Source organism: Coptis chinensis, chromosome 9 (genome assembly GCF_015680905.1).
Source record: "Coptis chinensis isolate HL-2020 chromosome 9, ASM1568090v1, whole genome shotgun sequence".
Lineage (NCBI taxonomy): Eukaryota > Viridiplantae > Streptophyta > Magnoliopsida > Ranunculales > Ranunculaceae > Coptis > Coptis chinensis.
The window spans coordinates 45,592,049-45,736,227 of NC_141464.1; the positions used below are offsets into that span (position 1 = coordinate 45,592,049).

General features: G+C 38.2%; 4 protein-coding genes and 4 pseudogenes across 12 annotated transcripts; 3 read left to right on the top strand and 5 right to left on the bottom strand.

The window, feature by feature from the left end:
- Positions 1-7,426: 7,426 nt before the first annotated feature.
- LOC147476252 (DExH-box ATP-dependent RNA helicase DExH5, mitochondrial-like) lies at positions 7,427-12,147 on the bottom strand. 6 transcript variants are annotated; one of them, XM_086584756.1, is made up of 5 exons: positions 11,648-12,147; positions 10,433-11,556; positions 9,402-9,461; positions 8,918-9,070; positions 7,427-7,853 (listed from the first exon to the last, which is right to left on the bottom strand). In XM_086584756.1, the coding sequence occupies exons 2-5, from the start codon at positions 10,574-10,576 to the stop codon at positions 7,776-7,778; spliced, it is 435 nt and encodes a 144-aa protein (XP_086440882.1). In that variant the 5' UTR covers positions 10,577-11,556; positions 11,648-12,147; the 3' UTR covers positions 7,427-7,775. The 6 variants fall into 6 exon arrangements, 2 of the variants coding, with proteins under 2 accessions (XP_086440882.1, XP_086440881.1); XR_015209315.1 differs by lacking the exons at positions 7,427-7,853; positions 8,918-9,070 and adding an exon at positions 7,866-8,569; XR_015209314.1 differs by lacking the exons at positions 7,427-7,853; positions 8,918-9,070 and adding an exon at positions 7,866-8,578.
- A 9,956-nt stretch (positions 12,148-22,103) lies between these two features.
- On the top strand, positions 22,104-22,196 carry LOC147476253 (small nucleolar RNA R71; annotated as a pseudogene).
- A 10,862-nt stretch (positions 22,197-33,058) lies between these two features.
- Positions 33,059-33,442, bottom strand: LOC147476254 (uncharacterized). The gene has a single exon (XM_086585676.1). The coding sequence runs from the start codon at positions 33,440-33,442 to the stop codon at positions 33,059-33,061; it is 384 nt and encodes a 127-aa protein (XP_086441802.1).
- Positions 33,443-48,146: 14,704 nt separating this feature from the next.
- On the top strand, positions 48,147-51,769 carry LOC147476255 (homogentisate phytyltransferase 1, chloroplastic-like). Of its 2 annotated transcripts, XM_086584790.1 has the most exons (11): positions 48,149-48,336; positions 48,471-48,515; positions 48,804-49,168; positions 49,276-49,359; positions 49,443-49,520; positions 49,649-49,732; positions 50,128-50,229; positions 50,395-50,490; positions 51,098-51,169; positions 51,279-51,374; positions 51,485-51,769. In XM_086584790.1, exons 1-11 carry the CDS (start codon positions 48,270-48,272, stop codon positions 51,557-51,559), a joined length of 1,164 nt encoding a protein of 387 aa, XP_086440916.1. In that variant the 5' UTR covers positions 48,149-48,269; the 3' UTR covers positions 51,560-51,769. The 2 variants fall into 2 exon arrangements, with proteins under 2 accessions (XP_086440917.1, XP_086440916.1); XM_086584791.1 differs by lacking the exons at positions 51,098-51,169; positions 51,279-51,374 and having other exon boundaries at positions 48,147-48,336.
- A 12,926-nt stretch (positions 51,770-64,695) lies between these two features.
- LOC147476256 (uncharacterized) lies at positions 64,696-65,843 on the bottom strand (annotated as a pseudogene).
- Positions 65,844-67,602: 1,759 nt separating this feature from the next.
- LOC147476257 (protein ANTHESIS PROMOTING FACTOR 1-like) lies at positions 67,603-74,611 on the bottom strand (annotated as a pseudogene). The gene is made up of 11 exons (XR_015209080.1): positions 74,455-74,611; positions 74,275-74,375; positions 74,092-74,201; positions 73,939-74,005; positions 73,779-73,865; positions 71,378-71,544; positions 71,177-71,317; positions 70,876-70,957; positions 69,086-69,135; positions 68,559-68,742; positions 67,603-68,058 (listed from the first exon to the last, which is right to left on the bottom strand). The product of XR_015209080.1 is annotated as a protein ANTHESIS PROMOTING FACTOR 1-like (transcript).
- A 117-nt stretch (positions 74,612-74,728) lies between these two features.
- LOC147476258 (stemmadenine O-acetyltransferase-like) lies at positions 74,729-76,118 on the bottom strand (annotated as a pseudogene).
- Positions 76,119-111,821: 35,703 nt separating this feature from the next.
- LOC147476259 (homogentisate phytyltransferase 1, chloroplastic-like) lies at positions 111,822-115,459 on the top strand. 2 transcript variants are annotated; one of them, XM_086584518.1, is made up of 10 exons: positions 111,827-112,026; positions 112,161-112,205; positions 112,494-112,858; positions 113,132-113,209; positions 113,337-113,420; positions 113,816-113,917; positions 114,083-114,178; positions 114,787-114,858; positions 114,968-115,063; positions 115,175-115,459. In XM_086584518.1, the coding sequence occupies exons 1-10, from the start codon at positions 111,960-111,962 to the stop codon at positions 115,247-115,249; spliced, it is 1,080 nt and encodes a 359-aa protein (XP_086440644.1). In that variant the 5' UTR covers positions 111,827-111,959; the 3' UTR covers positions 115,250-115,459. The 2 variants fall into 2 exon arrangements, with proteins under 2 accessions (XP_086440645.1, XP_086440644.1); XM_086584519.1 differs by lacking the exons at positions 114,787-114,858; positions 114,968-115,063 and having other exon boundaries at positions 111,822-112,026.
- The last annotated feature ends 28,720 nt before the right edge of the window (positions 115,460-144,179 follow it).

Here is a 144,179-nt window from a genome sequence, read left to right on the forward strand (position 1 = left end):
GCCTAAGGTAAGTTATGTCCCCACCATCCCACCCAATTCTAACACTCCAGATATATCTAGTGTTATGCCACCTGCTGAAGAAACTGTTACAAAAGAAGTTGAAGGAACTCTTGTGGAAGTAAGTAAGAAGAAGCCATCACGAGTAACTCCACTGTCCTCACTCCACTATCGTTACCAAGCCAACCGAAGCCGAAAGAAGAGAACCGATATTGAAGAATCCGCCAGCACTATTTCCTTCGAAACTAGTGAATACGAGAAAGGATGACCAGTATAAGGAGATTTTCAATGTCTTTCAGAATTTACAGATTAATATCCCATTTCTGACCGCCATCAAGTAAGTTCCCTCGTATGCCAAGTTCGTGAAAGATCTAGTGAAGAAGAAGACCAACATTCCAAAAGAAGTTTTTATCGCTCAAAGATGTTCATAGTACCTACAGAATCTAGCGGTTGTGAATCTGAAAGTTCCTGGAAGTCCTACTGTTACATGCAGAATTGGAGATTCTTTGGAGAAGCAAGCTTTATTAGATTTGGGTGCAAGTGTGAATCTTCTACCATATTTCATCTACGATAAGTTGGGCTTGAAGGATCTCAAACAGACTAATGTTACTTTACAGTTGGCAGATAGATCAGTGAAGAAACCTAGAGGAATAATTGAAGACATCAATCAAGATCGAAGATTTCTATTATCCGGTTGATTTTATAGTACTCGACACATAACCTACATCTAGTAGGCAGATACCAATCATTCTAGGCAAACCATTTTTTGCCACTGCAAATGCACTCATCAACTATCAAACGGTAATATGACGTTATCCTTTGGCAATATGAGAGTCGAGACCAATGTTTTCCATATGTTACAGCAACCACAGGAGGTGTGTGTTGTGAACGAAGTAAGCATGATTGAAGTGTTAGTACAGGATTATCTGACTCATTCATATCCTACTGATGAGTTATTAAAAGCTCTAATAGACTCAGCCTGTGAGGAACTTAGTGTTGAGGCAATCAATGTGAATTTGGATTTATCACCTGTCATAGATAACAACAAGTTCAAAGAAAAGTTTGAATCGCCTATGCCTAATGGACCATCTAAAAAGAGCTTAAGAAGGAGCCACCTAAGCTAGAATTGAAGCATTTGCTGTCTACACTCAAGTATAATTTCTTGAGAGATTTGGGAACCTACCCATTAGTCATTGCATCAGATTTGACTGAGGAGCAGGAATCTAGGTTAGTAACACTTTTAAGGGAATATAAGACAGTTATAGGTTAGACAATTGATGATATCAAAGGGATCATCCCTATAATAGTTCAACATAGGATTCATTTGGAAAAGGATTCCAAGACTTCTAAGCAACTACAGAGGAGGCTTAATCCGTAGATGAAGGAAGTATTTTGAGAAGAGGTCGTCAAACTCCTTGACACCGGCATTATCTACCTTATTTCTGATAGTCAATGGGTTAGTCTAGTTCAAGTTGTGCCAAAGAAGTCCAGAACCACAGTGATTGAAAATGAGAACAATTAGTTGATTCCAACCAGGATTTAATTTGGATAGAGAGTTTGCATTGATTACAAGAAGTTGAATAGCACATCGAGGAAATATCATTTTCCATTGCCATTCATCGATCGGATGTTTGAAAGATTATTTGGACAACCTTACTACTGCTTTCTTGATGGTTACTCAGGATATTTTCAGATCCATATTCACCCTGAGGACCAAGAAAAGACCACATTCACATGTCCATTCAGAACATTCGCCTACCGTTGTATGCTTTTTGGTCTATGCAATGCACCGACCACTTTTTAGCGATGCATGATGAGTATTTTTGACGACATGGTGGAGAAATATGATAAGAGCCCAAAACTGTAGTTTTAACCCCTTAACCATCATACTTTTAGACCAATTATGTGAGTAATAATTAAGAGTTAATACTGATTACGTGTTTTTATGCATTTCAGGCTTCAAAGTCCATTATGTGTAGAAATGTGCCACTTTAGCGAGATAAAGGAGCAAAGGTCGGTTGCTAAGGAGTTCGTGAATAAAGGCCAAGATTCAAAGGAGACAAAGCCTTTGTAAAGCCCTGGTCAAAAGCTGAAAAGTCAACACGAAAGCGATTGCACAAGTCGTAGTGAGAACTTCCGAAGGCCGTATCTTTGGACTCAGACCTCGGAATTGGGAGTATCTTATGTCAAAACGACCGGCTCGGAAAGAGCTTCCCAATGGTCCAAGACTTGACCCAATCAGAAGAGCAAAAGTGGACGAAACATCTGTCGAAGGCGACTACAGCTGAAGAGCCCATTTTGGACTAAAGAAATTGGGTTTTGGGCCCGATTTTCCGGCCCAAAACATGGCTCCAAGCCCATACACGATTTTTGGATATGAAAGTATAAAAACAAAAGCTTAGCTCTTTGTTAATGGTAGATAGTTAGGTTAGAAAATAAATTAGGTTAGGGTAAGAAAAGTAGCCATTAAACCTTAGTTCTAGATGTAGTTTTAGATTAATTAATTAGTTTTTATTCTTGCCTTAAATTCAGTATTAAATTATTGTTATTGCTATTCATTAGATAAATAAAGTTAATTAGTTCTCCATAATCTAGTTTCCTTTTCATTTATTTATTAGCTTAAATCCTTAGATTTACTTATTTGTCATTATTAGTTTAATTCAATTATTGCATGAGTAGTTTCAAATTGAGTTTAAACAAATAAAGTTCAAATCTTTATATTATGTCTTGTTTAGATTCCATGAGAAATGATAGTCTTATGATTCTCGGCTAAACCTCCATTAGAGGGGGTTGAAAAACTTTGATGAAGATTGATTTCCATTAGCATAGAATAGTCGTAATTTCCCATTCAACTCTAGAAGTAATTAGTCTACCATGAGAATGGGGTTGAATACTTCACATGCTAGATGTTAGTTGGTAGAGATTACCATGAACACTAGGGATTAGGAAGAACCAATTGTTCTCACAGTAGCGATTCTATTCGATTACTGACGATTCGTCGTTAGTAAATTAAGTCGAAGTTAAAGGTGGATTCAAATCCCCTAATTCCTTATCATTGAATCATTTTAGTTCATACCTTGTTATTTGAATTATCGTCTTGTTAGTATAAATTGAATCCGTTGTATAATCATTAGAATAGAAATTTCACATAACACATTACTCTCACCATTGTTCTTTGTGCTTGTTCAATTGAATTTGTTTAAGTCTTGAGAGTTAAGAGTGGAACGAATCCTTACTCATTATATTGCATGATTATGTTTTGAGAGTAAGAAGAATTGATTTAAACGTAAGAACGGTAGGATTACGTATTAGTGTAGTTAACATTAATATTTAGGATTTCTACTATTTTTATGGTTATCAAAATACATGGAAGTTTTTATGGATGATTTTTCAGTTTTTGGATCATCTTTTGAGGATTGTCTACACTATCTCTCCTTAGTCCTTAAACGTTGTTGCGATACCAACTTAGTTCTGAACTGGAAAAAGAGTCAATTCATGGTAAAGGAATGGATAGTGCTGGGTCACCAAGTTTTAAAGGAATGAATTCTAGTAGATCGAGCGAATATTGATATTATAAAGGATCTACCCAAGCCGAGAACTGTCAAAGATATCCGTGCCTTCCTAGGTCACGCGGGATTATACCGTTGATTTATCAAAGATTTCAGCAGAATTGCAAGACCGCTGTCACATCTGTGAGGGAAAGATGTTGTCTTTGATTTTTATGACTCATGTGTCGAAGCTTTTATGAAGTTGAAGAAGGCACTCACTTCAACACCAATCATTCGTGCACCTGATTAGAGCTAGCCATTTTAGATCATGTGTGATGCATCTGATTATGCTATAGGAGCCGTTCTAGGACAAAGAGACAAGAAAGTGACGTACACAATCTATTATGCTAACAAGACTCTATATAGAGCTCATATTAATTATTCTACCACTGAGAAGGAGCTCTTAGCTGTCGTCTATTCTCTTGACAAATTTTGTCAATATCTTATAGGTTCAAAGGTAATAGTCAATACTGACCATGCTGCCTTGCGTCATTTACTCGCTAAGCAGGATCCCAAGCCTAGGCTGATCCAATGGATACTACTTTTATAAGAATTTGATTTGGAGATACGTGATAAGAAAGGAACAGAGAATGTCGTTGCTGATCACCTTTCTAGATTGCTAGTGGAGAATACGGAAGATAATTTACAAATATGTGAGACTTTTCCTGATGAGCAGTTGTTCAGTATATCAGAAGTACCATGGTATGACCACATCGCAAATTATCTTGTGACCGACAAGGTACCATTGTATTGGAGCAAGCAAGAAAAAGATTTATTCTACTTAAAGGCCAGAAATTATTTTTGGGATGATCCATATTTATTCAAGAAGTGTTCGGATCAGATTATTCGAAGATGCATCCCAGAATTGGAACAGGAATCCATTCTATCATTACATCACGATCAAATTTTACGGAGGAGGACACTTTGGCTGCAAGCGCATCGCAGACAAGGTATTACAAGCTGGATTCTATTGGCCTACTCTTTTTAAAGATGCAAATGTTTATTGCAAAGCATGTCCAAGATGCCAATTTTTGGGTAAGACCTCGAAAAAGTTCGAGTGGCCTCAACAACCGATCCTTATCTCATAATTTTTTATGTATAGGGTATAGATTTCATGGGACCATTTCTGCCTTCTTTTGGTTACACCTACATTCTACTGGATGTGGACTATGTTTCAAAGTGGATTGAAGCAGTTCCTACAAAGACCACCGATCATGAAGTCGTCATGGACTTTTTGAAGAAGAACATTCTACCAAGATTTGGAGCACCGAGAGCCATCATCAGTGATAACGGTTCTCACTTTTATAACCGTATATTTGGGAATCTTATGGCAAAATATGGAGTAATTCACAAGCTAGCTTTACCATATCATCCTCAGACTAATGGTCAAGCAGAAGTTTCGAATAGGGAAATCAAGAGTATTCTGGAGAAGGCAATTAATCCTTCTAGGAAAGACTAGTCTCTTAGACTCCAAAATTCACTATGGACATACATAACAACATTCAAAACACCCATAGGGATGTCACCCTATTGCTTGGTATATGGAAAGGCGTGTCATCTACCTGTTGAGTTAGAACATAAAGCCTATTCGGCAGTGAAAGAGATGCATTTCAGCCTAGATCAAGTAGGAGAAAGGAGGAAGCTTTAGATCAGTGAATTAGAGGAATTGAGAAGTGATGCTTATGATAAGTCAAGGATTTACAAGGATAAGACTAAAGCATTACATGACAGAATAATTCTAAAGAGAGAATTTGAGCCTGGATAGAACGTTCTGGGGGAACTCTCGTCTAGAAATTTTCCCTGGAAAGTTAAGATCTAGATGGATGGGATCGTTTGTAGTAAGACATGTCACACATTTTGGAGCTATTGAAGTAGAATACATAAAGAGAAGAACTCGTTTCAAAGTCAACGTTCATCGACTGAAGCCTTTTCTGGAGTTACCTACTGGAGACGTGGAGGCCATTTTTCTCAAGGATCCAGTTTATCAGACCACTGTTGAAGCGGAAAATTGGGTAAGTTACCTACACACCTTAAAGACTACATTCTATGTCTTGCTAAACCTATTACTCTGTCTAGTTTAAGTTTTTTTGCATGAAGAAGCCAAGCGTCGTAAGCTTGACTCCTTAGGATCTCATTAGTATAAGTTTCACCGATAGTCGGGCCCTCAAATTTTCATAACTTTATCCTTTACTAAGAGGAGTTGCAAGCGCCGGAGTCAAAGTTTCATAACTCTAGTAGACCGAGTATAAAATGTCTACAGGAAGTAAGCATGTTGTTGAGAGATTAGTTTTGAGATGGAAACCTAAGTGTTCACCACCTGTTAGTTTGTGGGATTTACTCCCCATTGCTCTTCAAAGGAAGATTATTTCTATCGGTTGTGTAGGGTTTGTAGGAACCGTTATGGTTTCATGTAATGATTTACAAACTGAGAAAACCCATGCGCAGCGGAATAAAGGGTTCTCAAGATTTGGTTTAGAATTAATATCTTTGATCAGCTGTGATATCTCTAATTATCAGCAACCTCTTGATCTTCTGTTGTATTCTTATCCTTATAATGGACGTTGTGTGGGCAACGATCTTCCAGCCCCTTCTTTCTCTCTTGTTGGCCTCTCTCACTCTCTTAGTTTAGAACTGAATTTAGGAACTAACTTTCCTTGAGCAAAACCTGAGTATGTCGGCCAGAGAAAGAGGGGTTTCTTTATATATGCTATAACATAGACCATGAGGAGAAATTAGGGTTAGGTCTCGACAGGCTTGGGCTTCCCATGTTTGCCCAGAACACACGGCCCAAGTCCGTTAACAAATGGCTTATTCCACTAAAGGTCATTGTTGCACTACCGCCCTAATCCCAAATTACGTGTATGGGCTCCATATTATATGCTCGTTGATCTCCCCATGTTTAAGATATCGAATGCCCGTTGATTAAGTCAAGTTACTGACAACTACATTAATTAACTTCTTATGTCCTTGAGTAGAACCACTCAACCTCATTGTCATGTCGGATTAAAATCCACCTGCAGGGTTTACATGACAATCCTTATGAGCTCCTCAAGGGGACATCATCAACCCGACTTCTTCGGGTCACAGATTCCTTCTATAATCAACATCACACCTTACATACAATGTCATTACCCAATCCATCGAGTTTGTTGATTCACAAATGAATCTCACTCATTGATGATTTAAAGCAATGTACAATGCACGTAAGTGCCCATTACTATATCCGGATTAAAAGGACAAGCATCCATAATAACAGAGGTGTTTGTTCTCTTATATAGTCAGTATAAAGAGAAACACCCTCACTTGGTCCTATTCAATACACACAAAGTGTACTAGTGTAATCTTGTAGTCAAGATAGACTAATACCATATTATACTACAACCGTACCAATGGTTTGTCCAAATCTATCTAGGTTGTGAACGTTTACTTATACTTTATAAGGTATTGATGATATGATCTTCTGTGTATCGCCACACACCATATCATCTACAACATAAAGTATTAGACACATGCACATAACTAATAACATATATCACTACACTAGAAATGCCTGAAAACAACAATTTATTCCGTCCTAAATCGATATTGTCGGACTCCGTCGCAAATAGCCCTGTCGTTAATATTTACAACGGGAAACAGTGATGGTAAGTTGAATTAGAATTGCGACAGACATGAGACAATTTATGTCATCGTTAAATTTAAGACACGGAAAATCGTCATAAAGTTCTTTACAATATTCTCCATCGTATTAGTTTAAATTTTTTTTTTTTTTGGTAGAATCTATTTTTTCCTAGACACTCACCCCTGCTAATTGTTACCTGATTTGACGTTTCTCAAATCATAAAATCAACTACACAAAAGCTACATACTAAGGCAAGACATTTCAAAATTTGATACATAATCCATTGATAATAATTTCCAAAATTTTCAATGTTCTCAAGTTTTTGATTGCCAACAACTAAGTTTTCAAAGCATACAAGGTAGAATAAGAACATAATGAAGAAACAATTTAAAATTTCTATCTTCATCACCTCTGTGCATATGAATCACACAACCTTTCATGATGGTAAACAACCTTGAAAGTTTTCTAGAGATGGAACCAGCAGAGACAAGCAACACGGTAGGAGCATTATTAGTCCAACACCTCTCCACACAAAGAAATGTAGCTAACTGCTTACCGCCTAAGCGAAGACATTGTCACTGAAGTAAGCAATGTTTCACAACACTAAGCTAATACGAGTCTTTCGGCCTCATTAGCACTTGCAACATAGAGAGTAAGCTTTCAACCTTAAATATGAAATAGAACTCCTGCCGAAAAAGAATAAAAATTTATCCTTCAACACATGACAAGGCAAAAACTCTCTGCAAATGGAGTTATATACTAGTATCAAGTGCATGCAATCTAAAAATCATTATAAAACATATAGTTTCAAGCCTCCATCATGCACCATACCACATAATTAGTAGAGCACATTTCTACATTATCAAGAAACATAGAGTATACCTATATATACCTCTAGCTAGTTAAATTTAAAGAATCGCTAGCCAGGCCACTTGGAAATATAGTCTAAAATGGTGGAGTCCCATAAGGAATTCATAACAAAGAAAAACAAGGAAAATGTTCTCTACCATTTATGGCGTTAGATAATCCAGAGTCCCACACATGGTTTGTCTTTAGTGTGTTAAGTGGACTGACAATCCAACAAAACACACTGGCAACACTAATCTGACAATTGCTTGCTACAAGAACAAATACACAAGTATCTAATTATAGTACTTTAAAAGAAAGAGTTACGCATGTACCTTCTTTTATAATCAGGATTGCACAAAGTAAACCAATATTAAATTAAGGACAAAAGATGAAAACAATTGAGTTAAATATCATTAGATAGACATACCATACCATATGATGCTAAAAGGTTTACAAGCTTATTGAAGTAGAAGGCCTTATGTCATTTCGACCCAACACTAGCAACTTTGGATCAGCTCAAGATAATCACGTGAATGGTTCTGGAACGTACATACTACAAACACTAAACAAATGAATAACAAGATTTCTTAAAACATTATAGGTTAGATAATTGTGAAACTAATGATAGATGGTTGGTTGTTGAATGAATCTAACAACAATCCAGTTGGTTTAACACATAAACCACAATCTGTTAAAGCAAGTCGAGCATTAAGACTAAAATGCGTCTTAGAACCATAAAGTACTTCAAAATAAAAATATAGATATCCACCCAACATTTTCAGGTGCCCATCCTGTATAAATGTAAGGATTTTAGAAAAGAAATGATAAAAGAAGAACGAAGACAAACATGCACGATATATCACAGGACAGCAATAAAGAGTTCTCCTAGAAGTTAACTCACATTGTCTCCTCTGGAAAGTTTTCCTCCAAATAGTAGCAGCATAGAATCAGATATTGCAGTTGAATCCCGCAGGAAGACTGAGTTTACTTTCACCTTCTCATTAAATACTAGCCAGTGATATGGAATGTTCGACTCCCGACCATTAACTAAGTTCTACTAAATTAAAATTAAGAACTTGAGAAAAAAAAGAACCCACTTTTGTGCATTTAAGTACTTTAGGCAAGAGAAGATGAGGAATATCTAAGAAATGTAGCAATGCACTTGAGATAAGCATGCAGAAATAAATAAATAAACAATTGCAGCTCGACATAACAAAATAGACATACATAGGATTTCTTTCCATCGATTCTTAATCGTACCTATTTCTGAGTAACCACCAAAAAAAGAATGTCCCAAGTATCAAAGCACACAATGTGCCTTGGATAAACACGCAGGAAAAGAAAACAAGATGCAATTTGGAAGAAAATATGGAAAAGAAACGTACTGAATAGAGAAGCACACGCCCATCCTCCATTGTCTTCAATGATACTAAAGTTTCCTTGTTCTGTAAAACATACCACATCAGAATTTTATTGCAGCAAATTTTCAATGTGTATAGAAAAAAAAATATGCATTAGATGAGGAAATAGAAAATTAATTTAGATGCAGCAAATTCCGTTTTCTTTTCTTTTTTTTTTTAACAAGGCATGCAAGAAACTGAGAGAGATATAATTCACCAAGTTTGCTGTTTATCTATGAATTGAACTAGTAAATTGACGTACTGACTTATTTTATTACTTTTTGAATGGTCTATTATGAGTCTCTTCAAATGAACCCAATATTTCTTAGCACGTGTTTGAAGCCGGAAGTTCAACTTTCAGAAAGTGTCTCCATATACTTTTTGTATACTCCCAAAATATATGAGACTTTCAAGCTGATTTAGGAGTTGATAGGACTGGTTTCGTACTCCAACTCCCTAATCTTGAGCAGTTCCGACTCATCAGTAGAAATATGATAAGTTTCAAATCCTAAAAGTAGGGAGTAGAGGTAGAGTTAGGATGTAACTTGAACTTGAGCAAGTTAAAAAGAGCTAAAAATGTACCTAAAAATCCCAACTCCAGAAGTTGGTTTCAAACACAATCCTTAACTACAATGCCTAGAAAAGTCTAAGATCATGAACAGGACATTTGCACATGGAACTTCAGTTTTAAGAGAAATAAACCACCCATCATTCATTACTTCCACTCTTCTAGTTTGGAGCACAAGTCAAAATGCTATTTCTTGAATATAACAGGTACTTCTCCATCAAATGAAATCCAAATTCCTAATTTCAGTTGAATACATTTCTTTGATGGAGAAGTACCCATCATGAAACCACAGAAAATTATTAAAAAAGTACCCATCATGTAACTTAAGAAAACGTAATAAAACATCTAAAAGCTCACTAAAGTAAATGCATTGCCATTTTGCGGTCGAAAAAATGATATCGACATTAATAATGAGGCAAGAACAAACAGACAAAAAGTAAAAACTTACAGGGAGAGACCCACCACAACTGAGCATATTCCTGGAAAAAGACCAGCACGGATGTGAAGATCCATCATTGCTCCACAAATTGCAGATGTGAAGATCGTCGTCTACCACACCAGTATCCTTGAGGATACAAATGAATTCTTTCATAAGGGAATCAATAGCTTTTAACGTTGGAGAGGATAGGAAGTTCTTCCAACAATAATCAGTCCGAATACTCTCTTTTCGGCATTTTTCCGGCCTTCTTCATAGGGCGCGTAATTAGTGCAAGGTGATCACTTTGTAGTCCCCCAGCAAATAACCTGGGCCTTCGTGATGTTCAACAAGCTAAAGAGAAGAGGTAACAACTTGTTTATTGTACCATTAACATAAGGAATCTTTATTGCTCAAGCATAAAATTTTAGTGGATTGCTTTTTATGAGAGCACCATTGTATAACTCAAATTTAAAGCAAACAACCATCCCAAAGACACAATCATTACAAACTCACCATCAATATTTCTTTTTGTAGCAATCGAAAACCCAACTCAAACTATCCTATTATAGAAGATAATGTAATATAATAGACCACAAGTCAGCACAATAGACCACAAAAAGGAAAGACAAACAAAACTAAGTTATCCTATTTGTCATAATTTCAAACTCTACAAACCCAAGTTTCTAAGTTTTAGAAACATATCAAGCCCAAATCAATTTTAGCAGAGAAAACATGAGAATCAACTCACCTAAATCAAGTCTAGTCGAAATCAAGGCAAGGCAAGTCTAAGTTATCCTATTTGGTATACAGGTGTTCATGCCTCTAGCAAGGCAATCGAGTGTTTATAAGATATTATGAATTATCAAATCTAAGGTAGACAACAACTCCAACAATGATTATTATGAGGCCTATCAAGATAAAAAATGTAGCATCGATTAAAAAGAATAAAAATCGGTACTCTATAGTCTATATTGAAACTTAAAGTACCAATGCAAATGTATCGTCGGATAAAATGAGAACTGCAATTCCAGAATTTGAACATAAGACTAGAACAGACATTAAGGCACAGTTAAACAAGCCTCATGAAAGATAACTAAATACATATGGTATTGCATACCTAATGGTCGTAGAAGCGGGAACGACGCCTCCGACTACTGCCATAAGCAAACAAATACACAAAATATATTACCTACATGAACACGATGAGAAAATGAGTATATATTTAACCATCAAAACACTACCAACCTGCGATGACCAGAGCTCCCCTTAGAGGGCATACATGAACTGAAAAACTCGACATCATTGTCATCAACTCTATACTCCGCAATATCTACAGATGTCACAAAACCCTCGTCAAAATTTGAAGGATCAGGATGAAGTATGAACAAGATGGAATCAATTGGGCAGTTGGGCTGCGAAAAGATCATGTGTGACACCATCCCTACGAGTATCACATTTTTACAGTTTATCACTTACCCGCTACAAGTTCACACATAAATCAAACATCCAAATGTTTTAAAGCTTTACAACATCCGCCCTACCTTCCTTTGTTTCAATATCAAACCAGTGATTAACATCTAATCAAACCAGTGGTTTCCCAATAAAATAACTAGATTACAATCGGTGATGTTGAAATCCCCAATTTTAAAAACCTAGAAAATTGAAAACCCCCACTTCAATTAAACCAAAAACCGAAATTGAATTAACATAAAAAGGCATGCTTAAGCAAAGAGAAAAGAGGGTGATGGAGAGAAACCTGGTGATAAATGATTAAATTGAATAGTCTTACCTACGAAATAAAGCGATGAAACTTACAAACGCAAGTTAAACTAAACTAATTTTATGGGTCTTATATTTTTATCAAAGTTTCTACTCTCAAGTCTATGAGATATAGTGGAGTAGAGTGATTCGTTCCACTCTTAGTCCTTCCTCATGCTATGTTCTCAAGTGTAAGTACTCAAAACTAAAAGTTTAATGAGAGTTTTACGAAAAAGGCAACTAGACTACGATGCAACTACCCACAAGATGCAACTAGTCGATTATCAAAATAACTATGGTTATGCTACGTTGATTCTATGATAAGGAGTTAGAGGGGGATTGATTCCACCTTAACTCGACTTAATCCTATTAATCCATTTAATCGTCATAATCCGAATTGAAGCGCTTTTGAGAACAATTGGTTCTTCCTAATCCCTAATTACACATGGCATTCCTACCAATTCATAACTAGCATGTGAACGATTAAACCCATTCTCATGGTGAACTAATCGTTTCTAGAGTGGAAAGGAAATTACAACAATTCTACGATATTCGGAATCAAGCTTTCATCAAGGCTTCTCAACCCCCTCTAATGGAGGTTTAGCCGAGAATCATTACGCAATCATTTCCGATTACATTTAAACTAAACATGATATAAAGAATTGAAATTTACTTCATTAAACAATAATGAAATCTAATTTAATGACTCAAATGAAATAAAGACAGGAATTGAAATTAGATCTAGGAATGGAAATGACAAAATCGAAATTGATAAAAATACTACTTTATTGATCTAATAAAAAATGAAGAACAAGATTCAAAGGTTTAATCTAATATAATAATTGAAATGGAACTAAACTTAATTAATCTACATGAAAAACTAGATCTAGAATTCATTAATGGAGGCTAACTAATCTAAATCTAATCTAGGTCTAACTATCTACCATTAACAATCTACCAAATACAAAGAGCTAAACTTTTGTTTTATACATTCAGATCCAAAAATCGTGCATGGGCTTGGAGCCATGTTTTGGGCCAGAGAATCAGGCCCAAAACCCAATTCTTTCAGTCCAAAAAGGCCTCTTCAGCTGCAGTTGGCTTCAACAGACTTTTCGTCCACTTCTGCTCCTCTGATTAGATCAAGGCTTAGACCATTGGAAAGTTCTTTCCGAACCGATCGCTTTGACATAAGGTAGGCCCCATTCCGAGGTCTAAGTCCAAAGATATGGCCTTCGGAAGTTCTGCTGACTTTGTGTCTTTGTTTACGGCGTCGACTTTTCAGCTTTTGACCGGGCTTTTGGAAAGGTTTTGTCTTCTAGAAACTTGGCCTTTAATCACGGATCTCCTTAGTAACCGACCTTTGCTCCTTTATCTCGCTAAAGTGGCACATTTCTACACATAATGGACTTTGAAGCCCGAAATGCATAAAAACGCGAATCGTGTTAACTCTTAATTATTACTCACATAATTGGTCTAAAAGTATGACTGTTAAAGGGTTAAAACTACAATTTTGGGCTCTTATCAAACCCCCCAAACAGCATTTTGCTTGTCCTCAAGCAAAGATGAGAAATTAACATAAGTGACCAAAAATGGAGTTCTATCTACTTTCGTTTTACGAGAGTGCGCATTGCATTGACCATATATGCAACAAGGCCTTAAACCACTAGGAATTCCCTAGTGGGACGAAGTTATAGCCTCGTGAGAGTTTTCCGATTGAAGGTATTCACAAACTTCATCTATACTACAACGACTAAGAAATAAAACTATTGTTTCCTTATTCATGCTCCAAACTATTTATACATCTCACTAGCTATGAACAAGAATAACCAAGTCAAAAACCTAAGCTAATATATGCATAATAATCAATCATCTATAATAAACATATATACAATGAGTAATACTATGAAATATCTAGCGGTCCGTTTCTGAAACTTCGAATAAGCGTCCTTAAGTAGGTTCTCACAATAATAGTCAAGATACAACACTCGATTTTTCCACTCAAGTTTAGCTACTCTAGTGCTAGAATGGGCACACTTTACCTTACAATCTCAATGACAACAAGGAAAGTTCGAGTCGATCAAACACATCGCCACTTACTATCACACTAGCCTATTCCTAATTGAGCTAGAGGTCTTTATTAGGTGTCATGGGATTAGGAGATGGTTTAAGAAAGAAGGAAATGGATATTCAAAAAGGACAAGTCCGAGATAATAGAGTCTTCATATTATGTAACTAGAGAAAACCTTGTTATTTACTTTTGCTTCTACACTTTGTTTCCATCCTTAGCCATATTTTCTTTTTCTTTTTCTTTTTTTTTTTTTTCTTTGGCTTTTGACTCCCTTTTATTCTATTTTTGGAGTTTTTATTTTATTTCTATTTTTATTTTTCTTTTCCTTGGATGGAAATTTCTTTTCTTTATTTTCTCAAGCAATTAACTAACTTTTGTTTTACGTGAGGTTTTTCTCTTCTTTCTTCCTCATTCTATTCTCGGACTTATTCTAAATTGGGTAGGTTGATTTTTTATTTATTTATTTTTTTTTTTTTGTTTTTGTAACAGGGTAAAGGGATTGTGGTTTATGAAAGGCTAAAGAAAGGCTCGAGGGGCTTACTTAGCGGAAATAATTCATAGGTTTGAATTTTTGGCTATATCGATCCAAAAAGGGCCTAAATTCTCGCTTAGGATATGGCATAGTGATCAAGCAAGTGGACGTGTGATATCTCTATCCGGATTTTACTTCTCCCTTGTGTCATTTCTCAAATGTTTCGCTCATATAAGGCTTTAGGCTATATTCTCACAGGATTTGTAGAATAAGTACTCTAGCCTAGATTTTGAGTAAACTTATCGCTAACAATCATAGATACTCATGTAATATATTTATAGATAGATGCAAAGATTATTACCTATATATTAACCTAAATTTCTAACAATTATTCTGATGCAAAAGCTAGGTGAGACTTCTAGATTGTTAAAAGCATGGAGAAAGAAAACAATACCAATATTCCTAAGTGTATAGCATAACTTATTTATTTATATTTTTGAATTTTTTAAAATTTTAACTAGAAAACAAATGCATATTATATCTATCTAATCCTAACAGATGTTTTAATTACACGCGTGTTTCTATGCCCCCAAACAAAAGCATGCTTTGTCCTCAAAGCATTTAAATAAAGAGGGTAGGAAAAATACCATTGAAGCGTGAAATTCATGAACATCGTAAAACAAGGTTAGAACGCGTACTAATATAGGAAATAAAACTAACACAACTCTATAATGAAGTTCTACCCATTATGGGGTTAACAAAAATAAAATTGCTTGGGACATAAGCAGACACTAACTAGAATGAAAACTTACCTTATCCCCCCGCATTACTTATCATCTTACTCATCCTCTTCTTCCATAAAGAAGTGAGGTTCCTTCGCGTCCTGCCATGCCATGATAATTTGCCAGGCTTCCCGCCATTTATCATCTATGATTGTTAACCTATTAAGAGCCACTTGGTCTGACGGGGTGTAGGGTGCAACCAGATGAGGTTGTATCCTCCACCCTTACCAAGTCATTGCACGGAAAGATCGAATAATACTATTGGTGGGTCGTACAATGTCGACCGTAATCCAATCCGTGAAGCGTGTACAAAAAACAGGAAAGAAACATAGCATAATACGGGAAACTAGAACGGGCATAAGAAGGTACTTATGCCTCATGCTATGGGATCGAGCTAAACTAGACATCAAGGTTCGGGAAGGTCGTGACACATACGTCCCGTGGCTAAAGCAAGGAAGACGGCGCAAGTGGCATCATTCACGTAAGAAAACGCCATTCCCTAAAATGTTTAGCATGATCCAAAACATAACAGTTCCTATGTTCATGGACAGGCTACCAAAGGCGACGTTATATTCCCCTTGGTCCTCAATACGGAAAATGCCCGCACCATACGACTCATGCAAAAACTCATAAGTGTAGACATACATATTATCGACCCAATAGCACCATGGGTCTTGTATTTCAGCGGGCATAGCCAGTCCAAGAACAAATGCTAGCAAGAACCTGGTAATTTCCATTGGTTCATTATCAATGTTGATGGAGAACACTTGTTCTCCATCTGGTCTTTCAAAGAAAATGCAGTTATCATAAAAATAAGATGCTAGTGTTGGAGAATAAAGTGCATCCGGTCTTACCATAAAAGCTCCCAAATTAACGAATGTGATCGCTTCAAAAACCAAGCACCATAAGTAGTGCTTTGGAACAAATCTTCGAAAGACTATTCTGGTATCAATGTTGGAGATGTCATCTCAAAATTACGCTCTGGAATAGCTGCGAATGATCCGGATACTACGCACGAAAAACTGGAAATTTCACGGTCCATCGAAGTCGTAAGGCGAAAGCGCGCTCGATAGAAGCCTTGGCCTCAAGAAATTGAAATTTCAATGTTTGAACGCTGGTCAGCGTTCAGCTTGAGTATGGCGACTCGACAAAAAACTCAAAAAAAATACAGGAAGAGCGCGATCGTGCGCTGAAAGCTTCCGAGTTGCGTAAACTTCGGAAAATGAGCCGGAACGAGGGAATCGCGGGAGTGAAAGGTGAGTGATGGAGTTTAGGTGTAGTGTGAGTTGTGAGGATAGATTGTATCAAGTTTATATAGGTTTAAAGTTGCTAAAATGGATCGGGAAGTTGCCAAAACTAATTACGGCAGTTTCCGGAAATCCTAAAATTTCCAAACCCGAAAACGGAAACAACTCATATCCTTGATTCTAATTCAAACCCAGTATCTTTTAGGTTGATCTTATGATAGAATGTACCTATTTAATCTAGATTTCATCCTACAATGATACTCAATCATAGATATGCCTAAACGCCATATTTTCACCTTGACTCATAATAAATTCTAACACGAGGGTTATAAAAATAATGCTTGAATTGATAAAACCACCCCCAAACAAGTTGGGAAGGTGGGATCAATATGAAACAACCACGCATACTGAAAATAACCCCTTATATTAAAATTTTCATTCGGAGTACATTACACTACAAAATTCAAATTACGGAAATAAACTTGCATTAAAATAAATAACAATAATGAAATTACAAATAAAACATAAAACATCAAACTATACTATCCCTAGCTACTCCGGCGGTGGGCGGAGGGAACATGCTCGAGATCGCTCCCCGAAGCTCAAGAAGAAGCCAGACACCATTCGCCTTTCGGCGACGACGCTCGTGCCTGGATGGTGTGTCCTCAGAAGGAGAGTCCCCGTGAGGTGGGTATCGCGTTAGGATCCGAACCGGCGCCGAAGCTTCTAGCTCGGCTCATCCGTTCCCACCTCTCGCCCTTTCTCGGTAATGCGAGCTCGAAGTTGTGATGCATCGTTGTCGCCGAGTCGGAGGTCTTCACAGATAGTGTTAAGTTTAACGCGATGCCTCGATAGATCACAGCCATGCGTTACTCATCGCCCAAAGACCTCTCCAAGGCATCCGTCAAAACAAGTCAAGTCCTCCTCATCCCGAGGAGGCATCCCGATGTCCCCGAGCCTCCTCGGCATTCTCAGCTCCTCCATCCTCTTCTTCTTCTTCTCTACCCTCAGCCAATCTCCAAACCCGTTGGACACACTCCTTATAGATGCGAGGGTTACGGTGGAGAGTGATGTATGTCCGATCGATCGCCGAGCTGCTCTCAACTTGAGCATGATCTTTGTTATCAACACGGGAGAGGGCAACAAAGTCCTCCCTACTCCCCTAATCATGCTCGGTAAAAACTCTAAGATGCGAAGTCATACTTCCGCTCCCGAGTATCCATAAGATATGGAGGCAGTTCAGCCGATATCGCGACCTTCCCCTTCCTCGGGCGTTTAGGCTAATCCACGGGTCAGTAGCGGTGGTTGGTCCTAAGGGAAGCTTGTCGGACACAATGCGATCTTGCATTGTAGTCCCTCCAATAACTGTCTCGCGTGCATCAATGGCTCTACCCCATTATTGGGACTCCTGCAGGTGACATCCAGATGGACTCTAGGCGGAATGCCTAGAATCTCACCAACAACCGGTCGTCACTTCCTTTCGCCTCTTCGCTACAACAACAAAATCCTAGTCCCTTCCAACTCCCTCAGATCATAGAACCGTCGGACTAAGTCCTCGTGGTAATAGGCTTCAGTCGAGTACCACAAGCTATTCGATCTCGATCGATCATCTAAAATCACCGTAAAAAGCGGTGAAGTGGTCGGCGGTAAAAGCTTGCTCCAAAGAAAATTCGGCGTTGTTGAACCATTGGAAGTTTGGAATGTAGTGGGGGTTTAAATGTAATGTAGTGGTGTGATTTTAATAGACGGTTGAAGCAAGTGGTGGTGGTGGTGGAGTGGTGGTCGGCAGCACCAAAATTTTGAATTTTCGGTGGTTTTAGTGATGGAAATCGGTAGTGGTGGTGGTCGGTGGTGTTTGGAATCGATTTGGGTTGGGATTTAATTTGGGAAGTGGGTAAATTTTTGTTTTCTTTTTATTTTGATTTTTGTTTTAGGTTTTGGAGCTTGGTCGCTAATGGCGGATGGAGAAGAAAACGATGAACTGATGGTGAAGGTGAAAGTGGTCGCTATTTGTCGGGTTGGCTGCTGGTTGGGCTAAAGCCCAAAATCGAAATTTGTGATTTTTTTTCGATTTTTCGCAAAACTTCAAATCAAAATTGCCGCCGTTACCGGTCCGATTTTTGCGAATGAGATATGGAAATGATTAGGAGAGAATTTCTAATCCACTGATCCATAAAACACTCTATTCCGACCGTGGATGACATATAAGATAGTGGAAAATGCCTCGAATGCGTGCATGACGACGTTATGCGAACAATTGAACTCTAAATTCATGGATTATGTCAACCCGAATCGTAATACAATAAAACGACCTAAGCAACTCTAATGGGACATAAATATTTAATGCGGAACATTTAACACCCACCCCCAAACAAATTTTTACAACGAAGCTTAGAAAATTTGGTTTTAGCAATGGTCTTTTAAAGTCGATTCGAGACTTCCTAGGTTACTATGCTTATTCTTTAATATATATATATTTTATTTTAAAAGAAAAACAATATAAATATATAATTCACCCCATAGAGAAACATGACTCAAAAATCCGAGAAAACATGCAAGAGTGAAAAACGTGAATTATGTCAAACGTGAACTTCGGATCCGTACTTCTGTACCACACACTCCATAGGATGGGCCCGGTTACCTTAATGGTGCACTCACCAATATATGGAAATGAAAGGAAATGCACCAAACACAAAAGTGGAGTCGTTTATAGTCAGATACTCGAGACTTTATCTAGACGTATGTATGAACATGCAGTTTATCATATATCAACAACCGAAATAATTGTGGATCATTCCATAAATAAATATCACAGAAAACATATCTAAACACAATCAAGCACCAAGATTTCCTATGACTCAACCTAGTGAAATGGAAGCGAAGTCGGATAACCCTATTATGTAACCTATCATGCACCTTATTTTTCATTTTTGAATGAGTGGGTGTTCTAGTAAATAAGTGTGGAAAAGTGAATGGTTGTGAAGAATATGGTGGATATGGATAAGGTGTAGAAAGACAGCCTGTAAACAATGAGGATGTGGTTTTAGCACAAAACTCATTCATTGTGTGTGTAGGGACTGTTTCAATTCTGAAAATGGTGTCAAATGGTTTGTCCTTCTGTAGTATTTGTTTACTAGGTGGATTTAAAAAATTATGAAGCACAGAAGAAACAACAGGATCCAGTGCAAACTCGGATTCCTTTGAAAGGGTGGAAGGAAGGGAATCGAGGTGGATGTTGTGCAAAGTAGTTCTTGATAGGGTGATTCATCACTTGCTTGAAGAAACTCATCGAATTGCTCATCTAGATTGGTCATATCCTCGTTACTATGATAGTCATCTATATCTTTAAGAAAGTCATCTATCTCCTCCTCATCCGTAATATGTGTATCGACTAGTGTAGGGATGGAAATATTGGAGTCTGATCTTCCAAAGGAAAGAAATTTGGGCATATGATTATCAGGGAACGTGTTGTTGAAATAATCTCGAAAGCAACGCCTCGATCATGCTAACCTCTCCATCCATAGGCGAATCGGGTAATCGTGTCCTTGTTTTAAAAACATTGACTTCAACAACAAGATGGCCAAAAGACATGGACATTGAACCATCGCGGCAATTAATGAGCGCGCATTGGAAGCCATTTAAAAGGTAAGCCCTAAGATGATCGGGAGAGTCATTAACGACTTCCGTGGTCGAGGATGACAAAATCAGCCGGATAGTAAAAATCCTGAATTTTTACCGTAACATTTTCGACAACACCCTTAGGATACTTAATAGACCGATCAGCCTAATTGCAACGCCATTCTAGTGGGTTGCATCTCGTCTAGACCTATTTGTCTATACAAATAAAACGGGAGTAAGTTGACACTAGCCCCCAAGTCTAATAACGCGTCGTCGATAAGAATCTCCTAAAGTGCATCAGACAAGAGGGACAACCGTGGTCCTTGTACTTAACAATTCCATTATGTTCGGATAGAGTTGGGAATTGTTCGTTAAAAAGCGTCTTTTGGTATATTGGTCTTACGCCTAGTAGTACACAATTCCTTAAGAAACTTAGCATGGTGTGGTAGCTTTTTTATAGCTTCGAGGAAGGGAAGGTTTATAGTTAGATTCTTGAAAACATCCCTAATCTCCTCGTAATTTGTATCCCTAGTTAACATGGCTAATTTTTGTGGAAACGGTGGTTTCTGTCTATATTTAGCAATGGTATTACCCGGGGTGTTTAACCGCGGGCTTCCTCGTTTCTTAGGTTGTGTTGTAACTGGTACCTCTACAGTGGTAGGCTCTTCAGTTTCTATTTCGGTATCTAGTAATATAGCAGGTGTATGGGCTACTGGTGGGGTAACTATAGGCATAGTTACTTTGTTATCAACCACTCTACCGTAAGCGGAGGGTGGTGATGGCCTTTTAGCTCACCTACGGTTTCATACTCATTACTAGTATTATCGGTTATCTCAAAGGTGTATTTGTTGTTTTAGGATTAGGTATTTCGTGACTGAAACACACCTTTGGGTTGGGCTTTATCTTGAGCCAACTGTTTGGTTAAATTATTAACGGATTGTAGAAGCCGTTGGTTAGATTGAGCCATGGTTTGGAAAAGTTTTGGCTCACTTGTATGAAGGTGTCAAAGGCGATCGGTTGTGTGGGTGTAGTAGTCACGGGTGGTGGATCAAACTATTTCACGTGAATTATTTATGGGTGGATTTTGGTAGTTATTATTTACCGGAACGATACCTCTATTAGCGTTATAATTATTATAACTACCTTGACTTTGTGCTTGACCTTGACGAGGTTGCACTTTGTTGTTATAATTATTAAAATTCCCCTGACCCTGTCCTTGTCGTAATGGGGCTTGGTTAAAGCTGTGCGTAGGCCTAACATATTGATTATTGTACCCTTGGGGTGTGACGTTTTGGTTATTTCTCCAACCGAAGTTGGGATTTTGTCTCTAAGGGGCGTTAGGTTCACTATTAATGGAACAAGCCTGTTCATAGGCTATAGGACAGTGGGAGTCGGGATGCTCAGGGCTCCAACAGAAACTACATGGATTTGAATTTACATTCATGACAGGGATAGGATTTTGTTGAACCGAAATGGCCTCTACCTTTTTAGTGAGTGATTCGATTAGAGTTTTTAGCTCAGGATTGTGTTTAATTTCAAACATACCGGCGGCCTTAACTGTATTAGAAGAACTAGCGGAGCGGTGGATATCGTCACTACCCCCCCAGTTGTTATTTCGCTTAGTTTGGTCCTCTAAAAATTTATAAGCCTCCGAGGCTCCTTTGCTTAAGAAACTACCCCCATTCATTATGTCTAGGACTTCTTTATGGTGGTGTAGAAGTCCTTTGAAAAGGCACGAACTAACGTGTCTTTCGCTAAGTTATGATGTGGACACTCTATAAGGAGATCGGTGAAACGATTCCAAGCCTCAAAATGATTCATGAGGATTTTGTCGAAAAGAAATGAATCTTGGAAAGCATCTCATCCGTCTTTAGGGGTGGGTAAAAATGTTCCATAAACAAATTTGAACAAGTTTAGCCCACGAGTCCACGTAATTAGGCGTTTGGGCGGTTAACCAAGACACCACCTTATCGGCTAAGGTGAAAGGGAATACCCTTAATTTAATTTGTTCCGCACCAACCGTAGGATGGTGGAATGTTGTTAGGACTTGTTCAATCCTACGCGATGTAGCCGATAAGGTTTTTCATGGTCTAATCCATGAAAAACGGGTAACAAATTAAAAATATTTGGAGGCATTCGAAATCCCCACCGGGTCCGCTAGAATGATGCAAGATTTGGGGCTATCGCCAAGGCTTTGTAGAAGTCGAGAGAGGCATCTCTTCTTCGTCGGGCATCAGGTCGGTGATGTGTGTGAAATAGTAGCTAGAGGTGTAGTGGGTGGTATACTAGATAGACTTGTTTGTTGGCGTTGTTGTGTAATTACATTCGGTGTTTTTGTTCGCCGGACCTTAATCTCATACAAGGCTAAAACCAAACTTAGCTAAACACATCAACACTCCAAACAATTCGATATACTAGTATAAACCTCTAACAGAGAGCGAGGTGTGGAAGAAAGGAATACCTGATTAGCGTCCTTGCTTCGCTTTATGAATAGCGTCTTGTTTACGCTTTGTTCAGTGTATATAGCAGGTTAGAACACCGAAAAATATGAAAGATCAAAGTTCGAATCAAAACCGCGAAAAATCGAAAAATTTTGTTATGGGCGTGGTCATAGATAGAAGCCGTGATCGCTCGGTGTATTTTAGAATTCCAGAGTTTAGGGATGGTCGCGCTCCACATGGGGCTGGTCGCTATGGGTCCAGTCGATGAAGTTAGGGTGGTCATTTCGAAGGAAGCGAAGACGCTTTAGTGTAATTTTACCCGAATTTTTCAACTCTGAAATGGACAACCACAAGATGAATCAAACCAGGGTGGGTGGGTGAAATGGGACTTTAAGAACAGTATTAACACTTAAAACAATACGAAAGTGAAACTAAGATGGCAGCGCCATTTGATAAATGATTAAATTGAATAGTCTTACCTACTTAAATAAAGCGATGAAACTTACAAACGCAAGTAAAACTAAACTAATTTTATGGGTCTTATATTTTTATCAAGGTTTCTACTCTCAAGTCTATGAGATATAGTGGAGTAGAGTGATTCGTTCCACTCTTAGTCCTTTCCAAGATGCTATGTTCTCAAGTGTAAGTACTCTAAACTTAAAGTTTAATGAGAGATTTACTTAAAAAGGCAACTAGACTACTGATGCAACTACCCACAAAATGCAACTAGTCGATTATCAAAATAACTATGGGAATGCTACATTGATTCTATGATAAGGAGTTAGAGGGGATTGATTCCACCTTAACTCGACTTAATCCTATTAGCAATTTAATCGTCGTAATCTGAATTGAATCGCTTCGAATAACAATTGGTTCTTCCTAATCCCTAATTACACATGGCATTCCTACCAATTCATAACTAGCATATGAACGATTAAACCCATTCTCATGGTGAACTAATCGTTTCTAGAGTGGAAAGGAAATTACAACGATTCTACGATATTCGGAATCAAGCTTTCATCAAGGCTTCTCAACCCCTTCTAATGGAGGTTTAGCCAAGAATCATTACGCAATCATTTCCGATTACATTTAAACTAAACATGATATAAAGAATTGAAATTTACTTAATTAAACAATAATGAAATCTAATTTAATGACTCAATTGAAATAAAGACAGGAATTGAAATTAGATCTAGGAATGAAAATGACAAAATAGAAATTGATAAAAAAATACTACTTTATTGATCTAATAAAAATGAAGAACAAGATTCAAATGTTTAATCTAATACAATAATTGAAATGGAACTAAACTTAATTAATCTACATAAAAAACTAGATCTAGAATTCATTAATGGAGGCTAACTAATCTAAATCTAATCTAGGTCTAACTATCTACCATTAACAACCTACTCTAACAAAGAGCTAAGCTTTTGTTTTTATACATTCAGATCCAAAAATCGTGCATGGGCTTGGAGCCATGTTTTGGGCCAGAGAATCAGGCCCAAAACCCAATTCTTTCAGTCCAAAAAGGCCTCTTCAGCTGCAGTTGGCTTCCACAGACTTTTCGTCCATGTTTGCTCCTCTGATTGGGTCAAGGCTTAGACCATTGGATAGCTCTTTCCGAGCCGGTCGGTTTGACATAAGGTAGGCCCCATTCCGAGGTCTGAGTCCAAAGATATGTCCTTTGGAAGTTCTACTGACTTTGTGTGCTGTTTCGGCCCGCGTCGACTTTTCAGCTTTTGACCTGGCTTTTAGAAAGGCTTTGTCTTCTCGAAACTTGGCTTTTAATCACGGAACTCCTTAGTAACCGACCTTTGCTCATTTATCTCGCTAAAGTGGCACATTTCTACACATAATGAACTTTGAAGCCTGAAATGCATAAAAACACGTAATCAGTGTTAACTCTTAATTATTACTCACATAATTGGTCTAAAAGTATGACTGTTAAAGGGTTAAAACTACAGTTTTGGGCTCTTATCACCTGGCGACCTTTGATCTCTTTAATCCAAAGTAAGTGAAAGATGCCTTAATGAAGTTATGCAAACAAGAAGGAAAACAATTTGTATCTAACAGTAGGAAGTGAAGAGAATAAAAGAAAAAGTGGAGTGAGTTCGAGGAAGAAGAAGCGAAAGACAAGGGTTTCTAGAGCTGGACGAATTGAATAAGGCAAAATGTTAGTTTTGATTTTAGAAGGCAAATAGGGTTCAATTGAATGGCGACGACATCAAAGAAGATTAGAGATACTTTTTCCCATCCTAAATTTATTCGAGCTAAAGCCTTGCGATAGGTTTTTACATTTTTAGGACTCAAAAGCCCGTCCTAAATTTAAGACGAGGAATAATGTCTTAACAGGTCGTTCTATTTCAGTAAATCTGGTGTAGTGTATAATATGCATAATATTTGCCCATATGATTCTCATTCAAAATATAAAGAATTAGAGTTAATACAAAAGTAATGCTTTTAGTATATAACCCTATCAGGGTTCCATAAAAGTTTATTTGCACGTAAGAGGAGAGTGCGTAAGCTAGGTTGGTGTAAGAATTGCCATTTTGAAACTTGTCTTGGGTTACAGCCATTAAGAGAAAATTGTTGGTACAAGGTATACTTTTGTGAATCACCTGCTGAGAGAGATTGGAAGAATCCCTACAAAGTGAAACCTAGTTGGTGGGAATACTAGTCTTGAGGATCTAACTATAAAGGACTCAAAAGTCTTGAGAATCTGACTTTAAAAGACTCACATTACGTCTTGGAGATTTAACGTAAAAAGACCTAAAAAATAATAATAATAATAATAAATAAATAATAATAATAATAATAATAATAATAATAATAAATAAAATAAAAAATACTGATACATGATTATGAGGACTAATACTGATTATGAGGATTAATTTTGATTTGAACTAATTGTATTTGATTTTCTCTATTTTGTGAGCTTAACCTTTATATGACAGAGAAAGATCAAAATATTGATATTCGGCATCAATGGTAATTGTTGTGACCTATCTTATTCTCCTCCTCTCCTATTCTATTTATAATCTCTCCTCTCTCTGTTAGGCCATCCACGTGTCCCTCCATCTCTTGGTCCCTGGATTGCCGCATGGAAGGTTCCCGTACGACCCTAGGGTTTTTCCCGTGCTCCTGTTGGGCACGTGCCCTGATGGTACAATTCCAGATCAGCCATCCCTTCCCGTCGAGGCTCTACACTGTCAGTCCTCGGTTCTCGGCCTTCATACTTGACTTCTATGTCTGCGACCCTAATAGAATGCCCTTCACCCCACTACATGTCCTTTTTCTGGATCAATCACCCGCCGGACCATCGGCCATCATAAATTGGGTTGCTACAATGCCCCCTCTCGAGTCCGCAAACCTCCTAAATGTTCGTGGGCTCGAGAACTCAATTTGCCTGCTTTTTTCCCTTGGCTTCTATTTCACGCTTTCTTATCATTGGCCCACGTGTCCCACGCGTGCTTGGTTAGGGTCGCCTCGTTTCCTGCTCCTCCACGTGTCACGCATCCTCTGGTTCCCCTGACGGCTCCTTGGTTTCTGATCCCCTTCTTTTACCCTTTTACCCCCTTCACACTTCAACTTCCACTCGCTTCCTCTCTCCTCCTCATTTATTCCTCACTCTTTTTCTTCTTTCTCACCAGACGCCATTTTTAAACTCCCTACTTTCTTCTTACCCTCCTCTCTCTTCTCTTTACATTCAACCCCTTCTCCTTTCTAGTTTTCTTCTCACTCTGCCTCTCTATATACTTTGCTTGCTCAAGTGTTTGCTCTTGCTGTTGGGTTGACGCATCAGGTTGGTAATCTTTCCTCTTCTCTTTTGCATTTCTTTTCGTGAATTGTTCATCTTCCCTAGCTCTCTCCCATGTCAGATTCCCAATCAGAGGATCCGACTTCCTCGCGGTCATATGCGGAGGAATCTTCTCCTCCGTCTGATCCCACCGCGTCCCCTCCACCACTAGGCGGCCTTTCAAACTTCCACCGCCTCCCCCACGCTCCCGTCGACCTAACCTGGAAGCGATTAGGGTTGGCTATGGTATACCAGCCGACATCCTCCTTGAGCACGTTCCCGACGTGACTCACTTCCCCCATTTGGTTCCCCCCAAACCTGGATGCCTCGTGGCCACGGTTGGTCAAATTGTCTCTGGCTTGCGACTACCGCTGTCTCTACTAGATGTCGAAGTATGTAACCACTTCAGCATTCCCCCCTGCCAGGGTATAGGCAATTTTTGGCGTATCATGTATGCCGCCAACCATTACAACCTCCACCATGAACCCCAAATAGTCCTCCGCGATATAATTTCTCACTACTACATACGCAAAAGCACCAAAGATGTGAGCGTTGGATATCACTCCTTTTGCGTCTGTCCCGGTAAACAGTCCTTCGTCCTCAAACTCACCTCCTCGGACAAAACTTGGCACCATTACCCCCTGTACGTCTCCGGTAATTTCTTGTCCGCGGATGTTCCGTCTAAAGTGACTCTCAACCATCTCACCTTCCTACCTCGCGGTGAGTTCAATTTACTACATCTCTTTCTTATATCGATTATGCGGCGGACTCACTCCTTATCTTTATTTCTCTATTGCGTAGGTTGGAAGTCCGACTCGAAATCCCGCTTTTACACCGGTGTGAAGTCCGCAGTCTTTGAACAAATCCGCAACCTGGGCTCTTCTCATGCTGCAGTTCTCGGCATAGATCCCTCCCACGGAACCCCCTTGTTGACTGACCCCACTCTGCATACATTGGGTAAATACTCTGCTCCATTCTATCATCCACCGCCCCCAAAGAATGAAACCCACGACATTCACCTCCTCCACCATCTGCGCCCATCCTCCCAAAAGTAAGCCTCGCAGCCGCGGCTTCACTCGCAAAACCACCAAGTCTCAGGCCAAGGCTCGGGCTCTAGCGGAGATAGTGAGAAAATCCACTGCCCACCTTCCTTCTCCATCCTGCCGATATACACCCCCTTCCTTCCGCTCCGTCGCTGACTGGGAAGATCAATATATTCCTCCAACTTCCCCTCCTGTCGACTCCCCGCCCTCCCCCATGGACATATCCAAGATTAAGCTATTCGACAGTGATTCTGATGATGAAGTAACTGAAGTCCCCAACGCCCAAGCTGTTCCGGCCTCCGCTGCCCCCCTACGTCCGCGGATCTCTCATCTCACGATCCCCCACATAAGCGCAGCAGATCATCTCCTACCGCCAGACTTTCTGCGGCTCCTCACCCCTCTCCACATCTGCAGCGCCCTGGCAAGGAAACTGCTCGATCTCTCCCATGGTCCGCGGCTCCGGAAACTTTCCGCCCCACCTTCAAGGTGTCGCGGTCGTTCCGTCAATGTGGAGGACTCTACTCTGGAGAACCCTGTTGTGGCCTCAGCCATGTTCTACGGCTCCCATCTCCCCCGCGACCTGGCCTATGCAGATACTTGGTCATTTGAACAGCATCACACCTCCCTATATGCCGGCTGGGAGAAGGTATGTCCCTCTTTCCACACCTTCCACTCTATGTTTTGCCCTTTATTCTGATTGCTTTTCCATTGCTAGGTGAGCTTGGACATGGCCTACATGATCCGCGACCTCTTCTCCTCCCTGGGTACTATGGAATCTTTAGAGAATGAGGCCGGCGGCCCCAATGGACTAAGGGCCACATGTGCACGCCTTCAAGCTGATCTGTCAGCCGCGGACATGGCCAAACTTCGAGCTGAAGATGAACTAAGGGCAGCCGAAGCTTCCCACCAGGCCTTCATAGACGGAGTGAATGATCACTTAAGCAAGCAGTGGGAAGCCCTTGTCCTCCAGCACACAAAGAATACTACTGCTCTCCTTCTACAACACACCCAAGACATGGAGCAGCTGCGGATAAGTTTCAAAGCTCAAGCTGACAAGCGTGTGGCCAAGAAGCTCGCTGACGAGCATGCACGTTTACTCAAAGAAGGCCGGCGGCTCCTCCTAGAAAAACCTCCCTCTCCCATGTCAGAAGATCCAGTCATCACAACCCCCATTGCCACGGAACAAACCGTTTTTTAGTCAGATGATGTTGCCCCTCTCGATCTGCTACCTGAAGACCCTATTTGTGAAGACCCTGTTTGTGAGGCCACCTCCCCGGGCCCTGTCTCAAGTGCTCTCGACCATGCACCTCTTGTTGAAGACTTGTTGACGAACTTAGATTAGCCCCCATGTTGGCTATCTGTCATTTTACCAGTTATCTTGTAACTAACTTTTCCGACTAAGGGTGCCATTGATATTATTTATCTCTTGTGTGTTGGTTTGATTATGAAATGTTTCACTCCTCCCCATTATATGCATGGTCTCTTGGCTTTAATTACTGTTTTGTCTGGCACGCTGCTATTCATCCCTTTCTGTCTCTACTCTCTCTCCATCTGTCAGTCTCTACCCTGGGGCCTTCTCTCTTCTTAGCCCCATGTACGACCCACGCCTCTTACTCGTGAATATCTCATTTCACTTTGTAGTCACTCATAGACTTCGAGCTCCATCGGGGCAGCTCATCCTGCCGTGGACACGATTTAGAAAGTTTGTCCGCGGAGGGCTCATCCCCACCGCGGTCTCTCTTTTGGAGTGGCTTCGCCAACCGATGAGCTTCTCTCTTTGCCCCCGGTGCAGCGTATGCCTTTCTTACTCGGATGGCTCTCTCGGATCTGTGGCTCTAATTTGAGGTGGACCTCTCGTCTTTGGGCATCTCTTTCCCTCAAACTGTGTTTGGCCGGACTATTACATTTATGCATAAGGACATAATTTACTCCTCAAAAGTGTCATTGTATTATATATTTACAAATAGCTCCAGTGTGTCTTTCTGGATTTTCATTACATTCAAGCATGGAACTTTTTTAACATTCTCACATTCCACGATTTTTCTAGCATTTTTCCTTCCGCTGTTAGCAGCTTGTAAGTTCCAGCTCCTCCTACGACGACCACCGTATAGGGCCCCTCCCAGTTTGGTCCCTGCTTTCCATCATTCTCCCTCTTGGTACTGTGCGTCACTCGTCACAGCACAGCATCCCCTACTCTGAACTGTCGTGGCTTGACTCTCTTGTTATAACGTCTCTAAAAGCTGCGGTGATATTCCTCTAGTCTGATTCGCGCCGCTCTTCTCTCTATTCTGATAAAGTCATATCCACTGCCAGTATGCTCTCATTCAGTCATGTTTCCACCGCTCTTGTCCGTTGTGGCTGCCACCATTTCCAAGGGAATCACGGCCTCGACTCCATAAGCTAAAAAGAAGGGGTTCCCCGGTTGACGTTCGAGGCATTGTCCTGTATGCCCAGAGAACATGACTCAGTTCATCTGCCCACGCGCCTTTCTTACCCTCTAACTTCCTTTTGAGATTGTTTATAATGGTCTTGTTGGAAGATTCTGCCTACCCGTTGCCTTCTAGATTGTATGGAGCTGAGAACCCCTACTTCACCTTGTATGCTTGTAAGAACGCCTGCACTTTGGATCCGTGAACTGGGCTCCATTGTCCGCTATGATAATATATGGCAACCCAAATCTACAGATGATATTCTCCCACAAGAACTTGATCACTTAGGCTTCCTTGACCTGTTGCAAGGCCACTGCCTCGACCCACTTGGTGAAATAATCTGTGGCCGCCAACATGAATCTCCTTTTGCCGATAGCCATGGGCAGTGGACCCACTATATCCATTGCACACATCGCGAAAGGCCACGGACTAAACACACTATGTAGTGGTTCCGCCGGTGCAAAGATCATCTGAGCAAACTTCTGACACTTTTCACATCGCTTGGTGTAGTTCACGGCATCCCTCTTCATGTGTGGCCAAAAATAGCCCTGCGTTATCAATCTGTGCGATGTTGTTCTACCCACTGAGTGACTTCCACAGTCTCCCCCATGTAACTCCGCCAGCACCTCTAGGGCTAACTTCGGCCCGAGACACTTTTGCAAAGGCCCATTAAAATTCTTTCGATACAACTCTCCTTCTATCAGCACGTACCTCCGAGAAGTCTGCTCCAATCTCTTTTTCTCCTTTTTATCTTCCACCACGTCCCCAGACAAAAAACTCTTGATGGGTTTAATCCAACCTCCCCTCTTCCTCCTCCGCCTCCCCTCCTTTTCCACTTCCTCTGTACTAGGTTTCTCCAATCGCTTTACCCTTATCACTCTTTCCTCAGACTCTGGGATTGCGGCAGCCACGTACGCTAAGGCATCGGCATGTCTGTTCTCGCCGCGACCCAAGTGTATGAACTTGATCTTAGCAAACCCGGCGGCCCTCTTTTGCAGTACTTTCAAATATTTTACCATCCGCGGGCATCGCGCGACAAACCCCCTGTTTGCCTGGCACACTACCAAATTCGAGTCTGAATACACTGTCAGTTCTTTTACCCCACATCCTCTGCCATTCTCATGCCCGCTATTACCGCCTCATACTCTGCTTCATTATTGGATGCCACGAACCCTAACTTCATGGTTAATTCCATTCTGTTGTTCTCCGGCGTGGCCAACACCACTCCTATCCCACGCGAAAGCGTGCCTAGGTCAACCGTCGGCGAACACTCTCCACCCATTTTTCGATCCGTGGGTCCGGCCGGTCTGTTCCATGATCTTTTCCTCGCTCTATGATCATCTCTTCTCCCCGGTGGGATCCTCCCACGGAAACTCGCTAAGAATTTTTGCCACCGCGCTTCTCCGCCTTCTCGACCGATATTGTATCTCGTGAGAACTCAACATTATCGCCCATTTCAAAGATCCTCCCGGACTTTTTTCAACGCTTTCAACGCTTGCTTTAAAGGCAGATTTGTCACCACCACTACTGAGTGTGCTTCAAAGTATCGTTTCAACCCGGGCAGAGAACACCAATGCCAAGGCATATTTTTCGACTTCTGCTATACCGGTCTCGCCTCCAAAGGTGTTTTACTTTGGAAATACACCGCTTTTCTAACTCTCCCACAATTCGACTGTACTCGAAGCTAATGGCATACCCGCGGACCCCCAAATACAAGTACAATTTTTCTCCCTATTCTGGTCGCGACCGCAGAGGAGCCTTACCTAAATAACTCTTCAACTCCTGGAACGCCTCCTCGCATTCCGCAGTCCATTCGAAATCCAGAGTGTTTCTCAAAGAATCGATACAACGCCTACACTTATCCGATGACTTGGAGATGAACCTATTCAAAGCCATGAACCCTTCACGCGTAAGTCTGACTTCATTGTTGACGAGGCGGTGACGGTATCTCTACTAGGGCTCTTATGTGCTCGGGATTGGCCTCTATTCCCCGGTAAGTAACTATGTATCCCAGAAACTTCCCCGTAGTAACGCCGAATGTACACTTCTCTGGATTAAGCTTTAAATTGTATAACCGTAGTATATTGAACATCTTTTTCAAACCTTCTAAATGCTTTTCCTCCGACATGCTCTTCTCCACCATGTCATCTATGTAAATCTCAATCCCCCTTCAGATCTTGCTTTCAAACATTCTCTCCCCTAGCCGCTGAAATGTGGCCCCGGCGTTCTTCAATCCGAACGGCATTCTCGTATAACAATATGTACCGCCTTCCACCACGAAGGCTGTCTTCTCTTGATCTGGCCCATACATGGCCACCTGGTTATATCCCATTGACGCGTCCATGAAGGAAAACACTTTAAACCCTACGGTTCTATCCACCAGCTCGTCTACTCTCGGCATGGGGTAGCTGTCCTTGGGACATTCTGAATTCACGTCAGTGAAGTCGACGCACATACGTACCTTGCCATTCTTCTTAGGCACCGCTACCACATTTGACAACCAATCAGTAAACGACACCTCTCGTATTATACCTGCCCCTTTCAACCTCGCGAATTCCTTCAGCGTACTTTGGTCGAATTCCTCGCATCTTCTGTCTTACTGGCTTCGTGTCTTCTCTCATATGTAACTTATGACACGCGAATTCTGGGTCTAATCTGGTGACTTCCTCAATCGCCCATGCAAACACATCTTTATTGGCAGGCAAAAACTATACTAACTTAACCTTCCATTCCCCAGGCAAACTGGACCCCACTGATGTGAACTTCTCCTCGTCGCCTTCCCCCAAATTCACTACCTCTATCTCATCCAAGGTCTTCGGTCCCTCTGTTAACTCTACCGACCCCTCCCCGACGGTGCACTGTAATTGATATGCCTGCCTCTTCCTGGACCGCGAAGTCTCTTCTTCTGATCCGTGGATCAACCTCTTCACTGTACTCTGGTGACTATTTTTAGCTGACACTTGATCCCCGCGGACCTCATATACCCCGGTTGGGGTAGGGAATCAAATCACTTGGTAGTAGGTAGAGGGAACTGCTTTCATCTCATGAATCCACCTCCTTCCCGTGATGGCGCCAGTATTCGCGAAGTCGGCATCCACCACCTTGAATCTCGAGAACACCATAACGGGTCCTGTGGTCACTGGGAGCAGAAGCTCCCCCAAAGGTTCCGTCATGCTTTCGTTGAACCCATATAGATTTGTCAGTGAGGATCTCAACTGCTTCCTTTCTATCTTCATTTCTTCCATTGTCCCTCTAAACAGTAAATCTACGGAACTGCCGCAATCCACTAACACCCTCTTTACCATGTAATTTCCTATAGCCACAGTGATCACCAGCGCGTCCTCATGCGGGGAATCGATGGCTTGAAGGTTCGCGTCGGTGAACATTATACTTCCCCTTCCATTCGCAGACCAGGAAGTCGCCCGCGAATGCCCTGCTGATTCATGTATCTGCAGTATGCTTGCCGCCCGCCGTATTCTGTCTCAGTGTGCATTGTGACTCAATATCTCTCCACTGAAGATCACGTTGATCGTCCCCAATATCCTCCTCTGGGTCGGTGCTTTGCTCTACCTTCTCTTCTTCTGTTATAAATTCCTTCAACAACCCCTTCCCTATCATCCTCTGAATTAACCATCTTAACACATAGCAGCCGTCCGTCTCATGGTTATGTATTTGATGATAGGCACAATAGGGTCTGCCTTGTACCTCCACTGGTTTGGTTCGTGGACCCTCATACCCCTACAAATTCTGAATTAACGGTAGTATCTCGCTCAACGACTTGTTCAATGGCACTTGCTCTACCTCGCGATAGGGCTTTTTGTCTCGACTCTCCCTACTAGCCTCTTCTTCTGCTCCTCTCGGGCCGCGACGAATACCCTCGGTATCCGCTACCCCCATTGTCCGAGGACTCATACCGCCGACGCCCCTCACCTTTCTCCAGCGATAACACCGCCTTCCCTGGTCTTCTCACCTCCTTCTGCATGGTGTCTTCATATCTGATGTACTTCTCCACCCTCGGATACAGATCCTGTAATGTTGCAATCTCATTCTTGGCTACCGACTCATGTACCCTTGTTCCCAGGCGCAATCCTCTCTCGAAGGCTATCACCGCCATCCTTTCGTCTAGATTCTCCACTTTCAAGGTCTCCGCTTTGAATCTACACAAGAAATCCCTTACCGATTCAGCGGACCTCTGCCTTACGTTGAACAATGCCGCAATGTCCACCACACGCTTCTTTTGGTGTATAAAATGATCAATGAACGCCTGCTCCAACTCCTGAAAGTTATTAATACTCTTAGAAGGTAATCTGTAATACCAATCAGATGCTCCCCCTTTTAAGCTTGTCGGGAACATCATACATCTCGCCTCATCATACCGCAGCTCTCGCCATAACAAAGATCTGGCCGCCGGAAATGATAAATGTGGTCGTGCTGGGTCCCCAAATCCCATCGCCTCTCAAACCTTGGCTGGGTTGAGCCTCTTCGCACCTCCGACTTCGGATCGAAGTCCGCCAAATTGGTTGCGGTTCACCGCCACCACCCTGACTTCGCCAGACCTCCCATGCCCTTGGTCTGTTCCAGACTAGCCTTCAGATCGATGGCGATCATTTCTCTGACTTGCTCCTTGGTAAGCCCCACCACCGTCTGTTCTTCCGCATCTGTTCCCCCTTCCTCCTCTTTCTCTTCTCTTGACACCTCCCTTTCCGACTCCTCTATTGTCTCTTTCTCCCTCCTTAACCCCTCATTTTCTTTTCTCAACCTCGCTATCTCCTCATGCAACAACCTTGTTTCCTCCGCTTCTGACATTACTGTCACTTCCCTACCTTGCTCCTCCCCTTCACTCCTGACTGATTCCACCTCTATCTCGGTGACTGTTGTCTTTTTTGGTCGACCCACTCTTCTTTTTGTTGCCATCTCCCTATTTTCCACTCTCTCTCCCCACAGACGGCGCCAAATGTTGTGACCTGTCTTATTCTCCTCCTCTCCTATTCTATTTATAATCTCTCCTCTCTCTGTTAGGCCATCCACGTGTCCCTCCATCTCTCGGTCCCTGGATTGCCGCGTGGAAGGTTCCCGTACGACCCTAAGGTTTTTCCCGTGCTCCTGTTAGGCACGTGCCCTGATGGTACAATTCCAGATCAGCCATCCTTTCCCGTCGCGGCTCTACACTGCCAGTCCTCGGTTCTCAGCCTTCATACTTGACTCCTATGTCCATGACCCTAATAGAATGCCCTTCACCCTACTGCATGTCCTTTTTCTGGATCCATCACCCGCCGGACCATCAGCCATCATAAATTGGGTCGCTACAGTAATATCCTACCTTTTTCTCATCAATTTCATTTACTTCTTTATACATTGAGGTCAATGCATGCATAAGTAGGGGGAGGGTGTACTTGAGAAATGAATTTCAAAAATTAGTTTTCAAAAACAAAAATATTTTTGTTTCTATATCAGTAGCATGAGAAAAATGAATTTTAATGATAAGTCTAGGATATAGATTCTATACTGCTTAATGTTGAGTTTGATAGATAGTTGATATTATTGATTTCATTACCACTTAGACTATTTATTATGCTGGGACATAGTTCTTGTTGATAAAATTCTTTATCAAGACACCACCATAGTACTTGGTCAGTTTTATGTACTTTTGCTAGAAGAGAGATTTAACCCCTAGTAAATTGGAAGTAGATTTTTTAGACTTAGCCCGTGAGACTTGAGCTTTATACTCATTCTTCGGAGAGTTCTTACAAAAAATCCGAGTCTTAGTGACTCAACATCTTTCAGTTCTTTATGTCATTGTAATATAGTCTCATTATTCATTGATTTGGTTAATCACAAAGTGACATCAACTGGGGAAATAGCCATTAGGTCTTGTAGTCTATTCAAAATAGAGTATCATACTGATAAGTCAAGTAGTGAACCCATTCAGCCTTTATCCCACCTAGTAGGACCATCATGTTAAACCCTTTTGAGCCTTACATCAAGCCATTCCTTTCAAAACCCTTTATCCTTTACCCAACTCCAGACAATGAGTACAACCCAAAATCTTTATCAACCATACCCATATGTTTTTGAGAATACGAGGGGCACAAAGATGAAGAAAGAGCACAAAAGGAAGATTACAAGGAAATATTAGAGAGATACAATGAAGACCATCATTCTATTCTAAGTGAAATAAGCAAGTGGAAAACAAACATATCCAGTACTAATCAAGGATATACCACTGAGCTAAAAAAAAAAAAAAAAAAAAAAAAAAAGTTGAACAGAATGGATGGAAAAGCTAAGACAAAGGAAAAAATTCTCTGTAATATAGAATTTGAAAAAATCTTCTAAAAAAAGAAGCAAAACCCTTAGTGTCTTCAGAAATAACCTTTGAACCCTTTTTACCTTTCCATCATAAACCAATACCCAAGCCAAGTTACAACCCATGACTTATCACTACAGTATGGTACGACTAGAATAAGTGAGAGGATGCTAAAGTGAAGGACCCGACACTTCATACGTGATTGACATTTTTTCCATGAGACTACTTTCATCCAGAAGTTCGCTTTTCAAGGTAGTATGTGGGATGTTCATAATTATTATTCTTTTCCCCACATACATGAGGTAAAATAGTAAACCATCTTCTAAAAAATTCTTTTCTGAGAGTATGACCGATGAGGATTGAAAGTCGAGATTATCTGTCTAAAGGTAGACTAAGGATTCTATTTCTTGGATAGGAGAGTATAGGAGATTGACTGAGTACACACATAAGCCTTGATTGAGAATTTTGTCAATTTTTACTATCTCCCATCATAATCTATGAGTCTTTGCAGCAATGTAGTTAGCAATAGAGACCGTCTGTTGGAGTAAGCACTAAGTTGGTAAGGAATTTTTCTCTCTGAAAAATACTATCATTCTTGAATATGCTATTGATTAATTTTGTGGGTATATCACCTAAAAACCCTCACGAGACTATAACTCATCCTTTTTGGGGAACTTAAAGGTTTAAAGCCTTGTTGCATATGGTAAATGCAATCGCGATGCCTGCAAAAGTGAGTTAGAATTTTATTTTTGTTATTAGGATGTGATTTTGATCACTTATCTCTTTTTATCTTATTTGCTAAGAGACTAGCAAAAGGCTAGTTGGGGGTTGTGATAAGAGCTCAAAAAGCACATTTTAACCCTCAATTATACCTCTTGTTTAGCCATCTTAGTGGACAAACAGTGCTTGTAAGTCATATTTTATGATTCTACAGGTGAAAAATAGAGTTTTATAGAATATTAGAGAAAAGGGGGGTAAAATGGATTAATTCGGAGCATTAAGGATCACATGGAAAGCCCGTGGACAATCATGGAGAAGGCCAAGGAATTGAAGCTATGAAAGATGTGACTTAGACCTGTTTTAAAGCCTATGTGGAAGCCCAAGGCAAAAGGATTCGTTGCTTAGACCAAAGCTCATAAAAAGGAAAAAAAGATGGAGCAAAAGAGGAAAAACAGACTCTTGTGTCTGGGACGTAAGGCCCGTGTGTCCGGACGCATGAACTGACACTGTAGCCCACCTCTTTTACTATTTTGGAAACGATGTTGAACTCTGAAAGAAGTTGAATTGTAATTGGAAACAAGCCACGGTTTGGGATGTTTCTAGAACTCATTGTAACCCCCTATAAATAGAGGACCTAAGTGCCTCATGAAACTCGCCAATTCACTTACATTCTTGTCTCCAGAACTTGAGACTGAGAGAGATTAATAATAAAATATTGGTTTTAACTAGTCGAGTCTTGATAAATTAGTCTTTCTAGTCTTATTTTCTTCGACTTTTCTTCTTCTCGTTCTTTATATTCTTCCTTTTCATGGAAGGCTAATCTTCTTCTTCAAGCCGGTGCCTAGGGTTTGATTCTTCTGGTTCATGGTGTTCTCTAATCAGGTTAGTTCTTTATGTTTTTAGTTATTAGTTCCATTGCCCACACCAAACATGTTAGTTCTTTATGTTTTTAGTTATTAGTTCCATTGCCCACACCAAGGGATGGAAGTATAAAATAGGGTTTATGTTTTGCAATAGTAATATCATGCTAGTCTTTTTTACTTTTCTTCTAGTAGTGCAGTTCTTTAGAGTTAGGGAAGTATTCTTTGTGTTGCCCTAGTAGGGGTAATGATAAGCACCCAAAAGTGTATTATGAAACCCCATTGAGACATATAAATTTGGTTCATTATGTGTTTAATAATCATGAAATAAATATGTTTTCATACTTTTGCGTGTATTTGCAATAAACATGGAAATATTGGTTACGCAATAAAGCACGAGGAGGAACGCGAGATATATGAATTCTTCCAAATCCTTTGAAGCATCAAACTTCCAAAGCTCCTAGACCAGAAATCGACAAGAGAAGCTGCTCGCATAATCTATTTACGGAAGTTGTAAACCGCCCCAAAATACCGGATCGCCATCGGATTTGCATATGGACCCACCATCTTGGGGCCACAAGATTGGATGAGTAATCAATCATGGAGCATGTCAAGACAAAGATAACAAATTATTGGTGCAAAGTTGACACCTTGCATGTAATAAATTAGATTATGTGTTAATAGTGAGAAAAAGGCAAGGTGTCACTTTCTTTTAATGTGGTAGATAAAAATGAATCAATGTGGTTTGTTAATTCACGTGGGAGGAAATGAGATTTCTCTCAAATGGAGAAGAAATTAGACAAAGGTGGGGGATACTCCATTTACTCCCTTGACTTTTTTCCTCACATGGCATTATTTTAGTTCCTTAGTGAAAATGAGAAGTAAGTTTTAGTTTTTATTTTGCAAAAAGCTTGTAATAGTTTTAATGGAGGAACACTTGTTCTTCTAGTGATATAATAGAAGTGAGTTTGGTTGTTGTTAATTCTTCTCTCTCTCTCTCTTTCTCTTTGGAGTTTTTATTAGTTCATAAGTCCTTGTCCCAAGGATCATGAGCTAACTTCCCTTTGGGAGTTAATCCAACTGAGGGAAAACATTATGGTTAAAAACATTTATAGTTTGGTAGGTTTTTAGGATGAACAACTAACACTACATCCTATCCCAAAATGATAGTTGGTGTAGTGTCTAGTTAGAAATCAAACAATGAGCTTAGAGATAAGTCATTGTTTGGTTTCACTTGCTAGCATGTAAGTGAGCCATGCATGCTAGGGAAAGAAGAATCAAAACCTTTTTCAAATAAACAACTAATGATAGTTTCACATGAGGAGGATTAACTCTCCACCTTTCTTTTAGAAATTTGTATTTTGTTTAAGTGCATGATTTCAAACTTAATTGTTTTGTTTTAATGTTTGTTAGGAAGAAACCTAAGTTCCTTATTGTAATAATCTAATTTGTAGTTGTTCTAAAGAATCCTTATTCTAACTCTTCAACTAAGATCGCGGAGTAAGGAACCTTGATTTCTTTTTTAGAGAGTTCTAAACCTAAGTGGTCGTAAAAAGCTAATATCAGGTAACTCGTGGAGTGGCTGCCTAGGGAAGTATTCTTTGTTTTTGTCTTAAACCCCTATTAGAAAGTACTCTTTGATGTTACTCTCGGTAATACATTAAATGGTTGCCCCTTACATAAAAGGAAAGAAGATACTAGTAACATAAACATAGGAACAATCTTGAGTAGAATTAGATATTTCATCCAAGAGGACATCGGCACTCGCTCGATTGCCTAATTGTAGTCTACTCGTGAGAATAACCGTGAAGCAGAAGGTCACAGATCAAAGGTAGCGGTGGATTCTAATTTCTTGAATTCCTTCTCTTATAAATTCTCAATAGTTTAGTTTAGTTTAGTTAAGCAATTTACAATATCTATAATTATAGTTTTTAATCCCTCAAACCCCCTTTCCAGTCTTATCCTTCATATAACATACACTTAAAAGTGGAACAATATCCTACTCATCTTTTACTCATTGAGGGATAATTAGGTTTTGATATGCTTCTGTTTTGTTTAACGACCATCATCCATATTCCATCTACACATCCATATACCATCTCATACACACAAAAGGAGCGTGTGTCAGTTACCCTCCTTGAGCCTTCACCAATTTCTAAAAACCTTTTTATTTCTTTGCCATTAATCCCTTAACCGTTACTACACACAATAAAAAGCGTACCCAACTAACAAGTTGAGAATTGGATGAACAGTAAAAAGAGAAGAGAAGGCCTTGTACAAAAACAGAATAGTGAAGCTTCAAAAAGAAAAGATTCAAAAATCGAAATCTCCTAAAAGTTGAAAATCAAAAGTAGTCGATTTCAAAAGAAACAAAAGCAAAGTTAGAACTATGTTCTTTTGACAAGTTCAAATGAATGTAGTTTGAATTGGTAAGTTAGTCCACTTTACCAAATCCATCTCTAGTTCATTTTTTAATCTGCAAATCTTAAAAATACAAAGTTTAATCCTTCTACCTTTTTACAAACAAGAGTTTTACATTTAGTAATCACTTAGAACAAGTTAAAGAAAGATGTGAAAGTTTAGAAAGAGATTTTCCAACCATCATAAACCTCTTCCTCCTAACAAATGATCTAAGATGAACAGCAAACCCAACACCACTATTTCTACCTCTTCACCAACCGTGCTGGAAACGGTGTTTTTGGTATGTATTTTTCAAACAGATCAACTTCCTCTTTGTCATTTTGCTTAGATTGGGACTTAGTAAGGTCTGTCGCTTCAGTTGTCGGCTCCTCGGCAGATGTAGGTACATGTTCTGTCTCAGCCCTTGTTAGCAATTCAGGATTTGACAAAAATTCGGTACAAGAATAATTTGATAATTATTCGGTGATTCTAAAAAACGGTACGGTCAAATATTCGGGCAAAAATTCGCAATATGACAATTATGCGGTGTTTAATTAATACACGTTTTAAACGTTTGGTTGCAAAAATTTGAAAGTCAAAAATTCGTGATATTATGTTAGTAATTATTAATAATAGTTGTCATTCTTTACAACATAACAAACATATCTAAACAATTTAGCTACAAAAACATTGAAACCAAGTGAATGGTCCACATAGGTACCTTCATTTATTTGTTCTTAAATTGAAATTACAGTTCAAATTTCAAAATACACACACCATGACATGACAATTTAAATATTGCCCAAAAATTATAAAAGCAAAGTTTGTTTTTTTTTTTTTTTTGGAGCCGAATTTTTGAAAAATTTGCCAAAATCCAAATTATACGTTTCAAGGCAAAAATCGCAAATTATTCCGAATTTTTCAAACATTCGGAAGTATTATACGTTTTGCCCTTCAAAAATTCGATTCGTGAATAATTCGGCGAATTGCTAACAAGGGTCTCAAATTTTCAAAAGGTTGAACCGCATAATGGATTTGATTGTCAACAGTTCTGCCATAACGAAGTGTGGTGACTGCATTCACCTCACCCTAATTGGGATTACTAGTACTTGGACTATTGCTAGCTTCAAAGGTTGTGTTTGTGGGCTTAGGGTTTAGGATTATTGCTTGGCCAGGAAACACACCTTTCTGAGTTTTTTCTTGGGTTAACATCTGAAGCGATTGTTGAATTGATGTCAGGATTTGAGATTGTTGATTCATGTAAGTTAGAATATTGTCGCTGAGTTTATCAACTAGAGATTGCACATGTGGTGCTGTTGGAACGAAATTACGGTAGTTGTTGATGGGTTGTTGATGTAAGAAATTTTGATTGGCGGGCACAAGGCCACAATTCAAATTTGAAATAGAATTACTCGGGAACTGGGCTTGTCCTTACTAGAATTGCTGATTATATCCTTGCTGATATGAATTGAAGTTTGGAGGTGGCCTAACGGGTTGAATGGTGAAACCTGGAGGGCCTTGTTGTTGTTGGTTGTTACGCCAAGAAAAATTTGGATGTTGTCGCCATGGTGCGCTATTAGGAATGTTGAAGGCACAAACTTCTTCAAGTTGACACGGCGTGGATTCATAAAACAATGGACAAGAGAGTTTAGTATGGGCTAGGCTCTAACAAAGATAACATGGGGAACTATTGACGTTCATGACTTGTTGCAGTTTTTTATCATTGATCTGCACGGAAAGAGCATCTACCTTCTAGGTTAGGGACGCGATCAGAGTTTTTAATTATGAATTAGGTTTGACTTCAAACATAGATGTGGCTTTTGGAGAAGTGATGTGAGATGAGCGGGAAGAATCAGTCCTTTCCCAAGAGATACTTCTCGGTTCTTGTTTTTCCAAAAATTGGAATGCTTCATTAGCACTTTTATCCATGAAATTACCGTCGTTCATGATGTCGAGCATTTCTTGTTGATGCTTGGACAAACCATTAAAGAAAGAACGGACGAAGACACTAGTGTCAAGTTGGTGATGGGGACATTCGAGAAGAAAATCATTGAATCTTTCCCAGGTTTCCGTAAAAGATTCCTGAGGATGTTGTCAAAAGAATTGAATCTTTTGAAGCATCTCTTAGTTTTCTTTTGAGTGTAGAATTTTATCATGAAAGATTGCACCAATTTTGCCCATGTGTTGTAAGAATGAGGTTGTTCACCTGTTAGCCAGACCGAAGCTTTATCGGCTAAGGTGAAAGGAAACAACCGTAGCAAAACTTGTTCATCGGAAACGTTAGGATGATGGAAAGTATTCAAGACTGTATGTATCCGACGAAGGTGATTGTATGGTTTCTCATGTTCTAAACCATGGTAAATGGGTAACAAATTGAAGACGTTTGGTGGGATTTGAAAATCGACATCACATTCTGCAAGTTTGATACAGGAAGAAGGTCCTTCCTTTAAAGCAGTGTAGAAGTCCGGAAAGGGCTTCTCGACTGGAGTCGTTTCAACCATAACTATAGGAGTTAATGGCAACGGATGCGCTTTTTGAGGTTTAGTGATAGAGGAAGAGCTTGTTTGAGGTGATAATTTACGTAATTGCTTATTGCATTTCTTTTTACGGTATGTGTGTTCAAGTTCCTTACTATAACCGGACATTAATCTCATGCAAGCATAAAATTAACTAAGGCATACAAGGAATGAATTTTTACATGTGATTGATGCAATTATGTGATGAAGAAGATGAAAAACATAAGCTTGAGCCTCTGCTATTGATAACAGTTGAACAAAGATTACGTTGGCATAGACAAACAGCCAAGTCACTTGACAGATTAATGGAGGTTTTCCGTGCAAGCACGTTCCTTAATTAGATAATATTAAAGTTTGCAAGCTTCCTAGACACTGTTTGGATATGAGATATTTTATTTTTTTTTTTTTTTTTTTTTTATTTACTATTCACAAATTATACAAACAAATATGACAATACAACACAAACTAAAATACAAGTTATACAAGGTACAAAATTACGCAGCATGTAAACAACTTATAATCAACAAATTGTAGCATGTGTCGTCAAAAAACAAATCTCATATTACAAATAAACTTGGAAAACTCAATTTTATCACAGATTATATATGACAACTCACTAAAACAGCTTCGTTTACACAATATATATATGACACACTAGTTAACACAAGTTTTGTATAATGATTCATTTTCAATAATCATTAAGATTGCAAATGTCATATAGAGAGCAATTTTGTCCCGAAGGGCTTAGAAACAACTTACCCAACTTGGATTTTAATCCCTTATTAGAATGTTTTCCTCTTTCTTGATAAAATCAAATTTTTATACCAAACATTCCACACAAACATATATATGCTAAACAATCCCATTCATTCAAACAAATATTATAATACACACTACGATACGCATACAAGGTCTAAACAGGTTATATCATGTAAAAAATAGACTCCTCTTACAAGTGAGTCAAGGAGTGGGAGAAAACGAACCCTGAAAAGCATCCCGCAACTTCGCTTTATAGATAAGATTTTGGAACTTCCTCACACGATATGGAACACTACTATCCCCTCCAAGAACAGGGTTCACTGACATAGATAGGCATTGATATCATATGGATCCGGAGTACTTGACGTTCAAATGTGGGAATCTAATTCCCCAGAATAGTAGCGGGCGCGACTCATAAACAACAACCACAAGTCGCGCGCCGACACTGTTAAACTGGGGGACTCGTGCACGCCACCTTTTTAGTCGTGTCCCGTGACTGGAATCTAGTGCCAGATTTGAGAATCGTGGAAAAAAAACAAAAGTTAAAAGAGGACAATAGACAAAAAAAAAATTTTAAATAAAAAGAAAAAATGAGAAGGAGAGAATTGGAGGGGATTCCCCGTGACTTATACGAGCTCCGCTATATTGCTTCGGTAGATGTTTTCCCGGCAACGGCGCCATTTGATAAGAATTAAATTAGACGTTACTCTAACTCACACTTATATCAATTATCTTACTCTCGATTCATGTTGAAATATAGTTCGAGTAAAGGAATCGTCTCATGCCTAAGAACAAGAGCACTTGTTCACAACTTAGTTATACTACTCAAGAGAAACCTTAAATGAGAGAAGACTTTAAGTGGAAGTTTTTACACTACACTACACTTCTTTTAATTACAAGTTACAAAAGTTACTAATAAAAAATTTATTCTAAAATTACTAAAGAAGATAGAAGATAGAGAAGTAAGTGTGGAGGATTGATTTACCATGTGATTCAAACTACTATTAATGAAAGACATATTTCAATTGTTAGTTTTCATATTTACTTTGATTCATAGACAAATCAAAGTGAGAAATTAAACTTTGATCCCTAGTAGAATTTCTAAATCTCTAAAGAGATTCTACTAACATGAGAGATTAAATTAGCACCCTATCTCTAAAACACTATTTCAACCTCTAGTTTGTTTTTCACTTCTAACTATTTTGTAATTGAAGTAAAAATCAAATTTGTTAAATTTTAAGCAATTGAATTACATCTTCATTAGTAAAGTTATCCTCACATGGGTTTATCTAACCCTCCACAAGGGATGAGTTAGCTCATGGAGAGATAAATACAACTAATGAAAATAAAGAAGAAGAAGAAGAAGTTTCTTATTTCCTAAACTATAGAATTATTTTTCTAAACATGAAACTAAAAAAAGAAAGAAGAGAGTGAAGGGTTACAAGGCCATAAATCACAAGTAAATTGGCAAGTTTATTTAGAGCATCACCCTCCTATTTATAGTTTCAAATGAGCGAAATGGGTGGCCAAGATTGCATCTTACATTTTCAATCCAAAGGTTACAATTTAATCTACTTTTATAATTGAATTTATTTAATCTAAGTGGAGAAAGTGGTGAATAGTAATTCCCATTATAAGATAAATAATTAGAAGTAGTTTGTGCATTTATTAAGTGGTGAAAGTGGGTGATTACATAAGCTTCCACTTGATGATATCATGATGAATAGTAATTAAATTTTTTACTTTGTCTTGGTTCGGACCTATTTTAATTCTCAGTCCAATCAATTGATAAAACATATATGCCATTGCGTAGAGCTTGTCGCGCTAATCGTTTTGACAGGTTACACACTCAAAACGGAGTTCGGAGTCAAAAGATATGATTTTCTGAAGTTTAGTTCATTTTTCTGCAAGATTTGACTAAGGTTGACCCGGAATTGATTATTTTGGTCAGGCTTCATGGACTTGATTATGATCTTTTTAAGCTTCCAATAGGCTTCTTTTGAACTTGATAAAAAGGCTTTGTTTCCAATTAGTATATTCACCTTGTTTCCATGCTAAAATGCCAATTCTTTCTGAAATTTCATCATTACGTGTCGTAATCTACAAAAACATAAAAATACAATTAATTTGTATTTATTATATACATAATTAACCAATATGTAATGTCTCTACGGGATTTATATTACAGTTTTGAGTATTTATCATAGAACCTCCATTGGAAGGAGTTTTTTTACACTTAGAGTGTAAACTTTACACTTTATATTGTTTACACCCTCCATTAGAGATGCCATAATATAGTAGAGAAGTAGTCAATGTGATGTACTAGTGTGGCTAGTACGTGTCTAATGTTTTGAGGGGTTGTTTGGCCAATGATAAAGGCAATTAAGTCATTTCATATGTCGATCATTAAGAACTCTAAACCATGTTGTGACACGTGGAAATGGATCTCAGAGAAATTTATAGTTAGACGAGTCATTTTATGTGATTTTAATTTTTAACTATAGCTAATAAATTCGTGGACAACAACAATTTGATACAAAAATTGTTGATCTAAAATTCAATTTTTTGGACAATAATTCGGGTAAAAATTCGGTAAGCAAAATGGAAAAAAGGCCAAACATACCATTTGTCTTTTATACGGGTATAACACGAAAAAAATTTAGTTTATTTTTCTACACTTTAATTTTAGAATGTAATATTTTCTCCATACTTTCTCATAAAATACATATATGTTACATGCATAACTCAATTTTTTGTTTTATGCTTATTGGCTAACACTATAGTTTTTCAATATTCGCTAGGTATTGAAGGTTCCAATTTGAATGGATTTCAAAACCTTCCATTTTGAAGTTTAATTTCAACATTGTTTTTTATGGATTTGAAGTTTCAACATACCTATTATAGTTTTATACCTTATTATTTGGCAATAAATGTTGTACATCACAAATTATTCCTTAGATTTGAGACGTTTGCCATAAAAACATACAAAATATGTATAAAATAGATATAAAATGCAGTATTATCACTTATGTTTTTTTACCATCGTCAAAATAGGACACGACGTGTGCCAAAATACACTGTCCTAAAAATATGCAACAGTCTAAGGTGACATCACACCCTCACTTAGACCATCTCATAGTTCGTCATCTCCTCTCAGTTATAGAGTTTTAGAATATTTTTTGTTCATTTTTCTTTTTTATTTTTTTTTTTTTTTTTTCCTAGAGAAAAATCTGTTAGGTGTGTGGACCGAATTAAAACTAGGAACATAGCCCAACTTCCTGTTCTTATAAATCCGCTTTCCAACAAATACATATCAAACAAGTTTGTGGGCTGTACCAAACTTTTTAAGTTCGACACTTCGACATGGTATTGTTTGCGACAAATTGTGGTGATTGAATGAGCAACTTAAAAACAGAATTGTAATGTTTGGAGAGGATGATAACTGCATCACGGAGATCATTTCGATTTTTCTAACCTCGGCAATCTTTTTTTTTTTTTTTAAAGTTTTTGATTGTTTCTGACTTTCATAAATCGTGCTATTAAAGTATTAAATGCACCAAATCTATACCCGATTTAATCGCTTCTTTGGACCCACATTTTGTCGTGATTCGAACTTTTGTAAATTAATAGAAAAAATCGAAAACAAAGATCTTCCCAGCTCCTATTGTATCTGTATTATTACATTTTTCGAAATACTACTCTTGGTCCAAGCCATGATGAGCCCATGATCCCTTTTGCAACTCTTTGCCGGATAATAGACAACTGGACAAGTAAGTCACAAAAATATATAGCCATCATGAGCTAAAGAAAGAACTTCATTATTGGTGACTCCTCCTTTCATGGTGTCTGTTTGATATTACTTAATTAAACAAAAAAAGGTTATCTGGAACACTCTTTTGATCCCATGCCGGCGGAGCCAGGGATCTGCACATGGGGCACCGAGTGTCTTAGCTAAATTACATTTTGTTTTCCCAGCTAGTAAAATGAAATTAAAAAAAAACACACACACATTATTACTTGGCGATATTAAAAATTGAACCATGCATCATTATAGATTGAAATTACAAAAGTTGTTTGAAATTCTTTAATTTCTATGAAAATTTTCCAAAAGTAAAGAAATTCAACAATTGTCATGGTATACATCACATATTCCACAATCCGCACTTACAAAAATCTACAGAGAATAGAAGTCTATAAATACCACTTGAGTCTCTGTTGTTGGCGAAGACTATGTCTTGCAGTTTTTTATCAACTGCAAAGTTGACTTCGCGCCAAGCACTTGATACCACGAGATAGCTTAGGCAAGTCCACATCCATGTGTTTAGTTGTTTCCCAAAGTATAAATGTATAATAAAGACTTGTGCAGCACGCTCTTAATAATAGACAAGGAGAGTTATTATATATGGCGGATTGGCGGCGTATAATAATATTCAAATGGCATAAATTCTAGGCATCTTAGTTAAAAATAAAATAAAATAATCTATTTGATATGTATCTCGTGGGATCATAAACAAATCGTCAAAGATCATTGGTATGATACTATGATCTATATTGAAATTTTCCTTTATATATCTGGTTAATGCACAGCTCTCTTAATAAGAGATATGGTAAGAATGTAAGATAGAGATGCAGATGGTCAGAACGTAAGATAGAGATGCAGATGCTAAGCAGTCATGCAGGTTCAACTGTTTTGGGCTCAAGATACATACTTCAAGGGCAAGGCATATTTCTGTTCCTTTCTCTTCTGTTCTCTTTTCTAATGGTTCTTTCTTCTTTTTGTTCTCTTCATTGTGGATTGTAGTTTAAGTCCTGATATCTAATGGGTAGAGCATTTCTGGTTTCTTGTTTTGTGCAGATGGAACAATTAGTGGAAAACAATTTTTGAATAGCCAAACAAGAGGTAACAGAAAAATACATAATTTTCACAAACCTTAAAACTACGGGAAAATGGGAAAGATAAAGCACAAAATTTATGACAAATTTACTTATCACTTTAGTTTTTTTCGTTTGTCTTTATACTGAAGCAGAGATGTGTTATTCATCCATCCTTTCAAAATTTTATCAGTACTTACTCTTGTACGTATAGTTAGTTAGTTACACTTGTGTGCATTACTACAACATGATTACTTTGAAATTAAAGGTTTATCTTTGATAGCTAATGGTGTGTAAGTCTTTGCAAATTATATAGGTTTGGCAGTGCAGTGTCGAGTTGCAGTAAATCAGTTGTACCATACCTATTACCAACGCAAGCTTGAGAAGATCTACCAATGTCATCTGCAAAAATCCTCATCTGTAATATGTAACCACGGAAACAAGGAAAAATCACCAGCCAACCTTATTGGTTGCGCACAAAAGAGATGTCTCCGTTCCGCACAAGAAAACGTGCATACAACACAAGCTGAAGCTGAGCATACATCAACCCATGACCCCAGTTCCGCACAAGAACACAAGTATACACCAAACTCTGATGCTAATCATATGTCAATGAATAGTCTTTCACAGCAACTCAAGGAATTCTATTCCTTTTGTCGTCCTAAGATTGTGGTTCAAAATGTAAGATTCTTATATCCAAACACTTGTCGAAGTAACTTTCATCGGTATTACCTAAATACGCAACAAAATGGAAAAAAAATGTAACTCTGTTAGATTTTTCACATCAGGTTGTAGGACTAATAGCGGTGTCTCTTCTTCCCCTAGAAACGACAAGTGATCTCAGTCTCGCATTTTTTAAGGGACTACTGACGGTAATGGGTGAAGAAATGCAGAGCAGATTTTCATTGAACTACAAATACATGTGGGTTACTCAGTCATTCTTATGTTATTTCAGGCCTTGATACCTCTAGTCTTGATGAGCATTTACACGGTGGGGGTAGATCAACTGTATGAGGTCGAAACTGATGACATGGTATACTCATTATGTAGTCTAACAATGTTACTAGGTTGAATTTTAAGTTCATCTTCAATCCTACCTGCAGCACAATCATCCTTCACAGTTCTTTAAAGTGCTTTATTTTCCCTCTTATACGTACCAAGGAAAACAAGCCTGATCTTCTAACTGCTTCTGGTGATGTTTCTATGGATGTGGGGGCAACAAGTGGAACCACCGGTTCTTTCTTAGTACGTCTACATTTCTACCCTTGCCATTCTCATTATGCTTTTAATCCCCACCACTACTATATGCCATTTTCATTTTCCTAGTTACATACCTTTCACTTGGATTTGCATACTCTGTTAATGTATGTGCTTGCCAATTATCGAAAATTAATCATGTTGATAACTTGATATGATTAAAAAAATAAGCTCTAGTTTGACAACTGAATTTAGGTTTCTGAAGTAATGTGTAACACGTTCGATATTTGTTGCTCTAAATACTGTAATGTCTCGTTGACAGCTGAAGGATTGAATCAGCAGTTCCCATCCTATGTTAGATTTCTGAGTACCTAAGTGTTTGTTCCATTCTTCTGCGCTTAGGATCTGACATATGTTTTATTCTCTAATACAATTTGTTGTAGCTTCCCTTTGTGATGAAATGGAAGAAGCATCCATATTTTGGTGCTTGCGCCATGCCTGTGAGAGATCTGCTTATCCATTTAGCCTTCTTTGTGCACATTCAGGTATATGACAAGTTATCCGTTCATTCTATTCTGAAATATATGGTTGAGACTTCAGAATATCCTACTATACCTGCAATTTTTTTGAATCCATCTTACTTTGTGATTTTCCCTGGTATAACTCTTTCTTTTCCCTGATGATAATGATATTTGTGACTAAAACTGTAGAAATATGTGCTGGGGAAGCCGATATTGTTTACAAGATCTCTGATACTTGCAACAGCTTTCACCTTCATCTTTTCTACTGCAATCACATTGTTGAAGGTGAATTGTCCAATCATACAACAAAGATATTTTTCTTTTGAGCAGAACGAATGCATTTCTGAAGCTAGATGAATGTAATTTATTCATCCTCATCATTGTCGATCAACACCATAAATGAAATTTTCGGGCCCGAATTCTGGTGATAGGAGTAAAGACAAGAAAATCTAGACTCTTTTGTTTGGAATAAGAAAGATACAAGAAAAATTCTAAGGAAGACTTAGGATGTAGAAGACCATATAAGTCTATTACATGAGTGATTCAGGATGATTTATGATCAATCTGTGTCTGCGTCTCTGCGACATGCTTTGTCCACCTGACGGAACAAATTATATATTCTTAGGGTCTCAGGGTACTATATTCTGTGATTGACTTCTCAGCCAACAGTCATAATTCTTTAAGTGTGGTCTCTGTCTCGTGGACGACCTGGAAACTACTGATTCTTCACCATGCTTTTGAACTCAACAATTTTCAATATATTCTGATTAATCAAAAACAAAACAAAAGGCGTGTGAGCATAGTATCTACTTGATATATTGGTAATCAAGAGTTTGACTGAGCTCAAGTGAGTGATACATAAAGAACAACTTTTCATATCACCATTGAACAGGATATGGCAGATGCTAATTGGAATCATAATTTGGACTGTCAGTCCTGCGTTGTGCAACTAGGCCAAAGAAAGGTTAGTTGAATTTATCTGCTCCACCATCAATGTCTCAAAAGGCACCGACGCAATGCCTTAAAATCTTGTATGGTTTTCTGCGTTAATGCGTTGGTATTCCTTGGAGCAGGTATTGCGGGTGTCCATTGATATGTTGCTGATGGCATATGGTACTGCAATTATCGCAGGAGGTTTTCCACCATACACATTTACCAAACTTGTCAATGTATGCATGCTCTGCATTTCAAATTTAATTTATTTATTTTTTCGCATCTCAAATTTAGGTGTGCTATATGATTATATGGTAAAATGACATAATAATTATGTTGCTTGTAGGTGCTAGGACATAGCATGCTAGCTTTCGTGCTTTGGTTCCGTGCTCGATCTATTGGAATATGCTTCCATAACTAAGTGACGTACTGACGTTCCTACTCTGTATTGGGAGTAATACTGAGAGTCCATAATTTTGTCCATGTTTTTCTTCACGCAGTACTTATATTAATCACGTTTGTTCGTAAAGAAGAATTGGCAAGTGATAAGGGACTCGAGCTTACTAATGTAATATAATAGTGAAATTCTCAAGATTCCCAGTAATGATGAAAATTGAGCAGTTACTAGTGAGCTTACGAAATCAACCTGTTGTGAATAGGACAATACAGAAACAATGTTATCCACAATAAATAGATCAATCCTACACAAGAATCGACCATTCTCACTAGACAAGACTTCAACACCCTCCAAGTAATATCCCAACACTTCTCAATATCAAATAACAAACATATAAAGTAAAACAATTAATGTAAAAGAGAACAAACCATAAGACGAGATATATCGTGGTTCGGCAATTTGCCTACGTCCACACTGCGAGTTCCAAGCTTTACTAGATGTCCGGAGTAACAGATTACAAGAGCTCTCAATTCACTCACAAAGAATGAACACTCAACTCACAAAGAATTGTTCTCTTACAATCTCTTTATTTCTTAGTTTTGGTTAGGTTAGGTTTTTACAGAAAAAACCTATATTTATACTATTTCAAAAAACTTGTAAAGCGATGGGTGATCTTGTTGAAATGTGGATTGGGCGGGTGGCTTTTAAAGAACTAGAGGTCGCCAAAGGCATGAGTGTGCCACGCGCCTTGTCCAGGCATACTTAGAAGCTGCGGTCACTTAACACTGAGAGAGAAAACGTCTTTTTCTACATTTTCCACCTCGATGAGGTTTTAACACATAAAACCAAGTCGAACACATTCAAGAAGAACACATCCATCGTAACTTCGCGAATAACCGGCCGCCCAGAAGGCCATGCCCACAAAGGGCTCTTTCAAGCATATAGGATTTGGAGCAAGTCCAAACGGTGTTGGAACTTAACTCCCGGTGACAACCTTTGTCAACATATCAACATGATTGTCATGGGTGTCCACTTTCTCAAGTGCTACATCACCATCCTCAATGATATCCCATATAAAGTGATAACGGACATCAATATGCTTGGTGTGAGCATGATGAACTGGTTTTTGCCAAATAAATAACACTCGACTATCACAATACAAAAACCTCTATTACACTTTCAATACTCATATCATCCAAAAGGCGCCGAAGCCATAGTGCCTCTTTCCTTTGCCCTCGCCACTATCATATACTCTTGCCTCGAGAGTAGATAGAGCAATCAGAAGCTGTAGAAAAAGACCTCTAACTAACCGGTGCACCATGCATCATAAATACATAACCGATGAGTCGTTCATCGCCTATCCGGATCACTTGCATAATCTGAATCCACATACCTACCGACATAACAAGTGCCTCCACCATAAACTAATCCTACATCCAAGGTACCCCTTCAAGTACCTCAATACCCATTTCACTGTTTCCCAATGCTGCTTCCTAGGATTTGTCATATACCTGCTTACAACACTAACTGCCTGTAAAATGTTTGGGCGTGTGCACACCATAGCATACATCAAACTGCCCATGGCACTTGCATAAGGAACATTAGCCATATGTTTTGTTCTTCCACCAACTAGAGAGAATTTAGTCAAAGCCTAAAATGCCCAGCTAAAGGTGTAGAAACCGAATTTGCATTCTCCATACCAAATTAAGAAATTACTTTCTGAAGATATTTCTTTTGAGATACAACTATCCGTCGCTTCTTCCTATCTCTGTCAATCTCCATGCCCAGTATCTTCTTAGCTCCACCTAAGTCTTTTATCTCAAACTCAGAGCTAAGTTGAGATTTCAATTTGTCTATCTCCACCATGCTTTTGGAAGCAATAAGCATGTCATCCACATAAAGTAGGAGATAGATAAAGTCATTACCACGAAGCCTACGAAAGTAAACACAACAGTCATACTTACTTCGGGTGTACTCATATTGCATCATGAATGTGTCAAAGCACTTGTACTATTGCCTTGGCGATTGTTTCAAACTATACAGTGACCTATTCAACTTGCACACATGATCTTCTTTCTCAGCAACAACAAACCCTTCAGGTTGTCTAATATATATCTCTTCCTCCAAGTCCCCATGCAAGAAAGCAGTTTTCCAATCAAATTGTTCTAACTCCAAGTCGAAGTGAGCAATTAAACTCAATAACACACGAATGGAAGTATGTTTGATCACTAGGGAAAATACCTTATTGTAGTCGACTCCTTCCTTCTGTGAGAAACCCTTTGCTACCACTCTTGCCTTGTACCCAAGATCTTTTCCGGACTCAAAAGGACATCTTTCTTTTCAACACTCATTTTTCTTGTCGATAGTCCTTTTTGGCAATAAAATTAGGTCCCATGTGTGATTTTTATCAAGAGACTCCATCTCTTCTTGCGTAAACCAACCAATCTCAGAATGAGCATCTCTAACGACTTTCTTGAAGCTATCCGCATCATCATCTTCGATATTCGGTGCATATGCCACTAAATCCACGACCATAGTGTTTCACCGGCTTCGCGGCCTATACCTATGCACTTCTTTAACTTGTCTCTTTGGCCTAGGGTCACCTACTACAAGTTCGCGGATGTTCATGCTCTTCTTCCTGTTGTTGTGTGGTTCCATGATTTGGTATCTCATCATGAACCAACCAGTCATCTGCTACATCAGACAACTCAAGCTCAATGGCTTGAACTTCTATAGACTCACTATTATGCCCACTCTCTTCCCGAAACTTCTTGAAAAGATAACACGGAAGTCTCATCAAAGGTAACATCTCTGCTGACCAAGAACTTGTGGTCTTCTAGACACCACAATCTGTATCCCTTTACTCTATTTGTGAAGCCTAAGAATATGGCCTTCTTAGCTTTAGGATCTAGCTTGCTCTCCCTCACATGGTAGTAAGCAGTCGATCCAAACACTTGCAAAATACTATAATCAGCTGGATTACCTAACCACACCTCATAAGGTGTCTTGCAATCTATAGCTGGAACTGGTGACCTATTATATAGGTAACACGCCATGGACACTGCATCTGCTCAATACTCTTTTGCCTAGACCGACATTAGACAACAAACATCTTGCTCTTTCAAGCAAGGTTCTATTCATCATCTCATGCCATTCCATTATCTTTGGCGTGCCCTGCTCTGCCTAGTGTCGACAATTCCTTGTTGCACACAAAACTCTTGGAAAGGCTCATAGGTATACTCTGTACTATTGTCAGACCTTAGTGTCTTGACCTTCCTATCTGTGTGATTCTCAACCCTTGCCTTCCAATTCTTAAATGTCTCAAACACTTCATCTTTCATTTTCATCATATACACCCACACATAGCGAGTATGATCATCAATGAATGAGACATAATAGTGATTACCTACTTTTGAAGCCACTCTGGAGAGTCCCCAAACATCCGTATGCACATAGTCAAAGATGTCATTTTGTCGTGGTGCTTGCTTTGACTTGAACTTGACTGTGACTTGCTTCCCATAGGCCAATGCTCATAGAACCCCCATACTTGATTTCTTCAAGTCCTTCAAGAACCCTCGCTTGCACAACTCAGACAAACCCTTTTCACTCATATGCCCTAGTCACATATGTCACATCTTAGTGCACTCAGAATTATCACTACATGCAACCACTGCTACATCGCTTTATCACCGTACTACCTATCAAAGTATACAAGGTTCTATGTCTTTGACCCTTCATAACAACTAAAGAGCCAATCGACAATCTTTAGGACTCCACCTTCCCCCACAAACTTGTGGCCTTTGGAATCCAAGATACCAAGAGAAATAAGGTTTTTCTTTAGCTCAGGAACATGTCTCATATCGGTTAAAGTCCTCACTACACCATCATGCATCTTGACCCGTATAGTTCAAATTCCTACCGTCTTACAAGCAACGTCATTACCCATCAAAATGGAACCACCATTAATGCTCTCATAAGAAGTAAACCACTTTCTATTCAGGCACGTATGGTAGGAACATTCGAAATCAAGAATCCACCTTTTGGCTATATAGTCTTGTGTGGACACACAGAGACTCAACTCGTCCTTCAGAGCCTGAAGCATAACTTGCCTCAATTTTAGCCTTACATTTCTTCTTACCATCTCTCTTGTTCTCTTTCTTTGGGTGAGGACAATTACTTGTGTAATGTCCCTTTTCATCGCAATTGTAGCACTTCATATGTGTCAAAGGCTTCTTTGACTTTGACCTAGACTTCTCATTGCTTGTAGAAGCCTTTTCATGCGACCTTCCTCTTGCCACTAGCCCCTGACCTGCATTATTATTATTGTCTACACGTGTCTTCTTCATCAACTCATAAAAAAGAAGTGCACTCTAAACTTCGTGAAGATCAACATCTTCTCTGTTCATAAATGTAGTCATTAGAAGCTCATAGTTTTCTGGCAAAGAGAATATTAAACATGCCGCTTAATCCTCATCATCCATCTTCATGGCAACATTCAAATAATCCGCTAGGCGTTGACAGAACTCACTAACGTGCTCTTGTATCATTGAACCATCCACCATCATGTACCGATAAAAACGCTTCTTAAGGTACATCTTGTTCGTCATGCTCTTGATAGGGTTATATACTAAAAGCATTACTTTTGTATTAACTCTAATTCTATATATTTTGAATGAGAATCATATGGACAAATGTTATATATATTATATATGTTATTACTTATATGCATGCGTCTAATACTTTATGTTGTAGATGATATGGTGTGTGGTGACACACAGAAGATCATATCATCAGTACTTTATAAAGTATAAGTAAACGTTCACAACCTAGATGGATTTGGACAAACCATTGGTACGGTTGTAATATAATCGGTATTAGTCTATCTTGACTACAAGATTACACTAGTACACTTTGTGTGTATTGAATGGGACCAAGTGAGGTTGTTTCTCTTTATATCGAATATATAAGAGAACAAACACCTCTATTATTATGGATGTTTGTCCTCTTAATCCGGATATAATAACGGGCACTTATGTGCATTATACATTGCTTTAAATCATCAATGAGTGAGATTCATTTGTGAATCAACAAACTCGATAGATTAGGTAATGACATTGTATGTAAGGTGTGATGTTGATTATAAAAGGAATATGTGACCATAAGTAGTCGGGTTGATGATGTCCCTCGAGGAGCTCATAATAATTGTCATGTAAACCCCGCAGTGGATTTAATCCGACATGACAATGAGGTCGAAAGTGGTACTACTCAAGGACATAAGAAGTTGATTAATGTAGTTGTTAGTAACTTGACTTAATCAACGGGCATTCGATATCTTAAACATGGAGAGATCAACAAGCATATAATATGGAGCCCATAAACGTAACGCGTAATTTGGGATTAGGCGGTAAAGTGCAACAATGGCCTTTAGTAGAATAAGTCATTTGTTGACGGACTTGGGGCCGTGTGTTTTAGGCAAACATGGAAAACCCAAGCCCGTCAGGAGACCTAACCCTGATTTCTCCTCATGGTCCCTGTTGTAGCCTATAAATAGAAACCCTTCTCTCCTAGCCGAATTACTCAGTTTTTGCTCAAGAAAGACAAGTTCCAAATTCGGTTCTGATCTTGTGAGTGAGAGAGGCCAAGAGAGAAAGAAGGGGCTGGTAGATCGTTGCCCACACAACGTCCATTCTAAGGATAGGAATACAACAGAAGATCAAAAGGTTGTTAATTCGTAGAGCTTGGATTCTCAGAGATATCACAGCTGATCTAAAGGTATGAATTCTAAACAAAATCGTGAGAACCTTTATTCCGTTGCACATGGTTTTCACGGTTTGTAAATTGCGACCATAACGATTCCTACAACTCTTGGTCATATACATAGACTCTAGTTTGAGCCAAATACCGGCAGCGGTATTTTCTCCCATCACACTATACATGACCTCATTAGCAAGACACAATCGGATTGATGAACAAGCCTGTAGATTGAACTCTTCCCAATCATCATTACTCATACTCACAGCCTTTGAGTTAATCCCCTTTAAAGCCTTGTGCAAACCTTGTTGGATGAGGATGTCCCTAACTTGGACTCTCCAAATCCCAAAGTTATTCTTCCTATTAAACTTCTCTACTTCAAATTTAGCATTTGACATCTTAGGAGCCATTTTTCAAGTTACACACAATAACCCAAAAAAACAATTTCACTTCGAAATTTAATCGAACACCTTGTCTACACAAATTTCAAGCACTATAGTTCTACCAAAACTCAAAATCCTAGGTCGATACCTGCGGCCCGATACCAATTATTGTGAATAGTACAATACTTAAAACAACATTATCCACAACAAATAGATCAATCCTACATAAAGATAAATCGTTCTCACTAGACAAGACTTCAACACCCTCCAAGTAATATCCCAACACTTCTCAATATCAAATAAACAAGCATACAAAGTAAAACAATTAATGAAGGAAGAACAAACCAGAAGACGAGATATATCGTGGTTCAGCAATTTGCCTACATCCACACTGCGAGTTCCAAGCTTTACTAGATGTCTGGAATAACAAATTACAAGAGCTCTCAATTCACTCATAAAGAATGAACACTCAACTCATTAAGAATTGCTCTCTTACAATCTCTCTTTTTCTTGGTTTTGGTTAAGTTAGGTTTTTACAGAAAAAACCTATATTTATACTGTTTAAAAAAAACTTCTAACAAATGATCTTCTTTGAAATCTGATTGGAGCTGGTCACGCCCTTGGCCAAGCAAAGTCGAGCGCGGATCGCGCTTAAAGAACTGGAGGTCGCCAAAGGCATGAGCGTGCCGCACACCTTGTCCAGGCATACTTAGAAATGCGAATTGGCGCTTTAACATCAAAGAGAGAAAAACGTCTTTTTTCTACATTACGTTGTTTCCGCGATTGTCTTATTCACAACACAATCCATGGTTGAATCGTGGGATTGGAACAACGTAAATATCATATATGCAACAATGAAATATTTTTGTACAATTTGGTAGTATAACTCTTTCTTGTTTGTGGATAATTATGTTGTGTTAAAAACATGAACCACAAACAATTTAGTTTCCTTTTCCCATCCACAACAAAAGCTTAATTTTGATATTAGCTACAGCTGAAATGATTGTCAAGATACTTAAAACACACCATTGACTATGGATTACATTATAACAAGTATCCGCCATTGTTAGAAGGTTTTACTGTCACTAACTCGATATCTGACTGTGAAGAAACGAAGTCAACAAGTGGAATCTGAGTTCATAGCATTGGACAAGACTACCAAAGAAGCAGAATGGCTTTGAAATTTCCTGGAGGATATTCCATTATGGTCTAAGCCTGTTATGGCCATATGTATATATTGTGATAGTTTAGCTGCTACAACAAGGGCTAAAAACAATGTATATAATGGGAAGTCAAGACATATAATACACATGCATATACTACAATTAACCAATTGATTTCTAATAGAGTTATTACTTTGGACTATGTAAAGTTAAAAGAAACTTAACCTTGCGGATCCGCAAACCAATTCAAAGGGTTACAAAGAGAGCAAGTGGTATATACATCGAGTGGAATGGGACTTAAGCCTATTCAATAAATCATCTTGTCGAAAACCTAACCTAGTTGAAGGAGATCCCAAGATCTAAGTTCAATAAGCAAACTGGTTGGGAATTGGGATAGATTCAGTGTTGATAAGCACACTTTTCCTTTTCCTATGATGTATGTGTGTTTCCTGTAATGATGTTAAGGGTAAGTAATTACATTTAATGATGTTTATATCTTGATTAAGAGGATCGAGTATAGCAGGATACTCTATAAATAAGTATCACCTATGTGAGAGAAGAAGTCGGGTCACTTCTATAAGAATGAGAAGGCTATGTTCTCTAAAGCTCTCCTGAATCTGGGATTTGTTCAGGACCAAAATGAACACAACCGTATGAACTTAAATGGTTTCAGATTAGTTAAGGATGTGGTTGTCTTGGTTTACACTCCACGGTTGGGACGGAGTTCAAGACTTAAATCACTGATCTACCAAGTAAATCCAATGTGCATTCACTAGGGTAGGTTCAAGTCCAAAAGGCACCTCTCCTGATGCAACACTAATCTACCATGTACTCTCTGTTTTTGTTGTCATGCATTAGCTTTCTATTCATGTAGGGGATTGTTGGAAAATCTAAGTGTGAATAGAAATTAGTCCCATATATAAATGATTGTGTATTTGAACAACTTTAAGAAGTTGGTCTAAGCGGTACACATTTTGGAATCCAAGTTGAATGTCTCCCAACAAAATAGACATATGAATACATTGAATATTCTATGGTCTACACGAGAAGTTGGTCTAGTGGTACACATTTTGAAATCCAAATTAGATGTGAAGGGTTCAAACCCACTCCCCAACATTTTCATTTTACTTTTTGGATAACTGTCATTCTCTTTTCTCATCTATTATAAAACTCTTTAAACATTGTCTTGGAGGGACATGTTTGAAGAGACTTGGAATGAACATGGTAGTTTGTTTGAAGAGACACTTTCGTTTTATTTAAACCCTTGTTTTGTTCATTGAAATAGGTTCAAAAAATAACTCTTAAAAAGGAAAAAAAAATGAACTTTTGAGAGACAAAAATGTCCATATCTTTTCTCTTTGTTAATTTATGAAGTTTCATTGAGAGTACAAAAATCCATTAAAAAGTTCGCTAGGGCTTCGAAGTTGTGGTGCTATGATTTAAAAATAACTGATTGTTGTATCCTGGGAAGGCGACACTTGAAGAACTGTGAGCACTCTGGACGGGGAGTGAAATTAGATCTTGAGGACATTGTATTTGTGTTGTGTTATTTTGAATAAAACAAGAGGTGAACTTGGGCTGGGGCTTGAGTTCATTGATCCCTTTATCTTCTTTTGGTAAACCTGTTTCCTGATAGGTTTGGAAACAGAATTGGATATGGATTGGAAAACAGAAACGTAATGGACTTGTAGAATCCAATGCCTATCGGGAAACCAGGCGGTTCCTATAAAATGGATCTACTAGTGCTCTACGTTTCTAGTCTTTACAAATACTCCTATATCGCCCCCTCACGAAAGTGAAAAAACTATTTTCTACACTCACGTTTTGGGCAATCATAAGATCGATGTCGTGGTTCTTCCTTTTCTTCTTTGGTTTATCTGCAGTAAACAAAAGAGAGTATAACTGTTGTTGTATCCTGGAGGTTGACGCGCTTTGTTTGCATAAAGAAAAACGACGAAACAACCTTTAAAGAAAATGTTTGATCCGTGCCTCAGCAAGCCTTCTTTATATTCAGAGTTTGTTCTTGTTGCATCAATTGTTACCAACAATTTTAAGGTTGTTTAACGATGAATATGAAGAAAGGTTAAGATTTGTTTATCGGTTTTCGTTTATGGGTTAAGCGATTAAGCGAAAGTATTGATAAAAAAAAAATGAGCTTCAATTGGATTAATGTTAATCCTGGATATTGGCATGGTAACAACAATTGTTGTCGTTACTGTACTGCATAAATTTTGTTGTTCAAGACTAAGTCCAAACGGTGTGGCCATGTCGTTTGAAACTAAGTCCAAACGGTGTGGCCACACCGTTCAAGTGGCAAAAAAACAGACAAGTCTTTTTTCCAAGTTCAAATCTCAACGACATGGCCACACCGTTTCGACCTAGTCCAAACGGTGTGGCCATGTCGTTCAGATTATAACTTCAAACGGTGTGCCACACCGCGTTCAAAATCAAAAAAAGCGGACAAATCGTTTTTCCAAATTCAAATCCCAAACGACATGCCCACATCGTTTTGGACCGCGATCGGGCGGTGTGACCCGGGACCGTTTAGTGTGAAATACAAACGACCTAGCCGCGTCGTTTAATTAATACATGCATAATTATTACATGTATAATTACTACATGCATAATTATTACATGTATAATCACTGTACACATCAATAATTCCTACATGCATAATTATTACATGCATAATTACGTTTAATTTAGATTTACCTTATTCTTATTAAATGCATCATCATCCATTCCTCTATTTTCTTCACTTTGAACTTGTTCTACATTTTTTTCTTGAATGGGGTCACTTAGAACTTGTTCTATATTTTCTTCTTGAATGGGGTCATGATGCATTACATTTTCTTCGTCATCTTCATGTTCTAAAATGGGGTTGGGCTCTTCCATTAGTGTTTAGTGTTAAGGTTTAAGGGTTTAAGGGTTTATGGTTTTTTATGGTGGAAGAGAAGAGAATAGAAGAGAAGAGCTGAAAAGGTTGCAACAAGTCAAATTCACTTTGGTTTGGAGCCTGCCCAACACAAAACAACTTTTGGGACCAATGGCACATTTGTAATAAGTGTTTTAGTTTTTGGTTCGCTTGAACACAATATGGGGTCCGACAGTAACAAACACCATATTTAATAAAGCTAATTTTTGGGATGTCTTCATAGGGATGAGGCTCGCGACCGTTGGTGTGATCCAACAGTCTAGAAATACAACATTCTCTCATTCTTTTTGTTCTTGATTTTCAGACCATTTTGTTTTTTATTTTCGCACTGGATCACACATCCAACAGTCCAATTTTCAGACCATTGGATCACACATCCAACGGTCCGCAGACCCTCATCATCCCTAATATCTTCGGGGTAACTGGAGTCTTTTTGTAACTATTAAAAACCAATTTGGTTATTGTGTGAACCCAGTTTGTATCTTTTAACCTCACACCTCCAATCTCCTCTGTCTCTTCTCAAGATGAGACTCCTCTCTCTTTGAATCTTCTTTCGGTGAACCCATTTAGGTCGCCACGTACCCCGACTTTCAGGGGGGGATCAAGCTGTGCCGCCGTAGTTCTCTCCTCCTTTTTTCCCTCCTCTTCTCTCACTTCTCATCTCCCCTTTCTACCTCTCAGAATAACGCCTTCTTTTCTAACCGTCCACCTCTCGCATTACTTATCGCTTTGGATGGATCATGTACACCGACCCCGGTTTCACTATCTTGCATCTTCTTGAGTCACTAAACCCCCTATGTCTCTATGGAGTCCACGCCCATTTAATGTTTCATGGATTTGGATCCTATGCTCTCTCCCTTGTACCTTATGTTACCTCCGTCCACCATGAGATGTCATCCCGATAGTCATGAATTTGGCCGATCTGGATGCCCCTCTTGCCCCGGAACCACGCGACGAACTCGTCGGGGGTCCGAGATATCCTCTACTTACTTGATTCAGCGATTCCTTACTCTAGCCTGCGATGGGTCTTTTTTCCCTTAGCCCTCACTCTTTCACAATCAATCATCTCGCAAAGTGTCTCAATCAATCGGTTCTCGCACATAGAACTCATTAGAATATCCTTGAAGTGGTCACATCCCCCCCGGCTCTCACTCTTCCAACTCACATATTGTCCACAAAGTGGTCTCATCCCCTTCGTGACTTACTCATGGAACTTGATATCACGCCCCCAAAGGGCCTCATCCCTCCATTTCTCTTTTGTAGAACTTCAACAATATATCCGAAGGATCTCAACCCTTTCGCTCTTATTATTAACGATCAACATCTCCATAAGGGTCTCCTCCCATTCTCCTCAACGCTCTGTAACACTCCACATCATGTTCGAAGGGCGGCTTCGGTCCCCCCGCTCTCAGCTTAGAGGCACTCATTTTGCCCCAAGCTTTAGGATTCGACAGCGGTTCACGCGAAGGGCTCATCCCCCTCTCCGGCTTAGAGGCATCTCATTTTGCCCCAAGCTTGATTCGACATCTGCGGTCCACGAAGGGCTCATCCCCGCCTCGGCTTAGAGGCATCTCATTTTGCCCTAAGCTTGATTAGGACATCTGCGGTCCACGGCGGCTCATCCCCCGCTCTCGGCTTAGAGGCATCTCATTTTGCCCCAAGCTTGATTCGGACAACTGCGGTCCACGAAGGGCTCATCCCCACTCTCTCGGCTTAGAGGCATCTCATTTTGCCCCAAGCTTGATTCGACATCGCGGTCCACGAAGGGCTCATCCCCATTTGTCTTTGGTCGGTGGTGAAGCCCGGATTGGGGGTATTTCGGTTTGCCCCCAAGTTTTATTCGGACATCTAGTCCGGTGAATGGCCTCATCCCCCGCATCTTTGGTGTTGGAAGCTGATGGGGCAGCCTTCGGTCGGTCCCCAATGCAAAGTTTGATCGGACATCTAGTCCGTGAAGGGGCTCATCCCTCCCACTGTCTTTGGTCATTTGTGAAGCTTGATGGGGCAGCCTCGGTTTTCCCCCAAGTTTTTTTCGTTCATGGCCCAATACTCATGAAACAATTGGAAGAAGTATGCTCTCTATTTCATTGATATAACATTCAACACAAACTATCATTCCTCGGCTCACTTAGCAATATGTAAAAGCAAGTCTCCTCTCTTTTAATTGAAAAACTAAACAAAGACTCCGAGGTTCCCCGTATAGCTAGTACGGGGCTCGACTCTAGTCTTACTCAATGTTATATCATGCAATACACATTTAATGGAGACAGTAAACTTTTTGACGACAATATAGTGTATGCAAATAAGGTAGTAAATGAGGTGAGATGGATCCATCTCTCAATACCAGCTCAAACTCCGCTTGGTTCCACGGTACCGCAAGTCTTTCTCTTTCTCTGTAACCTGAAACTTTCATGTTCGAGTATTGCACAAATAATACGTGAGTTTTAACGAGAAACATTAATTCAATATACGTATTTGCATACCAATATAATAGCAATCATGTGCTTCAAATTGTGTGTACCATTCGTCTTTACCACGAGGTGTACCACCACGTTTCTCATTCATGGTCCCGACGACCTACTACAAATGAATAGGTTCATGGAATACCACGCAGGTCCGGGGACAATCCCAATCGTCCTATATACATCTCTCGCTAAGGCCGGGGCAAGGCTTGCCCGCGCCCCGATTGTAACTACTCGTCTGTCAATTATGTACATGACGGTAAAAGAAACGAAGTTACTGCGGCGGTGTATGCCTCTCTACATTTTTGTCTTGAGTCAACCTCTCTTCATTTTTCAGCTTTTCTGGCGCATTTAAGATCATATCGACGGATCCTACTGACTCCGTTCGCTTCACTGCGCCGCGCTTTCTTAATGTTTCTCATTATTTCGATAGACCCTGGCAAGACGCGTATCAACCCGATCCCCGCTACGCTTTTATTTCTCCGGTGTTACGTTGTTTCTCAAGAGTCTCATACACCCATTTTGCCTTGCGTATTGCCCAAGCCGTATCACAAACTCTACAAAACCATTTACCCTTGGGTATAGAAGCCAAAGGAGGCTCCATGCAATATATGTGGTATCTATGTCGCAACCATCACAAAGGACAATCTTTTCATCATCTTGATCAACGAGGCAAACCATTCCGTATTGATTACCCTCAAACTCACATCTACCACGGCTTCCAACCATTGCTCACTGTGCTTTTGGCTAGGCTGGCTGGGATAAATCTGCTTCCATCCACTAATTAGAATTTGCATTTCTGTTGCTGCTAAGCGACCCATTAATGATTGAATCCATTTTACCTTGACCATATGAGTTTCAAATTACATGGGTTGTTGGCTCTCTCACAAAGAACACAATTCTCATGTGATGACTCTAAACCGATCTTTGTACAGTTCATACAATACCAACTTCTAGGGGAATTCTCACTTCGCTGAAACCCCAACACCGAAGACGTGATACATCTTCTCACATGAATCACATACGATCTGGATCCTTTCATCTGTTTTGCCACCACAAAATTGCGGATATTACTCTTCTTCAAAATTTGGGTGCGGTGTACTTTGTCGGTCGGCTTCAAGAAAGGACAAGGTTTCAGAATGTCCAGCCCAAACCGGTCCATGTTTCGTGGTGAACTTGATTGAACTCCTCGTTTTTCCTTCCCAATAAGTGTCATTTGGTAACCACCAACATGCTTGCGGTATGCTCTCCTCGACACATCCGACAGGCCCTTTGTAAGAGAAACCATTTCAAAGACCAATCTTATGAAAGTTCAACCATACCGATGAATGTCTTCAAGAAAAGTCGAAAGAATGACCATAAGCCCCATTTTTCATTCTTGTATTGATGATATTGAATTCCACAAATCTTTCAACCTTAATGCCTTGCAAATTTTTTTGAGAGTAGTTTGAGCTTAACAAAATTCTCGAAGCTATGACATCATGAAAAACAAGCTAACACATGACTCATTTGTAGCATGATCCTTAGCTTGTTCATTCAGAGAGTGTTACAGGGATCCATTTGATATATCCGTGCTCCTTTATCTCCATGTATAAAGAAGTCCTCATTCCCCATAAATGTAGACTATAATGTAGTTGATCTTTGCTTTCTCGGCCTTCAAAAATACTTAAAAGTATTTTCTTCTATAATCCACCGTGTCGGGAAGAGGTGCAAATTTAAAAGACAAGAACCCAAAAGAAAAGACCGAGCTTATAATATCTCCACATAACTCGGACATCCTTTTGTAAGGTCCATTTAATCTTGAAGGAAACAACAAGAAATCCCGGATCTTCGTTCTTTTCTCATACATGTCGATTGGATGAATATGGCATGATTAGATCGCACCATCTCTTGCCTCACCTCGGATATCAAGCAAAAGATAGTAAAACCCCTATTTCTTATATGATTACATTAGCTATCAACCCTATTTCAACACTGTTGTCCACTTATAGAATGCAACCTATGAGAAAAAGGAGTCGACACTTCTAACCTTAAAAGATGTGATCACTTCCACCAATTTCAAGCATCATCATTTCCAATATCCAAAGAGGAAAGAGCAAATTCTTGGTTCTACCTCTTTGTGCGATTGATTAATTTGCTTCTTCATTTCGAGTTAAAACAACAATAAAACCAGACGGATATAAAACATTCAGATAGGGTACAGTACAAATGTCCATCCATGGATGCACATACGAGACTTTGACAGTGGACTTCTTCTAAGCAAAGACAAGATTCCAAAATCAAACAAAGAAAACTCATTGTGGATGATTTCCTATTAATGCAAAGCACACTATATACCCCTCGCCTCCGATCTTAATATAAAAGCCATAAAGGATCACGTACCGCTTTGATGGACACAAAAGATTTAGAAGGTATTAAACTTCGTCAAGAGGTGCTTAAATATATTTTTACTGAAGAAACCACCCTCTTCCCCCGCTTATGGATGGCACATCAGCTATGACTTCATAATCTCGACCCATCCCCCGCAATTGTATCGCCCATCTCCTCAACTTGTAGACCACCTACACAACCTACAAACTTTTTATTAGTCCCCCCCGCACGGCTTAGCCATTGTGTGAACCCGGTTTGTATCTTTTAACTTCACACCTCCAATCTCCTCTGTCTCTTCTCAAAGATGAGACTCCTCTCTTTGAATCTTTCAATTTGAACCCATTTAGGGGTGCCCTCACCCCGACTTTCGGGGGATCAAGCCGTGTGCGCCCGTAGTTCTCTCCTCCTTTTTTTCTTTTTTCTCTCCTCTTCTCTCACTTCTCATCTCCCCTTCTACCTCTCAGAAACCGCCTTCTTTTCTAACCGTCCACCTCTCGTGATTACTTATCGCTGAATTTGGATCATGTACACGACCCGGTTTCACTATCTTGCATCTTCTTGAGTCACTAAACCCCTATGTCTCTATGGAGTCCACGTCCATTTAATGGTTCGCGAATTTGGATCCTATGCTCTCTCTCCCTTGTACCTTATGTTACCTCCGTCCATGAGACATGTCATCCTGATAGTCATGAATTTGGCCGATACAGTTATGATCAAGGAAATTATAACGCGGAGACTAATAATTTAGGTCGATTCAAGGTACATAACCAATGAGTCAGACTGATGTAATACGGGCTACATTCTGATGAAATATTATACAGAGCGCCTAGATATCGTGCAACATAATAGAGGGTTGTCAATAAATCTGTTGGACTAGTAAATTAGCTTCAACAAATTGTTCAATCTTACACTATCAAATTCCCTTATTTCAGATGAAGCAAGCAAAGGCTTTTCTAAGGACAAATTTCATTACTTGAAATGTCATTTTATACTTTTCCAACCATTTAAGCTCAAATTGGCGCGATAATTTTGCCTTTCCTTCATAATTTTAGAAAAAACCATCAATAACAATCTCTGTACCAACGTAGCACACAAGTCTTTCGGTTAACACCAACACACTAAACAAGGGATTAATCACTACTTTTGAACACTTATCACTTGTCCAAATGGTTTAGCTGTACAATCAATGGCAACGGCAGTGGCGTGTAAGGTACCAACAAATCTAACCAGATTTCTCATAGCCAACCCATCACCAACGGCAATGAATCCCACAGTATGCAGTGGATTTATTTGTACAAGAAATTTCATACCTCTGATTCTTAGAAGCAGAACAGGGTGTGTAGCTTTCTTACGGTCTTGCACTCTTGCCTATGCAGTAAGAGAATATGATGAGCTCTTCGTGTAGTATTTGATCTTTGTTTTGGGCAGTTCAAGTAGTGGTCTAATGTCTTCACTTGTCCTGTTTTAGACAGTCATTCCAAAAGTCAATTAGTTTTGATAAGAGAAATCATAATTTAGAGATTCTAACTATTTCAAATAACATGAAATTGGGTTAAAAGCCACCGAAATATTTTATAAACCGCATCTCGGCTAAGGTGGCATCACTAAGCTCTAGACTCACAGGTATTAACACCAGGATCGTGCCTACTGTCGACTACAGGTTCCTAGGCCCATCACCTGGCCCCTAGGCCCACCAGCAGTGCCTAGTTAGCGCCTGCACCTTTAACTGCATAGGTTGCAGTTGCACGGTGGTGTCCAATGGAACATGAACTTTCGCACTGCAGCTGAACTTAAGGACGTTAACACATGGCATTGTCGTCATATAAATAAAAGCGTGGACAGCAAAACACCTCAAAATGTGTCCCAGAATGCTCCAATCAAAGGTGAGATTTCATACTTCAAATAAAAAAAGATAATATTGCTTCTGACATGCAGCATGCATAAAGAAAAATTATATACCAGGCAAAGGAATGTGTCCATGTTATATGCCAGCAGCAAGTCCCACATTGCCTGCTTCTTCGTTTGTCTTTGAGTCGTTAGGAATCCAAAATGTGAGAACGGTAGATGCAGCAACAAACATAACCCTACGAGGCGCCCACTTTAAGCAGGTTGTAACACCAATATGGCTGTTCCAGCACGCCACCTGTCACAAAAACCCATCAGTAGTTGCCTCCTTAATTTGTACCATTATTCTCAAGTGGAAACAGCCATGTGGAGTCCCCTTCAAAAATACTACAAACTTCTTGAGCTTTTTCTGTTCTTTGTCTGTTTGGGCAGGGGGCCAATCATCGTCTACAAGAAAACTATGTGTCTGTTTGGAGAGGTGTAACAGCGCCACAAGAATAATGATAGGTCCTATGTGCACAAACGATTTTTCAATGAGTTCGTTCTCAACAAATCAGCCCTGATCATATCCCACTGGGGGTGAGGCTCCTCAAAATAATAAACATATAGTCTATTGCTGGGTGATAAAGACAGTTGTATACCTCATTTCTCATGTTGATGCTCCAAGCATGTAGATTTCCATCCCCAGAGCCTACATAAAAAACGTGAAAGCTATGCTCAGTTCACAAGTTCCAAAGAAAAAAGTGTTCGAGTTGATACATTTGTGCATGTGTGTGTTTGAGGGAGGAAGCAAAAAATTGAAATTAGCTTCGGAATATTTACTTTTTTAGGCAAATTTAGCTTCATTGTTGAAGTGTTTGTAATAAAATATAACCTATAAATGAATGACTGTTATTTGGGAAGACACATTTTTGTGTTAAGACTTAAGACCCAAAACCACATAGATATCCAGCTAAGTCACATTGACACAGATACATGTGTCCATATCCCACGGATCTGAGGTGTGTAACACTGCCAAATATAAAAACTGAGGTATATCACATTATCACATACAATGAGTCAGTGCCATCCGTCACAGAACACGATACCACAAAAATATTAAAATATGGCATGTCCATGTAACATAGATATTTAGATATCGGTGAAAGTTGGAGCCTGGAAGGTATATCTAAAATGACTTCTTCAGCAGTCAAAAATAACACAATAGGCGAAAGTAAGAAAATATTCCTCGCGACTAATGCCAACACATGAATTACAAGATCAATTGTACAACCGCCCAATTATCAATGCTATCATAAACACATCCACATACAAAGTTCATTTTAGAGCCAAAACTATACTTTCAACAACTATAAATTCAGAGAATGTCTCATTATCACAGGTAGAGTTAAGAGCTATCAAAACCATTCATCTTCTCCATTGTACTCACTTTACCAGAAAGAAGCTAATAAACATTTTCAGGTTCTCTATTGGTGTAGGCACCACCACATATATCTTGTATTTATATTTATTGCAATTTCCATCTAGAAATTAGCATTTACAGTGAGAATGGCAGAAATGATCCTGCCTAAACAATAGTCCATAGATGAATCCATCAGAATTTTTAAAAACGACATTCTGAAGAACCAATGGAATTATAGCATTAAAAAATAATATATTGGATGAAAATGGAACAGTGGACCTGGTTTAAATTCTAGAATCCTCAAGCAGCAAGTCATTAGTAAAATAATATTCTTAGAAATGTTTTAAAGGAGATGACTCTAAGGGTGGAATTTGAGCCGTTTGCTCGGCTCGCCTCGTTTAAGTTTCAGTTCGAGCTCGCTCATTTAACTATATGAGCCGAGCTTGAGCTCAAATTAAAACTTCGTGTAAAATAACCGAAAGCTACTCTCAGGCTCGGCTCGCTTCGGCTCGGCCCTTTCCGCTCCTCGTTCATTTAACTATATAAGCCAAGCTCGAGCTCAATTTAAGGCTCATGTAATAAACGAGCCGAGCTTGAGCATAGTAAAGCTCGCTCGTTTAACTTCGAATTCCACCCTTAGATGTGAGTGCTTCATTAATGAATGGGGAGATAAAAAATTTGGTAAAGAACGAACATGACGAACTGCAAAGGGATTAGAAAACACATTGTGGAAGCCAAAATATTCAATAGAAAATTCTGACAAATATTCTAGCAGGGACTCTGAAGGCCTAGCCTCAAATAAGCTTTCAACTATGAATAAGATTTTAGAAAACTAAAGAGTGTTGTTGCTTCTTTCTTGAAGGAGGGTAAGTTCACTTCTCCGATTTCTCTTGAGTTGTATTGTACAATGTACATTACCACAACCACTCCAAATCACTAAGTTGTCATTACCCAAGCAAAAAGTGGGGGAAAATTAAAGAAATCCAGGAAACAAATGACAAAAAAATTAGGATTAGGTCGAAAATTTACCTGAGACTACATATTGCCCATCTTGACTGAATGTAGCCTCTGTAACTACATTTGGAGATGGTTCCGAACTGAAGCCACAGCGCTGCAGACAAAAGAATTAAAAATGTTAATAGAAAAATATGACAAACTCAAATTCGATACACTAAGAATGCTTGTCATTTAACAGAATCATTAAAAGAGAAGAAGAAAAATAAAAAATAAAATAAAAAAATCATACACACTAAATATTAGTACATAGATTTCGACAACAGGCACTCTTAAACAGGAAATGGACCCCTACTACATTTCTCAGTGAGGTTACCTTTTCCCCTCCATATGCATCAAGAACATAAATGTTGTTATTCGTTGTTGTCAAAAGCATTGACTTGCCATCATTGCTAAATTTTATATCAGAGACCTCGGCTGTATCTCCACAATCTACCTAAGAAAGTATCGAACGGCCCTGCATTATGGAAAGAGCTAATTAGACCATTCCAACAATGTGCTGATTTATAAAAAGAACCATAGCTTTCAGTAAGAAGGACCTTGTCATAAGAACGTGAATCAAACAATTTAATAGCACCACCTTCCATTGCCACAGCAAAAACAAGTCCTTGTTGGTCATAGGCCACAGCCGGCCTACCCGTAGATGTAAGATTCCCTGAAAAGTACAAAACTAAGCATGAATAACTTTCACATCAAACACTTTAACATAATGAAACTCTAGCGAGAAGTTCACACATGTTTCACTTCTTTCTAGTTGACATGCACATGTATCCAGGATACCCTAATAGAGATGATGATGCTTATCTAATTGGCGGAAGCTTCAATTAAACGATCAAACATCAATTGAATAGATAGAACCCTAAATTACAATTAGGGTAAAAGCCTAAGCTTTTAGCACATTTATATTAATAACAAATCAACCAACCCTCTAATCTATTATAATCCCCTTACTTAGAACCTAGGGTTAAGCTAGACAACAAAGTAAACCAATGGTCTAACCACACATGGACCAACTAAAATAAATTAACTAAAACAATAACTAAAGAACTGGGCTTAAACTTGACAGGTCCACTACATATTCTCATCAGATGGTTTCTCAAAATAACCAAAGTTGACATGATAGTACGATACACAATCAACTGACTGAAATGATCCCTCTTGAAATCTGATAAGCTGCTAGTTCCTATGTCCCCACCCACAATGTTCTTTGAACATCCACAATAGAGATAGTTTATCAAGAATAATAGAGTTGCCTGGTGTTCTCAATTTCTCGATATAACCTTTAAAACAAAACACAAATCCAATATGTGACCCCATTCATGAGAAAACACAATGAAACAAATCACTTCAAGATGGAAGATGCTCAAATGGTTAAAGCTGATGATGATAACGCCATATACAATTAGAGACTTTGTGAGAAAGATGATAGATAGAAAGAATTTCTACTTGTCTTTTGACATTCCATGTTCCCCTTATTATAGGCTTTACATATAAATGGGTGTAAGTTAAAATTCATAAGCTACTACAATCAATGCAATGAAAAAACAAACGTTTACATATATTTAAATGGACATATAACAACACTTATAACTGGATATTTAAATGCACGGTACATTATGTGGATGCCCACTTCAGTAGATTCATGTATCCATAACCCTTAACGCTATTTTTCCAATATATTGATTGCAGTAACTTATATCTCTTAACTTACATTCACTGTCTCTAATTGTATAAAATGTTATCAGCATATGATTTAACCATTTGAGCATCTTCCATCTTGAAATGATTTGTTTCATTGTGTTTTCTCGAAGCTGAGGAGGGGGTCGCCTTGGATTTGCATTTTTTGCTTTTAGGTTATAAACCCTAAAAGCCTCAGCTTTAACACTTTTTTTCATTAATAACAAATCATCCAACCCCTCTAATCTATTACAGGCCCCTATTTACAACCTAGAGTTTGCTTGAAAACAACACAAACCTATGGTCTAACGACACATGGACCAACTAATATAAATCTAATAAAAACAATAGCTAAAGACTTGGTATTGAACCACTATATGTTCCCATCAGATTGTTTCTCAAATTAACCGGTTGACATGATACACAATCAACCGACTCAAATGATCCCCTCCTGGAAATCTGATAAGCTGCCAGTTCATATGTGCTCACCCACAATGTTCTTTTGAACATCCACCATATAGATGGTTTATCAATGCAATCGTCCTTAACATACAACAGATAGAGAGGGCCCATCATCTAATACAGGGACAAAATCAACTGATTCAAATACCCCTCCTGAATCTATGATCACCTGCTATATCCTATGTGGCTATGTACCACTAGTAATGTGTTCTGAACATCCACAAAATCCCATGATTGGATGGTATCATAGTCCAATTGGCACAAACTACAATATATACTCAAACTAACGTATCCGGTGTTATATAACGTACACATTCTTTTTTTTAATATCACATCTTTTCGAGACAAGTATGGTTCGGTTAACCACGTCAAAGAATCCAAAAAGTTTTGAGTACTTATTTTATCATTTGTAATTTGTACATATAAAGTATACTCAACAAAGAAATTTCAATTTTCTTTTTTAAAACTGTAATATTTATGTAAATAAATAAATTTACTAAAGAAGGAACGTTTAAAGCAAAAACTACACTTACAAAACAATTTCATCCCAACCACATTTTACATATTACATATTACTGCCAATGGATTTGAATGCAATCAAACTCGATAAAGAAACTTTATCATAAAGGTTTTTTGACACAACCAAAACACAAGAATTTTGACATTAACAATAAATAAATTGCTAATCTCATCAACAAATAATTAACTTCTATTTTCAGAATGTCTTCACAATTCATTAGAGTTTAAGAATACAGAAGTTCAACCTGACAGGCATTTGCTAACGAAGATCCCATATTCTGATGCTGTGGTCGATTGAACCAGACATGAAACTGTCATTTATCGGAGACATGCAGAGTGATATAACCCTGTGGACAAAGAGACATGGATATATTATAAAATATCAGATTACTATGTACTTATGTAGTGAGGGGTTATTACCTATCTTTGTGTCCTTTAAAGTAGCGAAGGCAACGATTATCATACATTGAAAGGTAACGCAAAGATTCTGGCCAAGAAAAGAATATATAACAAGAGTTTAAATCAGTTCTTTTTTACCAACCAAGAAATGTATAATAATAATTTGAGACCCACCACCAGTAGAATCCAAATTGTATACCGAAGAGCATATGACAGAACTTGGATGGTGTGTAAAGCATATACGATCAGCTCCATGTTTCTTATGATATGTTGTCTTCAACAACCTGAAAGTAATAAACAACAAGTGACCATGATATGTTTTTAATTATTAAAAATAAAAATGATGATGATGCTTACGTGGCATTAGCAATGTCGTAGAGTCGAACAGAATCATCCTCACTTGTAGTAATTAAAAGATCCTCAGTACGATGAAAATCAACTGAATTAATCTTTCCTCCCTGAAGAAAAATAATAATAATATCCTCCACTTAATATATAATGATTAGTAAGAAGAAGAAAAAAAGATTGAAAACATACGAAATCATTAAACACGGCTCCAATAGCCATGTTACGAACAGTGTCGTCCGTCAGTTCTTCCATAAGTATCGTCATTAACTTTTTTTTTTCTGCCACACAAAAAATAGCTAGTCAGAGAATGGGCTAACTAAATTTGCGATTATTAGACATGTCGTTGATCTTTTCGATATATCGCTGATATTTTCGGCCCTAGACGGCTAGACACGTCAAATCTATTCGGCTCAATAAATATTAAGTGAAATATATCAGTTGACGATATTTGGTGGAAGCAAACCTTGAGCAATTATTATTGATTCAAGCAATCCATGCTAACATTGTCAACAATAGATTCATATACAGCATGAAAGTGAACTACTAAATGTTTTCTGCCGAAGTGAAGGCAATGAGTTCAAGATCACATTCAAATCTTGCCATGTCTTCTTCATCTAAAGAAATCCATGCTTCTACTCCATCACCACATTTGGTATCCATTAAAATAAAAGAATTCTTAAAGCGCCAATTAACGGTTGATATCCAAATAGGCTTTCCCCACCCAAAATCAGCTTCATAGAAAGGAAATCTGCACCAGCTGGTAAACATGAAAAGTTCTAGTACACCTTTGACTTGTCGTTCATTAGCCTCTTTGAGATGATTCCAGTACGCCGAAAGCCCATCACCCTCGAAGATTTCTCACAAATTCCCCGTTAACTTTACATTTTTACAGCTTCCCGCATCTGGCTCACCAAGCAATGCAATTTCTGAGGGCTCTCGGTTCTTAATATTTGCCATTGCACCACTGACTAGATTGCCGAAAACAGATTAGACAGGGGGTGGAACCATTCTCCAACGTAGATTAACCGCATGGTTCGCCACGGTTACGGACTCTACAGACCTCGTTCTCATTCTAACAAACTTCATGGCACACCTCCAAATGAGTGCAGAAACTGCTTCTACCCGGGTCGGGTACTCTACATATAATTCGTTGGAAGATTTAGCTTTAAGTGCAGCTACATTCCGTGCATCGAAGACAAACCTTTTATTTATAACCTTTTGCGGTGGACTGCCAGTGCTGGTATGTACATAACTTGTTACATCCCGCGGAGGGAAAACAGATGTCAAGTCAAGTTCTGGGCGAAGAATGCCATCATTGTCTTCTCTTGTAAGGGCAGCCCAATTATTGAGAAACAAACCCAGAGACGAGGTATCACCGGCTTTATGAGACAAGCACACGCCTAGTGCCATTCCTCCGCAGTCAAAATTATTGACTTGAACGGATAATAATCCTTTCCGATCCCATCCATTTATAAAAGTAATGTCTTTTGGAAGTAAAAGGTCTAACTCCTCAGATATAGGATTGTTGAGAGTATCCGAGAGATGGCCATTCACTCTAGCTTCAAAGAAGTTTACACCCTCATCATTACAGTTGATAACTTGATTGTTCACGATCCTTCCCCTAGATGATAAAAAAATGAGTTAGCATTCGATATGATTTCTTTTAGTCGATCAGTTCGCATATCATTTTCGACTTTGTCGTAGTCGTTTAAGGAGTAGAATATAATGATAGGCAGAGGAATGGGAGGGGCAAATTGATCAATGCCGGAGAGCTTGAAGGTTCTAAGGTGATGGGGTGTTGGGGAGGATGGTTTGATGGTTTCTTTGGAGATAACATCGAGCTTAAGGACCATCTCTGAATTCTTGACCCTTGAGTGCGTGTGACACTTTGATGGCAATGGCTAAATTTATTTTGTTCGTTTACTGTCCTTGTACCAAGTTCAGTTCATTAAAAGTCAACTCAAACTACTCTAATATTCAAGGTATGTAGCTGAAACGAATGTCAACGAAGTGAAACGTTAATTACAGACTCTGCGTTTCTGATTGTTTTGGTTTTGCGTTTTTTTTATCTCCAAATGTGCTACACGCCTCGGAATATAATAAGGCCGGTCAATTGCCACATTGCATATTTGCATGTGCGCATTATATTACTTTTCTTTTCTTTTAAGAATACAGCGAAGACAGGAATCACAATTAATCACAAAAAGGGGTGGCGTTGCTTTGTGACTGTAGAGGTTATATGATTTTTGCGTTTACCACGGTTGAGTTTACTATTTCGGTTGCAGAGTTTTTGCTCTGGTTGAAATATTGCTTGATAAAGCCATAATGGTTTAGCCAATGTGTTAGCTTTAGAATTCAATGTCTTAGTTGAGAACTCGAGATGAATTTCAAACTGGTACAATTTTGGCAGTGACCAGCCTTGGTTTCTAAGAAATGTCTGGTACGCCTCCTTTATTTATTTTTTAGATAAAAGAAACAATACACTTCAAACCAGGGAATTGCTTTCCTACATTCCTTTACATCCATAAATAAAAGTAATCAATGAACCTGTCAGAGCAGGGTTCAAAGTTAAACGCTGGAGGGGCTTGTTGTTCCCGATCGAGGAGGTCGGCCGGTCTGTTCCATGATCTTTCACCTTTCCCATGATCATCTCTTCTCCCGGTGGGATCACGGAAACTTCGCTAAATTTTTGCCACCTTTCGCCTTCTCCGCTATTACGATCGATGTTGTATCTCATGGGAACTTCGACATTCTTTAACCCATTTCATCCTCCCGGACTTTTACGCTTTCACCGGCTTGCTTTAAAGGCAGATTTGTCACCACCACTTCTGAGTGTGCTTCAAAGTATCGTTTCAACCGGGCGGAGAACACCAATGCCAAGGCATATTTTTCGGCTTCTTTATACCGGGTCTCGGCCTCAGCGGTGTTTTACTTTGAAATACACCGGCTTTCTAACTTTCCACAATTAGTACTAGTCGCGGGCTAATGGCATGGTGACCCCCAATACAAATTACACAATTTTTCTCCTCGTTGCGGTCGCTGACCCCGGAGCCTTTACCTAAATAACTCTTTCACTCACCGGGCCTCCTCGCATTCAGTCCATTCGAAATCGAGTGTTTCTCAAAGAAGCGATACAACGGCCTGCCTTATCCGATGACGGAGATGAACCTATTCAAAGCCCCAACCCTTCACCGCAAGTCGCCTTCATTGACGATTCGGTGACATTATCTCTACTAGGGCTCTTATATTAACAGGGATTGGCCTCTATTCGGTGAAGTAACTATGTATCGAAACTTCCCGTAGTAGCGCCCGAATGTACACTTCTCTGTATTAAGCTTTAAATTGTATAACCGTAGTATATTGAACATCTTTTCAAACCTTCTAAATGCTTTTCCTCCGACATGCTCTTCACCATGTCATCTATGTAAATCTCAATCCCCGCCGGATCTTGCTTTCAAACATTCTCTCCCTAGCCCGGCTGAAATGTGGCCCGGCGTTCTTCAATCGAGCGGCATTCTCATATATAACAATATGTGCCGCCTTCCACCGCGGTTTGTCTTCTCTCGATCGGCCCGTACATGGCCGCTTTGGTTATATCCGTTTAGCGTCCATGAAGGAAAACACTTTAAAACCTACGGTTCTATCCACCCATTTCGTCTACTACCGGCATGGGGTAGGCGTCGCTAGGACATTCTGAATTCCGCGTCGGTGAAGTCGGCCTTATCACGATACCTTGCCATTCTTAGCGCACTACTACCGTTTGACAAACCCGATTAAGCGCGACACCTCGTATTATACGCCCCTTTCAACCTCGCGACCTCCTCGCGAATTCCTTCGGCGTACTTTGGTGAATTCCCGCATCTTCGTCTTCGCGGCCCGTGTCTTCTCTCATATGTAACTTATGACCACGCGAGTCTCGGGTCCTGTCGGTGACTTCCTCGATCACCCATGCAAACACATCTTTATTGGCGGAGCCAAAAGCGTACTAACTTAACCTTCCATTCCCGGGCAATTTGGACCCCAGCGATGTGAACTTCTCAAATTAAGCCTTCCCCAAATTCACTACCTCTATCTCATCGAGGTAGCGGTCCCTCTGTTAACTCCACCGAGTTTAGAACTCTCTAAATTGAAACAAAGAAATCAAGGTTCCTTACTCCGCGATCTTCGTTGAGTAGAGTTAGAATAAGGATTGAACTACCTAAAGTATAGAACAACTACAAATTGGATGTTACAATAAGGGGAACTAAGGAGTAAGGGTCTATTATAAATGTTAGATTTTTATCATTCCTACTTAAACATTAAGAAAACATTAAGTTGAAAACATGCACTTGATACTAAAAATAGAAATTTGGAAGAGAAGTTGGAGAGTTAATCCTCCTCATGTGAGCTACCATTAGTGTTGATTTGAAATAGGTTTTATTCTTCCTAAACTCATAGACAAGTCCCTAGCGGAAAAATATAATTGATCCCTAGCATGCATGGCTCGGCTTAAGAGCTCATACATGCTAGCAAGTGAAAACAAACAATGACTTATCTCTAAGCTCATTGTTTGATTTCTAACTAGACACTACACCAACTATCATTTTGGGATAGGATGTAGTGTTAGTTGTTTATCCTAAAACCTACCAAACTCACAACCAATGTTTTCCCTCACATGAGTTGGATTAACTCCCCAAAGGGAAGTTAGCTCATGATCCTTGGGACAAGGACTTATGAACTACTAAAAACTCAAAGAAGAGAAGAACAACCAAACTTCTTATATATTTCTAGAAGAACTAGAAGAACAAGTGTTCCTCCATTAAAACTATTACAAGCTTTTTGCAAAATAAAAATAAAACTAACTTCTCATTTTTCACTAAGGAACTAAAATAATGCCATGTGAGGAAAATAAGTCAAGGGAGTAAATGGAGTATCCCCCACCTTTGTCTAATTTCTTCTCCATTTGAGAGAAATCTCATTTCCTCCCGTGAATTATCAAACCACATTGATTCATTTTTTATCTACCACATTAAAACAAAGTGACACCTTGCCTTTTTTCTCACTATTAACACCTAATCTAATTTATTACATGCAAGGTGTCAACTTTGCACCAATAATTTGTTATCTTTGTCTTGACATGCTCCATGATTGATGACTCATCAATCTTGTGGCCCCTCATAGTGGGTCCATGTGTAGTCGATGTGATCCGGTATTTTGGGCGGTTTACAACTTCCCGCCTATCGTAGAGTTCATCATACGATTTATGCGGCAGCTCTCTTGTCGCGTTAGTCTGGTTGAAATAGGAGCTTTGGAAGTTTGATGCTTCAAGCGTGGATTTGGGAGAATTCATATATATCGCCGTTCCTCGTGCTTTATTTTGAGGTTTAACCAATATTTCCATGTTTTCTTGCAAATACACGCAAAAGTATGAAAACATATTTATTTCATGATTATTAAACACATAATGAACCAAATTTATATGTCTCAATGGGGTTTCATAATACACTTTTGGGTGCTTATCACACTACCCCAAAGCAGCACTTTGCTTGTCCTCGAAGCAAAGAAGAGACACTAAAATAGATAAGTGGCCAAAATGTGTAGTCTAAACTAATTCTCGTTTAGCGAGTGCGATTGCATTGACCATATGCAACAAGGCCTTAAACCACTAGGAATTCCCTAGTGGGCCGAGTTATAACCTCGTGAGAGTTTTCGAGAAAAGATACTCACAAACTTCATTTTATACTCTGGCGACTCGGTGTGAAACTTGTTTCCTAAATTAATCTCGGATATCCATACATCTCTTGGCTTAGGGGAGCGAGGATTTATTTCTTTGAAACTCAAGTTAATATGTATTCAATAATTAAAACATCTACATATGATTATTCATGCGGTGAACTTTTCATTGAAATATACTAGCGGGGTTGTTTACGGATCCTTGGAGAGCATACCTAAATGGGTTCTCCACGGTATGTGTTGAAACACATATTCACTCAAAATTTTCCCTTTCGGGTTTTTGTTAACTCCGGTGTCGCGTGGGCACCGCGTTTCCTTATCTCAATGGCGGTCGAGGAGGAGCGATGTCGATCAATCCGCGTCTACTACTTATTATCACACCACCTACTCCTAATTGGGCTAGAGGTCTTTATTAGGTATTGTGGGGCTTAGGTGATAGTGTACAAGAAAATGGAAATGGATAATCAAAATTCTGAGTATGAGAGAATAGGGTCTTCATATATTTATACTAGAAATCCTTTTTCCTTTCCTTCTTCTAACTGAGTTTTTCCAACCTTGTTCTTAAGCCTCACGGATACTAAGATTTTTTTTTTTTTTTTTTTTTTTTTTTTTTTTTTTTAAGGCTTAAGAACATGATTCTATTTTCCTTTTGAAGCAAGTGCTGACTTAAATTTGGGACAAGTCTTTCTCTTTATTCTTTCCACATTTCATCCTATTTCTCATACTCATCACTTAGGTAGGTTCTTTTATTTGGTTTAATAGATGGGTAAGGAATTTTTTGTGGTGAAAGTGAAAGGTTTGATGAAAGGTTGATTGGAGTGACTAAGCGGTAATATTTGTAGCAGGTAAGAATTTTTAGCTATGTCGATCCAAAGAAGGCCTAAATTCTGCGCCTAGGGTTGGTGGTGATCAAGTAAGTAGATCGTAATTTCCTCTGTCGGAAAAACTACTCCTCGTGTCATCACACACAAATCACTCATATCAAGGCTTTTGGTTAGATTCTCCACGGGGTTTATAGTTTAAGTAACTAACCGTTGTTTCGAAACTTCTTTGCTATGTACAATCAATGATACTTTCGATTACATGAATATTCATGAAAAGATGTATAAAACTATTGCGCGTCGTATTATCTAAAATTTCTTAAAACAAATCCTAATTAGGATACTAATGTGAGATTTCTAGACAATTTTCATCATTGAAAAGGAAACAAGACTTTGTCACTAAGTACAATTATTAATATGAAAATAAAAACTATATATAGGCTACAAGATGCCTAATTCTTGCTATAGGTTTAAAGCACCCCCAAAGCGAGAATGATGCTTAGTCCTCGAAGGATCAATAATTAAAAGAGAAAGTACACGAGAGCGTAGTGAGCAAAATTAGGGCTAGATTGCTGGAACCGAGGAGGTTGGAGATCATAATATATTATTAGGAAAGAACAAGAAAATGTTCAATAGCACACTAAACATAGCACCACGATATAATAAACCACGACATATGAAACATGAAAAACAATAGCACACCAAACAAAAGGTTTAGCTAGATATATGTACAATGGCAAACTCGAGTTTACCATCGGTGGGGCGATGTGAGATGCAGCGTCCTCTTTAAGGAAATGCATTTCCTTAGCATCCGCCAATAGATAATAGTGCCAAATTTCTGCCCATTCTTTGTCTCAGTTCTCTCAAATTGGTCTTCATCTTTTTAGTCCTTTGGGTAACATCGAACATGCCTCGGTGTCGGCGGGGCGGCTTCCATTTGTGAAACCTCAATGGCGAATGATTACGTTTCTTTGGGCACATGGAATCCACCTTGACCAGATCATGAAAAGTAGCTGCAAAGCTGTGGGAAATGTGTCTTCATGATTAAAAAGCGGTGGTAGTAAAAGTATATACTTATCTGAAAAGTCGCGAGCTCGTTTGGCTGGATTCAACCTGACCTAAAATGTTAAATAATGCATGACCACGAGCTAGTGCACTGAATACAAGCCTATGAAAGCGACCTCATTGGCGGTAGAAAAATGCCAATCTCCCATAATGTTTAAAATTACAAATAACATGGCAGTCCCCATGTTCATGGTCATGCTTGCTAATGGAATGGTGATGTTTAGCCATGGCACATAGCCATCTCCTTCTCGTTTGATCTCAAGACCATCACCATAAAGTCGTGAAAGCAGCACCCTTTGAAAAGAGCGGTAAGAATTATGAAAGATGTCTTGCCAAGATCACGGTGGTTAAGTGATATGGAAGGTCAAAGTTAGAGCAAGTTGTTGTTGAGAAAAGATATGAGGTGTGTCATCAACTTTCGGATTGTGAATCCGTCTAAGTAGAAACCATGCGCATGGTTGAATCTTTGGTGTGTCATCCATATTAGCATAAAAGTATGCAGCCAAACTAGGAGAATAAGTTTGGTCGGGTTGAAGAATTAGGGAAGACCACCCAATGTTTGTGATGTAATCATGGAAAAGATGGCCATAGGCATTGGAATCCATCATAGACTGAAAGGATTGCTTTCGGGGAATGATTTTGGGAGGGACCATGGATGATGAAGATCTTTGTGTTTGATGAAGATGCCATAGTGGATGAAGTAATAAACTAGATGCGGCAATTTGGATGGAAAAATGAGTATGTAAGAAAATAGACCCTCTGTAGCACATGTTAAAATTATATTAGTCACAATGGAAATGATGACAATCCTACTAAGCATTTCATACAAAATAAAACAAAAGGATAAGATAAAATACATGATACGATGGAAAAAAGCGTAATAACATATATGATTATATACTTATTGACTAAGTAATATCATGGATTACGATATTGATCTAGAAGATGCATATTTTGCACCAATTTGTTTAGGTCTTCTATTTGTTGGCGAGCTGCATCTCGAATGTCCCCTTAGGTGCGAGAATACGAGTTTGATTTTCCATTAGGAGGCGTGATTTTGCAAGGATTGAGAATGAGTTTCCAAGATCTCTTCTGTTGACATCATGAGTTGCTTGGCGATCTTGGAAATCTGAAGAGTTGTGATGATGATATTACGGCGGCGTGTAGTTCCCTCAAACCACGATGAAGAAGTTTAATGCCTTCCATAGGATTAATAATATTCACCATGGCATTTTCATCAAATAAATGGTCGAATTTGAGCTTGGGTTGTTACGCTCATTTATCGAGTATTAGGGGTCAAAACCAGCGGAGTAGTACTGTTTGAAAGTACCTTTATATATGCTCTTTGAAGGGTGTCTACGGAGAAATTTTTGGATAACCCCAGCGCATCATAATCTAGCGTAACCAAAGTGGGTAGAGGCTGCTGACCTTCTTGTTTTCTTGGTGATTACGTTCGGAGGTGTTGGATCAGACAAAAGTCATCTCTTTGAGTTTGCAAAATCAAAGTAGGTGAATTTGAGGCTTTGTGACTTGTTTGGTGTGATGTACCTACCACATTATGTCAACCCGATTGGAGCACAACACGTTGATTCTGTTTCAAAAGGCGTTGAAGAACAATGTGATGTGTATTTTCGGCGTCGCCATGAGATCTGATGGTAGCATTTCGATAAAGTTTTTTTGCGGAATCAAATGATGACTCTTGAAAAAGGGACTCTGGTTATTTATTGGGATTTGAAGTATGTAGGAGATCATTTCCTTATTCAATTCAAAGCGTTGTCCATAGGCATTGAAGTAGAATCTTCCATCTTCATAACGCTAAATTGGTAGAACATCAAAACCAATTTCGGGAATAACTAGGCTGTTGAATGATATAGAAGCGTCCGTCCTCGACGTATGATTTGAGTGTCAAAATAAGGAGAAAACCGGCCCTCTTGAAAGTTTTTAGGTAGTCTTTCTCTGCCGTTATTTTTCTTGGTTGAGCCATTATTGAGGAAGGATAGTGAAAATTGTATGAATAAGAATGGCTTAAAAAAGAAGAGATTTATAGCCAATATATGAGGGAGTCAAGTGTAGTTAATGACCCATGTGATTATGAAGCGACATCATAGGGGATCCACGGTAAGTCTTTGTCATGTCGGATATCAAATATAATTAATGAGATTGTTGAATGTTTAGAAAATCACGGAGGAAAGTTTCACGGGGTAGTTAAACTTACCGCGTAATTTCAGAATTGATGATCATAACTTCGGTAATAGAATATGGATAGAATAATCGTACATCATGTGACAAGTGTTATGTGTACCTTGTAAGCGTCGTGATTTTCTCTGAACACCATGTGTATCCATTAATGATTTTGTTGAATTTTTGGATGGCCTATGGTTTGTTATTTATTTTTATTATTTTATTTATTATTATTATATATATATATATATATATATATATATATATATATATTTATATTTTTTTTTTTTTTTTTTTTTTTTTTTTTTTTTTTTTTTTTTATATATTATTATATATATATATATATATATATATATATATAGAGGCGAAAAAAAAGACAACTAATAGACACAACTAATTAATCTGGAACTTCTCCATTTAATCGTAACCCGTACAAATGTGTGAGAATTATTTAACACACCATACTAATATACAAAATGAAAATCGAAAAAAAGAAAAAGCGGTTACATAGATCTAGTTATCTTTGCATCGTGTTATGCATGAGTGACAAGAGAATGATGATAAATAACTTGTCATCACAATTAATGTGATAGCCCATTAGCGTTGCTCCTTTTCCCATCGCTCTAGTTTATTCATTATTGTCAAGAAATTGAAAATTTGTGAAGAAGAAGTTGTGAAGATTGAGAGAAGGGAATGAGTGAAAGAGGAAAGGAGAGTTGTATTTATAACTTGGTTTTCGACCGTTGGGCATGTGACCGTTTGGATCGATCCGTTGGGTTCGACCGTTGGGCTTGTGAGAGTAGGCCCAATGAATCAAGGAGAACAAACTCATATTTTTGAAAGTACTATATTAGCATAACATAAATAATTTCTCATTTAAACCGTGCGGAGATACAAAATTATGAGAAATCAACCGATATATAATAATTTAGCACTAAAAATAAAAATCACGATGCATTAGGAAATAAATGACATAGTCATTTTTAAACCAAAAAAAATAAGCGACTCTTGGGAATCCTCGGGTTAGCGAGAAGATGAACCGGGTTTCTCGTCTTGACCCACGACGAACTTAATTTGAGTTATTTGGCGAGGAATGTGGCCTATAATTAGCAAGCCCGATCTTGGAATTCTGGCTTGATTAGCCATCATCATTCTCTGGAATTGGCCTTGGCGATTTCTCATTTCTTCTTTGGAATTCGATGCAGGAAGTAATCATCTCTTCTGGCGAAGAAACATCCTGCGCATACTAGAATTCATGTTCCTCGAGGCATCCATAGGAGTATTTATTCGGTAGCATGGTATCTTCGTTAAAAGCGATCACGGTGGTGTGAAGCGGAGGAGGATGCGTTATCATGCTCAATGTCATCTCTAGCTCTTGGGTCCCGATGGTCCAAAACACAAGTCTCAAAAATTCCAAAATTCTCGAAAGCCCTTGTTTCAATGAAAGTAGTAGTATTTGGAACCACTAAATTAAGCATAAAATTTGAGTAACAAGTCTGACAAAAGAGGTGACTGTTTTGGCGGTCGTCGTAAGAATATGGCCCGGAAATGGACCATCTGAGAAAGTGTGCTTCCTCTCTGTAGGATCCACGGCGAGGTGCAAGAAAGTCTTGTTCGCGTCGGGCGTCTTTGAAGTTCAATGGCGTTGTCGCCAACCATTAGTGGCGGCTAATTGGTTTACGTCACGGCGAATCTTTGGTACCCTTGATTCGAGCGATGTTGTACTCCCCTCGAAGCGTGTCAAACATCAAATCCACCGTGGTGGATACTCGACAATAACGAAGTCGGGCTATCGAGTTAATCGAATCTCTCTAGCGGTATTGAAATCAACTCGGCGTGAGTTCGCGTTCCATCCATCGCCCGTAATCAAAATTTCGTCACCCGGAAACCTCCATTGTTATAAAATTTCAACACCAAATCTTGAATATTGAGCTGGGATTGATGCAAAAGATATTCCCCCTCTCTACTTTCAATTTCCTCATCAAAAATGGGTGAAACATCCGAGGAATTATATAGATTTTGAAATTTCTCCATTTGTAATTAGTCTTCGTGCTGCCATAAGCAGCGGTTTAAATTGAATTTTGATAGTGCAAATAGTAAGAGGTGGTGGAGGGTGCTGCTGGAGGAAGGGGTGGAGTTTGGTGGAGGTTGACCAGCGTCTTGTGGTCGATTTCGATGGTGGAGAATTTAGCCTTGTGGGTTTATGTTAGGGGACCAAGATCCGGTTTTGTGGAAGAAAAAATAGAGGGCAGCGTGGGTGCCTTGTGGCGTGGGCTTTAATACCGGATCTTGGGTTTTAGGTCGGGTCAAAATTTTGGCCCCAAGTACAAATGAATTACAGAAATTCTGTTATGTCGAAATGTTCGAAACTTCAAACTTGGAAATTGATTCGTTTCAACTCGAATTTTACGGATGAGATATCAAAGCGATCGATTATTAAAAATGCCATCCATTAGAATATGAAAAATCACATTCAAAAATTTTTTTTAACAATTTTTGGTTTTATTTATTTATCCTTTATATACAAATGTACAAGTCGAGGAAAGAGCGTGTCAACAACACGGAAATCAAATAAAACAACACATCACAAAGCGGCTTAACTTTCGGGCAACTTTCATGTCGGCTACGGGTGAACCCGATCGGCCCGGTGTGGCTTATCCTTTATGTTTTGGGGGCCTAGGGTTTAGGGCGGTACCATCCTTGACCAATGTGCAATGGTCTAATAATAATATTACCCTTAGTACATATGGTATAGCCTCAAACCGCCCGAAAGCGATCACATAGAAAACTGAATGGGGTTGGCACAGGGGAATCCATTGCCCGTCTGAACTATGAAATATCCGATGGTGCATATCCGCGACTCTCTTTGGGCACCATCTTTGGGTGCTAATAAAACAAAAGCGTGTATATACTGTTGAGTCTTTTAACGTCGGATCCTCAAGGCGAAAGTCTTTTAGCGTGAGTCTTTTAACGTCGGATCCTCAAGGCGAATGTGAGTCTTTTAGCGTCGGATCCTCAAGGCGAATCTTTTTTAGCGTCGGATCCTCAAGGCGAATGTGAGTCTTTTAGCGGGAACGGCGGCGGGGGGCGAAGTTTATCTGTTGAGCTGGTGTCGGACAATAATATACCTTATACGGCTCATCTCGGATAAAAGATCAAGACACAGACGAGAAAGGAGTTTGGCGGTTCATACACCACCCCATCCTTTTAAACTTTCGTCGGCTTTTCGAGCAAAAGTACTACGACCATTACCAATTCGAGATGGGTGAGATTTGGACCAAATGATGAGTTGGAGTTAGCGAGGAAGAGAATAGAAAAGGGAAGAGAAAGAAGGAGTTGAAATTTTTGGTACCCATTGTTTTCACGGAGGCCGCGTTTGCTTTCGATTATCGAGAAGACATTTATACTTTCGGTTTCGAATTAGAGTTTTTGTGGACTAAGGTTCGGCTTGCAACCACACACACTCTAGGGAATTTTAGAAAAGAAAATAGAAAGGGGCCCGGCTACTACCCTAATGGCATACTTTCCCTGTTTAAATACATGGAAAGAAATACACCGGCCGAATCTATTAGTACGTGTAAATTTGGATCATTGAGAAGAGTCTCTTCGACATCACGGAGGCGCAACTTCGTGATAATGTTTAAAGTGGCCATTTACTTGGAATTCGCTACCATCATTTCACGTTTTCCGAGAGATAGCCCATAAGGGGTGGCGAAATAGTGAAAGGACCCGGACCATCGAGTTTTTAATTTTCACGGAAAAATGTGTAATCTTGAGTTGTACATCAAAACTTTTGACCCGATTTTGAACTCTTTTTCGCAATATGTGCTTGTCATGCACTCTTTTCATGTTGGCTTTATAGGATTTTGAGAGATCATAGGCATCACTCGAATTTCCTCAAGCTCGTTTAAGCGCAATTTTCTCTTTTTAAGCCCGCCCGTTAGTGTTATAATTGAGGCTTTTGATGGCCCATAGGGCCACGGTGCTCAAGTTGCCCGGCGGATGACAAGGTTTTCAAAAGCGAGGCGATCACGGAGACATCCCCTATAGGTGTCTTAAAAGGCATTACGTATGCCCACAAGGCATCGGATAATCGTAGAACCGATCTTTCCTAGATGGATTGACAGTTTTTCCAAAATGGATTTTATTTCTCGATTAGAGACTTCTACTTGACCTTTGGTTTGAGGATGATCACGGAGTTGCCACTTTGTCGCGTGACTCCATATTTCTTTACTAATGATTCAAAATTTTATTGCAGAAATGTTTTTCCCCATCACTAATTATAGCTTTTGGAACACCAAATCGAGAGAAAATATTTTCTTTTACAAACAAAACTACCGTTTTATGATCGTTAGCCGCGACATGCCAATGCCTCAATCCATTTTGACACATAGTCAACTGCTACAAGTATGTATAGGAAGCCATGAGAATTTGGAAATGGACCCATGAAGTCGATGCCCCATACATCAAAGATTTCCACAATTAGAATGGGATTTAAGGGCATCATATTGCGTTGAGTAATGCGACCTAGCTGGCGGCAGCGATTGCATGCTTTGCAATGCTCATGTGCATCTCTAAAGCGGTGTTGGCCAATAAAAACCACATTGTAGAACCTTGGCGCGGTTTTCTTACCACTAAAATGACCACCACAAGATTGTTCATGGCGGAAGGATAACACATCGTTGTGTTCCCGGTCGGGAATGCTTGGCGGATTAGTTAGTGCGAACAATACTTGAAGAGGTAGGGATCATCGAAATAGAATTTCCGCGGTGGATAAAAACTTTTTCCGGTCATTCTGAGACCAAGATAAAGGAACTTCCTCGGTAACTAAGTAATTTACTATGTCGCGTACCAAGGGGCCGAAAAATAGAAAGTACAAGTGTTCATCACGGAAAGGAATCCGCGGATAGGTTCGATATCGGTATCAACATCAGCGACAAGTCTTGATAAATGGTGCGCAACCACATTTTTAAGCTACCTTTTTATCTCTAATTTGAGAGAGTAAACTCTTGCAAAAGGAGAATCCATCGGATCAACCTTTGTTTTGCATCTTTTTAAGCTAATAGATAGCGAAGTGCGCATGGTCGGTGTAGACAATAGTTGGAGAACCCACTAGGTAAGGGCGAAACTTATCTACTTGGCGTATATCTGGCGAGAAACTCTTTTCGGTGGTGGTATAGTTTCGTTGAGCTTCATTAAAGGGTTTTACTCGCATAGTAAATGACAACCGGCTTATCTTCGGCGTTGCCCTGATACAGCTCAATAGCATAGTAAACTGCGTCACATTAATTCAAAAGGTTTAGACCAATCGGTGGTTGAATTATAGGGCGGTAGTTAATGCGGTTTTAATACCTCAAAGGCTTGTTTGCAACTGAAATTGAAATCAAAAGCGGCATCTTTAAGCGGGGAGATTGGTTAAAGGTCTAGCAACCTTTGAGAAATCTTGAATAAATCTCTATAGAAACCTGCATGTCCTAAGAATCTTGCGAATGTCTCGAACAGTTTTGTATAGGAAGTGAAGCAATTTTTTCTATCTTAGCTTTGTCTGCCGATTCCGTCCTTTGAAGCGATATGTCCTAAAACTATTCCTTTAGTAACCATGAAATGGCATTTTTCCCAATTAAGAACAAGGTTTTCTCTTCTGGCGTGTAAAGACCTTTTCAAGATTTGATAAAGCAGACTATCGAAAGAATCTCCATAAATTGAAATCGTCCATGAATACCTCCATAAACCGTTCAACCATATCACTGAAAATATGAAGCATGCGGCGTTGGAAAGTACGGGTGCATTGCAAAGGCCGAAAGGCATTCGATCTATATGCAAATGTTCCAAATGGGCCAATTGAGCGTTGTTTTTCTTGATCGGCGAGGATCTATGACTATCTGAAAATAACTGAATAACCATCAAAGAAAGCGGTAATAGGCATGACCCGGCTAAGCGTTCGAGCATCGATCGATGAATGGAAGTGGAAAGTGATCCTTACGGTGGCGGCATTAAGTTTTGCGATAGTCGATGCATATTAAGCCATTTCTTTGGGATCTGGCGGAAATGCATTCATCTTTATCATTTTCGCACAAGCTGTAATGCGATTTCTTTGGAACTTCGTTAATGCGGGACTCACGCAAACACTATCGGAGATAGGGTAAATAATACCTGCATCTAGTAATTTTAACACTTCTTCTCGTACCACATCTTTCATGGTAGGGTTTAGGCGGCGTATTTGTGGTTCCGCAGCGACGTCTTAGCATTTTCTTCAGTGTATCGCGATGGGTGCACACATTAGGTTCAATGCCTTTAATGTCATCGAGGGACCATCCAATAGCGAGCGATGTTGTTGAATGACATTAATTAAAGCGAGCTTCACGATCGTCGGTTAATTGTGAAGAAATAATAAGCGGGTGGCGACCATCGACATCAAAGTATGCGTATTTTAATTCGAAGGAAGTGGTTTTAATTCAGGGGGGGTGGAAGTGGGTATTAAAGATTCTTGAGGAAGGTCATCATCCATGTAGTAATCTGAGAGGGATGATCATCAAGTTACTAGACATCAACTGTTGTAGGGTTCGATTAATGAATGCGACTCTAATAACTCATTTACCGTTTGTATAATCATCGTCCTCAAACTTCGAATTAAGCTAAAAGGAAAGAAATTGGTACACTTCATCCTCGGAAAAGAGTTTGAGAAATACTCTTGCGGAATCTTTGTCAATCTGTTGACTTCTCCATCAATGTCGGGCTCACGGAATTTGTTTCATTAGCTTGAACACATTCACCTCGACCGAAAGATTTCGAAGGACATGGTCATGGAACCATCTCGGCCGGTTAATAAGAGCATTAGCGGTGGCAAGGAGCGGACGTCCTAAAATGATAGGAATGGAATCACAAGCAACTTACGTATCCAAAATAACAAAGTCTACGGGATAGAAGAAATCTTGGACTTTTACAAGGGCGTTTTCCACAATTCCTTTTGGATACTTTATGGAGCGATCGCTAAGCTGTAGAGTCATGGTGGTAGGTTTGAGTTCATGAAGACCTAATTGTTTAAATAAATAATATGGAAGTAAGTTCGCTAGCTCCTAGGTCTAATAAGCGATGATGGCGTGTGTATTTGTCACCTAAGGTGCATGGAACCGTTAATTCGACCGGGTCCTTGTATTTTACAATACCATTGTGTTGGTAATGGAAATTGTTGATGAGGAGCGGCTTGTTGAGAACGTTAGTTCTTCTTTTTGTGGTGCACATATCTTTTAGAAATTTTGCATGTTTTGGTAATAATTTTTAAGGCATCGAGAAAAGGTAAGTTGATTGTTAAATTTTGAAAAGTCTCTCGAATTTCAGCAAAATTGTCATCGAGGGTTTATTCTTTGCTAAAGCGTCTTTGGAAAGCGGTGCCTTAGGCGGAATTTGGCAAAGGGGTCTACTTGCTTGTTTCCTACATTGGAGGTGTTGACTTTGTTGAATCGGGGAATCTTCCGTAGGTTCATTATTAGAAATAGATTCCTTGGAACCCTTCTTTTTCTTTTGGTTGATCATCGGCATACGTATCGATTGTCGGCAGTTTTTCGGATCGTAAAAGTAGTGATTGCATGCACCTCACCTTGGTTGGGGTGCTTGTACAGGGGCATTGGTGAGTTCAAAGGTGTGTTCTTTGGTTTAGGGTTTGAAGCTGCTTGTGAGGAGGAAACGCCTTCGACTCTTTTCTTGCGCCAATTCTTTGAAGTGATTGTTGGATAGGCGTTAAAATTTGAAATTTGTTGGTTCATGTAAGCCAGGGAAAGTCTCATTTGTCCTATCGTAATGGTTGGTATGAGGTTATTGCAGTGATTAGTAGTTCTCGATTATTGCTTAGAAGTTGTTGATTATAGTTGGGATTTGGATTAAATTTGGAACAAGGCTGCGGTTGGTCGATAATTAGCATTATTTTGAAATTGACCTTGTTGGTATTGTTGATTATTTCCTTGGCGGTATGGAATAAAATTATTGGTAGGTCGAGCAGGTTGATTAAGCGAAACCGGGGAGGAGCCCCATTTGTTGGTTATTTTGGCCAAAGCGAAATTCGGATGTTGTCTCCGCGGTGCATTGGGAATGTTGAATGCACATGCCTCCTCGCTTGTTGAGTAGGGGAAGCATATAACAAAGGACAATATCATCGGGATGATCGGGACTAAGACAAAGGACACAAGGGCGGTGTCAGCGTTCATGACTGGTTTTGGTAGTTGATCGTTTACTTGAGCTGCAAGTGCATCTACTTTTTAGTTAGGGATTCTATCAAATTTTTTATTTAGGGATCGGGTTTTACCTCAAAATAGATGTGGCTTTTGTAGCGGTATCCTTTGATGATCTAGGCGGTTCGGTGTTACCCGGTGTGTACCTTTTAAGCTTGTTTTTCAAGAAAAGTATAAAGCCCGGTAGCTCCTTTGTCCATGAAGCAACCTCCGTTCATTATATCAAGAGTTTCTTTTTGATGATCGAGACAGACCATTAAAGAATGAGCGAACAAGGGCGACTTTTTCTAGTTGGTGGTGAGGACATTCTATGAAGATCGATAAAAGCGACTCCATGCTTAAAGTAAAAGGATTCATGAGGATTTTGCGGAAGAATTGAATTTTACGAAGCATTTCGGTTGTTTTTTACGAGTGTAAAAGCTGAAGCATAAAAGCTTGAACTAGTTTATTCCATGTGTCTATGGATTGTGATTGTTGTCTGCTAGCGGTTGATGCTTTTTCGCTAAAGTGAATGGAAAGCGATCGAAGCAAGAGTTGTTCCTTAGAGGCTGGCTTTGGATGATGAAATGTTGTTGCCACTTGTTGAAGTCTACGAAGATGATTATGCGGTTTTCGTGCTCCAACCCATGATATATTGGTAACAAACTGAAGGCGTTTGGTGGGATCACGAAAATCACCGACAATGTCCTCAAGTTTAATGCGGGGAAGAAGGTCCTTCTGTAATGCGATATAGAAGTCGAGAGGGGCTTCTCTGGCTGGTGGAGGATCGTCGGCCATAATGGCGAAGTTGATGGCGGCGAAGGATTGTGATGAAGGTAATTAGCGGAAGAAGAACAATTTTTATGTGAGAACTTACGCAATTGCTTATCGTATTTTTTCGGCGATAGGTTTGTTCAATTTCTTTAGTGGAACCGGACCTTAATCTCATGCAAGCATAAAATTAGATCTAACTTACGAGAAGGAATTATGAGGACTTCGAATTTTATTATTATCTTAAGCATTAGGGTTGAACAACATATGCCTAAAGCTGCTGCTAACATAGCGATGAAGCTAGGAATCGTGTGCATAAACCAACGGCCAGTCACAAGATAGATATGAGGGAGGATTTCGTGCAAACGCGGTTCTAATTAAGTAACCTCAATCTTTCAAGTTTCCTAGACACCATTGGAATATGATTAAGATTTATGGAATTAAAATTTATGCAAAGGTATTAATTATTTAATTTTAATTTAATTTAATTTAATTTATTTATTTTTTTTTTTTTTTTTTTTTTTTTTTAAAGATTTATGCAAGGTTTAAAATACAAACATACAAATACGATCTACTCATACAATACTAGGTGCGGTAGCATGTGAAGGTACTCTACTAAATGCATTATAGCTATCACGAATAGGCAAACTTATTGTCATCGATAAATATTTCCATGCGATGCAGGGCAAATATACATCGATTAATGTCATATATATGCGCTAATTTGTAAATCGATATTACGTAAATGTATATCAACGATGTGGTGAATTTGAATCACTCATGCATTATCTAAATACCTTAGCATCACGAATCGGATATACATCATGAGAATAGATGACAAAACTAAACATGCAAAGTATTATACCAAACTAAAATCGACTCTTGTATTGCATAATAAATCGATTTCGACAATACTCATTGAGATTGAATGTCTATAGAAGCGACTTTACCCGTAGGGTTTAGAAACAACTTACCCAACTAAGATTTTAACCCTCGTTGGAATGTTCTCCTCTTTCTTGACAAAATCGACTTAATATACAATACCGTTAATGCATTATCGTGAGAAATATCAAACATTTAACAAGCAACATTTATCATTAGAAAGACATATACCCATGCAATACAATACCATTAATATGTAAATATACATTCATATGCAATTCATGTCCGTGTAATCGTATATAAATATTTACGATTATCTGAATTTGATTCATGCATAATTGAGGGGCTAAAAGCTTAAATAATAATCCATAAATTTTTCCTAATACTATATACATGGCATTCATGCAGAAAAACATACTAATAATAATATAAATAAATTACAATATACTGAAAATTGGAACTGTAGCTTCAGCGTTTTAAGCCAAAGATATGAAACAGAGCGTTTCGATCCGTCAATCAGCGATTAATCCCAAAGGATTATTGAATTTTTCGGTCTTGGACCAAATATTTAGGCCTGGAAATGGATCAAGGTGGATCGGGGAGATCTTTGGTGGCTGAAAATGGCGATAAACAAGAAAAATTCATTTTGGGGGGCCGGGTCCCCTTTCAGCTCAGCAGCGCGACTCCACCGCGCCGCCGCGTAGTCTTTTTGAGAATGACTTGAATTTTCACGGAGATGTCTTATAATTTGCTGAAATGATGTTTCCAGTCCTAACTTTTGGTACGAAGGTGGAGCGAAAATTTTTTGGATTACAGGTTGTTTTCGAGGCAAAATCGAAAAAAAAAAAAAAAAGCGTAAAACTGAACTAGAAGGAAAGAAAGAAAGAATGGGGTTCCCCCCTTGATGCAACTTTAAGCTTTGTAGCCCAAGTTCTATGGCTTTAGAACAGCGGCGGCGGCGCCATTTGATATTAGCTTTTACGACCACTTAGAGTTTAGAACTCTCTAAATTGAAGCAAAAGAAATCAAGGTTCCTTACTCACGATCTTCGTTGAGTAGAGTTAGAATAAGGATTGAACTACCTAAAGTATAGAACAACTACAAATTGGATGTTACAAAAGGGAACTAAGGAGTAAGGGTCTATTATAAATGTTAGATTTTTTATCATTCCTACTTAAACATTAAAGAAAACATTAAGTTGAAAACATGCACTTGATACTAAAATAGAAATTTAAAAGAGAAGTTGGAGAGTTAATCCTCCTCATGTGAAGCTACCATTAGTGTTGATTTTGAAATAGGTTTTATTCTTCCTAAACTCATAGACAAGTCCCTAATGGAAAAATATAATTGATCCCTAGCATGCATGGCTCCTTAAGAGCTCATACATGCTAGCAAGTGAAAACAAACAATGACTTATCTCTAAGCTCATTGTTTGATTTCTAACTAGACACTACACCAACTATCATTTTGGGATAGGATGTAGTGTTAGTTGTTTATCTAAAACCTACCAAACTCACAACCAATGTTTTCCCTCACATGAGTTGGATTAACTCCCCAAAGGGAAGTTAGCTCATGATCCTTGGGACAAGGACTTATGAACTACTAAAACTCAATTTAAAGAGAGAGAGAGAAGAAATAACAACAACTCAAATATATTTCTATTATATCTCTAGAAGAACAAGTGTTCCTCCATTAAAACTATTACAAGCTTTTTGCAAAATAAAAACTAAAACTAACTTCTCATTTTCACTAAGGAACTAAAATAATGCCATGTGAGGGAAAATAAGTCAAAGGGAGTAAATGGAGTATCCCCACCTTTGTCTAATTTCTTCTCCATTTGAGAGAAATCTCATTTCCTCCCCGTGAATTATCAAACCACATTGATTCATTTTTTATCTACCACATTAAAACAAAGTGACACCTTGCCTTTTTTCACTATTAACACCTAATCTAATTTATTACATGCAAGGTGTCAACTTTGCACCAATAATTTGTTATCTTTGTCTTGACATGCTCCATGATTGATGACTCATCGTCAATCTTGTGGCCCCCATAGTGGGTCCATAATGTAGATCGATGCGATCCGGTATTTTGGGCGGTTTTTACAACTTCCGCCTATCGCGTAGAGTTCATCATACGATTATGCGAGCGGCTCTCTCTTGTCGCATTAGTCTTGGTTGAGAGGTAGGAGCTTTGGAAGTTTGATGCTTCAAGCGTGGATTTGGGAGAATTCATATATCGAGCGTTGAATCGTGCTTTATTGCGGAGTTTAACCAATATTTCCATGTTTCTTGCAAAAACACGCAAAGTATGAAAACATATTTATTTCATGATTATTAAACACATAATGAACCAAATTTATATGTCTCAATGGGGTTTCATAATACACTTTTGGGTGCTTATCACAAATCGGCGGCAATTCAAGATCGGTTATTCTGATCTATAGGCCACATTCCTACTCGGTCATTTCGGCTGAAGTTAAAATTAAGTGGCGAAGGCGTAGAAACCGGGTTCTTCTTACGCTAACCGGAGGATTCGATAGATGTTTATTTTCTTTGGTTTAGAAATGACTATGTCATTTATTTCCCTAATGCATTGCATTTTTATTTTTAGTGCTAAATTATTATATATCGGTTGATTTCTCATAATTTTGTATCTCGAACGGTTTAAATGAGAAATTATTTATGTTATGCAAATATAGTACTTTCAAAAATATGAGTTTGCTCCTTGATTCATTGGGCCTACTCTCAAAGCCAGCGGTCGAGACCCAACGGATCGATCCAAAGCGGTCACATGCCCAACGGTGGAAACCAAGTTATAAATACAACTCTCCTTTCCTCTTTCCTCATTCCCTTCTCTCAATCTTCACAACTTCTTCTTCACAAAATTTCAATCTCTTGACAATAATGAATAAACTAGGCGATGGGAAAAGGAGCAAGCGAATGGGCTATCACATTAATTGTGATGGCGGTGTTTATCATCATTCTCTTGTCACTCATGCATAACACGATGCAAGCATAACTAGATCTATGTTACGTTTGTTTTTTTTTTTTTTTTCTGATTTTCATTTTGTATATTAGTATGGTGTGTTAAATAATTCTCACACATTTATGCGGGTTCATTATTAAATGGGAAGTTCGTATATTAATTAGTTGTGTCTATTAGTTGTCTTTTCGTCTCTAATATATATATATATATATATATATATATATATATATATATATATATAAAAAAAATAAAAAAAAAAAAAAAAAAAAAAATATATATATATATATATATATATATATATATATATATATATATATATAATAATAAGTAAATAAATAAGCAAACCATAACAAAGAAAGGCCATCAAAAATTCACCAAAATCATTAATGGATACACATGGTGTTGAGGAGAAAATCCTTGCGCTACAAGGTACACATAACACTTGTCACAAATGCAATTTCGATTATTCTATCCATATTCTATTACTGAGTTATGATCATCAATTCTGAAATTACGTGTAAGTTTAACTACCCTGTGAAACTTTCCTCCGTATTTTCTAAACATTCAACAATATCATTAATTATATTTGGATATCGACATGACAAAGACTTCTTTGTGGATCCCTATGATCTTTGTTCATAATCACATGGGTCATTAACTACACTTGGACTCCAGATTGGCTATAAATCTCTTCTTTTTAAGCCATTCTTATTCATACAATTTTCACTATCCTTCCCTCAATAATGGCTCAACCAAGAAAAATACTTGGAGAGAAAGACTACCGAAATCTTTTCGAAGGGGCGGTTTTCTCCTTATTTTTGATTGAAATCGAATCGTCGTCGGATGATGGGCGCCTCTTCTATATCATCCATCGACTAGTTATTCAGAATTGGTTTTGATGTTCTACCAATTTAAGCGGTTATGAAGATGGAAGATTCTACTTCAATGCCTATGGACAACGTTTGGAATTGAATAAGGACATGATCTCAGACATACTTCAAATCGATAAATAACCGGGAGTCCCTTTTCAAGAGTCATCATTTGATTCGCAAAAACTTTCTTTGCGAGCTACCGTATCTCATGGCGACGTCGAAAATACACATCACATTGTTCTTCAGCGCTCTTTGAAAGCAGAATCAGCGTGTTGTGCTCCTTTGGTTGGGACATAATGTGTTAGGTACATCACACCAATCTGAAGTCACAAAGCCTCAGCTTCACCTACTTTGGATTTTGCAAACTCAGAGAGATGACTTTTGTATGATCCAACACCTCTGGAACGTAATCACCAAGAAAACAAGAAGGTCAGCAGCTCTACCCACTTTGGTTACGCAGATTATGATCGTTGGGGTTATCGATAATTTCTCGGAGACACCCCTTCAAAGAGCATATATAAAGGTCTTTCAAAGCGGACTACTCTGTTGGTTTTGGACCCCTAATACTATGATAGATGAAGCGAGAACACCCCAAGCTCAAATTGACCATTTATTTGATGAAAATGCCATCTTTGAATATTATTAATCCTATGGGCGGCATTAAACTCCTTCATCGGGGTTTGAGGGAACTACTGCGCTCGTCGAGGAATATCATCATCACAACTCTTGAGATTTCCAAGATCGTCAAGCAACTCATGATGTTGAATAGGAAGAGATCTTGGAAACTCATTCTCAATCCTTGCAAAATCCGCAGCTCCTAATGGAAAATCAAACTGTACTCTCTGCCGCCCGTGAGGGACATTCGGATGCATTTCGGCCAACAAATAGAAGACCTCAGCGATGCGCGGTGCAAAATATGCATCTTCTAGATCAATATCGAGAATCCATGATATTACTAAGTCAATAAGTATATAATCATATATGTTATTACATTTTTCGTAAATGTACTATGTATTTTATCTTATCTTTTTGTTTTATTTTGTATGAAATGCTTAGTAGGATTGTCATCATTTCCATTGTGACTAATATAATTTTAACATCTTTCTTCTGGGAGGGTCTATTTTCTTACATACTCATTTTTCCATCCGGTTGCGTTACCTAGTTTATTACTTCATCCACTATGGCATCTTCATCAAACACGGCATCTTCATCATCCATGGTCCCTCCCAAAATCATTTCACGAGCAATCCTTTTCGATCTATGATGGATTCAATGCCTATGGCCATCTCTTCCATGATTACATCACAAACATTGGGTGGTCTTCCCTAATTCTTCAACCGACCAAACTTATTCTCCTAGTTTGGCTGCATACTTTATGCTAATATGGATGACACACCCGGCGATTCAACCATGCGCATGGTTTCTACTTAGACGGATTCACAATCGAGTTGGTGACACACCTCGTATCTTTTTTGAACAACAACTTGCTCTAACTTTGGACCTTCCATATCACGAACCTGCTTTGCATCTTGGCATTACATCTTTCATAATTCTTACGGATTTCCTTTCGGTGGCAAGCGTTTAGCGACTCTTATGGTGATGGTCTTGAGATCAAAGCGAAGGAGATGGCCATGTGCCATGGCGAAACATCACCATTCCATTAGCAAGCATGACCATGAACATGGGGATTTGCCATGTTATTTGTACTCTCTAAACATTATGGGAGATTGGCATTTTTCTCGCCAATGAAGAGGCGCTTGCATTGTATTGATTACACTAGCTATTTCGGGTCATGCATTATTTAACATTTTAGGTTGTGTTGTCTCGGCTGAAGCGAGCTCGCACTTTTCGGGATAAGTATATACTTTTACCCACCCGCTTGCGAATCATGAAGACACATTTCCCACGGTTTGCGGCTACTTTTCATGGTGGGTCAAGGTGGATTCCATGTGCCCGACAAAAGCGAATCATTAAGCTCATTAAGGTTTCGTCAATGGGCGTCATTTCGATACGAGGCATGTTGATGTTACCCAAAGGGCGAAAAGATGAAGACCAATTTGAGAGAATCGGAGACAAAGAATGGGCAGAAATTTGGCGGACTATTATCTATTGGTAGCGATGCTAAGGAAATGCATTTCCTTAAAGAGGGGCCTTGACCTTCTTCGATCTATTTGGATGGTAAACTTGAGTTTGCCATTGTACATATATCTAGCTAAACCTTACGTTTGGTGTGCTATTGTTTTTCATGTTTCATATCTTTGTGGTTTATTATATAGGTGTGCTATGTTTGTTTAGTGTGCTATTGAACATTTTCTTGTTCTTTCGAATAATATATTATGATCTCAACCTCTGTTCCGGCAATCTAACCCTAATTTTGCTCCACGGTTCTCCGGTACTTTCTCTCTTTAATTATTGATCCTTCGAGGACTAAGCATCATTACGTTTTGGGGTGCTTTAAACCTATAGCAAGAATTAGGCATCTTGTAGCCTATATATAGTTTTATTTTCATATTAATAATTGTACTTAGTGACAAAGTCTTGTTTCCTTTTCAATGATGAAAATTGTCTAGAAATCTCACATTAGTATCGAATTAGGATTTGTTTTAAGAAACTTTAGATAATCGTCTGCTTAATAGTTTATACATCTTTTCATGAATATTCATGTCTTGAGTATCATTGATTGTACATAGCGATAAGTTTACGGAACCAGCGGTTAGTTACTTAAACTATAAATCTGTGAGAATCTAACCAAAAGCCTTGATATGAGTGATTTGTGTGTGATGACCGCGGAGGAGTAGTTTTTTCGATTAGAGGAAATTATGCATCTACTTACTTGATCACCACGAACCCTAGGCGAGAATTTAGGCCTTCTTTGGATCGACATAGCTAAAATTCTTACCTGTTACAAATATTACCGCTAGTCACTCCTTTGAACCTTTCATCAAACCTTTCACTTTCACCCACAAAATTCCTTACCCATCTATTAAACCAAATAAAAGAACCTACCTAAGTGATGAGTATGAGAAATAGGATGAAATGTGGAAAAAGAATAAAGAAAGACTTGTCCCAAATATAAGTCAGGTTACTTGCTTGAGAAAAGGAAAATAGAATCATGTTCTTAAAAAAAAAAAAAAAAAAAAAAAAAAAAAGTATCCTTAGGAGGGAGGCTTAAGAACAAGGTTAGAAAAACTCGGTTAGAAGAAGGAAAGGAAAAAGGATTTCTCTAGTATAAATATATGAAGACCCTATTCTCATACTCGTAAATTTTGATTATCCATTTCCATTTTCTTGTACACTATCACCTAAGCCCCACAATACCTAATAAAGACCTCTAGCTCAATTAGGAGTAGGGTGGTGTGATAATAAGTAGTAGGCGTGATTGATCGACATCGGCTCCTCACGGTATCATTGAGATGTAAGGAAACATGTGCCCTTGCTTGCTGCAATTGGAGTTAACAAAACACGAGTGGAAAAATTTTGAGTGAATATGTGTTTCAACACATACTGTGAGAACCCATTTAGGTATGCTCTCAAGGATCGAAACAACCACTCGCTAGTATATTTCAATGAAAAGTTCACTGCATGAATAATCATATGTAGATGTTTTAATTATTGAATACATATTAACTTGAGTTTCAAAGAAATAAATCCTCGTTCCTGCTAAGGAGATGTATGGATATCGAGATTAATTTAGGAAACAAGTTTACATCCAGCGAAGTCGTTGTAGTATAAATGAAGTTTGTGAGTATCTTTTCTGGAAAACTCTCCACGAGGGGCTATAACTTCGTCCACTAGGGAATTCCTAGTGGTTTAAAGGCCTGTTGCATATGGTGATGCAATGTCGCTCTCTTGAAGCGAGAATTAGTTTAGGACTACACATTTTTGGCCACTTATCTATTTTAGTGTCTCTTCTTTTGCGAGGACAAGCAAAGTCTTTGTTGGGGGGGGTAGTGTGATAAGCACCCAAAAAGTGTATTATGAAACCCCATTGAGACATATAAATTTGGTTCATTATGTGTTTAATAATCATGAAATAAATATGTTTTCATACTTTTGCGGGTATTTGCGGTAAACATGGAAATATTGGTTAAACCTGCAATAAAAAGCCACGAGGAGCGGGTATATATGAATTCTTCCAAATCCCGTTGAAGCATCAAACTTCCAAAGCTCCTACCGCTCGAACCGGGACTCGAATCGACAAGAGAGCTGCTTTCGGACAATCAGGCGATGAACTCTACGCGATAAGGGGAAGTTGTAAAAGCGCCCAAAATACCGGTTGCCAGCTTGGGACTGCACATGGACCCACTATGCGGGGCCACAAGATTGGATGAGTAATCAATCATGGAGCATGTCAAGACAAAGATAACAAATTATTGGTGCAAAGTTGACACCTTGCATGTAATAAATTAGATTAGGTGTTAATAGTGAGAAAAAGGCAAGGTGTCACTTTGTTTTAATGTGGTAGATAAAAATGAATCAATGTGGTTTGTTAATTCACGTGGGAGGAAATGAGATTTCTCTCAAATGGAGAAGAAATTAGACAAAGGTGGGGGATACTCCATTTACTCCCTTGACTTTTTTCCTCACATGGCATTATTTTAGTTCCTTAGTGAAAATGAGAAGTAAGTTTTAGTTTTTATTTTGCAAAAAGCTTGTAATAGTTTTAATGGAGAGGAACACTTGTTCTTCTAGTGATATAATAGAAGTGAGTTTGGTTGTTGTTAATTCTTCTCTCTCTCTCTCTTTCTCTTTGGAGTTTTATTAGTTCATAAGTCCTTGTCCCAAGGATCATGAGCTAACTTCCCTTTGGGGAGTTAATCCAACTCATGTGAGGGAAAAACATTGGTTGTGAGTTTGGTAGGTTTTAGGATGAACAACTAACACTACATCCTATCCCAAAATGATAGTTGGTGTAGTGTCTAGTTAGAAATCAAACAATGAGCTTAGAGATAAGTCATTGTTTGGTTTCACTTGCTAGCATGTATGAGCTCTTAAGTGAGCCATGCATGCTAGGGATCAATTCTATTTTTCCATTAGGGACTTGTCTATGAGTCTAGGAAGAATCAAAACCTTTTTCAAATAAACAACTAATGATAGTTTCACATGAGGAGGATTAACTCTCCACCTTTCTTTTTAGAAATTTGTATTTTGTTTAAGTGCATGATTTCAAACTTAATTGTTTTGCTTTAATGTTTGTTAGGAAGAAACCTAGTATTATAACCTTACTCCTTAGTTCCCTTATTGTAACACCCAATTTGTAGTTGTTCTATACTTTAGGTAGTTCGAATCCTTATTCTAACTCTACTCAACGAAGATCGTGAGTAAGGAACCTTGATTTCTTTTGCTTCAATTTAGAGAGTTCTAAACTCTAAGTGGTCGTAAAAAGCTAATATCAGGTAACTCAGGGAGTGGCTGCCTAGGGGAAGTATTCTTTGTTTTTGTCTTAAATGGTGATTCATTGAATAGCCGCCCTATTAGAAAGTACTCTTTGATGTTACTCTCGGTAATACATTAAATGGTTGCCCGAGCTTACATAAAAGGAAAGAAGATACTAGTAACATAAACATAGGAACAATCTTGAGTAGAGTTAATTGTTAACGATATTTCATCCAAGAGGGCATCGGCACTCGCTCGATTGCCTAATTGTAGTCTACTCGTGAGAATAACCGTGAAGCAGAAGGTCACAGATCAAAGGTAGCGGTGGATTCTAATTTCTTGAATTCCTTCTCTTATAAATTCTCAATAGTTTAGTTTAGTTTAGTTAAGCAATTTACAATATCTATAATTATAGTTTTTAATCCCTCAAACCCCCTTTCCAGTCTTATCCTTCATATAACATACACTTAAAAGTGGAACAATATCCTACTCATCTTTTACTCATTGAGGGATAATTAGGTTTTGATATGCTTCGTTTTGTTTAATCGACCATCATCCATATTCCATCTACACATCCATATACCATCTCATATACACAAAAGGGGCGTGTAATGGAGTTACCTCCTTGAGCCTTCACCAATTTCTAAAACCTTTTTATTTCTTTGCCATTAATCCCTTAACCGTTACTACACACAATAAAAAGCGTACCCAACTAACAAGTTGAGAATTGGATGAACAGTAAAAAGAGAAGAGAAGGCCTTGTACAAAAACAGAATAGTGAAGCTTCAAAAAGAAAAGATTCAAAAATCGAAATCTCCTAAAAGTTGAAAATCAAAAGTAGTCGATTTCAAAAGAAACAAAAGCAAAGTTAGAACTATGTTCTTTTGACAAGTTCAAATGAATGTAGTTTGAATTGGTAAGTTAGTCCACTTTACCAAATCCATCTCTAGTTCATTTTTTAATCTGCAAATCTTAAAAATACAAAGTTTAATCCTTCTACCTTTTTACAAACAAGAGTTTTACATTTAGTAATCACTTAGAACAAGTTAAAGAAAGATGTGAAAGTTTAGAAAGAGGTTTTCCAACCATCATAAACCTCTTCCTCCTAACAAATGATCTAAGATGAACAGCAAACCCAACACCACTATTTCTACCTCTTCACCAACCGTGCTGGAAACGGTGTTTTTGGTATGTATTTTTCAAACAGATCAACTTCCTCTTTGTCATTTTGCTTAGATTGGGACTTAGTAAGGTCTGTCACTTCAGTTGTCGGCTCCTCGGCAGATGTAGGTACATGTTCTGTCTCAGCCCTTGTTAGCAATTCGGGATTTGACAAAAATTCGGTACAAGAATAATTTGATAATTATTCGGTGATTTAAAAAATGAATGCGGTCAAATATTCGGGCAAAAATTCGCAATATGACAATTATGCGGTGTTTAATTAATACACGTTTTAAACGTTTGGTTGCAAAAATTTGAAAGTCAAAAATTCGTGATATTATGTTAGTAATTATTAATAATAGTTGTCATTCTTTACAACATAACAAACATATCTAAACAATTTAGCTACAAAAACATTGAAACCAAGTGAATGGTCCACATAGGTACCTTCATTTATTTGTTCTTAGATTGAAATTACAGTTCAAATTTCAAAATACACACACCATGACATGACAATTTAAATATTGCCCAAAAAGTATAAAAGCAAAGTTTGTTTTTTTTTTTTTTTTTTTGGAGCCGAATTTTTGAAAAATTTGCCAAAATCCAAATTATACGTTTCAAGGCAAAAATCGCAAATTATTCCGAATTTTTCAAACATTCGGAAGTATTATACGTTTTGCCCTTCAAAAATTCGATTCGTGAATAATTCGGCGAATTGCTAACAAGGGTCTCAGCTTCAAAAGGTTGAACTTCTGGCATACGGATTTGATTGTCAACAGTTCTGCCATAACGAAGTGTGGTGACTGCATTCACCTCACCCTGATTGGGATTACTAGTACTTGGACTATTGCTAGCTTCAAAGGTTGTGTTTGTGGGCTTAGGGTTTAGGATTATTGCTTGGCCAGGAAACACACCTTTCTGAGTTTTTTCTTGGGTTAACATCTGAAGCGATTGTTGAATTGATGTCAGGATTTGAGATTGTTGATTCATGTAAGTTAGAATATTGTCGCTGAGTTTATCAACTAGAGATTGCACATGTGGTGCTGTTGGAACGAAATTACGGTAGTTGTTGATGGGTTGTTGATGTAAGAAATTTTGATTGGCGGGCACAAGGCCACAATTCAAATTTGAAATAGAATTACTCGGGAACTGGGCTTGTCCTTACTAGAATTGCTGATTATATCCTTGCTGATATGAATTGAAGTTTGGAGGTGGCCTAACGGGTTGAATGGTGAAACCTGGAGGGCCTTGTTGTTGTTGGTTGTTACGCCAAGAAAAATTTGGATGTTGTCGCCATGGTGCGCTATTAGGAATGTTGAAGGCACAAACTTCTTCAAGTTGACACGGCGTGGATTCATAAAACAATGGACAAGAGAGTTCAGTATGGGCTAGGCTCTAACAAAGATAACATGGGGAACTATTGACGTTCATGACTTGTTGCAGTTTTTTATCATTGATCTGCACGGAAAGAGCATCTACCTTCTAGGTTAGGGACGCGATCAGAGTTTTTAATTATGGATTAGGTTTGACTTCAAACATAGATGTGGCTTTTGGAGAAGTGATGTGAGATGAGCGAGAAGAATCAGTCCTTTCCCAAGAGATACTTCTCGATTCTTGTTTTTCCAAAAATTGGAATGCTTCATTAGCACTTTTATCCATGAAATTACCGTCGTTCATGATGTCGAGCATTTCTTGTTGATGCTTGGACAAACCATTAAAGAAAGAACGGACGAAGACACTAGTGTCAAGTTGGTGATGGGGACATTCGAGAAGAAAATCATTGAATCTTTCCCAGGTTTCCGTAAAAGATTCCTGAGGATGTTGTCAAAAGAATTGAATCTTTTGAAGCATCTCTTAGTTTTCTTCTGAGTGTAGAATTTTATCATGAAAGATTGCACCAATTTTGCCCATGTGTTGTAAGAATGAGGTTGTTCACCTGTTAGCCAGACCGAAGCTTTATCGGCTAAGGTGAAAGGAAACAACCGTAGCAAGACTTGTTCATCGGAAACGTTAGGATGATGGAAAGTATTCAAGACTGTATGTATCCGACGAAGGTGATTGTATGGTTTCTCATGTTCTAAACCATGGTAAATGGGTAACAAATTGAAGACGTTTGGTGGGATTTGAAAATCGACATCACGTTCTGCAAGTTTGATACAGGAAGAAGGTCCTTCCTTTAAAGCAGTGTAGAAGTCCGGAAAGGGCTTCTCGACTGGAGTCGTTTCAACCATAACTATAGGAGTTAATGGCAACAGATGCGCTTTTTGAGGTTTAGTGATAGAGGAAGAGCTTGTTTGAGGTGATAATTTACGTAATTGCTTATTGCATTTCTTTTTACGGTATGTGTGTTCAAGTTCCTTACTATAACCGGACATTAATCTCATGCAAGCATAAAATTAACTAAGGCATACAAGGAATGAATTTTTACATGTGATTGATGCAATTATGTGATGAAGAAGATGAAAAACATAAGCTTGAGCCTCTGCTATTGATAACAGTTGAACAAAGATTACGTTGGCATAGACAAACAGCCAAGTCACTTGACAGATTAATGGAGGTTTTCCGTGCAAGCACGTTCCTTAATTAGATAATATTAAAGTTTGCAAGCTTCCTAGACACTGTTTGGATATGAGATATTTTATGATTTTTTTTTTTTTTTTTTTTATTTACTATTCACAAATTATACAAACAAATATGACAATACAACACAAACTAAAATACAAGTTATACAAGGTACAAAATTACGCAGCATGTAAACAACTTATAATCAACAAATTGTAGCATGTGTCGTAAAAACAAATCTCATATTACAAATAAACTTGGAAAACTCAATTTTATCAGCGTATTATATATGACAACTCACTAAACAGGCTTCTGTTTACACAATATATACGACACTAGTTAACACAAGTTTTGTATAATGATTCAATTTCGTCAATAATCATTAAGATTGCAAATGTCATATAGAGAGCAATTTTGTCCCGAAGGGCTTAGAAACAACTTACCCAACTTGGATTTTAATCCCTTATTAGAATGTTTTCCTCTTTCTTGATAAAATCAAATTTTTATACCAAACATTCCACACAAACATATATATGCTAAACAATCCCATTCATTCAAACAAATATTATAATACACACTACGATACGCATACAAGGTCTAAACAGGTTATATCATGTAAAAATAGACTCCTCTTACAAGTGAGTCAAGGAGTGGGAGAAAACGAACCCTGAAAAGCATCCCGCAACTTCGCTTTATAGATAAGATTTTGGAACTTCCTCACACGATATGGAACACTACTATCCCCTCCAAGAACAGGGTTCACTGACATAGATAGGCATTGATATCATATGGATCCGGAGTACTTGACGTTCAAATGTGGGAATCTAATTCCCGAGCGATGTGGTAGCGACTCATAAACAACAACCACAAGTCGCGCGCCGACACTGTTAAACTGGGGGACTCGTGCACGCCACCTTTTTAGTCGTGTCCCGTGACTGGAATCTAGTGCCAGATTTGAGAATCTGTGACAAAAAAAAAACAAAAGTTAAAAGAGGACAATAGACAAAAAAAAAATTTAAATAAAAAGAAAAAATGAGAAGGAGAGAATTGGAGGGGATTCCCCGTGACTTATACGAGCTCCGCTATATTACTTCGGTAGATGTTTTCCCGGCAACGGCGCCATTTGATAAGAATTAAATTAGACGTTACTCTAACTCACACTTATATCAATTATCTTACTCTCGATTCATGTTGAAATATAGTTCGAGTAAAGGAATCGTCTCATGCCTAAGAACAAGAGCACTTGTTCACAACTTAGTTATACTACTCAAGAGAAACCTTAAATGAGAGAAGACTTTAAGTGGAAGTTTTTACACTACACTACACTTCTTTTAATTACAAGTTACAAAAGTTACTAATAAAAAATTTATTCTAAAATTACTAAAGAAGATAGAAGATAGAGAAGTAAGTGTGGAGGATTGATTTACCATGTGATTCAAACTACTATTAATGAAAGACATATTTCACTTGTTAGTTTTCATATTTACTTTGATTCATAGACAAATCAAAGTGAGAAATTAAACTTTGATCCCTAGTAGAATTTCTAAATCTCTAAAGAGATTCTACTAACATGAGAGATTAAATTAGCACCCTATCTCTAAAACACTATTTCAACCTCTAGTTTGTTTTTCACTTCTAACTATTTTGTAATTGAAGTAAAAATCAAATTTGTTAAATTTTAAGCAATTGAATTACATCTTCATTAGTAAAGTTATCCTCACATGGGTTTATCTAACCCTCCACAAGGGATGAGTTAGCTCATGGAGAGATAAATACAACTAATGAAAATAAAGAAGAAGAAGAAGAAGTTTCTTATTTCCTAAACTATAGAATTATTTTTCTAAACATGAAACTAAAAGAAAGAAGAAGAGAGTGAAGGGTTACAAGGCCATAAATCACAAGTAAATTGGCAAGTTTATTTAGAGCATCACCCCTCCTATTTATAGTTTCAAATGAGCGAAATGGGTGGCCAAGATTGCATCTTACATTTTCAATCCAAAGGTTACAATTTAATCTACTTTTATAATTGAATTTATTTAATCTAAGTGGAGAAAGTGGTGAGTAGTAATTCCCATTATAAGATAAATAATTAGAAGTAGTTTGTGCATTTATTAAGTGGTGAAAGTGGGTGATTACATAAGCTTCCACTTGATGATATCATGATGAATAGTAATTAAATTTTTTACTTTGTCTTGGTTCGGACCTATTTTAATTCTCAGTCCAATCAATTGAAAAAACATATATGCCATTGCGTAGAGCTTGTCGCGCTAATCGTTTTGACAGGTTACACACTCAAAACGGAGTTCGGAGTCAAAAGATATGATTTTCTGAAGTTTAGTTCATTTTTCTGCAAGATTTGACTAAGGTTGACCCGAATTGATTATTTTGGTGGGGCTTCATGGACTTGATTATGATCTTTTTAAGCTTCCAATAGGCTTCTTTTGAACTTGATAAAAAGGCTTTGTTTCCAATTAGTATATTCACCTTGTTTCCATGCTAAAATGCCAATTCTTTCTGAAATTTCATCATTACGTGTCGTAATCTACAAAAACATAAAAATACAATTAATTTGTATTTATTATATACATAATTAACCAATATGTAATGTCTCTACGGGATTTATATTACAGTTTTGAGTATTTATCATAGAACCTCCATTGGAAGGAGTTTTTTTACACTTAGAGTGTAAACTTTACACTTTATATTGTTTACACCCTCCATTAGAGATGCCATAATATAGTAGAGAAGTAGTCAATGTGATGTACTAGTGTGGCTAGTACGTGTCTAATGCTTTGAGGGGTTGTTTGGCCAATGATAAAGGCAATTAAGTCATTTCATATGTCGATCATTAAGAACTCTAAACCATGTTGTGACACGTGGAAATGGATCTCGAGAGAAATTTATAGTTAGGCGAGTCATTTTATGTGATTTTAATTTTTAACTATAGCTAATAAATTCGTGGACAACAACAATTTGATACAAAAATTGTTGATCTAAAATTCAATTTTTTGGACAATAATTCGGGTAAAAATTCGGTAAGCAAAATGGAAAAAAGGCCAAACATACCATTTGTCTTTTATACGGGTATAACACGAAAAAAATTTAGTTTATTTTTCTACACTTTAATTTTAGAATGTAATATTTTCTCCATACTTTCTCATAAAATACATATATGTTACATGCATAACTCAATTTTTTGTTTTATGCTTATTGGCTAACACTATAGTTTTTCAATATTCGCTAGGTATTGAAGGTTCCAATTTGAATGGATTTCAAAACCTTCCATTTTGAAGTTTAATTTCAACATTGTTTTTTATGGATTTGAAGTTTCAACATACCTATTATAGTTTTATACCTTATTATTTGGCAATAAACGTTGTACATCACAAATTATTCCTTAGATTTGAGACGTTTGCCATAAAAACATACAAAATATGTATAAAATAGATATAAAATGCAGTATTATCACTTATGTTTTTTTACCATCGTCAAAATAGGACACGACGTGTGCCAAAATACACTGTCCTAAAAATATGCAACAGTCTAAGGTGACATCACACCCTCACTTAGACCATCTCATAGTTCGTCATCTCCTCTCAGTTATAGAGTTTTAGAATATTTTTTTGTTCATTTTTTTTTTTTTATTTTTTTTTTTTTTTCCTAGAGAAAAATCTGTTAGGTGTGTGGACCGAATTAAAACTAGGAACATAGCCCAACTTCCTGTTCTTATAAATCCGCTTTCCAACAAATACATATCAAACAAGTTTGTGGGCTGTACCAAACTTTTTAAGTTCGACACTTCGACATGGTATTGTTTGCGACAAATTGTGGTGATTGAATGAGCAACTTAAAAACAGAATTGTAATGTTTGGAGAGGATGATAACTGCATCACGGAGATCATTTCGATTTTTCTAACCTCGGCAATCTTAATTTTTTTTTTTTTAAGTTTTTGACTGTTTCTGACTTTCATAAATCGTGCTATTAAAGTATTAAATGCACCAAATCTATACCCGATTTAATCGCTTCTTTGGACCCACATTTTATCGTGATTCGAACTTTTGTAAATTAATAGAAAAAATCGAAAACAAAGATCTTCCCAGCTCCTATTGTATCTGTATTATTACATTTTTCGAAATACTACTCTTGGTCCAAGCCATGATGAGCCCATGATCCCTTTTGCAACTCTTTGCCGGATAATAGACAACTGGACAAGTAAGTCACAAAAATATATAGCCATCATGAGCTAAAGAAAGAACTTCATTATTGGTGACTCCTCCTTTCATGGTGTCTGTTTGATATTTACTTAATTAAACAAAAAAAGGTTATCTGGAACACTCTTTTGATCCCATGCCGGCGGAGCCAGGGATCTGCACATGGGGCACCGAGTGTCTTAGCTAAATTACATTTTGTTTTCCCAGCTAGTAAAATGAAATTAAAAAAAAAACACACACACATTATTACTTGGCGATATTAAAAATTGAACCATGCATCATTATAGATTGAAATTACAAAAGTTGTTTGAAATTCTTTAATTTCTATGAAAATTTTCCAAAAGTAAAGAAATTCAACAATTGTCATGGTATACATCACATATTCCACAATCCGCACTTACAAAAATCTACAGAGAATAGAAGTCTATAAATACCACTTGAGTCTCTGTTGTTGGCGAAGACTATGTCTTGCAGTTTTTTATCAGCTGCAAAGTTGACTTCGCGCCAAGCACTTGATACCACGAGATAGCTTAGGCAAGTCCACATCCATGTGTTTAGTTGTTTCCCATAGTATAAATGTATAATAAAGACTTGTGCAGCACGCTCTTAATAATAGACAAGGAGAGTTATTATATATGGCGGATTGGCGGCGTATAATAATATTCAAATGGCATAAATTCTAGGCATCTTAGTTAAAAATAAAATAAAATAATCTATTTGATATGTATCTCGTGGGATCATAAACAAATCGTCAAAGAGCATTGGTATGATACTATGATCTATATTGAAATTTTCCTTTATATATCTGGTTAATGCACAGCTCTCTTAATAAGAGATATGGTAAGAATGTAAGATAGAGATGCAGATGGTCAGAACGTAAGATAGAGATGCAGATGCTAAGCAGTCATGCAGGTTCAACTGTTTTGGGCTCAAGATACATACTTCAAGGGCAAGGCATATTTCTGTTCCTTTCTCTTCTGTTCTCTTTTCTAATGGTTCTTTCTTCTTTTTGTTCTCTTCATTGTGGATTGTAGTTTAAGTCCTGATATCTAATGGGTAGAGCATTTCTGGTTTCTTGTTTTGTGCAGATGGAACAATTAGTGGAAAACAATTTTTGAATAGCCAAACAAGAGGTAACAGAAAAATACATAATTTTCACAAACCTTAAAACTACGGAAAAATGGGAAAGATAAAGCACAAAATTTATGACAAATTTACTTATCACTTTAGTTTTTTTCGTTTGTCTTTATACTGAAGCAGAGATGTGTTATTCATCCATCCTTTCAAAATTTTATCAGTACTTACTCTTGTACGTATAGTTAGTTAGTTACACTTGTGTGCATTACTACAACATGATTACTTTGAAATTAAAGGTTTATCTTTGATAGCTAATGGTGTGTAAGTCTTTGCAAATTATATAGGTTTGGCAGTGCAGTGTCGAGTTGCAGTAAATCAGTTGTACCATACCTATTACCAACGCAAGCTTGAGAAGATCTACCAATGTCATCTGCAAAAATACTCATCTGTAATATGTAACCACGGAAACAAGGAAAAATCACCACCCAACCTTATTGGTTGCGCACAAAAGAGATGTCTCCATTCCGCACAAGAAAACGTGTATACAACACAAGCTGAAGCTGAGCATACATCAAACCATGACCCCAGTTCCGCACAAGAACACAAGTATACACCAAACTCTGATGCTAATCATATGTCAATGAATAGTCTTTCACAGCAACTCAAGGAATTCTATTCCTTTTGTCGTCCTAAGATTGTGGTTCAAAATGTAAGATTCTTATATCCAAACACTTGTCGAAGTAACTTTCATCGGTATTACCTAAATACGCAACAAAATGGAAAAAAAATGTAACTCTGTTAGATTTTTCACATCAGGTTGTAGGACTAATAGCGGTGTCTCTTCTTCCCCTAGAAACGACAAGTGATCTCAGTCTCGCATTTTTAAGGGACTACTGACGGTAATGGGTGAAGAAATGCAGAGCAGATTTTCATTGAACTACAAATACATGTGGGTTACTCAGTCATTCTTATGTTATTTCAGGCCTTGATACCTCTAGTCTTGATGAGCATTTACACGGTGGGGGTAGATCAACTGTATGAGGTCGAAACTGATGACATGGTATACTCATTATGAGTCTAACAATGTTACTAGGTTGAATTTTAAGTTCATCTTCAATCCTACCTGCAGCACAATCATCCTTCACAGTTCTTTAAAGTGCTTTATTTTCCCTCTTATACGTACCAAGGAAAACAAGCCTGATCTTCTAATCGCTTCTGGTGATGTTTCTATGGATGTGGGGGCAACAAGTGGAACCACCGGTTCTTTCTTAGTACGTCTACATTTCTACCCTTGCCATTCTCATTATGCTTTTAATCCCCACCACTACTATATGCCATTTTCATTTTCCTAGTTACATACCTTTCACTTGGATTTGCATACTCTGTTAATGTATGTGCTTGCCAATTATCGAAAATTAATCATGTTGATAACTTGATATGATTAAAAAAATAAGCTCTAGTTTGACAACTGAATTTAGGTTTCTGAAGTAATGTGTAACACGTTCGATATTTGTTGCTCTAAATACTGTAATGTCTCGTTGACAGCGGAAGGATTGAATCAGCAGTTCCCATCCTATGTTAGATTTCTGAGTACCTAAGTGTTTGTTTCATTCTTCTGCGCTTAGGATCTGACATATGTTTTATTCTCTAATACAATTTGTTGTAGCTTCCCTTTGTGATGAAATGGAAGAAGCATCCATATTTTGGTGCTTGCGCCATGCCTGTGAGAGATCTGCTTATCCATTTAGCCTTCTTTGTGCACATTCAGGTATATGACAAGTTATCCGTTCATTCTATTCTGAAATATATGGTTGAGACTTCAGAATATCCTACTATACCTGCAATTTTTTTGAATCCATCTTACTTTGTGATTTTCCCTGGTATAACTCTTTCTTTTCCCTGATGATAATGATATTTGTGACTAAAACTGTAGAAATATGTGCTGGGGAAGCCGATATTGTTTACAAGATCTCTGATACTTGCAACAGCTTTCACCTTCATCTTTTCTACTGCAATCACATTGTTGAAGGTGAATTGTCCAATCATACAACAAAGATATTTTTCTTTTGAGCAGAACGAATACATTTCTGAAGCTAGATGAATGTAATTTATTCATCCTCATCATTGTCGATCAACACCATAAATGAAATTTTCGGGCCCGAATTCTGGTGATAGGAGTAAAGACAAGAAAATCTAGACTCTTTTGTTTGGAATAAGAAAGATACAAGAAAAATTCTAAGGAAGACTTGGGATGTAGAAGACCATATAAGTCTATTACATGAGTGATTCAGGATGATTTATGATCAATCTGTGTCTGCGTCTCTGCGACATGCTTTGTCCACCTGACGGAACAAATTATATATTCTTAGGGTCTCAGGGTACTATATTCTGTGATTGACTTCTCAGCCAACAGTCATAATTCTTTTAAGTGTGGTCTCTGTCTCGTGGACGACCTGGAAACTACTGATTCTTCACCATGCTTTTGAACTCAACAATTTTCAATATATTCTGATTAATCAAAAACAAAACAAAAGGCGTGTGAGCATAGTATCTACTTGATATATTGGTAATCAAGAGTTTGACTGAGCTCAAGTGAGTGATACATAAAGAACAACTTTTCATATCACCATTGAACAGGATATGGCAGATGCTAATTGGAATCATAATTTGGACTGTCAGTCCTGCGTTGTGCAACTAGGCCAAAGAAAGGTTAGTTGAATTTATCTGCTCCACCATCAATGTCTCAAAAGGCACCGACGCAATGCCTTAAAATCTTGTATGGTTTTCTGCGTTAATGCGTTGGTATTCCTTGGAGCAGGTATTGCGGGTGTCCATTAATATGTTGCTGATGGCATATGGTACTGCAATTATCGCAGGAGGTTTTCCACCATACACATTTACCAAACTTGTCAATGTATGCATGCTCTGCATTTCAAATTTAATTTATTTATTTTTTTCGCATCTCAAATTTAGGTGTGCTATATGATTATATGGTAAAATGACATAATAATTATGTTGCTTGTAGGTGCTAGGACATAGCATGCTAGCTTTCGTGCTTTGGTTCCGTGCTCGATCTATTGGAATATGCTTCCATAACTAAGTGACGTACTGACGTTCCTACTCTGTATTGGGAGTAATACTGAGAGTCCATAATTTTGTCCATGTTTTTCTTCACGCAGTACTTATATTAATCACGTTTGTTCGTAAAGAAGAATTGGCAAGTGATAAGGGACTCGAGCTTACTAATGTAATATAATAGTGAAATTCTCAAGATTACCAGTAATTATGAAAATTGAGCAGTTACTAGTGAGCTTACGAAATCAACCTGTTGTGAATAGGACAATGCAGAAACAATGTTATCCACAATAAATAGATCAATCCTACACAAGAATCGATCATTCTCACTAGACAAGACTTCAACACCCTCCAAGTAATATCCCAACACTTCTCAATATCAAATAACAAACATATAAAGTAAAACAATTAATGTAAAAGAGAACAAACTATAAGACGAGATATATCGTGGTTCGGCAATTTGCCTACGTCCACACTGCGAGTTCCAAGCTTTACTAGATGTCCGGAGTAACAGATTACAAGAGCTCTCAATTCACTCACAAAGAATGAACACTCAACTCACAAAGAATTGTTCTCTTACAATCTCTTTATTTCTTGGTTTTGGTTAGGTTAGGTTTTTACAGAAAAAACCTATATTTATACTATTTCAAAAAAACTTCAGAAACAGTCGTATCTTGTTGAAATACGGTGGAGCGCGGGTCGCGCTTAAAGAACTGGAGGTCGCCAAAGGCATGAGTGTGCCACGCGCCTTGTCCAGGCATACTTAGAGCGCGGGTCGCGCCCTTAACACCAGAGAGAGAAAAACGTCTTTTTCTCTACATTTTCCACCTCGATGAGGTTTTAACACATAAAACCAAGTCGAACACATTCAGCAAGAACACATCCATCCAGAACTCGCAGTCAACCGCCCCGAAGGGCCATGCCCACAAAGGGCTCTTTCAAGCATATAGGATTTGGAGCAAGTCCAAACAGTGTTGGAACTTAACTCCGGTGACAACCTTTGTCAACATATCAACATGATTGTCATGGGTGTCCACTTTCTCAAGTGCTACATCACCATCCTCAATGATATCCCATATAAAGTGATAACGGACATCAATATGCTTGGTGTGAGCATGATGAACCTGGTTTTTTGCCAAATAAATAACACTCTGACTATCACAATACAAAGAAGCACTGTTCTACTCAATACCCATATCATCCAAAAGACCTCGAAGCCATAGTGCCTCTTTCACTGCCTCTGCCACTATCATATACTCTGCCTCAGTAGTAGATAGAGCAACTGTAGCCTGTAGCAAAGACCTCTAACTAACCGGTGCACCATGCATCATAAATACATAACCAGTAGTCGTTCATCGTCTATCTGGATCACTTGCATAATCTGAATCCACATACCTACTGACATAACAAGTGCCTCCACCATAAACTAATCCTACATCCAAGGTACCCTTCAAGTACCTCAATACCCATTTCACTGTTTCCCAATGCTGCTTCCTAGGATTTGTCATATACCTGCTTACAACACTAACTGCCTGTAAAATGTTTGGGCGTGTGCACACCATAGCATACATCAAACTGCCCATGGCACTTGCATAAGGAACATTAGCCATATGTTTTTGTTCTTCCACCGAACTAGGAGAGAACTTTAGCTGAAAGCCTAAAATGCCCAGCTAAAGGTGTAGAAACCGAATTTGCATTCTCCATACCAAATTAAGAAATTACTTTCTGAAGATATTTCTTTTGAGATACAACTATCCGTCGCTTCTTCCTATCTGTGTCAATCTCCATGCCCAGTATCTTCTTAGCTCCACCTAAGTCTTTTATCTCAAACTCAGAGCTAAGTTGAGATTTCAATTTGTCTATCTCCACCATGCTTTTGGAAGCAATAAGCATGTCATCCACATAAAGTAGGAGATAGATAAAGTCATTACCACGAAGCCTACGAAAGTAAACACAATGATCATACTTTGCCGGGTGTGTACTCATATTGCATCATGAATGTGTCAAAGCACTTGTACTATTGCCTTGGCGATTGTTTCAAACTATACAGTGACCTATTCAACTTGCACACATGATCTTCTTTCTCAGCAACAACAAACCCTTCAGGTTGTCTAATATAGATCTCTTCCTCCAAGTCCCCATGCAAGAAAGCAGTTTTCCAATCAAATTGTTCTAACTCCAAGTCGAAGTGAGCAATTAAACTCAATAACACACGAATGGAAGTATGTTTGATCACTAGGGAAAATACCTTATTGTAGTCGACTCCTTCCTTCTGTGAGAAACCCTTTGCTACCACTCTTGCCTTGTACCCAGTACTGTCGGACTCAGAAAGGACATCTTTCTTTCTGAACACTCATTTACTGTCGATAGTCCTTTTGGCAATAAAATTAGGTCCCATGTGTGATTTTTATCAAGAGACTCCATCTCTTCTTGCGTAGCAACCAACCAATCTCTGTAATGAGCATCTCTAACAGCTTTCTTGAAGCTATCTGGCTCATCATCTTCGATATTCAGTGCATATGCCACTAAATCCACCTGACCATAGTGTTTCACCGGCTTCTCATGCCTATACTTGTGCACTTCTTTAACTTGTCTCTTTGGCCTAGGGTCAGCCACTACAAGTTGCGGATGTTCATGCTCTTCTTCCTGTTGTTGTGTGGTTCCATGATTTGGTATCTCATCATGAACCAACCAGTCATCTGCTACATCAGACAACTCAAGCTCAATGGCTTGAACTTCTATAGACTCACTATTATGCCCAGCTCTTTCCGGCTTACTGAAAGATAACACGGAAGTCTCATCAAAGGTAACATCTCTGCTGACTAAGAACTTGTGGTCTTCTAGACACCACAATCTGTATCCCTTTACTCTATTTGTGAAGTGGCCTTCTTAGCTTTAGGATCTAGCTTGCTCTCCCTCACATGGTAGTAAGCAGTCGATCCAAACACTTGCAAAATACTATAATCAGCTGGATTACCTAACCACACCTCATAAGGTGTCTTGCAATCTATAGCTGGAACTGGTGACCTATTATATAGGTAACACGCCATGGACACTGCATCTGCCCAATACTCTTTGCCTAGACTGGCATTAGACAACAAACATCTTGCTCTTTCAAGCAAGGTTCTATTCATCATCTCTGCCATTCCATTATGCTGAGGCGTGCCCCTGCCTGTCTAGTGTCTGACAATTCCTTGTTGCACACAAAAGTCTTGGAAAGGCTCATAGGTATACTCTGTACTATTGTCAGACCTTAGTGTCTTGACCTTCCTATCTGTGTGATTCTCAACCCTTGCCTTCCAATTCTTAAATGTCTCAAACACTTCATCTTTCATTTTCATCATATACACCCACACATAGCGAGTATGATCATCAATGAATGAGACATAATAGTGATTACCTCCTTTTGAAGCCACTCTGGAGGGTCCCCAAACATCCGTATGCACATAGTCAAAGATGTCTGTTGTCGTGTGCTTGCTTGACTTGAACTTGACTCTGCACTGCTTCCCATAGACGCAATGCTCATAGAACCCCATACTTGGTTTCTTCAAGTCCTTCAAGAACCCTCGCTTGCACAACTCAGACAAACCCTTTTCACTCATATGCCCTAGTCGCATATGCCACATCTTAGTGCACTCAGAATTATCACTACATGCAACCACTGCTACATCGCCTATCACCGTACTACCTATCAAAGTATACAAGGTTCTATGTCTTTGACCCTTCATAACAACTAAAGAGCCACTGACAATCTTTAGGACTCCACCTTCCCCCACAAACTTGTGGCCTTTGGAATCCAAGATACCAAGAGAAATAAGGTTTTTCTTTAGCTCAGGAACATGTCTCATATCGGTTAAAGTCCTCACTACACCATCATGCATCTTGACCCGTATAGTTCAAATTCCTACCGTCTTACAAGCAACGTCATTACCCATCAAAATGGAACCACCATTAATGCTCTCATAAGAAGTAAACCACTTTCTATTCAGGCACGTATGGTAGGAACATTCGAAATCAAGAATCCACCTTTTGGCTATATAGTCTTGTGTGGACACACAGAGACTCAACTCGTCCTTCAGAGCCTGAAGCATAACTTGCCTCAATTTTAGCCTTACCTTTCTTCTTACCATCTCTCTTGTTCTCTTTCTTTGGGTGAGGACAATTACTTGTGTAATGTCCCTTTTCATCGCAATTGTAGCACTTCACATGTCTCAAAGGCTTCTTTGACTTCGACCTAGACTTCTCATTGCTTGTAGAAGCCTTTTCATGCGACCTTCCTCTTGCCACTAGCCCCTGACCTGCATTATTGTTATTCTCTACACGTGTCTTCTTCATCAACTCATAAGAAAGAAGTGCACTCTAAACTTCATGAAGATCAACATCTTCTCTGTTCATAAATGTAGTCATTAGAAGCTCATAGTTTTCTGGCAAAGAGAATATTAAACATGCCGCTTAATCCTCATCATCCATCTTCATGGCAACATTCAAATAATCCATTGGCGTCGATTTAACTCACTAACGTGCTCTTGTATCATTGAACCATCCACCATCATGTACCGATAAAAACGCTTCTTAAGGTACATCTTGTTCGTCATGCTCTTGATAGGGTTATATACTAAAAGCATTACTTTTGTATTAACTCTAATTCTATATATTTTGAATGAGAATCATATGGACAAATGTTATATATATTATATATGTTATTAGTTATATGCATGCGTCTAATACTTTATGTTGTAGATGATATGGTGTGTGGTGACACACAGAAGATCATATCATCAGTACCTTATAAAGTATAAGTAAACGTTCACAACCTAGATGGATTTGGACAAACCATTGGTACGGTTGTAATATAATCTGGTATTAGTCTATCTTGACTACAAGATTACACTAGTACACTTTGTGTGTATTGAACAGGACCAAGTGAGGTTGTTTCTCTTTATACTGAATATATAAGAGAACAAACACCTCTATTATTATGGATGTTTGTCCTCTTAATCCGGATATAATAACGGGCACTTATGTGCATTATACATTGCTTTAAATCATCAATGAGTGAGATTCATTTGTGAATCAACAAACTCGATAGATTAGGTAATGACATTGTATGTAAGGTGTGATGTTGATTATAGAAGGAATCTGTGACCCGCAAGTAGTCGGGTTGATGATGTCCCCTTGAGGAGCTCATACGAATTGTCATGTAAACCCCGCAGGTGGATTTAATCCGACATGACAATGAGGTCGAGTGGTACTACTCAAGGACATAAGAAGTTGATTAATGTAGTTGTTAGTAACTTGACTTAATCAACGGGCATTCGATATCTTAAACATGGGGAGATCAACAAGCATATAATATGGAGCCCATAAACGTAACACGTAATTTGGGATTAGGGCGGTAGTGCAACAATGGCCTTTAGTAGAATAAGTCATTTGTTGACGGACTTGGGCCGTGTGTTTTAGGCAAACATGGAAAACCCAAGCCCGTTAGGAGACCTAACCCTGATTTCTCCTCATGGTCCCTGTTGTAGCCTATAAATAGAAACCCTTCTCTCCTAGCCGAATTACTCAGTTTTTGCTCAAGAAAGACAAGTTCCAAATTCGGTTCTGATCTTGTGAGTGAGAGAGGCCAAGAGAGAAAGAAGGGGCTGGTAGATCGTTGCCCACACAACGTCCATTCTAAGGATAGGAATACAACAGAAGATCAAAAGGTTGTTAATTCGTAGAGCTTGGATTCTCAGAGATATCACAGCTGATCTAAAGGTATGAATTCTAAACAAAATCGTGAGAACCTTTATTCCGTTGCGCATGGTTTTCACGGTTTGTAAATTGCGACCATAACGATTCCTACAGCTCTTGGTCATATACATAGACTCTAGTTTGAGCCAAATACCGGCAGTGGTATTTTCTCCCATCACACTATACATGACCTCATTAGCAAGACACAATCGGATTGATGAACAAGCCTGTAGATTGAACTCTTCCCAATCATCATTACTCATACTCACAGCCTTTGAGTTAATCCCCTTTAAAGCCTTGTGCAAACCTTGTTGGATGAGGATGTCCCTAACTTGGACTCTCCAAATCCCAAAGTTATTCTTCCCATTAAACTTCTCTACTTCAAATTTAGCATTTGACATCTTAGGAGCCATTTTTCAAGTTACACACAATAACCCAAAAAAACAATTTCACTTCGAAATTTAATCGAACACCTTGTCTACACAAATTTCAAGCACTATAGTTCTCTACCAAAACTCAAAATCCTAGGTCGTATACCTCGCTCCGATACCAATTATTGTGAATAGTACAATACGAAAACAACATTATCCACAACAAATAGATCAATCCTACATAAATATAAATCGTTCTCACTAGACAAGACTTCAACACCCTCCAAGTAATATCCCAACACTTCTCAATATCAAATAAACAAGCATACAAAGTAAAACAATTAATGAAGGAAGAACAAACCAGAAGACGAGATATATCGTGGTTCAGCAATTTGCCTACATCCACACTGCGAGTTCCAAGCTTTACTAGATGTCCGGAATAACAAATTACAAGAGCTCTCAATTCACTCATAAAGAATGAACACTCAACTCATTAAGAATTGCTCTCTTACAATCTCTCTTTTTCTTGGTTTTGGTTAATTTAGGTTTTTACAGAAAAAACCTATATTTATCTTGTTAAAAAACTTCGAACAATTCGTATCTTTGCTGAAATACGGTGGAGCTGGTCAGTCCGCCCTTGGCCAGAAACAAAGTCGAAAGCTGGTTTTAAAGAACTGGAGGTCGCCAAAGGCATGAGCGTGCCGCACACCTTGTCCAGGCATACTTAGAGCGCGGGTCGCGCCCTTAACATCAAAGAGAGAAAAACGTCTTTTTCTCTACATTACGTTGTTTCCGCATTGTACTATTCACAACACAATCCATGGTTGAATCGTGGGATTGGAACAACGTAAATATCATATATGCAACAATGAAATATTTTTGTACAATTTGGTAGTATAACTCTTTCTTGTTTGTGGATAATTATGTTGTGTTAAAAACATGAACTACAAACAATTTAGTTTCCTTTTCCCATCCACAACAAAAGCTTAATTTTGATATTAGCTACAGCTGAAATGATTGTCAAGATACTTAAAACACACCATTGACTATGGATTACATTATAACAAGTATCCGCCATTGTTAGAAGGTTTTACTGTCACTAACTCGATATCTGACTGTGAAGAAACGAAGTCAACAAGTGGAATCTGAGTTCATAGCATTGGACAAGACTACCAAAGAAGCAGAATGGCTTTGAAATTTCCTGGAGGATATTCCATTATGGTCTAAGCCTGTTATGGCCATATGTATATATTGTGATAGTTTAGCTGCTACAACAAGGGCTAAAAACAATGTATATAATGGGAAGTCAAGACATATAATACACATGCATATACTACAATTAACCAATTGCTTTCTAATAGAGTTATTACTTTGGACTATGTAAAGTTAAAGGAAACTTAACTCTTGGATCCATGAAAACCAATTCAAAGGGTTACAAAGAGAGCAAGTGGTATATACATCGAGTGGAATGGGACTTAAGCCTATTCAATAAATCATCTTGTCGAAAACCTAACCTAGTTGAAGGAGATCCCAAGATCTAAGTTCAATAAGCAAACTGGTTGGGAATTGGGATAGATTCAGTGTTGATAAGCACACTTTTCCTTTTCCTATGATGTATGTGTGTTTCCTATAATGATGTTGATAAGAGCCCAAAACTGTAGTTTTAACCCCTTAATAATCATACTGTTAGACCAATTATGTGAATAATAAGTAAGAGTTAACACCGACATTCGCGTTTTTATGCATTTCAGGCTTCAAAGTCCATTATGTGCAGAAATGTACCACTTTAGCGAGATAAAGGAGCAAAAATCAGCAAAACCTCCGAAAAGCCGTATCTTTGGACTCAGACCTCGAATTGGGCCTACCTTATGTCAAAACGACCGGCTCGGAAAGAGCTTTCCAATGGTCCAAGCCTTGACCCAATCAGAGGAGCAGAAGTGGACGAAAAGTCTGTGGAAGCTAACTGCAGCTGAAGAGGCCTTTTTGATTTGAAAAGATTGGGTTTTGGGCACGATTCTGCCCAACCCATGGCTCCAAGCCCATGCACGAATTTTGGATCTGGATGTATAAAACAAAAGCTTAGCTCTTTGTTAATGGTAGATAGTTAGGTTAGAAAATAAATTAGGTTAGAATAAGAAAAGTAGCCATTAAACCTTAGTTCTAAATCTAGTTTTAGATTAATTAATTAGTTTTTATTCTTGCCTTAAATTCAGTATTAAATTATTGTTGTTGATTTCATTAGATAAATAAATTAGTGTTCTTGATAATCTTGTTCATTTCCTTTACTTAAATTAGTTTAATTCTTAGATTCAATAGTTGTCTTTATTAGATTGAAATAATTCTTGCATGAGTAATTGCTATTAAGGTTTAAATTTAGCAAGTTTCAATCTTTATATTATGTTTAGTTTAGATTCAATGGGAAATGTTAGTTTGATGACTCAAGGCTAAAACCTCTATTAGAGGGGTTGATTAAGCCTTGATGAAAACTTAGTGGTTAGTATAGAATTGGTTGTAGATTCTATTCCACTCTAGAAGGTCGTGTTTCGCCATGAGAATGGGTGGACGACCTCACATGCTAGTTAGTATTCGGTAGAAATGCCACGAACACTAGGGATTAGAACTCGAAATTCTCATTTTGTAAGAGCGTGATAATTGAGATACAACATTCTACGCTAGGTTGTTAAGTTGGATTCGAGGTGGAATCAATCCCCTAATTCCTTATCATAGAGTCCAGGTTAGTATTTCAGTAGTTGAATTATTATATCTTGTTAGTATAAATTGAATCCGTAGTATAATCATAGAATAGATATTTCACATAACACATCACTCTCACTGTTCCTTGTGTTTGATAAATTGAATTCTATTTAAGTCTTGAAGGTTTAAGAGTGGAACGAATCCTTACTCATTATATTGCATGATTATGTTTTGAGAGTAAGAAGAATTGATTTAAACGTAAGAACGGTAGGATTACGTATTAGTGTTCTTGTAGCATTAATATTAGGATTCTATCATTTTTACGGGTTATCAAATGGCGCCGCTGCCATCTTAATCTCGTTCAAGACAAGAATTCAATTGCTTGAATCCAAGGGGCAATCCCCCATTCTCTACCCACCCGCCCTTTTAATTTTTCATTCTTGTTTCTTGATTTTTGGAACTGTTCACTGTTTCAGGCATAGGGGCTGCGGATTCACTGAGAAAAACACTGCGGTGAAGGTATTTCTAAATTTTCGAAAATTCTGAAAATATTCATACATAATATTTAATGTGTTGTTGATTTACTAGAATATTTTCAGATTTTTCCAAGTTGGTTTACCTTGTGAAAAAAATACGATCTTTATAGTGCTGCATTTCAGTTTTCACACCGTATGTTCTTGAAAAACAGACGAATAAGGTTACTTAGGGAGTTCTCAAAATTCTATAATTTTTACAGGAGTATCTACCCTAAGCCAGAAGTTTGTAGTAAAAATTTGATGAGTTTTTGATTTGTTTTGACCACCTAAATAGTAGAGTGTTTCCAGTGTGTTTCTGCAGTGTTGCAAACACTTAATATCTGAAACACCATCCAATAAGGAGAGGTTGTAGACATCCAATTGCTCTAAATTTTTTACAGGAACAACTAGAATCTCTCAGGAGTCTCCAGTAAAAATTTGGAAATTTTTGGATTTGTTTTGATGGGTTAACCATTCGGTTGTTTGTATTGTGTCCGAAAAACGGTTTCGCAAACTTTGGAGGGCTGTAGAGGGACTTTCACAGCTCCGATCGATCTGAAAATTTTACAGGCTACTTGATAGACGTCTTAGCAAATTACTGTAAAAATTTCAGATTTTTGGAGTACGATAAAAGGCCTAAAACTTGAAAACCCTGGAGCGCGCCCGCGCCCATGTTGAGCGCGACCCGCCCTTATTCACTGTAATTTCAACTTACCTTGAGCGCGCCCGCGCCCAACCCGCGCCCTACCCGCGCCCAGCAAGGAAAATTCATCCAAACAGCCCAATTTTCATAGGTAAATGCCAATTTTATTCCTTAAAGTTATTTAGTGTTTCTAACTTGTTAAATACACTGAAATCGCGTATACAAGACGCTATTCAGTAGTTTAAGCAAGGAGGCATTCAGTACTCCTTCTTTCACTCCTTGTTTCTTTACGCCGGAGGAGTTTTAATTCTAGTATAATCGGGCTTGTTTTCTTAAAACAAAAAATACCACACGCCTATCTAGAAATGTATGCTTAGAGTTGTGGTTGCATATTAATTGCCCTATAGTATATTTGAAAAACCAATATGGCATATCAATATGTGTAACCAACAATCATATGATAATTATGCAAACCCTTCACCATGTTCATGTTGTGGTAGTCATGATCATTGGGCTTCCCAATGCCCATCATATCAAGACCAATCATGTAATTATTATGGGAACCCTTCACCATGTTCATGTTGTGGTAGTCCTGACCATTGGGCTTCTCAATGCCCATCATATCAAGAGCAATCTTGTAATCATTATGGGAACCCTTCACCATGTTCATGTTGTGGTAGTCCTGACCATTGGGCTTCTCAATGCCCATCATATCAAGAGTCTGAGCCTACTATAGGATATAATAATAATTATGAGCCTCAATTTTCAAATTTTTATAGTGACTCATATAATCAAGAGTTTTCTAATCATCCAAACTATTCATGTAATTCCACCAATAACAATCAACCAACCATTCAGCCTCAACCTAACCCATCACAGTACGATATCAACCAGAGTCACTTAAATGCCAATAACTATGACTATCAAACACCATACCAACCAGACCCACACCACCAAGCTTCACCTCAGCTAACAACATTCGATGAAATGATGGCCCAAAACAAAATAATACTTCAGGAAATAAACCGAAACCTAAAGATACTAGGTTCACCTCGCGGACATTTCTACCATGCCAGAGATCGACACTATTCCCATAACTAACCCAGTCAACCTAGTTCACACCTACCCTACATTTCATGAACCATTACCTTCCGAAGACCCTCCCATTAACCATGATATTAACTCCACACCCCACCTGGATGAGGAAATTCTTGTAGACGACTCTTTAGGACTAGTTTCGGATGACCACTCAAACTTGAGCGATGTCTCCGAGGAACTTCCCACTGATCCACCTGATGATGAATATAATGATTACACTTTAGAAGATATTTATAAAGATGTGACGAAGGAAGAATTTGATAACTATTGGCATTCTCGTAATATGGACCCTCCTGTTGAGCATGTCCAGGCCTTTGAGTTTGCAAACCGCACTCGGCTGGATGATGTCTCGACACATTCGAATGAGGCCATTGAGGATACTTGTAGTGTTTTAGAGGAAGAAGGTGAGGACATGGAGATTAACAATTCAAATCTAAGGCATGAACAAGTTAATGTGCAAGAAAACGAGGAAGTTACATCTTTAGAGCAATGTGAATCTCAATTCAGTTTGGCAGCTGAGGAAATAACAATGGAAGAAATAGAGGAAAATCTTAAAGATAAAGCCATGAACCACAACCTTGTGGATTCAGCTAAGCCAGAAGTAGAGTTCTTAAGAGCATGTGAGGATCCACCACCCAATGAACCACCAACCAACCACCATCCACCTGAGTTACCACCTCCTATAATCCAACCATCTACCACAACTAAGCCATCCATTCACCCACCATTTAAAAGGAACCTCGATTTTGCCCTTGAGCCAATTGCCTCAGAGACCATCTATAATTTTTTCAACCCTCACAATGAAGAGTGTTTGCCTAGCACACATTCCCATGAGCACACAATGCCAGTAATTGAGAGACAAGCTCTGACCGAGTGTAGTGAGAAACCTAGTTTGTCTTATTTTTCCTTATCTGAGCTTCATGAAAGACATCAGGATCCACACTTCATTCCCTTCTCACCTAAAGTATCGCTAATTCATCTTTTTGGTCATTCCAACTATTTAAAACAATTACAACATGATGGTTTGCATATGTTCTTTGATAGGATGCATAAGTTTTCATTCCTTCGCTTACATGTTTGCTTCCAATTATACAACATTATTCTGTTTGGGGGTGCATTTAGTATCATGTTTTTATGGCTAGACCCCCAACTATTCCGACTATTTGTTTATAGTTGACCACGTATCATCCATTTTGTGCCACCCCAGTTCCATGCTTGTTTGGGGGTGTGCACAGTCTAGGGGAATCTGACGTAAAATGACCCCATATTAAGTCTCGGGAATCGACTTTTAAAAGACCCCGTTTTTAAAACAAATTTTTACAAACCCTGTTTCCAAAATTTGTTTGGGGTGGGGGTGTTTGGTTTTTCCATTCTTGATCACTCAAATCCCCTATTCTTACCCCCACCTCGCTCCCCTTGAAGAGTAGCTAGATTTCTTCTTGTTTGTTGTTTTGATGTTGTTTTTATTATTTTTAGTAGATAGGATGTTACGTTGTTAAATTCCGTGAGTTAACTTTGAATTTGGTAGTTAAATGTTGTTTGAATTTTAATTTTAATATAATGTGGTTCTTTTCAAATTGTGCATGGATTTTATTGTTAATCCCACCTTCCCGAATTGTTTGGGGGTGGTATTATTTATTATATCATGATTTGTAGAAGATCCTCCATTTTAGAGTTGTTTTGGAGTGAAGGTTGAGAATATTGTCGTAATTGGCATACCTATGATTAGATGTGGTGGTAGGATGAAATGTAAGAGAGTTTAGAAGTTACTATTCTAAACCAAGTTTAAAAGATACAAGGGTTGTTAGGAAATCAAAACTATGGTTAGTTTCCGTTTTCGGGTTTGGCAGTTTTCTATTTCCGGAAATTGCCTTAAAACAATTTGGCAACTTGCCGATTCGTTTTGGAAACCCAGAACCTATTTAAACTTTCATCATACTACACTCACAACCCACACTACACCCCACAATCATCTTTCACTTTTCACTCCAACCTTTTTTCTTGTTTTTCTTAGAAACTCACTTTTCTGATTTTACGAACCACGCTTCAAGCAAGCAGAGCTGACAGAATCGCCCTATTAATCTGGAAATCGAAAAATTCACCGGCAAACATCGCTTAATCAGAGAGCGACCGGCTCAAACTCTGTAATTCCAAAAACTAAAGAGCGCGACTCGCTCTATTATATACTTAGCGCCAGCGCCTCTCCGATAAGTAACGTGAAATTTCGATTTTCTCGAGTTTTCTTCAGGTTTTTAAAAGTTGTTCTACTGAGTAGTTTTGAGATGACAGCTCTACATTGATACGGAACAATCTTTCGAAGATTTGTTTCAAAGCACTACTTATGGTGCTTGGTTTCGCGAGGTGATCACACACGTAGGGTTGGGAACCGCTTATGGTTCTTGCTAGCATTTGTTCTTGGACTTGCCATGCCGCTGAAATACATTACCCATGATGTTATTGGGTAGATAATATGCATGTCTACATTTATGACTTTTTGCATGAGGACTTATGGGTCCGACATTTTTCGTGTAGAGGACCAAGGGACATATAATGTAGCCCTTTGGTAGCTTGTCCCTTAATGTGATACGGTAATGTTCTTTATCTGTGAATGATGCCACTTGCGATGTTTTCCTTGCTTTAGCTGAGGAATGCCTGCTATATGACCTTCCTAAGACCTTAATGTCTAGTTTAGCACGAGCCTATAGCATGAGGCATAAGTACCTTCTTATGCCTATAGTAGTTTGCCATATTATGCTATGTTTCTTCCCTGTTTTTTGTGCCCGTTTTCACGATTTGGGTTGGAAGTCGACATTGTGAGACCCACCAATTCTATTATTCGATCTTTCCGTTGCAATGACTTGGCAAGGGTGGAGGATGCAACCTCATCAGGTTGCACCATACACCCCATCCGACCAAGTGGCGCTTAACTGGTTAGCATCCGTAGATGATAAATGGCGGCAAGCTTGGCAAATTATAATGGTATGGCAGGACGCGAAGGAACCTCACTTCTTTATAGAAGAGGAGGATGACAAGTAAACGCTGGAGTGGAGGTAATTTTTTAATTTCAGTTAGTGTCTGCTTATGTCCCAAGCAATTTAATTCTGCTAACCCCATAATGGGTGGAACTCTTATAGAGTTGCGTCAGTTTTTATTTCCTATATTAGTACGTTCTAACATTGTTTTGCAGATGTTTCTGAATTTCACGCGCTTCAATGGTATTTTTCCTACCATCTTTATTTACAATGCTTTGAGGACAAAGCATGCTTCTTGTTTGGGGGGCATAGAATCACGTGTAATTAAGACATCTGTTAGGATATAGATATATATAATATGCATTTGTTTTCTAGTTAAAATTTCAAAAATTTAAAAATATAAATAAAAAAAAGTTTATGCTATACACTTAGGAATATTGGTATTGTTTTCTTTCTCCATGCTCTTAACAATCTAGAAGTCTCACATAGCTGTTGCATCAGAATAATTTTTAGAAACTTAGGTTAATATGTAGGTAATAATCTTTGCATCTATCTATAAATTTATTACATGAGTATCTATGATTGTTAGCAGTAAGTTTCTGAAATCTAGGCTAGAGTACTTATTCTACAAATCCCGTGAGAATATAGCCTAAAGCCTTATATGAGCGAAACATTTGAGAAATGACACAAGGGAGAAGTAAAATCCGGATAGAGAAATCACACGTCCACTTGCTTGATCACTATGCCATATCTGGCGAGAATTTAGGCCCTCTTTGGATCGATATAGCCGTAAATTCAAACCTATGAATTATTTTCCGCTAGTAAGCCCCTCGAGCCTTTCTTTAGCCTTCCATAAACCACAATTCCTTGACCCTGTTACAAAAACAAAACAAAATAAAAATAAAAAAAAATCAACCTACCCAATTTAGAATAAGTCTGAGAATAGAATGAGGAAGAAAGAAGAAGAGAAAAACCTGTGTAAACAAAAATTAGTTAGTTGCTTCAGAAAATAAAGAAAAGAAGTTTCCATCCAAAGAAAGAAAAAAAAAAAAAAAAAAAAAAAAAAAAAAAGAAAGAAAAGGAAAAAAAAAATAAAAAAAAAAAAAAATAGAAATAAATAAAAACTCCAAAAAAATAGAATAAAAGGGAGTCAAAGGCCAAAGAAAAGAAAAAGAAAAATATGGCTAAGGATGGAAACAAAGTGTAGAAGCAAAAGTAAATAACAAGGTTTTCTCTAGTTACATAATATGAAGACTCTATTATCTCAGACTTGTCCTCTAGAATATCCATTTCCTTCCTTCTTAAACCATCTCCTAATCCCCGCAACACCTAATAAAGACCTCTAGCTCAATTAGGAATAGGTTAGTGTGATAGTAAGTGGCAGATGTGTTTGATCGACTCGCTTCCCTTGTTTGTCATTGAGATTGTAAGGTAAAAAGTGTGCCCACTGCATTACTTCGGAGTAGCTTAAACTTGAGTGGAAAAATCAAAGTGGTTTTGTCTTGACATCTATGTGAGGACCTACTTAAGGGACGCTTATTCCGAGTTTTCAGAAACGGACCTGCTATTACATTTCATAGTATTACTCATTGTTATATGTTTATTTTAGATGATTGATTATTATGCATATATTAGCTTAGGTTTCGACATGATTATTCTTATTCATTTGCTAGTGAGATGTATAGATAGTTGAGACATGAATGAGGAAACAATAGTTTTATTTCTTAGTCGTTGTAGTATAGATGAAGTTTGTGAGTACCTTCACTGGAAAACTCTCACGAGGCTATAACTCGTCCACTAGGGAATTCCTAGTGGTTTAAGGCCTTGTTGCATATGGTCAATGCAATCGCACTCAGCGAAACGAGAGTAGTTAGAACTCCATTTTTGGTCACTTATTCTAATTTCTCATCTTTGCTTGAGGACAAGCAAAATCTTTGTTTGGGGGTGGTTTGATAAGAGCCCAAAACTGTAGTTTTAACCCCTTAATAATCATCTTGTTAGACCAATTATGTGAATAATAAGTAAGAGTTAACATTGATTACGCGTTTTTATGCATTTCGGGCTTCAAAGTCCATTATGTGCGAGAAATGTACCACTTTAGCGAGATAAAGGAGCAAAAGTCAGTGAGAACTTCCGAAAAGCCGTATCTTTGGACTCGGACCTCGAATTGGGCCTACCTTATGTCAAAACGACCGGCTCGGAAAAGAGCTTTCCAATGGTCCAAAGCCTTGACCCAATCAGAGGAGCAGAAGTGGACGAAAAGTCTGTGGAAGCTAACTGCAGCTGAAGAGGCCTTTTTGGATTTGAAAGAATTGGGTTTGGGCCCGATTCTGCCGCCCAACCCATGGCTCCAAGCCCATGCACGAATTTTGGATCTGGATGTATAAAACAAAAGCTTAGCTCTTTGTTAATGGTAGATAGTTAGGTTAGAAAATAAATTAGGTTAGAATAAGAAAAGTAGCCATTAAACCTTAGTTCTAAATCTAGTTTTAGATTAATTAATTAGTTTTTATTCTTGCCTTAAATTCAGTATTAAATTATTGTTGTTGATTTCATTAGATAAATAAATTAGTGTTCTTGATAATCTTGTTCATTTCCTTTACTTAAATTAGTTTAATTCTTAGATTCAATAGTTGTCTTTATTAGATTGAAATAATTCTTGCATGAGTAATTGCTATTAAGGTTTAAATTTAGCAAGTTTCAATCTTTATATTATGTTTAGTTTAGATTCAATGGGAAATGTTAGTTTGATGACTCAAGGCTAAAACCTCTATTAGAGGGGTTGATTAAGCCTTGATGAAAACTTAGTGGTTAGTATAGAATTGGTTGTAGATTCTATTCCACTCTAGAAGGTCGGTGTTTCGCCATGAGAATGGGTGGACGACCTCACATGCTAGTTAGTATTCGGTAGAAATGCCACGAACACTAGGGATTAGAACTTCGAAATTTCTCATTTGTAAGAACGTGATAATTGAGATACAACATTCTACGCTAGGTTGTTAAGTTGGATTCGAGGTGGAATCAATCCCCCTAATTCCTTATCATAGAGTCCAGTTAGTATTTCTGTAGTTGAATTATTATATCTTGTTAGTATAAATTGAATCCGTAGTATAATCATAGAATAGATATTTCACATAACACATCACTCTCACTGTTCCTTGTGTTTGATAAATTGAATTCTATTTAAGTCTTGAAGGTTTAAGAGTGGAACGAATCCTTACTCATTATATTGCATGATTATGTTTTGAGAGTAAGAAGAATTGATTTAAACGTAAGAACGGTAGGATTACGTATTAGTGTTCTTGTAGCATTAATATTAGGATTCTATCATTTTTACGGGTTATCAGATGTTAAGGGTAAGTAATTACATTTAATGATGTTTATATCTTGATTAAGAGGATCGAGTATAGCAGGATACTCTATAAATAAGTATCACCTATGTGAGAGAAGAAGTCGGGTCACTTCTATAAGAATGAGAAGGCTAAGTTCTCTAAAGCTCTCCTGAATCTGGGATTTGTTCAGGACCAAAATGAACACAACCGTATGAACTTAAATGGTTTCAGATTAGTTAAGGATGTGGTTGTCTTGGTTTACACTCACGGTTGGATAGTTCAAGACTTAAATCACTGATCTACCAAGTAAATCCAATGTGCATTCACTAGGGTAGGTTCAAGTCCAAAAGGCACCTCTCCTGATGCAACACTAATCTACCATGTACTCTCTGTTTTTGTTGTCATGCATTAGCTTTCTATTCATGTAGGGGATTGTTGGAAAATCTAAGTGTGAATAGAAATTAGTCCCATATATAAATGATTGTGTATTTGAACAACTTTAAGAAGTTGGTCTAACGGTACACATTTTGGAATCCAAGTTGAATGTCTCCCAACAAAATAGACATATGAATACATTGAATATTCTATGGTCTACGAGAAGTTGGTCTAGTGGTACACATTTTGAAATCCAAATTAGATGTGAAGGGTTCAAACCCACTCCCCAACATTTACTGTTTACTTTTTGGATAACTGTCATTCTCTTTTCTGTCTATTATAAAACTCTTTAAACATTGTCTTGGAGGGACATGTTTGAAGAGACTTGGAACAGACATGGTAGCTGTTTGAAGAGACACTTTCGTTTTATTTAAACCCTTGTTTTGTTCATTCAAATAGGTTCAAAAAATAACTCTTAAAAAGAAAAAAAAAATGAACTTTTGAGAGACAAAAATGTCCATATCTTTTCTCTTTGTTGATTTATGAAGTTTCATTGAGAGTACAAAAATCCATTAAAAAGTTCGCTAGGGCTTCGAAGTTGTGGTGCTATGATTTAAAAATAACTGATTGTTGTATCCTGGGAAGACGACACTTGAAGAACTGTGAGCACTCGGACAGGAGTGAAATTCGTCTTGAGGACATTGTATTTGTGTTGTGTTATTTTGAATAAAACAAGAGGTGAACTTGGGCTTGGGCTTGAGTTCATTGATCCCTTATCTTCTTTTTGGTAAACCTGTTTCCTGATAGGTCTGGAAACAGAATTGGATATGGATTGGGAAACATAAATGTAATGGACTTGTAGAATCCAATGCCTATCGGGAAACTGAAGCAGTTCCCTATAAAAATGGATCTACTAGTGCTCTACGTTTCTAGTCTTTACAAATACTCCTATATCAGCAGCCTACGAAAGTGAAAAAACTATTTTCTACACTACATTTTGGGCAATCATAAGATCAGTATCGTGGTTCTTCCTTTTCTTCTTTGGTTTATCTGCAGTAAACAAAAGAGAGTATAACTGTTGTTGTATCCTGGAGGTTGACGCGCTTTGTTTGCATAAAGAGAAACAGACGCGAAACAACCTTAAAGAAAATGTTTGATCCGTGCCTCAGCAAGCCTTCTTTATATTCAGAGTTTGTTCTTGTTGCATCAATTGTTACCAACAATTTTAAGGTTTTTTAACGATGAATATGAAGAAAGGTTAAGATTTGTTTATCGGTTTTCATTTATGGGTTAAGCGATTAAGCGAAAGTATTGATAAAAAAAAATTGAGCTTCAATTGGATTAATGTTAATCCTGGATATTGGCATGGTAACAACAATTGTTGTCGTTACTGTACTGCATAATTTTATTTTTTTTTATGATGCTTTGCTTTTAGATCACTTTCTCGACAGTCTTCAAGATTTGCATGGCAAGGATATCAAAGAAACTGTTCAAGAGTGCTACGAGCTATCCGCTGAGTACGAGGGAAATCTTGAACCTCAAAAGCTGGAGGAGCTTGGGAGCAAGTTAGCGAGTTTGGATCATGGGGATTCGATTGTGGTTTCTAAATCATTCTCTCACATGCTTAATTAACTTGGCCAACTTAGCTGAGGAGGTTCAGATTGCTTATAGGAGACGGATTAAACTTAAAAAAGGAGTTTTCACTGACGAGAGCAGTGTGACAACAGAGTCAAGATGTTGAAGAGACTCTCAAAAGACTTGTGCAGTTGAAAAACTCTCCTCAAGAAGTATTTGATGCTCTGTAGAATCAGACAGTAGATCTTGTGTTTACTGCTCATCCAACACAATTAATCCAAAGATCATTGCTTCATAAACATGGAATTGTTTGGCTCAGCTGTATGCCAAGGACATTACTCCTGATGACAAGCAAGAGCCTGATGAACTTATTCAGAGAGGGATTTCACCTGAGAGAAACATCTGAGTTCGAGATTTGGAGATTAACGGAAAAATAAATAAATAAATAATAGTTCGAAATTCGGAATGGTAGGACAATTCTGACGAAAACAGCTATAACTTTTTGCTCGATGATCGGATTCATAATTCGTTTTTTGCGTTAGAAAGCTAACTCAGAGATGTTTCCAACGGTGTATGGCTTGAAGCCTAATTCATCCAGAGCTGATTCAGTTTTACAGTTCTTTATGGGTCATTTTCTCGTCGAATAGTAAAACGTGGTAATCCGATTTTTCAATCGGATAGGTATCGTATTCCTTACTAAATCTATACATGCAATTCTTTGTTTTATATTGTGAGATGAATTAAAACATAGAATTACATGCTAGGGTTTTTAATTTAAGGAAATTTAAAACCAAAGTCTATATGTTCTAATTATTTATCTAGTCAATATGTTGTGGCACTGGGTGTTGGTTAACATGCATTGAAAGTTTTTTCATTGACTAGATATAACTGTTTGAGATTAATTTCTCTTTTGTACATATATGAAGTGTCTTTGTTGGTAAGAGATATGCATGTAAGGAGATTTTGAAGTTTGTTGATCCCACATCTAGTAGTAATAGAGCTACACTTCTATTGATATAGAACCCCGCACCTTAGATGAGGTCCAATTGAGGATTGGGCCAAGTGATGGCTAAGGTTGGAGACAATATTAGTCTTGGGTGAGACATCTGTGAGGGTGCCATGGATGGTCCCTAGGCTTGGCCTTGGTCATGCCTAACTGGTGAGACAAAGCCGATGGTTGGGTTAAACCAGTTTCAGTCCAAGGTGGAGATTGTTAGGTGTATGGACTGAATTGGATGTTGTTGATCTTAATAATCTTATACGTCTGCTTACATAATTTCTTGTTCTATTAATGTTTGGCATGGTAGATTATGTCATATTAATAGGAAATATGTTAAGAACATGAGCATACTTGGTTTAATTCCTAATTTGAATGATGATGATTTTGTACATAGTGAATCTTGTACTAAGGCCAAAATCACAAAAAAACGTTACAAGTCAGTTGAAAGAAATACAAATCCGCTAGACTTGGTATACATTGATATTTGTGAGCTTGAAGGTGTTCTGTCTAGAGGTGGTAAAAGATATTTTATTACGTTCATTGATGGTTGCTCGAAATTTACATATGTTTATTTGCTGAAGATAAAAAGTAGTATTTTTTATGCTTTTAAAGTTTATGTATTTGAGGTTCAAAATCAACATGATATGAACATTAAAGTAATTCAAAGTGATTGAGGTACTGGATATGATTATGTTGATTTTAATCTTTTTCTTGCAATCACATGATATTATTCATCAGATGACAACTCCTTATTCACATGAAATGAATGGAGTAGATGAACGTAAGAACATAACACTTAAAGATATTAATTGTTGCTATGTTGCTTAGTTCTGGAGCACCCTCAAATTTGTAGATGAAGCTGTTTTGATTGTTAGCTATATATGTGTTAGATAGAATTGCTAATTCTAATACAAAGGTTACACATTATGAGCTATGGAAGAACAGGAAGCCTAATTTAAGTTACTACAGAACATGGGGATGTCTAGCTTTTGTAAGGAAGCATGATCATAATATCTCAAAGCTTGAGAGTAAGGGTTTTGCGTGTGTCTTTTTAAACAATGCCTACATTTTTCTAGATATGAAGAGTAATGTTTTGTTGATCATCTTATGCTGAGTTTCTTAAAGATAGATTTCCATATTTATCTAGAAATAGTGGGGGTGCTAGTGGGGGTATTATCCTCCAAGGCCCCTAATATTGATGTTTCTGACACTGACATATCTAGATTGCATGATAGGATCATTGACACAGAAGATAAACCTAGAAGATATAAAATAGCTTAGGGTCGCTAAGGTTTTGGGACCCGACGTTGTCACTGTACTTTGGAAGGAGATCCCTCCTCCATTGAAGAAGCTCTCATATCTTTTGATTTCGAGTTTTGGAGAGAAGTCATTCAAGAGAGATTGATTCTCTCATGGAAAACAAAACTTGGAAACTTGTTGATTTGCCTATTGGTTGTAAAACTATAGGAATCAAATGGGTTTTAAGAAAGAAGTGTAAAACCGATGGTTCAATGGACAAGTTTAAAGCAAGGCTTGTTATCAAGGGATTTAGACAGAGAGAGAACTTTGATTTTTTTGACACATATTCACCTGTTACACAGATAACATCCATTGGAGTATTATTTTCTATTGATGTTGTTCATAATCTTGTTATTCATTAGATGGATGTTAAGACAGCCTTTCTAAACGGGGATTTAGAAGAGGAGATTTACATAGATCAGCCAACAGGTTACGTGGAACCAGGCAATGGTAAAAAGGTATGCAGATTACTTAAGTCACTTTATGGGTTGAAACAGGCACCTAAATAGTGGCATGAGAAGTTTGATAACTTTATAATTACCAGTGGGTTCAAGATAAATGGAAGTGACAAGTGCATTTATTATAAGTACTCAGATGAGATATGTGTTATCATATGCTTATATGTTGATAATCTACTAATTTTTTGTTCTAATTTACATGTTGTGAAAGATACCAAGAACCTGTTGTCTTCTAACTTTGATATGAAGGACTTAGGTGAGGCTGATGTAATGTTGGGAATCAAAATTACAAGATCATCTGATGGCATATGGTTGGATCAGTCACACTACATTGAAAAAGTGTTGAAGAAGTGTAACTACTTCGATTGTGTGACTGTGAGTACTCCTTTTGATCTCTGTGTTAAATTATTTGCGAATAATGGTGAACCTATGAATCAGAAGGAATATGCAAGTATCATTGGTAGTTTGAGATATGCTACAGATTGTTTAAAACCTGACATTGCCTATGTAGTAGGTGTTATTTGCAGGTATACTAGCAGGCAATAGATTCGGATTAGAACATCCTTTCAAAAGTCTCCGAGATCACCAGTGGCTATGTGTTCAGCATTGGTGGAGGTGTTGTATCTTGGAAGTCCAAGAAACAGACAATTATAGCATAGTATGCTATGGAGTCTGAGATTATTGTTTTGGCTAGTACGAGTGAAGAAGCTAGCTGGATACAAGGTCATCTTACTCATATACTAGTCTGAGATAGACAATATTAGTTACAATGATACTTTGTTTATAGCATTACAACTATAACTGGGAGAGTCCATATTATTTTGATTTTGTAAGATCTGAAGATAACCTTGTAAATTCACAAACCAAAGCTCTGGCCAGAGATATAATGTGGACTGCTCTACTAGTATGGGATTGAAGCCAATTGAAAGATGAACATCTATGATGGTAACCCAACCTAGGGACTAGAGATCCCAAGATTTAGGTTCAAAGGGAAGAACAAGTCATAGAATGTTGGTTGTGAGACATGCATTGTTACTTATCTGTCCTATAGTTGGATAGTAAAATGTATGAAATCCTGCAGCGATAAATAAAGATTGAGGTTTTCTGGGAAAAACTCTTAATGAAGTTCTATAGTCCTTATGGGCGGAGTGCATAGCTACAGGAGCACTCTTGATAGACTCACCTAGTGAATGTGAAAGCACAGGCCGCTTTCGATCTATGAGAATGAGGGTTGATTCTCTAGATCATTCACGAATCCAGAAAGAGAGCACAGGGCCTTTAATGTGCAGAACATGAAAGGAGAACACTGGATATGTTATGCGTGATTATAACTTATTGTATACTCAAGACATAAGTTTAAGACTTAGTCACTTATGGATTTTATACTTTGATTAATCAGTTTTCCAGCTTTACCCCTCCCGAACTTAGGCCAATTAGCTTTATCCCCCCAGTTCTTTCATCTAGAGGTTTACCCTCTCCTCCCCAAGATCACACCACATCCAAGTCAATTGTTATCTTTTTGGTCAATGCATGTAAAAAGACTTCGCTGCCCTTTGCCCTTTTAATAGTTTTCTAGCTTTACCCTCCCCGAGAACTTAATTATGCCAATTAGTTTTATCCCCCAGTTCTTTCATCTAGAGGTTTACCCCGGAACTTAAGCCAATTAGCTTTAATAAAACCGTGAGTGTATATATTTAAGGGTCCATTATCGCCAAACTCCATTTGTGTCAAGTGGACTCGAAGTTGGGCGTGGTGCGCCCATTGTGTTGGGCACAACTTGGACTCGTACACCCCCCAACCAAATATCCAAGAAACTGGAAAACCGGCTACCACCTTTATCCTTCAAACCCTCTTCGCGATTTCTCTCGACCAAAATCAAACTCGCGATTTCTGTTTTAATTACTACTCGATCTCGATCTCGATCAAACCCACCATTAGTGAGTTTCAATTACTGATCAAACCCACCAATTAGCTCGATCGGTTTTTTTATTGGTAAGCTGATCAAACCCACCAATTAGCTATCTTTCAATTACTGCTCGATCTCGATCAATTAGTGGTTTCAAATCAATTTGTGGTTTCAATTACTGCTCGATCTCGATCAATTGGTGGTTTCAATTACTGCTCGATCTCGATCTCGATCCCAAGTTCTTCTATCAATACCAATTTCAAAGTGAGTTTTTTGCTTTCAAAGTGAGTTTTTTCATACATTGTAGTTTGAGTGTTTAAGGTGTTTGTTTATACATTGTACATTGTATTTGGTTGGTTCATACAAGTCAAAAAACAATGTCGTAGTTCATACCTATTAGATATATTTTTGCAAGAACCGTTACGGGAAGACTATAGTTGGTGAGACTGTTGATGAGTCTGGAAGGTCGTCTATTAGTTCTGATAATCCGAGCTGGATTGAACCTTGTTCGGAATCTACTAGGTTTATAGATGATGATGATGATCAGAGAGTTGAGTTGAGAAGGAAGGTTTCTATTGAGTTTTGGTCTGATTCCAGTAGCGATGAGTCAACTGTTATCATGTCTTTTAATAATCTGTAACTTGGCAGCTACTTGTTTGAAAACTGCTCTTAAGTTTCACATGTTTGGATATATTCAATTTGTTAACTATCTTCTCTTGTTCCTTGTTAACTAAGCAATTTCCTATCTTCTCTTGTTCCTTGTTAACTAAGCAATTTGCTGATAAACACTTACAAGTTTATCACTTCCTTGGCCACTATGGGTTCCTCTACTTTCTTGATCACTGCCATGGGTTCCTTCACTTCCTTGGCTACTATGGGATCCTTCACTTCTTTGGCTACCATAGCTTCCTTTACTTCCTCGGCTACCATAGCTTCTTTTACTTCCTTGGCTACCATAGCTTCCTTTACTTCCTCGGCTACCTCGACATTGTCAATTATCTTGGGTGGTAACTTATACCGAAGTTGTATCTTGACTTCGTGGTTGTCGAATCTTTGAAAATGGATAAGTCGGTAAAAGACCGCCAATCCCTTGAAAGCAATCCTTCCATCGACAGGATTGTCGATAGAAATTTCATTCAAACTAACCCAGATTAACATCTCCTTTATCTTGACACGGTCAATTTCGATCTTATACTTATCAACATAGGCAAGTAATCTCGTACCATATATGGCTGTCTTCCAATCTTCTCAAACTTGTGTTCTATTTTATTCTTTTGCTTTAGCCATACAAAGCCGGTATCTTCTATGTAACCACATTCTAGTATGTCTCTCAATGGAAGGAGGCCGGTTGGCAGTCCCACTTCCTTGAGCAAGAACTTTCTTCTCTTTTCCTTCCTCATTTCTAAAGCAAAGGTCAGCCTTGGCTCTCATTTCTTCTGTGATCACAACCATTTTCTCTCTGTTTTCTCTGCTGAGTGTGTTTAGAATGAAAAGGAGATGTTGTTTGTGGGGCACCAAGGGGGTGTTAATATAGTGGAGAAGTTGCAAGTTTGGACTACTTTCTCAAAAGAACTACCAGTCTACCACAGGAAACTTTCTTTGTTAATTGTTGGTGATGAAGCAAACAAGTAAAATTAAAAGAGAAGGCTTCAGTATTTGTAGACTATGTTTGGCCATAGAATTAGAGGAAGCTATGGATATGCATGTTTTAGACTTTAGTTAGTGAACTCCAAAGTTAATAAACACTTACAAGTTGAATGTCTTAGTATTAGAAGTTGTGCATTTGCTTGTTAGTATTAGAAGTTGTGCATTTCCTTGTTAATAAACAATTTGAATTAGTTGAATGTCTTATTTTTAACTCCTATTTATTTTGTAGCAATGCCTCGAACAAAGAATGTGAATGTGAAGAATGTAGCAAAAAGTGTTTTCACGGGTGCTAAGAAGTTGTTAGGTGGGGGGAGTAGTAGTTCGGGTCATGAGGAGCCTCGAGAAAAAGAGAGAAAGGGCAACAACCACCTCTCGCATCGGTTAAGTAGAGGGGATCGGAAAGCAGATGATCCCAAAGAATGTAGTAAGTGGTGTAAAGTTAGGAAATCAAAAGAGAAGAAAGCGGACAGTTCTGAGTGATGTAGATGTAGATGTAGATGTAGATGTAGATTTAGATTTAGATTTAGATGAAGATGTAGATGTAGATGATATAAATATGGATCGTGGGAAGAGTGTAGCTGTAGATGATAGTGAAGAAGATGACGAAGAGGGTATTAATGATGCAGAAGAGGAGGACATGGAGGATGAGGAAGATGCGGAGGATGAGGAGGAGGATGACGAGGAAGTCCCTGAAGTCCCTGTACCTGTACCTCCAGTGAATATTGTGAGAAAGTCCAATAATGACTTGGAGTTCCAGAGAGGTGTTTATGGAGGTGGCCCTCGTGTGTCACATCTGTTGTATGACTATGTGGTGCACGTGGCTCGCGATATTTGGGAGGGGCAGGTAATATTATTATATATTGTCTATTAGTATTTAAATTTTGTATTACTTAAACCTTGGCATACATTAATACCGAAGTTTTTTTGTTGTTTTAGGCGGAGCGAGGGGTGTTGAAGTGTCATGGGCACCTAAACAAGTTGGTACAATGGGATATCGTCGGAGAGTGTTCAGACTGTTCTAATTTTCATGTGGAGCTTCAAAGGACCGGCTTATGTGCTCTGGTCTTAGGTGTATATAGGCATCAGGATCCTGTGTTGGTCTCTGCGTTTGTGGAGAGGTGGCATCCAGAGACCAACACGTTTCATATGCCATGGGGCGAGATGACAATCACGTTGGACGATGTTTCCCAACTTTTAGGAGTTCCGATCAGAGGCAAAGCAATCGGGGACACCGATTTGACTCGAACGCATAAAAGACTCCTCCACCAAGGTCTTGGCATACCCATGGACAAGATAGATGCGGAGATGAAATCCAATAAGTTCACTTCCAAAGTTATGATGGATTTCTTGATGAAGCAGTTTGTTGGGAAGGTAACGGATGAAGATTTACGGGATGAAAATGGGGTTGTTGTGAAGAAGGCGTCAACCCAAAAAGAGTTGCGGTTTGCTGTGAGAGCTTATTTGTTGTTTTTCTTTGTATGTACCGCCTTCACCGACACGTCTGGAACTGCAGTTCCCGTTTGTTATCTGAGACTACTTATGAAATTTGCCGAGATCAAAACTACGTGGGGTCTTTACTTACGGCTTACTTGTATTGTGGGGTTTTGGACCGCCACAAGTGCCAAGGTGAAGGGTGTTTCGTGCTATTTCACTCTCCTACGGTATTAGTTTTTGTTTTTCTTTTCAATGTCAATTTTATCTATTTATTACAATATTAACCGGGTGTCTATATTAATCTAGGCATGGATTTATGAGTACTTCCGGTGTTCGTGCCATTCCCAAACGATGACTATCAGTTAAGCATGTCGCCGTACTCATAAGTACTCGATTTCAGCTTTTTTATGCTAGCACAACAACAGCTACATTGAAGCATACCCGAGCGATGATTGATAATATGACTTGTACCGATGTAAACATTTTTGTATGTAAATAGTTTTATTTATTAATTAATATTATTAGTATGTGGTTAATGATTAATTTCCTCGATCATATGCTATTTGACAGTTGAATGGTATCCCTATGTCAAGTCCGAGCTATAACGGGCGATGGATGAAATAGCATTTTTCGAGGGATTTATATGCTTTCTTGATAATGTTGAACAAGCATAATGTTTGAGGTTGTGCATCGGTTACTGGGTCATATGCGTTTGTACCTTCGTGATCCCCAAGACCAAAGACCTCGACGCTTAACTACTTCGGACGCTGGTACGATGTGAAATTTAATATTGTGTCTTCCTATTGGAGTAAATGGCATAATCACTTGATACAACTTGAACATCGAGGACCCATTCCGTTTTATCCATGGGAGTGTGTTAGTAGATACATGAGTTGGTACGAAAACAATAGTCATATTTGAATGATAAACCCTGATCATCTTAATCACTACTCCCTACAGAGTCTTCCATATCATAATCTGGTGAGTTAATACTTTACAACGTTTGTTTTTTTTGTTTTGGTATTTTATAAATGTAAATGTATATACTAATGTAGTTTTTCGTTTTAATTTTGACAAAGACTCGCCGTTGATGAAATTTCTCGCTTTGCTTAATCAAGGCCTCGCAATTGGGGGATCTGCGATTCCGTGACGATGCACTTAACGAAGTTCATGGAGGCATACAATTTGACCCGTGCAAATTCATTCCGGGACGATATCGTTAAGGAGCATTGGATTTAGCAATGTTGAGTTTGGTTAGTTTAGGGTTTAGTGTGTTGAGCATTGGCGCCTTGTTGGAAGTCTTGTTGAAAATGTGTTATAGAGCCAATCTTTTATATATTCAGAGCTTACCTCTTTTTTATCTTGTGTTGGAAGATAACTTACTCTTTGTGTTGGAAGAGAATGATGTAACTTACTCTTTGCCGGGTTACGTTAAACTAAGTTCTAATTATTTATTGGTTATTTATGTGAATGGTTTGTTTGTTAGTTCTTAATCTTATGTTTAGTTTCTTCATAGAGTTCTCAAAACTTCTTCAAGAATGGCAGTGATTTGTTCATCATCAATTGAACTATTCTGAGATTACCGGAGATGACATTTCTTTTTGTGTTGAGTCCTCCGCCTTTGTTCTTGTCAAACTTTTGGAATATCTTCTTCACTTTCTCCACTCTCATTTCTCTTATGCCATGTATAAAACATTGATAAATTGCCAAAACATCTAAACATCTATTTTTTGCCAAAACACTAAACAACACACAACATTTTTTGCCAAAAATGACTTGTCGATTTTTTGCCTCTTGAACGGTGTGGCCACACCGCTCAAGAGGCAAAAAACAGAGAAGTCATTTTTTTCCAAGTTTTAGTCTCAAACGACATGGCCACACCGCTTGAGACTAAGTCCAA

Coding starts and splice junctions, on each gene's coding strand:
- LOC147476254 (XM_086585676.1), bottom strand. CDS start 33,442: ATGTTCACCGACGCGAACCTTCAAGCCATCGATTCCCCGCATGAGGAC.
- LOC147476255 (XM_086584790.1), top strand. CDS start 48,270: ATGCAGATGCTAAGCAGTCATGCAGGTTCAACTGTTTTGGGCTCAAGA. Junction 49,169..49,275: donor CTAAGATTGTGGTTCAAAAT/GTAAGATTCTTA, acceptor TTTTCACATCAG/GTTGTAGGACTAATAGCGGT. Junction 51,375..51,484: donor CATTTACCAAACTTGTCAAT/GTATGCATGCTC, acceptor TGTTGCTTGTAG/GTGCTAGGACATAGCATGCT.
- LOC147476259 (XM_086584518.1), top strand. CDS start 111,960: ATGCAGATGCTAAGCAGTCATGCAGGTTCAACTGTTTTGGGCTCAAGA. Junction 113,210..113,336: donor AGGTCGAAACTGATGACATG/GTATACTCATTA, acceptor ATACGTACCAAG/GAAAACAAGCCTGATCTTCT. Junction 113,421..113,815: donor GAACCACCGGTTCTTTCTTA/GTACGTCTACAT, acceptor AATTTGTTGTAG/CTTCCCTTTGTGATGAAATG.
- LOC147476252 (XM_086584755.1), bottom strand. CDS start 10,500: ATGATGGATCTTCACATCCGTGCTGGTCTTTTTCCAGGAATATGCTCA. Junction 9,071..9,401: donor GGCGTGTGCTTCTCTATTCA/GTACGTTTCTTT, acceptor TTAATTTAGTAG/AACTTAGTTAATGGTCGGGA. Junction 8,808..8,917: donor AACTTTCCAGAGGAGACAAT/GTGAGTTAACTT, acceptor ACATTTATACAG/GATGGGCACCTGAAAATGTT.